General features: G+C 40.1%; 7 protein-coding genes and 3 pseudogenes across 21 annotated transcripts in view; 3 read left to right on the forward strand and 7 right to left on the reverse strand.

Moving 5' to 3' along the window:
- The window catches only part of LOC145481428 (uncharacterized), a 19,108-nt gene extending 2,762 nt beyond the window's left edge, over positions 1 to 16,346 (reverse strand). Inside the window, exons 1-11 of one of the 5 annotated variants that reach the window (XM_081459916.1) lie at positions 16,260 to 16,346; positions 14,657 to 15,560; positions 14,165 to 14,270; positions 11,780 to 13,714; positions 9,280 to 9,393; positions 6,687 to 6,862; positions 5,477 to 5,582; positions 4,513 to 4,622; positions 1,686 to 1,785; positions 1,304 to 1,454; positions 1 to 869 (exon numbers count right to left, since the gene is read on the reverse strand). The exon at positions 1 to 869 is cut by the window's left edge and continues 2,762 nt beyond it. In XM_081459916.1, the coding sequence (XP_081316042.1) occupies positions 715 to 869; positions 1,304 to 1,454; positions 1,686 to 1,785; positions 4,513 to 4,622; positions 5,477 to 5,582; positions 6,687 to 6,862; positions 9,280 to 9,342 (861 nt within the window). In that variant the 5' untranslated portion in view covers positions 9,343 to 9,393; positions 11,780 to 13,714; positions 14,165 to 14,270; positions 14,657 to 15,560; positions 16,260 to 16,346 and the 3' untranslated portion in view covers positions 1 to 714. The other 4 variants (XM_081459914.1, XM_081459915.1, XM_081459917.1 and 1 more) reach the window with 4 other exon arrangements.
- A 4,388-nt stretch (positions 16,347 to 20,734) lies between these two features.
- On the forward strand, positions 20,735 to 47,033 carry LOC145481411 (uncharacterized; annotated as a pseudogene). The gene is made up of 2 exons (XR_014048638.1): positions 20,735 to 26,265; positions 45,824 to 47,033. The product of XR_014048638.1 is annotated as an uncharacterized LOC145481411 (transcript).
- On the reverse strand, positions 34,801 to 47,417 carry LOC145480406 (uncharacterized). The gene is made up of 6 exons (XM_081458687.1): positions 47,351 to 47,417; positions 46,792 to 46,865; positions 39,224 to 39,364; positions 38,000 to 38,166; positions 36,943 to 37,494; positions 34,801 to 35,919 (listed from the first exon to the last, which is right to left on the reverse strand). Exons 1-6 carry the CDS (start codon positions 47,415 to 47,417, stop codon positions 35,235 to 35,237), a joined length of 1,686 nt encoding a protein of 561 aa, XP_081314813.1. The 3' UTR covers positions 34,801 to 35,234.
- A 3,337-nt stretch (positions 47,418 to 50,754) lies between these two features.
- LOC145481419 (uncharacterized) lies at positions 50,755 to 62,280 on the reverse strand. 3 transcript variants are annotated; one of them, XM_081459899.1, is made up of 9 exons: positions 60,257 to 60,558; positions 59,418 to 59,518; positions 59,119 to 59,200; positions 56,024 to 56,196; positions 55,220 to 55,325; positions 54,413 to 54,528; positions 53,929 to 54,034; positions 53,187 to 53,472; positions 50,758 to 51,900 (listed from the first exon to the last, which is right to left on the reverse strand). In XM_081459899.1, exons 1-9 carry the CDS (start codon positions 60,272 to 60,274, stop codon positions 51,545 to 51,547), a joined length of 1,344 nt encoding a protein of 447 aa, XP_081316025.1. In that variant the 5' UTR covers positions 60,275 to 60,558; the 3' UTR covers positions 50,758 to 51,544. The 3 variants fall into 3 exon arrangements, with proteins under 3 accessions (XP_081316026.1, XP_081316024.1, XP_081316025.1); XM_081459898.1 differs by lacking the exons at positions 59,418 to 59,518; positions 60,257 to 60,558 and adding an exon at positions 62,114 to 62,280 and having other exon boundaries at positions 50,756 to 51,900; XM_081459900.1 differs by lacking the exons at positions 55,220 to 55,325; positions 59,418 to 59,518; positions 60,257 to 60,558 and adding an exon at positions 62,114 to 62,280 and having other exon boundaries at positions 50,755 to 51,900; positions 54,409 to 54,528.
- On the forward strand, positions 60,876 to 68,464 carry LOC145481432 (uncharacterized). Of its 2 annotated transcripts, none has more exons than XM_081459924.1 (7): positions 60,876 to 61,608; positions 63,184 to 63,344; positions 64,222 to 64,342; positions 65,079 to 65,194; positions 65,835 to 65,931; positions 66,143 to 66,272; positions 67,278 to 68,464. In XM_081459924.1, the coding sequence occupies exons 2-7, from the start codon at positions 63,190 to 63,192 to the stop codon at positions 67,409 to 67,411; spliced, it is 753 nt and encodes a 250-aa protein (XP_081316050.1). In that variant the 5' UTR covers positions 60,876 to 61,608; positions 63,184 to 63,189; the 3' UTR covers positions 67,412 to 68,464. The 2 variants fall into 2 exon arrangements, with proteins under 2 accessions (XP_081316050.1, XP_081316051.1); XM_081459925.1 differs by having other exon boundaries at positions 60,876 to 61,525; positions 63,180 to 63,344.
- Positions 68,465 to 68,559: 95 nt separating this feature from the next.
- LOC145481426 (uncharacterized) lies at positions 68,560 to 81,095 on the reverse strand. Of its 4 annotated transcripts, none has more exons than XM_081459909.1 (7): positions 79,000 to 81,095; positions 75,523 to 75,759; positions 74,873 to 74,978; positions 74,537 to 74,655; positions 71,405 to 71,504; positions 71,105 to 71,198; positions 68,560 to 70,343 (listed from the first exon to the last, which is right to left on the reverse strand). In XM_081459909.1, exons 2-7 carry the CDS (start codon positions 75,747 to 75,749, stop codon positions 70,054 to 70,056), a joined length of 936 nt encoding a protein of 311 aa, XP_081316035.1. In that variant the 5' UTR covers positions 75,750 to 75,759; positions 79,000 to 81,095; the 3' UTR covers positions 68,560 to 70,053. The 4 variants fall into 4 exon arrangements, with proteins under 4 accessions (XP_081316035.1, XP_081316036.1, XP_081316033.1 ...); XM_081459910.1 differs by lacking the exon at positions 79,000 to 81,095 and adding an exon at positions 76,415 to 77,758; XM_081459907.1 differs by lacking the exon at positions 79,000 to 81,095 and having other exon boundaries at positions 75,523 to 76,395.
- Positions 81,096 to 82,142: 1,047 nt separating this feature from the next.
- LOC145481431 (uncharacterized) lies at positions 82,143 to 90,447 on the reverse strand. Of its 2 annotated transcripts, none has more exons than XM_081459923.1 (7): positions 90,307 to 90,447; positions 88,635 to 88,817; positions 87,573 to 87,678; positions 86,382 to 86,512; positions 84,084 to 84,177; positions 83,688 to 83,757; positions 82,143 to 83,230 (listed from the first exon to the last, which is right to left on the reverse strand). In XM_081459923.1, the coding sequence occupies exons 2-7, from the start codon at positions 88,814 to 88,816 to the stop codon at positions 82,983 to 82,985; spliced, it is 831 nt and encodes a 276-aa protein (XP_081316049.1). In that variant the 5' UTR covers position 88,817; positions 90,307 to 90,447; the 3' UTR covers positions 82,143 to 82,982. The 2 variants fall into 2 exon arrangements, with proteins under 2 accessions (XP_081316049.1, XP_081316047.1); XM_081459921.1 differs by having other exon boundaries at positions 82,144 to 83,236.
- Positions 90,448 to 92,130: 1,683 nt separating this feature from the next.
- LOC145481430 (uncharacterized) lies at positions 92,131 to 112,924 on the reverse strand. 2 transcript variants are annotated; one of them, XM_081459920.1, is made up of 7 exons: positions 112,764 to 112,924; positions 109,774 to 109,968; positions 107,735 to 107,843; positions 102,925 to 103,058; positions 97,668 to 97,755; positions 96,773 to 96,815; positions 92,131 to 95,197 (listed from the first exon to the last, which is right to left on the reverse strand). In XM_081459920.1, the coding sequence occupies exons 2-7, from the start codon at positions 109,965 to 109,967 to the stop codon at positions 94,914 to 94,916; spliced, it is 852 nt and encodes a 283-aa protein (XP_081316046.1). In that variant the 5' UTR covers position 109,968; positions 112,764 to 112,924; the 3' UTR covers positions 92,131 to 94,913. The 2 variants fall into 2 exon arrangements, with proteins under 2 accessions (XP_081316046.1, XP_081316045.1); XM_081459919.1 differs by having other exon boundaries at positions 92,133 to 95,197; positions 109,774 to 109,972.
- Positions 98,062 to 99,758, forward strand: LOC145480407 (uncharacterized; annotated as a pseudogene).
- Positions 112,925 to 129,770: 16,846 nt separating the features above from the next.
- On the reverse strand, positions 129,771 to 137,894 carry LOC145481387 (uncharacterized; annotated as a pseudogene). Its single transcript, XR_014048634.1, has 11 exons — positions 135,817 to 137,894; positions 135,185 to 135,475; positions 134,277 to 134,619; positions 133,562 to 133,898; positions 132,747 to 132,955; positions 132,143 to 132,594; positions 131,838 to 131,974; positions 131,513 to 131,631; positions 130,862 to 131,194; positions 130,467 to 130,647; positions 129,771 to 130,219 (listed from the first exon to the last, which is right to left on the reverse strand). The product of XR_014048634.1 is annotated as an uncharacterized LOC145481387 (transcript).
- Between the last annotated feature and the right edge of the window lie 5,042 nt (positions 137,895 to 142,936).

Below are 142,936 nucleotides of genomic sequence, written 5' to 3' on the forward strand. Positions count from 1 at the left end.
GCCAATTAACGGTTTTGTTGAGAAAATCACATTCAATTGGACAAATAGCTCGCTCGTCATGTGTTATGGACTAGGTCAACTCCCCTCGTTCAATGCCGATTAACCGCTTCTTTGATTTTCCAAGCAATGTCTCATGGACGTAACATTTTATTCCATAAATGGTGATGTAACTCGAATATTTATCAAATTGTTTTATTTTCATAGTATGGTAAGTAATGCCATGTAAATATGGCAATATCTGGATAAATTGTTGTTGTTATTGCTGTTGTTGTTGTTTATGACATTTAGGTTATTTTCTGGATATCTTAAATCTGATTTTTACTATCTGTAGGATAATGTTCTCTTTCTAACATTACTTTAAGTCTACAAAAACCTAAGACAGTAGCTTCCTTTTTTCCACACGATTCTCTAGAATATAACCTACTCATACAAAATCATTGAGCGGAATTTAATTCTGGTTTGTGTCATGTGGGGACCTATGGTGATGTAATATAGTTTTGGCAATAGTGCAGAGCGCCATCATTCAATGACAAGCATGCGATTAATGTTATAATTTTTCAGCCGAAAATTAGCGAATAACATTTTCGTGGGCGAGGTTACTAAACAATTCAGCTACAAGAATTATTGACCATAATCTTAAAGTCATGTTTTAAGAATCGTCGCAAGAAAATAATGGTAGCTTTTCATAACAAGCACCTAATCCAAAAAATTATGTTATAGGAGAACTGCCTCGTCGCCTTTTCCAGCGAATGAATATTCCTCCCGTGCATCTCCCTCTTCTTCTTGCAGTAGTTCGTCGGCTTTGCCTTTTGCCCAGGCCTCCTCTTGTTTACCGGCACGGGTTTTCTCCTTTACAGGAACAATCCTGTCTTCAAAAAAAGCAAAATGGAGGATTATGCCTTACAGTGTATGGGTGTTTACTGATGTAAGGAGTAACGCTTTAATTAGAAGCACTGGCCACGGAGAAAACCAAAATTATTTCATTTCATTTACTCGTTAAAAGAGAAGCGTTCGTTGATGACATGGGAAGTCAAAATACCGTTTTCAAAGATTCAGAAAGACACAAATTTTTGTTCCGAACAGTAACAGTGGTATCTTGATCCTATCTTGCTAAGTAGGCAAATGAAACTCTAAGTTGATTATCAGCTTGCAGTTGACGAACTCAAGTTAGCCGCCGTAACTAATTTTAATCCGAAACCGTGTTTGCAGGAAATGACTGGGTTTTAAGACTTTTCCGAGCGGCACTGCCCCACGTTTTCACTAACAGCGACCGGTAAAATTACGTTTCATATGATAAATTTACCTTCAGGTTGGGAAGATGCGGTATGAAGTCCAGATGACGGGGTTTGAGGCTCAGCTGATGATAAGGTAGTGCTGGGGTTGGGTCCTGGTTTGGTTGGGTAGGTAGGTAGACATTTATTTGGGCATCCACAATAGCTTGTTAACTGGAAAATCTGTCAAACGATACGATTTGGAATTATTTAGGAACTAAACAGAATTATCTCGACGTTGCTCACTTTATCGTTATTTCACAAAAATCTGAATATATTATAAATTGAGATTTAATGCATTCTTTCCACCCCGCGGCGAAATTACTCGCGCAAAGTGTTGTGCAGAAAGAAAAAATCAATTCCAGAACCTCATAAATGATTATTAAAAAGTTATAAAATTCTACATGTTCTCACCAGGTTTTTTTCGTTTACGAGACTAAATTCATTTTGAGCCTTTGGATCATTTTTACACACCAAATTCACTGTGGATTCTTGACCAGCGTACGGTTTGGTCCTTGAGAAAAAAAATGACAAGGGACTACATCAATAACAATAACTTGTCAAGAATACACAATACAGTCAAGCATAGATTAAAAAGACGCCGACAGGAGAACAGTGGATGAGGGAGATCAACAAGAAGACGTTTCTTTCAAGAGAAGCCTCTGATGTAAATGCCGCGTGTGGTAGCTCCATGGCAAGTGGCGAAGTTCACGTACGTTTCTCAGTTGCGACTTCAAGCCAAACTCACGGCTCAGCTCAACCAATTATGCAAAAACTGTCAGTTTAGCAATTGTACAATTAATTTCAACAATTACAACTAAAATTTATGGAACTTTCCTTTCATGTCTTCTACCATTTTTGAAAACTCAAATGGCAAGATTTTCTAATTTCTAGCCGGCCTTCCTTGAGAGAAAATAAGAGCCATTCAACTCGTAAACGCTCGCGTGTGTTTTGTTGTCATTTTGTCTTAGTTTTTATTTTCTCAATGCCCTACAAAGTGTTAATAATAGTAATAGAGTTTAAGTTCTTAGACATAAATATGTTTTGGGCCCTTTTCAGGGCTCATTTTAACCCTTGCCTAGCGGCTTGGGCTAAAATGAGTCTGAGACGAGCCCAAAACATATTTATGCCCGCGAACATAAATTCTATTGTTTTATTGCAGACTTTCTATTGAGACTTCTCTGTTGCTAACCAATTCATCACATAGCTTCTAACGCGGAGATTGTGAATTATTTCACCTCCAGAGTCAATTCTCAGCCCTCAGTGGTGTGTGACCCGTCAAATGGAAGCTACCGAGTAGAAGGTAGTGGGTCAATTATGGGCTATTGAATCCCGCGATTAGAGAAAGAACATAATGAATATGCGAACGGCGTTAGACTCATAAAGAGAATTAAATAGTTTTGTTATACCTCCCGACTCAAATACGTTTCCCGATTGGAGGAGAACGTGTCACGTGTCGTGGGTCAAAACTCACTAACTCACTAGGGAAACAACAACTTGAACTTTCAACTCGCTCGTGATCAGGTCATGCTCCTCGAAACCGCAGCAGATTTGTGAGCCAGCCGGCGTCAAGCAACCGATTTCTTCGCATTTTTTTCTATTTTCGAGTTGGGAGGTATAACACAACACTTAATGACTGGTCCCGCGGGAAACAGTGAGTTTTGTCTTCCCTCGACTTCAATGTTCACCGAGGCGAACATGGAGGGTGTCGGGGAAACAAAACTCACTGTTTCCCTTGGGGCCAGTCATTAAGTGCTTATTCACACTGGAAATCCCCTATACTAGCTCACTGATGAACCAGCTGAAACCCAATTGAGCTATCAAGCCTTGATAAAATAAAAGCAGAGTGCTTTAACAACTCATGAAAGTAAGAGCAAGATAGCTCTAACTTTAATTTGTTGATGAAAGGATGGTGTGCGGTCTTTCAAATGACACTTGAGAGAAGAACACTATTATCAGGTATAGTGCATTGTGCTCAGCTAGGTGGCTACGACTTCTGAGTTTGTGTAATCTATGAACTATGTTGTGTTACCACAGTATTTCTGTGAACTGTACTTGACCAATCGTGCATGACATGCGTACAAATCAAACAAGACTCGGATTTAACGACTTTCAAGAGTAACAATGTGCAATGTGTCTTACTGTATGGCAGTGATTGTTGGAAGATCACCACCATGCGGGTACATTTCAGGAAACTCAACGCATCAAAGGATCTTTTCATGAGGCCTTACAATATCTATGACAAAGACCTACTCTCAAACTGTAATATGTGGCCACTCGATTGTCGTGTGACAGAGGAAATATGTGTTACGAACAGAAACAGGCTCACTATTAAGAGTTGCGTTGATATGAATGCAACAATGGAGGTGTAGGGAGAAAAAGCAGGCCCTTGATGACCTGGCAAATAACAATGTAGATAAAGGGCGGGAATAAAAGGAGCAGTGTAGAACAGTGTTCCAGCAACTGGGTATTCAAGCCAACTGGGAGCTAGTCTCGTTGTGAACTCGTTATGTAATTAATCGTAGATGGTGAAGGTGCGTATATGACTACGTGAAAATTTACATATTTTAATTCCGGGGGAAAGATTTAGTGACATAAGGATCATTGCATTTATCTGTGCAACTTACGGAGTTCCGAAAATTAAGCCTCAAACAATCTGGTTTGAACGGCATTCGAACCCATGACCTCTGCGATACCGTGGATTGTCGGTATACACGAAGCACAACATCAATCTTATAGAAATTTGTCATCCCACCCTCAATTGGGAAAATGTGAATTAAGAAAATATCAAAAGCAACATTGTGCAGATTCGTGTGTAATTTAGGTCATACTTAGAGAGTTGTTATAAACTAAATCTACATTAAAGAATAACATTTACCGAAACGTCGCACTCTCGGGAAGCTACAGTAAGGGTCTGATTTGAGACTGGGGAACTGCAAACTTGAAAGATTAGTTCATTGCTTCTTTCTGGCCAGCTCTTTCCATTTTGAGCTCAGAAGCGTTTGTTTTGTTAATGTAAATGATGAAAAAGAGCGGGTCGCGAGGACTTTTGTTTCATTTTTTTTTTTGATGGTTCCGATCAGCGCCTGGGGGTATGTATAACATATATCTGATGTTGATAAATTAATAGCGAAATTAAAATTTGGGAATCTAGCGATTGAATTTAAGTCCATTACTTTACTCGTTCTCAAGCACTCACTCGTAAATATCTAGTACACTTCAAAGAGTATGATTTACTTACTTTATAGGGTAAATCAGGGCGACCTTTCCATTGCTAATGTCACAATTAACATCTCTTTGTTCGCCAATGTCGTCATACGCAGGTTGCGGTACTTCATCGTACTTGCATAGCTGTAGATGAAACAAATGTGGAAGAGAACAAATATGCATTAAAAATAAAGTTTGCAGTGCTACACCGTATTCTCATTATATTTTTTTATCTTTTGTTCATAGTTATTGGAAACTGTGGTTTTGAAAGTGTAGACAAAAAAATATATCATTTCAGTGGTACTGTGATATTGGTTTCAACATTTACAATATATTGTACGAACCATGGAGACAGCCCATACTGTAAGGGTATGGGTAAGGATAAAGTCCTGGCTAAGAGACCTTTATTTGAATTTCTTGCTACCTGTTAAAATTTCAAGGAGTTAATTAGCTGCATGTTTAACATCCTGATCGTGCCCCTAAACATATCTCAAAGACGACGCATTTCAGGACTGATTACAGTCAAACTGGATGTTCTTCTGATGGGAACTTTGCAAACTTCCGCCGGAACATTGGTATTTTGATTGACAGTTTAAGTCGAGCAAGTTGCAATCCGCGCGAACAAGTTGCTATCGCTTTCGCGCCGTTTTAAAATATCATTTGAAGAGCAGTTCTTACTGTGGTTTATGATAGCTAAGATGTATTATAATCGTCCCAAGACGCTTGAGAAAAGGGAGAAAATAATTGCCCTGCGGACGTCTGGTTCAAAACAAGCACAAATCGCAGAAGAAGTTGGATTATCGCCTCAAACGGTATCTAATATTGTGAACAAATTCCGTCAACGCTGGACGTATTTCCCTGGAAAGCCTGGCTTAAAGGAACGAACAGTTTCTACCCCTGACATTGTTGAATTTGTAGAATACTCTAAACTTCCAAAACCTAGCATGTAATGAGAAAATATTACTAGCAGGAAACATTCAGTAGTCTTAATTACTTACAGCCACGTTTATGCATTTTCCTTTTCTTGAAGTGAGATTGTAGGGTACACAAGGATTATAACTGTAAACATAATTCGGGTGTGGTTCAAATCCTGTTTCTTTAAACCTTCAGAAGATTTGAAAACCAAGAACATTAATAAAACAATTGAAAGAATGAATGGAAAGGAAAGTAGGGGGAAGGAATTAAAAAAATAATCAACTTCCAAACTTTCTTGAAGGCAGCTTGCCCTATGCTGGTGGCTAAAAGTCGTTTTTATTTTTAATCGAATTTAATGATCTCATTAGGTTCTGATAACCGGCAAATGAAGTAAGTGACGGAGAGAAAGAAATACTATGTGTAACCTGGGGTTGCAACAACAATTGAACTGCACCCTGCGTATCAATGGCATTGCAGTGATCATGGCTCCGAATGCCCGCTGTAGCCTTGCCAAGAAAGCAGTTGCTTAAAACTGTTTTCCCCCTGCGAATATCGTTTCATTCTTTTCATGTTTCAACCACATGTACGTTTTTATCGTTGAAACCTCGACTCCGAATAGAAGTCCTATTTTGTGATCTGGCTTAGTTCAGATATCCCCCTATTGTAGAAGAAGTAGACAGTGAATGCATGAAAAGCACATGTTATTTGTGGTTGCAATAACAAAAGAGCTGCTCCTATATAAAACCGGTAATCATGGGTTCAATGCCCGTTATAGCCTTGTCATGGAAGCAATTGGTCAAAATAATTTGAACAACGCAAATATCATTTCGTTCATTTCATGTTTCAACCACAGTTTACATATATGTGCTTGTTGTTTTCACTACGTCAAGAATTGTTCTATCCTATCTTCCAGGTTTATTCCTGTTGGTACCTTTTACAACCTCATCTCAGTGAGAACGTTAATAAAAGCTGGGAATATTCTGTCGTGATCCTGTTTGAGTTGTTGTTGTTACGTTCTGTACAAGGACGTTTCGACGTACAGAGAATCTTACTTATTACATAATGTCATACAACAGTGTGGTCGTTTGATTCATTTCAATAAGCACTGATCAAAAATGATTTCCTACTTCTTTACACTGGCATAAATGAACAAACATTTGACTTGTGGTATGTGAAAGTGGGTTGCTTTTTGGTATCAGTATCGAATAAGCTTCTTGACGTAATATTGAATGCACAAAGGAAATTCGTAAATATTTTTGTGATGTTAATATGATAGTAATTAATGTAGATTACCTCGGTTTGCCATCTGTTCTTCGAAGAGGATATAAGCTGTATGTTAATCCCTCTCTTGTCACACATGTACAGTTGTCTGGTAAGGTGGGTATAATATAACACCCTCCGGGCACAACGAAAAGCAAAGTATTTAGGATCACCAGCAAAAAACGCGTATTACGATTGTTCATTTTGACCTTAAAAAGAGAGAGAAAAAAGAACAGTTCGTGATTTATGGCACAACGTTGAGCGATCATCCTTTATTCTTTAATAATTCATTCATTCACGTCACTTAAAAACAAAAACATTGCATCAGAACTGCCACAATTTGTTTTTTACCATTTTTTTTTTACTGGGTATTAATTTAGTAACTCTAAATACGCATGAGCTGAGCATTATCTGTGTTGTACAGCACAACTCTTATACTTCTGTGTATTTAAAGGTCATAAACGAAAGGCGTAAACAATGGTCCATTTCCGAGTTACCTTTGCCTCTGCTTCACAACGAGTCTTGGTGCAAAACATCTTATATGAAAATGTGTTTGATTTGCATGAAAATGAAGCTGTGGTCGAAACGCATTTCATATGAGTGGTTTCGCACGAAGACTCGTGAGGAAGGAGGGAACTCGGAAATGGCCTTTTCGTTAAAGTTCTTGTTGTAAAGCCAAATAATAAATACCAAAGATTCCTTACTAGGATAGGTCTTCCACCAACTACAGCGTCCGTGCTTGAGTAGGTCAGTTGATTTGTTCAGTATTTGAAGATTCACGAATTGTCCTTGGATTAATAAATGTAGACTTATAACATTTCTACCTATACCAATATCTTTCCATGCCATAAGGTACATAATTAGGTTTTGACATTGTCTTTCCATCTGCTTCGATTGACTGCTAGAGCCCTGGCAGTCGCCCATGACTGCCACTCAACTGCTCGTCAAAAACCTTCAGAAACCTATCATTGCAAACTTGATAAACCAGCAAGTATAAATTTAACGATCTGGAACTTTATATTTCAGTTTTTTCCAAGGCCGTGCTAGGAGAAGTGGCGGATCTAGGGAAAAGGACTGGGGACTGTCGATCCCATCCGCTCTTTATTGAAGAAAATATTTGGGTCCAGGAGAGATTTTTTGTAGCGCTCCTAGGCCACGAGCAGACTCCTTTAAATAGACTGAAATAATGAAATAGTGGATGAAAACGTTAAATGATTTCTTGGCTTGATCAACATGCCGAGCTGATCACTAGCTCGAATATTTTCTTCCCCCGACGCGTCATATCTCAAACGATGTAATGTTGATGTATAGTACAGTATAGTAGAGTAGAGTTAACAATTATTCCATGAGCGCGCGTTGGATATGAGATGGTAAATGGCCAACGAGGCCTGTAGGGCCGAGTTGGCTATAATCAATCTCATATCCAACAAGCGCGAATGGAATAATTGTTTTATTAAATTCGGTGCGTTTGTATACTTGGAAATTATGGCTTAATTTTATCGGATTTTAATTTTACAAAGCGACGGGAAGTGGATGTGGCAAAAACAACAACAAGTGGGAAATCACATGACATGCGCGCCGTTTGTAAAATTGGTTGAATGAAAAATTTGAAAGCGAAGCAAGCGAATTTGCTGAATGAAATTACAATCAAGTAATTCAAGGAACGTCTATCAAATGAAGGAGATATAACCTTGGTCAGAAAGTTTGAAAGCGTTCAAGTTCGAGTCATGGAGAAGAGCCGAATAATTTGTGCACTTGCACATTGCCATTGTAATAATGCTGCGGAAAACTTTGATCGCCATGTGACACAGACGTTGTGCCAAAATTATTCTCGACAAGATCTCTTTCAGGATTCCCTTGTTTTGAAAGCCTTGGCATTTCGAGCTGTATGTGTGGAGCTCATTGTTGGCCAGATTCAGAGTCAGGGACAGAAACTATCTTAGCGTCAGATTCATCTTCAGAATCTCCGAGGCCACCCTGATGGTTTTTTGTGGTTGGTAAAGAACCGGGCTTACTTCGATTCAGCTCAAAACACTCAACTCCTCGAGGTGTTTATCGCAAGGACATCGGAATTGTTGGCGCAAGCTGCCGTTGATTCTCTCGTCCTCGTCGGCCAAAAAAGAGACCGTGATAAAACTAGGTCGTCCTCTTTAGCTGTGCGGGATGTTTGCTCTCGGCCGATCCGAGCTCGCTTAAGTCGAACAGTTTCCTCATCTGCTCATTGGAAATTGGTTTCTTATGGACTGCGCCGGCAACGATGCCTGTTTTCCCGAGGCCTTTTACAAACGTTCTAATAGTTTATTTGCCTGGTCAGAGATAGTGAAAAACGGTTTGTTGTGTGGCGGCGAGCGAAGGAAATGATCAGTGGCGGCTCCAATGGATTGAACTTGCAATAAGTGCCGTCTTTCTTCCTCGCAGACGTGTAAAAACACTTCAAACAAACATCCAGTTCTTCTTTTGACATTTCTTATATCGGTTTCGAAAATTTGGTGCCACCAGGACTAGCAAGCCATTCTGTTAAGGTAAACATTGTTTTTGTTACATAATCTTCATAAACGCGTAAAATGTCGACTTAAAAGTTGCATAAAATTTTGCAACTTTTAAGGGAAACTTAACTTATACGTACCGTTAAATAATCTAATCTCGAACTTTGTGGCTTTTTTGTTGTTACTGGGACGAAATTGTCCATAATTTCTTCTTCTTCTTCCTGGGCGACTCACCTCCTTCAATTCTGAAGATTCTAGTGAGCGTATAAATAAAAAACTACAAATTAAAATAAGGCTAAAATGCTAAAATAAAAACTAAATAATAATGATAATAGCAATAATGATGATAATAATAATAATAAAGTCAAAGTCAACGTCGTTTGGTTTGGCCTTGGTCAGGCGGCAGGCTTTTCTTGAAGGCCGTCAAGTTTGGTGCATTTACTGTTTCATTGGCCAGGCTGTTCCACTCTCGTATCGTTCTCGGGAAAAACGAGTACATGTGGTAGTCCGTCTTTGAGCGGGGAATTTTGTACGCATCTGAATTTACGTGCCGTGATCTCCTTTGAAGTGGAGTCATGAACTCTTGTGCGTCCATGGCTATCAAGCCTTTATGAATTTTATACATCATGCAGATTCTAAGTGTCTGTCTCCTAGTTTGGAGGGAAGTCCAGCCGAGCTCATATAGCATGTCCCCTACGCTGGATGTGTTGTTGTATCTGCCAAGAACAAATCTCGCTGCCCGACGCTGCACCATCTCGAGCTTATAGATGTTACCCTGTGTGTAAGGATCCCAAACGGTGCAAGCATACTCGAGGGTAGGTCGGATCAATGTTTTATAGGCAGTGGACTTGAGTGCAGTAGAGTTAATCTTTAGATTCCTTTTCAGGAATCCAAGAGTTCTATTAGCTTTACTTGAGATGCTGTCGATGTGTTTGTTCCATCTCAGGTCTGATGCTATAGTAACTCCTGTATTTCTTCTGTAGATAGCCAACCGAATCTGCTTTTTTTCATCCATTTTTTTGTCGATGAAACTTGGCTTCCCGCGAAAAAGTTCATGCCGAGCGACATTTACCTCATTCAATTCTATATAAGGTCAAACGCAGGTGTAATGGCTGGTAACCGAGATCCAGTGAACCAATCAGAAAGCTAAAATTGCATTATCCGAGGTTGAGAATTTCATAATATAGTATAGTATAGTATAGTATATTATAGTATAGTATAGTATAGTATAGTATAGCATAGCATAGTATAGTATAGTATAGTATAGTATAGTATAGTATAGTATAGTATAGTATAGTATAGTATAGTATAGTATAGTATAGCATGGTATAGTATATGCTATAAATATAAAGTAAGATAGCAGTTTGTTTCTCCTTCACGCGTGCCTGCCACGCGACTCAGCTTGAAGCCTTTCCACAGTAGATCGATGAGTTATATTTCCCTCTGCATGCATGATATTGTATATTGTATATAGTTTATAAATAATAATGGAATTGTAATATAGCAAATCTTATTTTATTTATTTATTTATTTATTTATTTTATTTTTTTTTTTTTTTTTCTTTTTGTAACTTATGTTCTCGAAGATATTAGCTCTGCAGCTACTCTGTAAATTTCGAGCATAAATAAAGTATATGTATGTATGCATGTATGCTTCGGCACGTTACCAAAGCCTAACACTGTTAACCCTTGTTTCCTGTTTACAGGGATAATAAATTCTGGGCTTTAATACACGAGGATGAATTTAAAGGTCAAACTATTTCCATATCACTAAGTGACTCCGGTTACGTCGTGTTCGTTTTGAGCTAAAAAAGTCAATTTCTTATTGGCATTCACTACTGATCCCTATTGACTATGCCAGTAGTAAGATTACACGGTGCCATTGACGATTTTTCACCTTATTAGGGTAATATTTGAATGTTGTTTGTTAAGTGTTTTGTTGGACGTACTTGACTATGATGTCATCTATTGTTTCTATTCTCAGAACCGATCAGTCTTCAGGAGAGATAGATCTTCCACTTTTTCTGGGAATCGACGTTAAGCTGTGAGCGAGCACGAAGGTTTGAATAGGAAATAACAAGAGAAATCTCCGTTCTTGGTTAAAAGATCCTGATATTGTTGTTAACTGAGTTTCGGAGCGAGTGATTGTCCTATTATCTATCTTTGAAGTACTATATTTTACAGTCTCCGTGTAAAATAAAGTAAACATACCCAGCTATTTTTGGTTATAAAATTATCAGATGTATAATTTTTTCCAGCTTTTTATGATTTGGTTGGCATACGTCATTTTAGCTCGTCAATGCGCGTTTGGAATGATACATCTCTCATAGACGTTAGAAGTATTTTCTTCGGTTTTCGAACATTTCTTGCCCAAAATTCGAATTAATATTAATTCGGTAGGATTCCAAGATTAGTTGCTCTGTGCATTATAAATGTAAATATGCAGACGTAGCAGTAGTAGTAAAACCAACTATTAAAGATGATATGCGGTTCCTTGTATTCTACGAAATACATTATGTTCGTGGCCAGAAGTATTTCCTGCATTCATAAAGAAGACACTAAGTCAAGTTGTTTCTTAGCTTATTAAATACAACCGTAAATTATGTTTTGCACAAAATTGCGATATATCTTTCAAACTTACCTTAGTATCACTATGTGCAGGAAGATGCCACCCGTAAGACGTTTCGTAACTTTCCACTGGTATTGTGCAAGCACAAACAACGTTCATGGACTACTTGAAAAGCTATTTAGCTCTGGTGTCTAATGCGCATGTTTCTGTTATTGTCAGTAATTCAATGCAATGTGACAGATTATTGACAGATCCTTGTCTGACTTTTTCGGCGGGCCTGGGTCTGTCAGAGCAGTGACAGTCGTCATTTATATATTTTTTTTTGTATGTTTTGCTTTTATGCCATAATTTTGGTGCTTCTGTTCTTTTTTTGAAATTTCTTACTCTGGTTTATTTCCATTTAGCTCGAATCTGGGTGGGGAGCAGGGTTGCTGAGGCCCACGCTGATTTCAAACAATTACTTTTATTGAAACAACATTTAAGCTGAAGTAGTCAAATATGGTCACTTTTCCTAAAATTGATCAGGAAACATATTGCATGGTGTGTTGATTGTTGGGTAACGTGGCTTGACGTTTCTATGGCAACTGTTCATTGTTGACCGCCAAGTCAGAAGAAATGTGCCAAATGTCCAATGATCGTGGCTGTCCTGATTTTGCAGTAAACGAGGGACTAGAACGCACTCACCAAATCGATCAACAAACAGCGCTTGATACACTACAAAGATCTAGGGAAGGGAGAAGTCCATTCACTCTTACCCACCACCTAAACAATGATGCAGCTAAGAACACGGATAACTAACTTTAAGGTACTCCAGGACGACTCTGAAACCGACACAATTTTCCCTCAACCAACACTTATCGCCATTACAAGGGACAAGAATCTCGGCAACTATTTAAAGTTCTCACTAGGTTGTTTTTGAAGAAAAACATGGTGTATTTACACACTCTCTTCCGACATGGAACACTTCCTTTTTGTTTGTTCGCAACACTGTCAAAGTCTCAGGTCCGAAACGACACTACACTATATAAACACATACACAAACCGCAATCCCCCACTTTGTTGTGACAGAGGGCTACCGCTAGCGGTTATTTTACCTTTGATAGACAGCTTGGTATTTCACTTGCCAGCCGACGCAGCCCAACAGTTTCTTCAGTAGAAACGAACAGCTCTGTAAATCTACAAGTGACATGTAATTGTGGAAGACAAGCTTACAGGTTAGTCAACCATCTAAAGGAAATAGCCATGTACAACTAGACTCATTACAGAGTAAAGCAATGCCACGTCTTCCAAACTCACCTCCTAAAGCTGATAGCTTAACTACAGACGTTTTGAAACCACGAACGTCAAACGGAGATCTACTTTCTTGCTTATATTTTAGCGCGTTTTGTCTTTCCATCAATACGATGGAAAACTCTCTCTATAGCATTTGACTTCCAGTTTCCGATTTGTCTCCTAAAAACGTCCTTGCTTAAGGTTACCATATACCTTTAAAGGTATCTCGCGTCCAAGGGATGTAGCGCGTCCCGTTTAAACTGTAGATATCTAAACCCCTATATCAAATTAAAGCTTATAGGGCTGGCTATCAAACTATACCAAGAGTTTTGAAATGAAATGAATTGTCGAACTTTTTACGTTTTTGCGTTTTTGTGTTTTGTTAGTTTTCTCTAGTTTGGGGGCGTTTTTAATAAAACAATTATTCCACTCGCACTTGTTGGATAGTCTATGAGACGATTAAAGCCAACTCGGCGCTACGCGCCTTGTTGGCTATCTATCATCTCATATTCAACGCGCGCTCGTGGAATAATTGTTACACATCAGGGATTTACCTCCAGGTCCAGATGAAGGAGTTTCAGTTCCAGTTGATGGTGTTACGGGACTTCCAGTTGGTTTAGGCTCAGGTCCAGTAGATGGCGTAGTGGATCCAGTTGACGGAGTAGTGGATCCTGGCGTTGTTGGTCCTGGTAGACATTGGTTGATGCATCCGCAATAGCTTTTTCAGTTGAAGATCTGGCAAATGATCAGTATAATTTTGGTTATATAAAGAGTATAATTACCTCAAAGCTATCAACTCAGTTTTATCGGTTTCCTTTTCATGCTCACTATACGGGAAAAATCATCATTTTTTTCTTTAGTTTTTAATATAATTGCTCAGTTTCGAGGACTGCTCAATGAATTGAGCTGCTGGCTTCTACCCTTACCATAACAAATAATCAAAGCATGTTACATGAATGCTGCATAAGCCGCGATAAGGTCCGTAATTCTAGGAATGACCCCCCTAACATACATCTTAAGTCATAAACCAAGACTGTACATGGGGACGGGGAGAGTATATGACACTTTCAAGCTTCAATAATAAAAAAGCCTTGAGCTCGCCTTATGAGATAACATCGTCATCTATAAATCTCCCATCTTGAACGTCAGAGGGTTAAAATGATATGAAATAATAGAAGTTCTCACCATATCTGCTTCGTTTGTAAGAGTGAACTTTGGAGCTTCCTGGGAATTGTTATTGCATTCTAGAGTAACTCTGGATACCGGTCCAGGGATGTCTGGGTTATATTTACTTAGAAAAAGAAAAGGAGAGGAGACTACATCACTAAGATTAGCGTATTTCATTGACTAATGTTTACGTTAACGCATAGTCTCTTAGCCCATTATGTTAGCCAAGAGCCACTTTATAAACTACCCTTTGCACTGTGATTGGGCAGTCCCCTTACCCACCAGGGTTCCTAGGCCTGTCAGGTATCTTGATGCGACTTGAGAGCGCTACTCATTCACCTGGACGGAATGCTAGTTCAACGTAAGTAACCCAGCCTTCAGCCAGACCACCCGTGAGAAAGCCCTGCTTGTCGGGAAATCGTTTACTGCCCTTCGCTACAGAGGATATATGTTCAGAATAGATAATGAAATAAGCATTCCTACGAACTCCGAACAATTGTGCTTACTTACTGTACAAGTGCAATTTTCCCATCTTGTGAAATGTCACACTGAACTTCTTTCTGTTCACCAATGTTAATGTAGTCAGGCGGATCTCCTCCCGTATTGTACTTACATAGCTGTAGATAAAAACAAACCTGAAGTAAACGATCGTGATATGAGCAAAATTCGATTGTAAATTGGTAATTTCTGAAGAAACGTTTAAAATATCGAGGAATGTGTAAAAGACAACTATCGAGAGCATTTCACTTGTTTTAGCACTCTTTTAAGAACTAAAACTGTCCATGATATCGTAGGTTATCGAGTAAGTGACTTGCTATTGCAGGACAATAGAGTGATAGATTGGCTTCTGGTTGGTTGATGTTCAAATAAAAATTTTCAAATGTTGTGTTTAAAGCGAAAAATGCCCTTAGCTACACTAAAATAGTTCTCAGGCATGTCACTTAAACTGAAGGACAGAAATATTTCAAATAAGCATTATAGGCTTAAAATTCCCAACTGGCGTTAGGCGGACCAGTATTTAGAAACATGACCGAGGAGCTGAACTAGGGTCTACCGAGAAACAACTCCAGCTTAGTGGCCAGAGCGGGGCTCTCCGGACTTCAAGTCCGGCACCCTAATCACTAAGCTAGGCTGCCTCCTATTTCGAATTTTAGAACGGTGGAGTTTAAAACAATTTGTTTTACATGCGTTTGGGACGTCAAAGTTACAAATTTGATGCTAAGTCTGTAAATCATGAGTCGCACGATTACATGACATGATTACTATACTTTTATGTTTAGAATTAGCTGTGCCTCATAGATAACTTACTGCCACGTTTGTGCAGTTCCCCAGTGATGATATGAAATTGAAAGGAACACAAGGATTGTAAGTGTAATTATAGCCTTTGTGTAGAAGGAATCCTGATTCTGAAAATCTTAAAGATGCATTTCAAAACATTAGAGAATACCTTTAAAAATGTGTCAAATACACTAATAAAAACAATTGACAGAGGAACATAGAAGAAAGGAGTTACCAAATTTATCAATTTCTTGGAGGCTGCTCGAGATAGATGAAATAACCTGGGAAGGTTCTAACGTAATGAATATGAAAGACATCCTTGGGAATGAAGGTCTCTTGCATGTAGGTCAGTCAGTAGAGAAGCACGCCAGTAGCACAGAGAACACATGTACTGCTGCTGTCTTATTTTTTGTTTGGCCGTACAAAGCAATTGCTTTAAATTGCTTGCATACTGCGAAGATCATTTAACTCATCTCATGTATGTCTCTCATCTGCTCATCATCTCTTCATCTATAGTCGATTTATCTCCTGCACAAACTCGTTCCCAGGGTCTCTCATCTTCCTGGGAACGAGGTTGTCTCCTGCATTTATTCCCACCTTTCCTTGTTTCCCATAACAATAGTACCATTTTCCTGATGCTGTTTGTGTTGTTGCTAAACTTTGTGATTGAGAAGACGCTGTAAACCTCTCCTATTTATTAACCCTGCCGGCAACTCAAGTTGTGTACAAATTGTGTACGAAGGAAGCGTTTGATTTCTGGTAATTGGAAGTGAAATTGAATTAACAAAAGGAACATTGCAAGTATTTCCCCGTTACTAGAGTGATAGTAAATTACCTTGGTTTGCCATCTGTTCTTCGATAGGGAAATAAGCTGTATTTTCCTTCGCTTGTCACACATGTACAGTTGTCTGATGAAGTGGGTATGAGATTACATCCTCCAGGATAACCAAAAGCAGAATAATTACGACATATAACGGCAATTGCCAGATGAGGTTCTTCATTTCACCCTGAAAAAAAAATTAAATAAATAAAACCTTGGTTATTTATGGCATAGCCTACGAGTAGGCTCACGTTGGAGCACAAGCGCGTGGCGTAGTCGCGAGCGCGAAATCGAATGACTTTCTTGGCGCCTCTTCACCAGACTCCTTCCCGCCGGATCGCTTTGCTCTTTGCCGCTCGCGCGCGTGACTCAAAGGTGAGCCTGCTCGCACGCTACCCTTTTGTGATCCAGGAAAACGAGGCTATGTACTTTTACTGAATAGGGTGTGACAATTACACAATCCTACTTTCTATTGTAGTGAAATTGCCTGACTGTCTCGTGATTCTTGCGCAACTCCAAGGTATTGTGTAAGCTAGCAAATGACGGTAATACGAACGCAGCAATCTACCCACCTTTACTCTTGAATGACCTACACGTGTAATGTCAATACCCGATACAAATTGAATGTATAAACGAGGAGGTGACATAAAAACTTTTATTTGCATGCAAATAAATTCATTTCATTTTTTTAGAACTTCTATTCTGAAAAAAGTCAAACATCCAGAGCACTGAGATCCAGAACAAAAGAACACAAAAGAGCCGTCCTCACAAGTGACAGGAACTCTCTTTTGGCGCAACACTGTATGAAAAACAAGCACGAATTTGATTTTAATAATGTCAAGGTCATAGACCGCTGTCCCTTGTGGTCGCGTAGATTGTTCTTGGAAGCGTGGCATTCCATTCGCGAACCGAGCTCAATTAATGACCACGCGCATATTCCAGACATTTACAAAATGCTAAATTAATCCCTAGCGAGTTCCTCACATTCTTATAAACATCTCATTTACATTTAGACGCCGTTAACATTCATTTCATCACAGGAGAAGGTTATAGTATTTTAGCCGAAACGTCTATTTTAAGATTTTTAAGTCAGTGACAACAATTCTTAAGATAATATATGTATGTATGCGTGTATGTATGTATGTATGTATGTTTCGGCACGTTACCAAAGCCTAACACTGTTAACCCTTGTTTCCTGTTTACAGGGATAATAAATTCTGGGCTTTAATACATGAGGATGAATTTAAAGGTCAAACTATTTCCATATCACTAAGTGACTCCGGTTATGTGTTGTTCGTTTTGAGCCAAAAAAGTCAATTTCTTATTGGCATTCACTACTGATCCCTATTGACTATGCCAGTAGTAAGATTACACGGTGCCATTGACGATTTTTCACCCTATTAGGGTAATATTTGAATGTCGTTTGTTAAGTGTTTTGTTGGACGTACTTGGCTATGATGTTATCTATTGTTTCTATTCTCAGAACCGATCAGTCTTCAGGTGAGATAGATCTTCCACTTTTTCTGGGAATCGACGTTAAGCTGTGAGCGAGCACGAAGGTTTGAATAGGAAATAACAAGAGAAATCTCCGTTCTTGGTTAAAAGATCCTGATGTTGCTGTTAACTGAGTTTCGGAGCGTGTAAAATAAAGTAAACATACCCAGCTATTCAGTTTGGTTATAAAATTATCAGATGTATAATTTTTTCCAGCTTTTTATGATTTGGTTGGCATACGTCATTTTAGCTCGTCAATGCGCGTTTGGAATGAGGCATCTCTCATAGACGTTAGAAGTATTTTCTTCGGTTTTCGAACATTTCTTGCCCAAAATTCGAATTAATATTAATTCGGTGGAATTCCAAGATTAGTTGCTCTGTGCATATAAATGTAAATATGCAGGCGTAGCAGTAGTAGTGAAACCAACTATTAAAGATGATATGCGGTTCCCTGTATTCTACGAAATACATTATGTTCGTGGCCAGAAGTATTTCCTGCATTCATAAAGAAGACACTGAGTCAAATTGTTTCTTAGCTTGTTAAATACAACCGTACAGTATGTATTGCACAAAATTGCGATATATCTTCCAACCTTACCTTAGTATCACTATGTGCAGGAAGATGCCACCCGTAAGACGTTTCGTAACTTTCCACTGGTATTGTGCAAGCACAAACAACGTTCATGGACTACTTGAAAAGCTATTTAGCTCTGGTGTCTAATGCGCATGTTTCTGTTATTGTCAGTAACTCAATACAATGTGACAGATTATTGACAGATCCTTGTCTGACTTTTTCGGCGGGCCTGGGTCTGTCAGAGCAGTAACAGTCGTCATTTATATTTTTTTGTATGTTTTACTTTTATGCCATAATTTTGGTGTTTCCTTTCTTTTTTTGAAATTTCTAACTCTGGTTTATTTCCATTTAGCCCGAATCTGGGTGGGGGCAGGGTTGCTGAGGCCCACGCTGATTTCAAACAATTACTTTTACTGAAACAACGTTCAAGCTGAAGTAGTCAAATATAGTCACTTTTCCTAAAATTGATCAGGAAACATATTGCATGGCGTGTTGATTGTTGGGTAACGTGGCTTGACGTTTCTATGGCAACTGTTCATTGTTGACCGCCAAGTCAGAAGAAATGTGCCAAATGTCCAATGATCGTGGCTGTCCTGATTTTGTAGTAAACGAGGGACTAGACCGCACTCGCCAAATCAATCAACAAACAGCGCTTGATACACTACAAAGATCTAGGGAAGGGAGAAGTCCATTCACTCTTACCCACCACCTAAACAATGATGCAGCTAAGAGCACGTATAACTAACTTTAAGATACTCCAGGACGACTCTGAAACCGACACAATTTTCCCTCAACCAACACTTATCGCCATTACAAGGGACAAGAATCTCGGCAACTATTTAAAGTTCTCACCAGGCTGTTTTTGAAGAAAAACATGGTGTATTTAGACACTCTCTTGCGAGATGGAACAGTTCCTTTTTGTTTGTTCGCAACACTGTCAAAGTCTCAGGCCCGAAACGACACTACACTATAGAAACATATACACAAACCGCAATCCCCCACTTTGTTGTGACAGAGGGCTACCGCTAGCGGTTATTTTACCTTTGATAAACAGCTACGTGTTTCACTTCCCAGCCGACGCAGCCCAATAGTTTCTTTAGAAACGAACAGCTCTGTAAATCTACAAGGAACATGTAATTGTGGAAAACAAGCTTACAGGCTAGTCAACCATCTAAAGGAAATAGCCATGTACAGCTAGATCTTCATTACAGAGTAAAGCAATGTCACGTCTTCCAAACTCACCTCCTGAAGCTAATAGCTTAACTACGGACGCTTTGAAACCGCGAACGTCAAACGGAGGTCTACTTTCTTGTTTATATTTTGACGCGTTTTGTGTCTCCATCACTACGATGGAAAACTCTCTCTATAGCATTTGACTTCCAGTTTCCGATTTGTCTACTAAAAACGTCCTTGCTTAAGGTTACCGTATACCTTTAAAGGTATCTCGCGTCCAAGGGATGTAGCGCGTCCGGTTTAAACTGTAGATACCTAAACCCCTATATCAAATTAAAGCTTATAGGGCTGGCTATCAAACTCACGAGCGTTTCAGGCGGGCAACTTAATGACGACGATCACTGCTTTCACCTGTCAGAGCTAAATTAAAAAAAAATATGCGGGCGCATTCCAGCTCGTGGCGGGAAGTTCAATAAAGAAAATAAAGCCCTTGAAATGTTTCAATTGTCCATGGCTTCCCAAAAAAATTGTCACGTCTGTTGTTGCAAATCGTCGTCGCGCTGGTATAGCATTGTTGAGAATATTGTGGAAGACGTGAAAAAATGTTTTGATGTGGAAACATCGTGCAATGATGCGTGTTTGTATGCCTCTTGTCGGAGAAATTTGACGAGATGGCAACGAAGTTGCGACAATTCAAAGAGAAAGAAAATTTTTTTGTAAAAGCCCAATCTCGAGGAAAGGCATTTGTCAACAGAATAACCCCAGCTCAACAGGACCGGAGGCTTGCCGCAAAAAATATCACCGAAACCAAAACAACCCCAATATGGTTGCTGCTATGTTTACCGGAGGTCGTGCTGTAGGATATATTTTCAGATATGCTGACATGGCAGATATTTGTAACTCGAGACTGTCGTGCCAGTATCTAAACATAATTTGCGCGTCTAACTGTATTTGTCGAAATTTCTGTTGGAACGTGACTTTCCGGAAGCAATTCTACCTCTAGACGATACAGTGTTGTCAGCGTCTTCAGTAGCATGCAGATTTTTGTACTCGGCTACGGTCTCGTCGAAAAAAGACGAAATAACCCACCCCCAGTACCGGTCAGCGGTACTAGGACTCAGCATGCGTTTTATCTGTTGTTCGTAGCGTGGCTTCCGCCATATTGGTACTGTTACTCGGCTGTTAGTTTTATCCCAGTTTGATTAAAAGTCTTACACGAGCCGGTCGTGCCTTGGTTCTTGTCTTATCTTCTTAACTGGCGTGGTGGCAGCGTTCGGTTCAACCCAAGCCGCATTTTCGCCGTAGAAAGCCTCTTTTCTGCCTCGACCGCGTGAGCCAAAACAGTGCATCCTTCGCTGTGACAACACGTCCGGAGTTCTACATCGTGTGTTATGGCGTCTACTCACCGCGCACCGAAGCAGTGGTGCCTCTCCAAGGTGGAAACAATCAATAGCTTTGAAAACTGGAAGCAAAATCTACTGTACACACTATCCTTAGACAGCAACTTCGCCCCCTTCCTCGCGGATGGTTTTACATGGTTGAAAAAGACCAAAGCCCAACCGCTTCGAGGACTCGAAAACGATGGCGAAACTGTACCACTCTCTCGACGCTTAACTGCTCGTCAAAAAACCAACTTCCTCGAGCTGATGCTGGGACAAATCGCCAATTACTGCCCTATTATTTCACGTAGCACGCTGGTAAAAAACTCAACCTCTCTTGAGTTCATCTGGCAAGCTATTCGACAATACTTTGGATTCCAGGTCACCGGCGCACAACTTATCGACTTTTCTGACATACACCTTGCGGCAGATGAGCGCCCCGAGGACCTGCACCAACGCCTCATGGCCTTTGTGGAGGATTCCTTGCTGCGTGCAAATGACTTAACCCACCATGGTGAACGTGTTTCAGAGGATGAGGAACTTACTCCCACTCTCGAGAACTTCGTCGTCCTTACCTGGCTACGACTCATTCACCCCAGCCTTCCTCGATTGGTCAAGCAGCGCTACGGCACGGAGTTGAGATCTCGCACCCTCGCCTCAATTAAGCCAGAAATCTCACAAGCCCTAACCTCTCTCCTTGAGGAAATCCGCACCTCCGATGACGCTAGGATCCTGCGTGCAGCAGTAGCTGACGATTTTCGTAGCCCCCGTCCGGGTGGCAGGAGTAACTCTAAGTTCCGCACCAGACAACCTCGTCAGGACAAGGTCTGCCCCTTATGCAAGCAAGCCGGTCGCTCTAACACAAACCACTTCCTCAGTCAGTGTACCTTCCTCCCTGACAATGACAGGCGCTTCATGGTAAAAGCGAGACAGATCGTTGGCATCCTCGACAACGAACCAGACACGGACTGCGACCTCGACCCTGATACTCCAGTTCCTGATCCCACTTTGCCTAGCCCAGATGTCGTAGCCTACCGTGTACAGACCCGTCAGTCTCCTTATATGGATGTCTTTCATGCTCACCGTGTTGTCCGCGTCACCATTGACAGTGGCGCCACTGGAAATATGATCCGTCACTCTACCGCGAAACACCTCGGATGTCCTGTAATATCAAGTGCCCAGTCCGTCCAGCAGGCTGATGGCTCTTCTCAACTTCGGGTGGTCGGTGAGATACGAACAACCTTCACCCGCGACAACACAGACTTTACGTTCGAAGGTCTTGTCGTAGAGGATCTTGATGTTGAAGTACTCGCTGGGACCCCCTTTATGGAGGCAAATGATGTTGCTGTGCGTCCCGCTAAGAGAGAGGTGCTCCTTGGCAATGGGTCTGTCTACACGTATGGGTCCAAGTCTCCACCCAGCCCCCTCCCAACTGTTCGTAGGGCTTTTGTTCTCCGTGCTCCTACTCCTTCCAAGACTGTTTGGCCGGAGAATTCTTGGAAGTACAGCTGCCAGACGATGCTCCTCCTGATTCAGAGTTTGCACTTAAGCCTCGTACTGATGCACCAAGTTCACATAAACTCAAGCCATCCCAGTTGTGGCCGCAGCCTAGTGTCGTTTCAAGTGTTGCGCGGGCCATACGCATACCAAACCTGTCAACCGAGCCTCGCACACTTAAGCGTCACGAACACTTCTGCCAAGTCACTCCTGTCTTCGAACCAAAAGAGGATCCAGGCCCGTCTCCTGCTCAGCGTCCGTTACCACCCTCTAATTCCAGTCACTCCGCATCCGTTCAGGTAGACCCAGACAGCATCCTACCTCAGGCCATCAGGGCCAATTTCCAATCCCTGCTTAGAGAGTACGACTCCGTATTTGACCCCCAGTTCCCTGGTTACAATGGATCCGCAGGCCCTTACCAAGCACAGGTCAACATTGGCCCTGTTGAGCCACCACAGCGGAAAGGTCGCCTCCCCCAATATGCACGAGATAAACTCGTCGAGCTCCAAGAGAAGTTTGACCACCTAGAGCAACTCGGAGTCTTCCGTCGCCCCGAAGATGTTGGTATCACTGTTGAATACCTAAATCCTTCTTCCCTGGTAAAGAAGCCCAATGGCGGCTCTCGTCTCGTCACTGCTTTTGCTGACGTAGGCAGATACAGTAAGCCTCAACCATCTTTGCTGCCTGATGTTGACTCCACCCTACGACTCATCGCCCAGTGGTCACACATCATTGTCACCGACCTAACAAGCGCCTTTTATCAAATCCCTTTGGCCAAAGAGTCCATGAAGTACTGCGGCGTTGCCACTCCTTTTAAAGGAGTACGAGTCTACGTTCGTTCCGCTATGGGCATGCCCGGTTCGGAAACCGCCCTGGAAGAGGTTATGTCCCGCGTCCTAGGCCCCTTACTACAAGATGGATCCGTGGCCAAAATTGCGGATGATCTATACTGTGGCGGCAACACACCCCAAGAGCTATTATGCAACTGGAAGAAGGTCCTACAAGCCCTACACAAGTGTAACCTGCGTTTGTCTGCCCACAAGACCATCATCAGTCCCAAGAGCACCACTATTCTTGGCTGGATCTGGACTGTTGGCTCTCTCTCCGCCAGTCCTCACCGCCTAAACACTCTCGCCACCTACCCTGAGTCAAGCACTGTTGGTCGATTAAGATCCTTCATTGGGGCATACAAGGTCCTCTCCCGCGTCATCCCAAGGTGCTCACGTTACCTCACTCCCTTGGATGCTGTAAGGGCTGGTCGTCCTTCCCAGGAATCCATAAACTGGACCGATCATCTAAGAGGTGCATTCCGTAGTGCTCAGAATGCCCTTTCATCTGCGCTCACAATCAAGTTACCCAGACCTGAGGACCAGCTATCGGTTGTAACTGACGGAGCTGTCAGGGACCCAGGAATAGGTGCTACCCTCTATGTGACGCGCGGAGACAAGTTACATGTTTCCGGTTTCTTCAGCTTTAAGTTGCGGGGGTCCCAGACAACGTGGCTTCCATGCGAGGTAGAAGCCCTCTCCATTGCGGCTGCTACTAAGCACTTCAGCCCGTATCTTATTCAGTCGTCCAAGAAGGCCTGCATCCTTACTGACAGTAAGTCCTGCGTCCAAGCGTACGAGAAGCTCTGCCGTGGGAGTTCTCTGCCAGCCCTCGTGTATCCACTTTCTTATCTGTCGTAAGCCGCTACCAGGCTTCTGTAAGGCACGTCTCAGGCGCTGATATCCTCCCGTCAGACTTTGCAAGCCAAAACGCCGCCCCCTGTGAAAACGAGACCTGTCAGGTGTGTTCTTTCATCACTCGAACTAGCGACTCTGTTGTCCGAGCCGTGTCTGTTCAAGATATCCTCCAAGGGAGCGTCCGCCTTCCCTTCACCAGCCGGCCCGCCTGGTTGGCTGTTCAGTCTGAATGCCCAGACCTGCGCCGGACACACGCTCACCTTGTCCAGGGTACGAGACCTTCCAAGAAACTGACTAACATCAAGGACGTCAAACGGTATTTACAAGTTGCGTCAATTGCAAATGATGGCCTCCTTGTTGTGCAGCGTCATGAACCGTTGTCACCGTCCAGGGAGTGCATTATCGTCCCCCGCCAAGCCTTGGATGGCCTTTTGATCGCTCTTCACATTCAGCTTAGCCACCCGTCCTGCCACCAGTTGAAGATGGTCGTCAAACGCTATCTTTTCGCCCTCGATCTGGACAAGGCAGTCTCTCGTGTCTCTGAAGGATGCCACTCCTGTGCGGCACTCCGAAACTCTCCAACCGCACGTATTGACCAGTCCACCTCGCCACCACCTGACGCTATTGGTCGGTCCTTCGCAGCAGACGTCATCAAGCGCTCTTGCCAGCTTATCTTTGTCCTCCGCGAGACTGTGACCTCTTACTCCTCCAGTTTATTGCTTGAAGATGAGCGGCACCAAACGTTACGCAATGCCATCGTCAAACTCTGCTTGGAAATGCGCCCTATGGATGGTCCACCCGCTGTGATCCGTACTGACCCCGCACCTGGCTTTAAGGTCCTAGTCAACGACCCACTCTTAGAGAAGCACAGAATTACAATTGAGCTTGGCCAGGCCAAAAATCCCAACAAGAACCCCATAGCGGAGAGAGCTGTCCAGGAGTTGGAAACAGAACTACTACGTCAGGAGCCTCTTGGTGGTGCTGTCTCTCCCCTCACTCTCGCCGTAGTGACCTCTGCCTTGAACTCTCGTATCCGTTCACGTGGCCTATCCTCACGAGAAATGTGGACACAGCGGGACCAGTTTTCAAACAAGCAGTTACCCCTTGCCGACGACCATTTAATTACCCTCCAGCACAAGCAGCGCCTCTCCAACCACCCCCACAGTGAGCGCTCTAAGACCCCTGTGCAGCAAAGGCGCCGTACTCCCCAGATTGATATTGGTGACCTAGTGTACCTCCATTCCGACCTGAACAAGTCTCGAGCCCGCGACCGCTACCTTGTTGTAGCCATAGAACCACCGTTCTGTGACATCAAAAAGTTCATTGGATCCCAATTACGCAGCTCATCATACCATGTCAAACTATCAGAGTGCTTCAAGGTCCCATCTGACTTGGCCGACCCCTTACGTGTTCCCCACACACGTCGCAGTGACGACTCAGACGATGAAGACGAACCTGGTACCACATCGTGCCCTCCACCCTCTCTGCCTGACATCCCTGATGCCATCTCTTCTTCAGCGCATCAGCTATCTGACAGCTCTCACTGTGTTACACCACAAGCCTGTGCCTTTCCTGTTGACCATACCATGGTTGACGCAGCTACACAGCCGTCATGCCCTGATGACACCCCATTAAAAAACGCAGTCATATCAGCAGACCCTCCCACTCCTGACCTACGGAGATCCTCACGTGTCCGCCGTCCTCCTACGCGTTTTGTAGACTATGTCACTGAACTCTGACTTTTCCTTGCATATAGGTTAGCGTCAAGTACATTCCACTATGTTCTCGGTTCCTGTTATGTGGCATACTATGCCCCTTTTTACTTTATGTATTTACTGCGTTGAAAAGACTTAGGAAACAAGAAGAAAGAAGTCACGCCAGTACCGGTCAGCGGTACTAGGACTCAGCATGCGTTTTATCTGTTGTTCGTAGCGTGGCGTCCGCCATATTGTTACTGTTACTCGGCTGTTAGTTTTATCCCAGTTTGATTAAAAGCCTTACACGAGCCGGTCGTGCCTTGGTTCTTGCCTTATCTTCTTAACTGGCGCACCACAGGCAAATAGGTGAAATGGAACGTCAGTTTCGCGAAAGCGAGTGCAAATTTTGGGTGGAAAACGCGGAATTACAACTTACAACACGTCGACAGTCTACAATCAAAGCTATTTACCCTGCAAACTGACCGAGATGCTAACACCGCAGTGAGCAAACTTCAAGAAAAGGTAACCCGTAACTCGTAGTGAACTAATTTCAATCACCCGAAAGCCCGTTCGCTCGGAACCGTGGATGTGAAAAATGTCGAGAACTACGTATTGGATCGTCTGCCGCTTTGGCTCGGTAATAGATGCATGGATGTATGGAACGAAAAATACATGTCATGGGCGATAACAGGTTTATATATTTGGTGTTTGAAACCGACTTTTACTACGGGCGAACGAGTTTTCGGGCAAAACGACCGGATTCCCCTGTTGTCTGAAAATGGTTGCAGAAAATCGCACACTATGAATCACTGGATGCTCTTTAGTTCCATAAAAGAAACCTAATGTTTATGAAATAACAGTTAAAATCCCCCAGTCTTATGTATTATGTACTGCCTTAGGTATTTCGTTGCACTGAAGTGGGAACTTGTCACCCTAGCCGGTTTTTTGGTTTTGTTGGGTGTTCCCTCGGGCGTCCGCATATTAACTCCATAAACACATTTAAAACATATTTTAAAACTCACCAAACCGTAACAAAAATGTCCTGAGCGTTTTATTCAATTTGTTAATTTAATACTTCATTACTCACCAGTCTATGACGTACACAAATTATTTTCCTTTCAAGTGACAATGAAAATGTGAACTCTTTGCAAATAAGCTAGGCTTATCACTATTTGGCCACATTTGCACAGAACTAAGAAGTAATACAGAAATAACTAAACCAGTACAATACATGGTTCATGAAATTTAATTTTTTTTTTTCAGCTTTTGGTTGGTCGAGAGGGAGTTAGGATAGTGAGAAATATTTTTTTTCTGACCAATATCTTGGCATGATTTGAAAAAAAAAACAAACAAAAAAAAAACAACTAAAACCCATCTTTTAAAATCTCTTTAATATTCTTATCCTTGCCTTGGATGGATTATTAACATGGCAACTGATCACTTCGCCATCAGGGACTCTCGCAACCACAAACCAAACTGGCCAAGATACTAGCCATACCATATATTAACCATTCTATGTACACAGTCAGACAAAGTAACAGCATGTTTGTTGGTGGAGAAACTCCCTGGTGGTGAGGTGACTGGTAACCAGTTACATTCAAATCAGGCGCAGATTTAAACCAGTTTCCACCGTTTTACGGAAATCGGTCAGAGTTTTCAGAATGACTCAGAAACCCAGGAAAGGGGATTTAAGAGAGTTACTGCAAATCCAGAACATTTCCTGGGGAAGCATGGCCTTAGACCCCTCTAGTTTGCACCTGCAGTGCTCGTTGTTTCCGGCGGAAATCGGTCACCATTTATCCTAAATCCGCACCTGCAAATTAAGAATTTTTGTCACCTGTTTAAAAGCAAAGACCTAAAAATGTGTAGTTCCAAAAACATATACCTCTCCCACAGATGTTTCTTTTCTTTGTTTAATGAGATTTCCAGTTTACCTTTCTACTGTGAAACCCCCTCCCACTCAGAATTTTCAATGTCTGACCATTGCTGGTTTAGTTATGAGTTCTGGAGTTCCTAAAACATTTACCTCTTCCAAGGATGGGAGAGGTATATTAGGTTTTTGCCATGTTGATCTGCATTCCAATTGTGATATCTTGGAATAATTTGAAGAAGCTAGTCATAAAAGGGGATAAGTGACGATTTTGGTTGTTTTTTTTTTTTTGCTCCAAATTAGCTGAAATTTTGCATGTGGACTTCATTTCAGCTGAAAGTATTGCCCTGTATTTTTTTTTCACTGGGTTGCTCTTCGTTTTCGAGAAATAACGTATGCAAAAAAAGACACTTTTCCTAGCGGCATCTTTTTGTCGAACGCGAAACAAAAGAAACCTTTTGTTTTGCTGGACAATGAAATCAACGAAGCGTCACATTAGCCGCTCGTTGTTCGCGCCGATACAAGTATCCCATTCATAAGAAAAGGCTTGCTTATTCATATTGTCGTGTTAGTACAGGCGATTAAAGCGCTACGCGGATCGAGAGCAGGTACATTTGTAGTGAGTCGAGTTCGACACGACGCCGGCCCCTCTTTTTTTTTTGTTTGTTTTTTTTTTTGTTGTTTGTTTGTTTGTTTGTTTGTTTTTTTTTGTTGATTTCTCCTCTTCTTTTTGAAACCAAAACATTACAATAGCCCGTTCAGTCGACGCTGCTAGTGCTAAAATAAACCGTTCGAGTTCGCATCGAAATACACCTTCGATTAATAACGTTCGGTGTGTATCGAAAGATTCACCCATTTATCGATGCCGCCGTCGATAAACTTCTCAAGGTCTCTTTTTAAAGTGTAGTTTGAACATTTGAGCGTGAAGCGTTTTCAAAATGCGAATATCAGCGACGCTAGTTGTTCGAGCCGATACAAATATTATATTTATAAAATTAACCTAGTTTGGTTACGTTGTCTCCTTAGCACAGTCGATTAAAGCGCTGCGCGTCGCGTAAGACAACATTTTGTCGTGAGACAAAACATCAGCCCCTTTTTCCCCTGTTAATTTCTCCTCTTCTTTTTGAAACCAAAATATTAAAATAGCCCTGACTATCGATGCTGCTAGTGCATCGAAATACACCTTCGATTAATAAAGTTCCTTGTGTATCGAAAGATTCGCCCATTTATCTGTGCCGTCGTCGATAAACTCTTCAACGTTTTTTTTTTTAGAGTGAAGTTTGAACATTTGAGCGAGTAGCGTTTTCAGAAAGCGAATTCAATGAAATAAAATCAGCGACCCCTAGCTGTTCGAGCCTATACAAGTATTATATTTACAAAATTAATGCCCTTTGATCATGTTCGAATAAACTAACGTTATGTCCTGAGACCGGTTCGACACAACGTCAGCACCTCTTTTTCCTGTTAAGTTCTCCTCTTCTTTTTGAAACCAAAACATTAAAATAGCCCTTACTATCGATGCTGCTAGAATAAACCGTTTAAGCCCACCTTCGATTAAATAATAAAGTTCCGAAGATTTATAGACCGATTTAAAATTCCGTCACGCGTCGATAAACTTCAAGGTCTTTTTTTAAAGTGAAGTTTGAGCATTTAAAGCGGGCAACGTTTTTAAAAATCTACAACTTGAAAAAGGCAATGCGCTCTACGTCACAGAGAACAACGAAAACTCCGACAGCGACATGTAATCGACGATAGCCTAAAATAGATTAAGTTAGCTTGAGTTCGAAAACCGAACGTTCGATGTGATGGGCCCCGGGTATACCTTAACCTTTCCCTCAACGGTAACACTAGCCAACAAAGCGAAGAAACCTGCGCTAGTTATGGCCAAATTTTGAATGTCTATAACAGTTCAATGAACAGTACATTAGAAAAAAAAATAGAAAAGAGAAGAAAAGAAAAGTAGAGTGTGCCCTGCCAGGAATCGAACCTGGGACCCCTTCACGCCATACATAGTATGACGCTCCAGCGCTTCTTCCCACTCAGCTACAGGGCATCGGAATGGGAAAATTTTAACTCTTTATAGTACCAGGTACCCTGCAGACCTCCCTGGGACACTTAATTTGGCTTCCGTCGCCAGACCGGAAGAAAATAACCATAGAGAAAAACCGCTATTAAAGGGCATGTAAACCCACAAATACAAGTTTTCCCTATTCGACGCAAACAGCAACGAAGAAAACGAATTTGACATTTATTTTGCTCCTTTCGGTTTCGTTAAGGAGAAAAACAGCTTTTACGAGAAAAATCCCCTTCCGGTGAAAACAATAGCCATCTGCCGTGCCGTAAGCGGTGGAACACAAACATTTCGCAATAGGGATTCCATATGAGAATTCTGTGGCGGATCGGGAAAGTGGGAGTAGCTCGAAGGATCTTTTATCGGATGACAGCGATTCAAATTTGGTGAATTTGTATGATAGTGATGTTGAAAATTCAGTTGTAGCTGTGGAACAATCTGGGCCTCGTCCGTATCAATTTGAGCCACGAAGGGTCCGATAAAACGATCAACAAGAAGCCAGCTGCCCAGAGCCAGATGACAACAACTCAGACCGTCTTGGAAACACAGACTGGTATTTAATCATTTTTGCAATTAAATTACATTTTTAGCAGATGAACATCAGCCGGCGCATAGTCAGATTAGCGCGCAAATAGAAGCTCACCAAATTTTGTTGTTGTCTCTTTTCCCGACCTTTCTTGGGTGCATTAAAAGGTGCGAGTGTCAAGTATGTCAGCCAAAGCCGACTGCTCACGAAAGTGTTTGCTGGGCTGAAATCGGACAGGTCTGGCAGAAAGTAGAAAATCAGAGGCCAGAAATACAAATTAAATGTATTACCGAGCATCCAGGATTTCAGTCAACCTGTCTTGATGTTTGGGTGCTTGAAACTGCTTATTACGCATTCAGGCAGCAGCACGGCGCAGATAATCACACAGGAAACGAGTTTGTTTACTTTTATTTTAACTATCGCTGTTCAATTGTCAGATTTACCTCTGCCGTAACTGGCTTTATTTTGGTACAACACTAGTGAAGATAGTTGTTTCTCTGTATTTTTCGTGTAGGAGATTTCGATACATTGCCTATCGGCAGCTTGTTCGTTGGTGCTGGGGTTATCTTGGTAAACATGTCCGAGTTGCGCTGCCATCTTGTGCTGTAAACAAGATCCGAAGCACCTTTCCAGCCGATTTTGGCACCACGTTTTCTGGGTTGAAGCCACCAACCCTGTGAGGGATAAGAAGGTGATTGCTAATTGACATCATAATTATTGAAAATATGTCACAGCACTGGCAGCAATGGGCTTAACATATACAAAGACACAAACATGGTTTGCCGTAATTACCTTTCTAGTTACTCAATGGTGTGCAAAGCGTGACACATACTGCACTACTGCTGTTTCTTTGCAGGGTTTCTCAAAGGAAGCAGAGATTATCTGTGTTGCGAAGAATAGCAGATAAAGTGGTTGACTACTTACCCTATTAACCTCAAGCTTTTGAAGAGCTTCACTTCTTCTATGCCTTTTATCGGCACTGTCAGCCATTTCCGGTTGTTCGCTGCCTTCATTTTGGATAGGCCGCTTTCGTTTGTCGCAAGAATTTGTTGCTGCTGGAGACTGTATCGTCTGTACAGCACCAGAAAGTAAAGGACTTTGCTTCTCAGCCCCATTTCTACCATGAAACTTTTTTCGTAACAATCCGGAGAAAAATGAATGTTGCAAATAACCGAATGCTCCGTCGGCTCTACGAAATCGACCCTTTTCACGTTCACTAGGCTCGATTTCCGCCTTGAACAAATTTTACCTGCTACCGCCTCAAATTAGCGTCCTTTGGAAACTTATGCATACTATGGCCTGTTTTGTTCGAATTACTGCAAAACTGAACGACACAGCGTTTTACCATTATGAAGACGTGGTGTTTTTCCAAAAGAAACTATGTAAACATGTGCTTATTTCACAACGTTTACAGGCAAGACCTTTGACTTCCCGTAACTAAAGGTCCACCCGTGACGTCATTTGCAAGATCGCGCAATTCAAGATGGCAGATGTTTAGAACTTTGAAGCGATTTTTCAACGTAAAAACGGGCTTAAGTGAACAAAAGATCTACAGATTTAGAAGATGTCATGTATGTACTAAACGACTATGTGGTCCCCAAAATAGCATTTTTTGGGATTTACATGCCCATTAAGCAGGTAAATACCGCATCCAATCACGTTGACAGACGCCTGCCAGATAATCTGGGAATATTCGTGGTTCAGTTTAGGAAATTCAACAAACGATTTCAACAATCATTTCTTTTAGTTAGAGTGATAGAGTGAATAACTCGGCAGAACGAGGAACACTATAAAACGTTTCTTTTGTTAGAAGATTTAAGATATTGCACCACATTTATGCAGAGTATCATTTTGCAAGTAAGCCCCTCCCGGGAGCAGAAGCTTTTCACGCGCAAATTACCAACGAATACCAACGTAGGTTGCGTAAAACATGGCGAACAATTTTTTGTAGAAGTTTTGCTTTTCTTTAGGATTTGTGGTACCCTGTCATAATTTTTCACATTGTTAGAATAGATAAAATAAAGGTAGCTTTTTAAAGTGAGTTTCGCTCGATGACCGAACAAAATCGAATTTAATCGTTCGATTAAGTTCGATGAAAATATAGTTCGATTTCGTTCGATGTGATACCCCGGGAAGATTAACCACTTCACTTCACTTCACTTGACGTTTATTGTGCAACCTCTTAGAAGATATAAATGCATGTAGACCATAATCCGGAACAAGAGTTTCTTCGCTGTTTTTGATGGTCGCGTTGGAAGAGACACAGCAAGCGTTTCACACTTGCGAGTTGTACATGTTTGTTTCTTGAATTTCTTCCTGGTCGAAGGGGCTGAAATTTCCCGTGTGAACAGATCACAAAATTGCTCCCGGTAAACCGAGCCAGTCCGGTGACTGGGCTCATATGAAGAGGCTCTAAATCACTTGATTCGCCAATGCGCACGCGTACATGAAATACGCTCCCATATGTATTAGCTACTACATCCTGTATGTACTTCACACTGTCCGCAACCTTCCCTAAATTTCCATATGGAAGAGCCAAAGAAAAGGAACACTCCTCCTCCTACTCCTCTTCCACATTTAAAGCGGCAGAACGCCCTTTGGGGAACTAAACTCCTTGAAGCCTTAAACCCTAAGGGACCTGTTGCAGGCTGACTTCGTGCAGCCTTTCGGGGGGTCTTTGCCTCCCACATAACCAAAATGTGAAATGATAATTCTTAACAGATCAACAAAGATCGCTTAGGTAAACACGGCCAAACATGGATCAGTAATTGATTGCGATAATCATACAATTTTCCTATAAATAACCAGACGATATATACCGTTTGATTTGATATCTGTCGGCCGATTTTACAAAACAAGGAAAAAGTTATGGTATTCATTGCCAAAGAGCAGCCCCGCGAAGACGCCAGGCTGCGAGGCGGTAGTGTAATAAAGTCGCAGAATGAATCTCAAAGCGATGTTAAGGTAGTGCAGGGTAACTTTTAGGACGTAATGCAGAACAGAGAATGCATTGTTTTTCGATAAACTTTTTAAGGTCTTTTTTAACGTGAAGTGTGAGCATTTTATCGTCTAGCGTTTTCAAAAAGCGAATTCAATGAAATAAAATCAGCGACCGCTAGTTGTTCGAGCCGATACAAGTATTGTATTTATAAACTTAATGCTATTAGGTCATGTTGTCTCTTTGGCACAAGCGAATAATGCGCCGCGCGTCGCGAAAATTAACATTTTGTCGTGAGACCGGTTCGACACAACGTCAGCCCCTTTTTTCCTGTTTATTTCTCCTCTTCGTTTTGAAACCAAAACATTAAAATAGCCCTTACTATCGATGCTGCTAAAATAAACCGTTTAAGTTCGCATCAAAATCCACCTTCGATTGATAAAGTTCCGAAGATTTATAGACCGATATAAAATTTCGTCACGCGTCGATAAACTTCAAGGTCTTTTTCTTAAAGTGAAGTTTGAGCATTTAAAGCGGGCAGCGTTTTTAAAAATCTACAACTTGAAAAAGGCGGTGAGCTTTACGCTACAGAGAACAACGAAAACTCCGACGGCGACATGTAATCGACAATAGTCTAGAATAGTGGAAGGATCGAATCTAATAAGCGTGATTCGCTTTTCTTTCTGTTTTCTTCTTTTTTCCTTTTCTTCATGTCACGAGCTTCCGTTTTGCATGCGGATACTAGGGCCGATTTCTTCTGTAAACAATATGGCACAAAAGATCGTTTTTCTTTGAAAAGCCTTCCCGCGACGAAAATTAAATTACCGCTTTCTATGTACTGAGTTACAAAATGGTTCTAAGCAGTTTAAGCGGTTTTGCTGACAATAACCGATTTATTTCAAAGGAAACGACGCTGATAACCTCCTACTTTAACGTTTTGTACCAAACTAATCAATGATATGACACAGGAAATCAAAACTGAGCATTTTATTTCTAATTGGCACTATTTTAGATATAAATAAGCTATAAATTAAGTAATAAGTAATACCTATGTGTTTGTAAAAATTAGCTCTTAACATTATGGAGTGTATAGAACAGTTCGAAGAAAACTAAACATGTTTCAAATAAAGCTATGTTAACTATTTTGAGATGCATTACTGGAAATTTTGGACAAAAGATTAACTACTTATGGTGAAAACAGTTCGAGGACAGCTAAAACATGACATACTACTACTTATGAGTAAAGCTACTAAAAATGATACCAATTAATCGTAATTAAGTCCTATAATAGTAATCGGCGCAAAGACTGACAAAGTTTTTACCAGTCCGCGGCGAGCTCGATGTTTACAGTAAATGAAACTCCCCCTCCCCTCTTGGTTCTTCTGATGCTAAACTAATTCCGTAGTAGACTACCGTCAGTCAAAAAAGGCATAAAAAACTCCTCCAACAGACAATTTCTCGATTGGACTCGACATAAAATGGCGAGCATCCGGGTTTGTTTACGAGTGTTTAACATTACCCTGCCTGTAATTTTTAAGCTATAAATTACTACTTGGTAAGTAATACCTATGTTTTTATAAAAGTTGGCTCTTAATATTTCTATGGATTGTGTAAACTGTTCGAAGAAAACTAAACATGTTGCATTATTTGAAGTTTTGGACGAAAGATAAGCTACTTTTTAACTATACAAATAATCGCTTATTAACGTCTAGTGAAAACAGTCCGTCGAGGACAGCTAAACATGGCATGCTACTTATGAGTAAAGCTACTAAAAATGAATTAGAGCATTTGTGAGTGAAATTTTCAGATAAGAATAAGCATCTCATGCCACCAATATAACTTGAAATTTTCAGATGTTTTGGATCATAGAATTTACGTTTCTGAGCAAGTACTCGATAAAATACTGGATATCGGAAAGACTCAATGGAAATAAAGGATTTTGACGGAAAGAAAATTTTTTCTAACGACGTATGGTTAATATACGCACGTAATCATGCACTTGAAATTTGGAAAAAAATGTCCGCGTAGTATTGGTACTGCGTGAATCAGCAAAATTATACCAAGGAATTGGTTGTTTGCCAATCGTCTAGTCACAATCCTCGTTTTCGATTGAGTCTTCGATGGTTGGGTTACTAAAAATGTTGACATAAAATTGCCGCTGGAGCTCAGGCACAAATTTGGCAAGTTTTTCAAGGTCTTTGACTTTGTCTGATTTCAGTGGAATGGGCTCCGTGTAGAGTCTGGGTGGTGCTGCTGTCTGCTGATCCCCGGGCCTGGTTATTTTTATTTTTTTCCATGGTTCATCCTTTTTGAATCCAAACCGCACCCAGACTTCTCCAGGGTGGTGCTTCATTGCCATTGCTTCGTTCTCTCCCTTTTCCTCGCCCCACCCAAAATTCATCCAGTGAATGTCTCTCAGCAAGACCCTCTCCCCGTCATTGTCCCTTAATACCGGTTTATAACGTTCCTCCGTATAGGACTTCCAATCATGGAAGTCCTCCTGTCGCATTTTTGTCGCGACAAAGGGTTTCCTCAAGTTTGTTTCTTCAATTACATGCACCCAGTCTTCTGGAACAAAAACTTCGGCTGTTTTTTTTCTTCTTTCAATTTGGGCGAAGTCTCGATCATTTTCTAAGTATGTGTGCCCTCTTTCTAAAAATTTGTGGTCGATACGATGGTACATACCGTTGTTTGTCAGCTCTGTGTAGAAGCCAATGATGGCATTGTTCTTATTTTGCCCTCCGCATCCGTCCGAGTAGCTCACTAGTGATCTGAAACAGGAAATAAACTTTGATTAGTGTTACCTAGTATACCAATCTAATAGAGGCGTCAGCATCCCTCCTGGGATGCACAAGGAGAAATGTACGGCTAAAACTAAATAATTTAGAGATCCTTGTTATCCAACATCACGATTAGCTTAATGAATGTGAATATATGAAATAATCATATATGATAAGGCGAAATCCTTTTTCCCAATATCATTTTTAAGAATATGTTTACAAATTGTTTAAGTGCCCACATTATTTTTCAGTCTAGTAAGAGGTCGTGATGGTGAGTACGGTTAATTTTTCTGATTTTGTATTTTGTCAATTAAGTAAATTCTATGCAACTGAAATAAGTGTAAATAAAATTGAATTTGAACTTGAACTTGCTACGACGTTTGGCAGTACAAGAAATAGAGTTTTCACGCATTGGATAGACTGTGACGGTAAAGCCTTTTTTCCAAGTGCTCTCGTTTCAGTAACAGTTCGCACGTAACTCTCAAATGACCACAAAAATTTTCTCCTTTTGAGACGCTCTATAAAGATTGTTTCTATAATTCTTCAAGTCAGTGACCTTAGCGCGACATTTTTTTAATACTGTGTAAAAAAAGATAATAAAAAGCAAGGTCAGCTTGTTTGCGGTTTAGATGTAGCGCAATTTTAAGTTTATTTGATCGGCAAAATGTTTATATCAACACCTAAACGCTGTGATATCGTCGCGTCGTATTTTGTTTGATGAATATTACTCATAAACTGTATTACTGTTAATAATGTGCCAAAACCACCAAATTCTCTTCAGTGTGATATAACGACGTTCGCACTAATTTGCAGGTTTCTCTACTCCATAAATTAGAATTTCACCAGCATACTAGCCTGCGAATTCAGCAGCCTCTCACCGCTCCGGCCGCTTAGGGTCACGCAGGAGAGGCCGGAGCGGTGAGAGGCTGCTGAGTTCGAAGGCTACCAACATGCTTCTTTTCTTCAAAGAAATAAGACTCGGAACACTTTATTGTAACCAAACAGGGAACTTACCTTGCTCCAGATCTGAAGTCTGTGAAGAATTTATGCAAACATGAGGCAACTTCAGATGATCCCTTTTTACCCGTTGTCTCGTCCCATAAATATAGGTATCCCTGTGTCGCTACGCAGTCGTGAATTCCGAAGCTGTATGTCGACAGCTGTCTTAAGTAGTAAACATCGTTGTGGAATAAGTTTGGCGTTTCTAAGTTCTTTTGAAAATCAAACGTAATCATATCCACAGCATCTTTTGACGTGGTGCTTTGCCCGAGAGTGCGGGTTTTCCCTCTCCAACTCTTGCTGGCTGCTTCTTTGTCTTCACGTTTGCTCTTGTAGCCAGCTTCTGAATTTTCGTGGTGAAGTCGTTGCTCCTCCAGTTTTTCATCTCTTTCATCCTCCCTGCACACTCTCAACGCCATTTCCAGGGCCTCGCATTTTGCGCAAGTATCCGTTCTTGGTAGACCAAAGCCAAGGTTAAACTCGGTATTAAAAATCTCCCTGTACGAATACAGGGATATTCGGGGCTTAATAGGAGGCGGGATTGGGCGTCTGTTTTCTTGTTTGCACCTACAAAAAGTTATTGAGCTAGCGTGAGGTCCGCATTGGAGAAATATTGATCAAGTTATTTTTTGCAAGTTTATGGACCGAGCCGTGGGCGAGGTCCATAAATACGGAAAAAAGGTCCGAGACCATTATATAGATGTCATTGAACTAGCTAATATGAATTGAACAAGCTGCAGTTCAAACGTGCTACACTGAAGACCTCTACTTTCGCTGAATCATAGAACAAAATTATTGTAGGCTAGGCACACTGGAAAAGGTTTTCATTTGTTTTTTTTATCTTCCAAAAACGCAATTCTTCAATTTAGTCAGCGTTCTCTCATTGGTTGTTTCTTAGCCACGTGGCTAAATTTATATGTATAAATGCGAACAAAAAAAATTATGTGCTACGTGGCTCTATACTTGGGAAACATCGGGAAACATTACCATTTCCCGACGTACCAGTAATTAAGTATATTTTATTCTTGCGTATAAGACGACTAAACCCTACTGTCCCTGCTTAGCTATGTACCTTATGATTTCTTGATTTCTCTTGAAAACCTCCGGCTCGTTCTTTTCCAAGTACCCGAGGTACATCCGGTTTACGGACAGGTCTTCCGAAAGAAACTTCTTGTGTGGTGTCTTCGCCCTCGAGTAATGCGACAACTGAGACGGCTGTGACTGGATGTGAGCCCTAACCTACATGAAAGAGTGAAATGCACGTTAGCAAAGACACATGATGAGAACATTTTAAGGCGGCCGAACACAGTTTTCGCGCGCGCTTTTACTGATGCAATTCAGCGTGCGCACAAAGATTGCAAAAAAAAAAAACAAACATGCCGTCAATAGAGCGATCATTTTATTTACTCAACACCCGCAGTATCTGTGCTATTTTTCTCTATAATCGAACGCAGTGTATTGATGGCTTTAGCCTTTTGTTACAAAGATATGTTAGAAAAGGTAACGATGCAAAGAACCCAGCAATTCTCCGCTTTTTCTTTGTTACCGAAACGCATGGGTAGTAAGTAAAAAAATTGCGATTGAATGAAAAATTGCACTCTCGGAAATACGCCTATTTCTCGAGAACCACTCATTAGAATTTCACGAAACTTGGCACGAAAATACTTCAAGAAATAAGTAACTGGAATATTGAAAGTAACTGAACTTTAACAAAGGAAATTCTAGATATTCCAGTGAAGCTTCAGCAAGGGATAATTAAAGATCTCTCTGTTAAATTACTAGCAAAATGGTGTTAACTTGTGAGAATCGTTACAAGCTTGTTGCATGCAAATTATAACGAAAATCTAATGACTAGATTTTGTACAAATAAACAAAACCGATTTTAAAGGCCTATTTATATTTATTCATGTTGCCATGGCAACGGCACATACGTCAGCTTAACCAGCAAAAAAAATCAAAGTTTGTGTTGTTAACTTGCTTGCTGCCATTTTTGGCGACCTAGGGATCAAGGGTTTTAGAGAAAAAGGTGAATGAAACACAGGTATCAAAAACTGTGTTCAGCCACCTTGAACAGAAAATCACTAACGTCGCGAAATGAAGTCAGAAGTAGAATAAACCGTCAAGAAATGGTGAAAGCGTTAGGTTATTAAACTGACGAAAGTTTAAACGCCAACCGACAAATGAGGGGCGTTTTTCCATCTACCGTGAACGTTTAGCTAGAATGGATTTAATTACCAAATCGTGCCCTGAAAACCCCTGTTATAAGCCCCTCCAATCTTCCCGTTTATAGTTTTACCTGGTTCTTCAAGTCATCGCTTAGTTTGTGCGGGTGGTTGTTGTGTTTGCCACGCATATCCACGGGTGTGGCTTTAGAACGTAAGTTCTCCACTCGCCTCTTTGTGACCCCATGTAAGGAAATAAATGCTTCCCTGCACACCTGTAAGTTGAGGAACAATATAAAGGAAATTAGAGGGTCTGGATGGGATTAACTGACATAATAATAAGATAATAATAACTAAGAAATTTTCAATAACTGTTAGCTGAGATGGTAGAATTTTGCCTGGATATCCTTGAACTTTTTGTTAGGTATGGGTTATTTTCTTGCCTTGTTTCCACTTTAGCTACATCGTTGCTATAGTGATTCATATCTCTAAGTCAATAACAGTCTTTGAAAACGCCAGTATGCATACGCTAAGAATAGTACTGTTGATGCAGTGTGTTGCTGTACTGTTGTGCAGTATTACGTGCTGTGATCTTCTGTAATTGCCAAATTGTTCATGTTTTGCTGCTCTCGCGCGGTATAAATTAAAAGGAAAGAAGGTCCTCGAGGTCTAGTCAGAAGTGTTTGTTGATATCAACTGCAATTTTCTGGCACTCGCTGCACAGCTTTACTAGCTGTGATTATGGCGTAGCTCAATGAAACACGTGTCGGCGCTTGGCCGAGTCAGTCAGATTCTTAAACCACGTGGTGCAGTCTGACATTTTATATTTGTAGAACAGTCCCAAGCTTTCAAAAAACACCAGATTGAATCAATTTCCCTAGGTAGAAGTCTTTTCTTGCCAAAAATTGTCACTGTAATGTTAGTTCTGCAAAATGCACTGTACATGTCAGTTTTCAGTTTTGACGGCATTTGCGAGCCAAGCTCGTTTCAGTTAACTAAAGAGCTTACTTTGACTGCTAGAAGTTTCATGACTTCACTTGAACGATTGACTGTTTTTTCTCAATTGCCTCTATTCGTTATAGGAGTTTTGACGAGTGAACCAAGGGATATTTCAAAAATTTGGTGAGTTATTTAAATATTTAACAGCATTACAATTTACCGTTTCATTTACCACGCTCTTATTCCCGTCTTGGGTTGTACGGCTTCGTTTCAATATATTTCGATAAGAAAATATGTGGCATCACCACTAGACCTAGACCACGAGTAATCCCTCTTTCGCTTACTCCCAGACGCTTACTCTGTCGAGTACGGTAAATAAACTGCGAGGAAAAAAATGGCCGCGAGACATCCTGGGGTTCGCCTGGCAAGGGAGTTTTTCCTCGCGGTTTTCGAATCTCGCATCATGCACGACGGACTAAGCGAAGGAGCGTCTACTCGTAGTCTACACTAACAGGCGGACATCTGGTTGTGTAACGGGATATAAACAACCACGAAGTTTGCAAAAGCAGCGTTTTTGGCAAGCTCTCAAAAGGATAAGTAGGATTCATTTTACTGTGTGCACTCTCTCCTTTGCTCTAAAGTCCGCGTGCAATTTTTTGCAGGGTGAAATGCGAAAGCGAGCGAGCGGCCTCGCCGATCGTATGATCTCGCGCAAGACTGACTTCTCGCAATCTAGGATTCATTAGGCGCTTCACACGAGTAAAGCCTTCTTCCGTTACGTTCCCTTTCTTGCCGCTTGCCAACCATAATAATAATGAAATCAACTGAAACTTGAAATCTTCCAGTTCCACTAAGTATCAAACTCATAGTTTCCACGATGTTTGGTCATTAAGCAACAGTTCTTATTCTTTAAAGTAAGCCATATATTTTGCCCACCATTCCTTTAATAGGCAAATTTTTGGCGCCTTGTTGACCCGGCGTTTAATCGACGCCCGTGCAAAAATAGGGTATTTTCCGTGATTCGTGAAAGGCCTTTGGTTTTCACGGTAAATGACAGGTAATGACCGGCAGCCGGTTGAGGTTTTCAAATCACTAAATGACCGACAGCTTGATATTTCAAATTTAGGGAATCGAACGACGCATCTACTTCAAACTATCTTTTGTCAATTTTTTTTGAGGGAAGGGCGGATGTGCACAGGCTAATTTTCAAATGCTAGCCTCCTGCGCAGACCGTTTTTGGGCTCGTCACGCAATCTTCTTACCCCAGGAACGCCTGCTAAAACCAAAGGCACATTCCTTTCCCTTTGTTTGCGCGCGTCCTGATCATGGCTTCGGACTTTAAAGGCAGCGAAGTTTTGCAAGAGACTTTTAACGACTTTCGCTCGAAAATTTTCCAGTCGATAGATTTTTTTTAAATTTTACTGCAGTCAGATTATGCATATGGCTACTTGTGTCAGAAATGCACAAAAATTGGGGGTCACCGACTTCGTTTTAGAGATAAAGCGTGTGGAAAACTACCATGATTTTGAAAAATTGTCTCACGTAATTTAGCGGTGAGTCAACGGGAACGATCTTAGTCATATTTTGTAGAAGTGGGTCTGTTGCGTAAACTAATATTCTAAATGTTGCCAACTTTTTCACAAAACATAACCCCCCAAGAGGCATTTGAAACCGCCGCACAGATAAACGATAAAGCTCTCATAGATCTGGAAGGTTCTCAATCGACAAAAGATAGTTTGAAATGGACATGTTCCTTAAAATCATACATTCTGAAAACAAGAGTACATATGGGTTTTAAATTGCGTGACCAGTGTATGACCGTGACTGATCGTAATTTTCCCAGCAAAGGCAATCGAACGTTCGGAGATAGAACTCAATCGAACCGAATCGAACTCAATATTGAGTTCGATTGAGTTCGGTAATCGAACCAGATATCGAACAGGATTACGCGCCATTACAGCGCCGAGCTACAAACAACCAAACAAACTCTCAGAACTTTAAATTACTCAATTGAATTTACGTACAGTGACTTTCCTTGCCATTTAAAAGTAAATGGAGCTAAACTTTCGTTGATTACTCGTCGATGGAAGTGTAAAAGGGGCGAAAGGTTGACGATTACTGCCGGTTCACACAGAAAAATTGACCAACACGACAATTTCACCCGCGCTGTTTCAAGCCGTTACCGTGGCCGTGGTCAGAGATAGGAGAATCCGGACCCCGCTAAGAGCCAATCAGATTGCAGGATTAGTTACCGTGCCCCCTTGGGAAAGAATAAATAATGATATATACTGAAGTAATTCGAGCCTTCAAAAACGTTTTATTGATTTTTTACACCAGTTAAAAAAATCAAGAGTTGAGAAATTAAAAGTTCGATTTAGTTCGATTGTCCAATTATTTTTGTGAGTTCGATTAGGTCTGATTGCCGAACTAAATCGAACTCAATCAATGAATTGAGTTCGATTGAGTGCGATTGGATTCGATTGACTATGCTGGGTAATTTTGCCACAGAGAGATGAGAAAATGAGGTAGATTTATCTTGATTTTTTTAGCTTAAACGTACACTTAACACCCAATTTTGACGACAATAAGACTCTTTCGCAATATTCCCATACTTCTCAAACACACTTTCAAAACAAAAAGTCAAATCGTTTGTATGGGTCCCCCCTGTGAAGATCATCAATCTTTGAAAAACAAGATTCTTTAAAACTGAATTTAGATTATTTCCTACAGGCTGAAGGCTAAGAAAGAAGAAACATCAGATAAGAAGAAAAAAACAAGCCGTGAAGAAAGATTAAAAAAGAAAGAAATAAAGAAGAAGAAAGGAGAAAGAAACAAGAAGACAGAAAAAAAGAAGAAAGAAAAAAGAAGAAAGAAAAAAGAAGAAAGAAAAAAGAAGAAAAAAAAGAAGAAAGAAAAAAGAACAAGAAAGAAGAAAGAATGTCTTTGTATATAGCTTTTTATTTTTTACCAGCCATATTTATTTTCATAGTGTCGTTAGTTATTTTGCTTTATTGTAAATACAGATGTATTCGGGAAAGTGGCAGAGAGGCGGGACCCCCGGATCAGGCTGTAGTCCCGGCATTTGTAGTCCCGGCGGGGGTACCCGAATGGGTAACCACGCCGAGGCTACTATGCATGCACTATTATTTCAGTAGCATGTTTACCCTGGTTCGGGAAACCGCACAACGCTACTTTCCCGGCCCTCAGCTAGCAGGCTCAAGTGAAACAGTTGAGTTTGGCGTTGTCTAGCTGAGGGTTTTATTTTATGTATTTTATTTAATTTGGTGTCGTTTTGTTTGTCTCTGTCTGTCTGTCTGTCTGTCTGTCTGTTTGTATCACTGCATGTGTGACCGTCTGTTGGTTTAAATGTATGGCGTCTGTCTGTGTAACTGTGTATGTCGTTACTGTTATTTTGGCTCTCTTTTCGAACGTTATTGAAAACTTTTTGTAAATATTACCTAAATTAAGAAAATAACGTAATGTTCTTTTTTGGAAATTGTATTAAATTATCTATTGGTCTTTTTTATGTCAATGTGAAACAACTTGTGATTTTTTGTAAATACCATTATATCCGAAGAAATATTTTTTTTTATTTTCAAAGTTTTCTGTCACTGTTAAAAAATACTGTAATTTATGTCACAATTTGTCTTCATTTTTCATTATTTTAGTGGTTTTATTAATATTTGTAGATAGTTAATTTTCGTGCGTGTTCGTCCTTTACTTGGTTGTGCTGTGACATAAAAACAAAAATTATGGCATTCCTTTACGGCCCAGCAATTAAAAGCCTTGAACAAAACCACTTCTTCAACGTTCAACATATACTTAATCAATAAGAAATACAATTCAATAAATTGCACGCTCATCCAGTCGAGGAAACAGCCGGATCTTAACAACAACAGGAAAAATTCCGTTAGTTCTTGAAACGTTGGCAGACACTTCCCAAATGATTCAAAGACTCGCCGCTGTTCCACAGGACCAAGTTCGTATTGATATACCGCGTTTTTGAGAAGGGGAAGGGAAGGGGAAGGAAGAAAGGAGTTCCCATCCTTCCCCTCTCCCACCCCCCTCTTTTTTTTTTTTTTTTTTGGCTCTCGCCCCATTTTCCGCGCAGACAAAACACTGAAAATCCCGTTCCTCGGTCTTTCTTTGCTTCCAAACGCGACGGAAACGCTTGCTGCGCAGGCTAGAAAAACGCTACACGCTTAAAATGCTCAAATTTCACTTTAAAAAAAGACCTTGAAGTTTATCGACGCGTGACGGCTAAATCGGTCCATAAATATTAGTCGAAAGTGGACTTAAACATGTTATTTTAGCAGCATCCATAGTACGGACTATTTTAATGTTTTGGTTTCAGAAAGAGGAGGAGAAATAAACAAGAAAAAAAGGGACTGACGTTGTATCGAACCGGTCTCAGGACAAAACGCTAGATTGTTCGAGGCTTGCAGCACTTTTTTCGCTTGTGCTAAAGAGGACACACGAACATTGTGTGACAACGTTGTAAATACAGTATAATATTACTTGTATCGGCTCGAACAACCTAGCGGTCGCTGATTTCAGGTCATTGAATTCACTTTTTGAAAACGCTTCACGCTCAAATGCTCAATCATCACTTTAAAAAAAGACCTTGAAAAATTTATCGACGACGGCATCGATAAATGCACGAATCTTCGATACACACGGAACTTTATAAATCGAAGGTGTATTCCGAAACGGTTTATCTTAGCACTAGCAGCATTGATATTACGTTCGGCTGTTTCATTGTTTTGGTTTCAAAAAGAAGGGGAGAAATTAACAGGAAAAAGGGGTCCGACGTAGTGTCGAATCGGTCTCACAGCAAAGTGTCACTTATCGCGACGCGCAAAGCCTTAACCGCTTGTGCTAAGGGGGCAACATGACTGTAGTGTGTTCAATTTTGTAAATACAAGACTTCTATCGGCTCGAACAACTAGCGCTCGTTAATTTTCAGTTCATTGAATTCGCTTTTTGAAAACACTACACGCTCAAATGCTCAAACTTCACTTTAAGAAAAGACCTCGAAAAGTTTGTCGACGGCGGCATCGATAAATGGTCGAATCTTCCGATACTCACGGAATTTTATTAATCGAAGATGGATTTCGATGCTTGAATGATTTATTTTAGCCCTAGCAGAACGGTTTATTTTAGCACTAGAAGCATCGACAGTACGGGCTATTTTAATGTTTTGGTTTCAAAAAGAAGGGGACATATTAAAAAAAAATTTAAAAAAAATTAAAAAAAAAAAAAAAAAGAGCTGACTTCCTGTTGCACTCAACTCACCAATATGTCAGGAGCGCTTCCGATTCGCGTAGCGCGTTAATCGTTTGTGCTAACGCAACAACATCAAATATTCAGAGCTTTTTTTATGAATAAAATGCCTGTATCGGCTCGAACAACTAGCGGCTAATGTGATGCTTCGTTAATTTCATTGTCCGGCAAAACAAAAGGTTTCTTTTGTTTCGCGTTCGACAAAAAGATGCCGCTAGGAAAAGTGCCTTTTTTTGCATACGTTATTTCTCGAAAACGAAGAGCAACCCAGCGAAAAAAATTACAGGGCAATGTTTTTCAGCTGAAGTGAAGTCCACATGCAAAATTTCAGCTAATTTGGAGCAAAAAAAAAAAACAACCAAAATCGTCACTTATCCCCTTTTATGACTAGCTTCTTCATTTGATAAACAGGTATAATCCACTTACTTAGTCCATTCTTCTGTTAGCAAAACTTGATAATAGTATCTCCCTGAAAATATCTGTGAGCAACCTAAGGCTTATGTTACCTGCAGGTATTTATGAGTCTCATCAAAACGAAGACTGGGCAGAGTAATTCAAGCCTCATCTATGCAAACCAATCAAAAGGAAAGCCTATCAAGTTAATGCCAGTTTCCCAGCCACAGACTGGAAGTTCATCTGCATCTTCTAGCACATTGAAAAAAAGGAGTCAAGTCATTAAGAAATTTGTAGAGAGTGTAGTGTCAGAAACAAAGATGGCAGATGATATCATACATCAGACTGCAACATCGATTGACAGAAACAAGGATCAGTTTCTGAAGTCATTTTCAGAGGGAGGTCTGAACATCATAAAGTCTTTTACACTTAAGCAGTAACTTTTATTTGGAAAACAAAATTGAAAATTTTCAGTTGTTACATGTGCATTTTGCAACAATGCAGCAAAATAATGAACTAGTGTGAAGCCCGCATGGATAAAAAAGAACTTAATTCATCCTGCTAGCCCAGTGTGTGCCATTATCTCAGCTCTGCAAAACATTTTAATTTAATACAGGTTACCAAAGACATAAAAAAGAAATAGTTTCACGTAAAGTGATTACCTACCATCCTAAAATCTACACTGTATCAGTACTAGACAGTATAACAAAAACAACAGCCTGTAACACTTTTGACATCAAAATGAAAAAAAGCTCAACCCACTGTTTGTCTGAAATTTATCATTATCACAGTTGACATAAGCTTCTTTCAGGTTACATAGCTTAAAGCCCATATGCCCAGTACTCCTCTCTGTCACCATGAGGTAGCCTTCCTTGCGGTCCGGTGTGCTAGCTTTGGTCACTGGTTTCCTATAAACTTTCCAAACACCAACTTGCTTCAAAAATTTCATCTGTTAACTTTCCATGTCCCTGAGAAAGCCATTTCCAAGAACACCATGGGCATGGAAGCTGAACACTGCTCAGAGAGTATACACCCAGAGGTCAACAGGCTTGAAAGGACTTATGCAACTACACAAAAATATTAATACATGTGATCGCTTGGCACTGGTAGTCAAGAGCCAGTGGCTTAAAGGCAACTCCACCCTGACAAACTTCAGGAAACCTAAACACAGAAACAGATCAAATGCAATTGTAATTACAACAGAAGAATAGTTTCTATATTGAAAATCGAAAAGTTGCCAAGCTTCCATAATAAATGGGGACTTAAGGCATATTGCACTAAAATATTCTACGATTCAGATAAACTGTAACCAGCTGACATGTGGAGAAATGTTGTTTTTTTTTTTCAAACTGTAATTATTCCTGTAGCTATAGTGATGCAGGTAGTAGCAATATACTTTTAAGTCTTAATTTATAGCTGATCATGAGGAGAACTTTATCATACATGTCAATCAACAAGTGCAATGTAAGTCATACAATACAATAACATGAAATGGCGAAAACACAAGAATACAATACAATACTATTTGCCAATACTATTTACCAATATTACATTGGTTCTATAATATACTTTTCTGAATACCTTTTACCGAGGATTTATCTTCAAATTAGTACATCACGAATCATATACATGAAGCCTAGTTTAGCCTGCTCCACAAAACGTTCCATCCACATCATTCAGTGCTTTCACATAATTCACATCAATATGTGCCATTATGGATTTGCTGAATTTTTGTATGTCATAAATGTTAACACATCTTGTAACAACAGAAAACTGCAGTAGTATAGAAAACCAATTTCCCTTACACCATGTAGGGCCTAGGGGTATAGTATCACACAATCAAAACCATTTCTCTCATTTAGGGCAATTGCCACTAACTGGTTTGACATTTAACTATTCTTTTAGAGAATTGGCATTTACATTTAAGGCATGATTATTTTGATGGCCAGTAAGCAATGTACAGAAATAAGAAAATGCAGTTGTCTACACAGGACCATGGTAGCACCCTGGTGTATAATAATGTTATGCAGTGCTTCATCATTGGTATTATGTAACTATTTTAAATGATAAATGTACATAACCATTTAAACTACTGCAATTACCACAGAATACCACAGTATTATTTAACCTAATTGTAGGATTTTTACATTACATGTACATCTATGAAGCCAGTTTCCTTGTTTACTGCTATTTTAAAATTATATTTAATATAAGGCATTAAATGAGAGATCTCAACAAATAGACAATTAAATGAAAGTGTTAGTTGAAATAAGCATATAAATAGTTCCATGTTGTCGTCTTATTAAAACCTGAGGGGCAGTTGTATCATGGTGCAAAACACTGCTAAATATGGAAAAATTTACAGACATGCAAATGTGTATAAAAACGATTTCATTGGAGACTTAATAGCACATCTTTGTCTGGGAATAAAATTGCACTTTTAATTTTAATCAATATTGCACAAATAATCTTAACAAGTTGCACAATTCCCAGTGAAGTAATGTTCCCTTGAGTGGGGAAAGTAATTTGCATTTACTTAAGTTTTTCATTCATTTGCTTACAGTGCGATGCGCCTTAGTGTAGCCACCCAACAAACTTTTTTTCACAAGCTTAATAGCCAACCAGAGAGCAAGAATTTCTTTGACCAGTAACACAGCCTCCTTTCAATGTTAAAAACATCACCACAGAACTGTTGATCTCATTTGTAAACAAAGCTGTGGTGTTTGCGGCACGATACAGAGCTAACTAACTTGTTAAAAAAGTTTGTTGGGTAGCTACACTAAGTGCGTCGAGCTATAAAGATTGGCATAAAAAACTTGCACCACTTTCTCAACAAATCAGAGATAAAACCAAAACCAGTCATGACTTGCTCATGTAAGTTTTTCAGAGTTTTGTACTGGCTAAGTGTAATTGCTTTGAGTTATGAATGGTCCAATGGCTTGTAAGGGGCCGATTATTTTGGGAGAGGCTTGCAAACACAATAAGCCACAGTTACAGCTGTATGGATCAATTGTTTACAAATTTATTGTCATTTGACAAATGTCATTTCACAAATTTATTTTCTTTTTTTTGGTTAATTTCTTTAGCCTTTCTCTTTCCACTCTTCCCTTTAACTCTTCCCTTCTTCTCAATTCTTCTTCCTCTTAATGTCTTTTTTCTTCTGGGCTTCTGAAATGCATTAATTTTTTACGACCAAAAATTCATTAAGTTTCTCCTTTTTTAATGATGAAACCAAATCAGGAAAAACTGCATTGGCGAAAGCAAGCTACTTTTTTCCTCCTCATCTACTTCTGGCCATACAACACCTCTCGGTTTTGACCGACGAACAACTGCGCTTCTTCAAACATAGAAAAACGAATATATTTAGCTAGCAGCTGAAGCCAATTGCCTTGGAAATAACATTTATTAAAAGCAAAACAAAGCAAAACCCGACAATTAAATGCACTACCTTTGTTTTGGCATTCCGCAAGAAACCAAACAAGTCGTAACCATTGAGCCGGAAAATTGCAACACGAGCGGCAAAATTCCCGCGCTTTTTGAGGACGCGACCGGCCGACTCAGCATCAAACAAAGAGTGGGAAATTTGTGGTCAAGAAAATGTCTGACAAAAGAGAACACTTGATCGAAATATTCGCAATTAACAGCTCGAGAATCTGCCGATCAACTTAATTTACAGTGAAGTTCGACACATTTAAATATGACAGTATATAGTGAACAATCTACCCCTTGACGTTGTCCTCTCAAGAGTTTAATACCGTAAATAGAGTACCATGACCTTTGAGTTAACCGTTTAATACTCATAGGTCCGTTGTTAAATAATCATAATAATAATAATAATAATAATAATAATAATAATACTTAATATTTCTAAGGCGCAAATTAACATGTGAATATGATCAAATGCGCCTAACAAACCATATGAGTAATATAAATTAAACGATATGCTATGAATAGTGTGATAATATTTCATCAATGAAACAAATAAACTACACAAAAAAATAAAAACTAACCTGAGGCAACTGTCAAAGTTCTCCGCTAGGTTGGTGGAAAGCGCCAACAATCAGTACCGCCATATCTAGTGTGTTATACAAAACCGTAACGCGGTAAAACCTCGAAATCGTCTTGCAGATACTGAAAAAAATTCCACTCTCATACAATCGAGATTGGTGCAAACTGAAACCAGGTATGTAATCTTCTTTTGAGTGTAAGGGCTTAATGGACAACAATCCTCGATGAGCCAATCTAGGAGAATGAGAAACGGGTGTCGTTCTGACGGATCCTTTCTGTCACCTTCCAATAAATCCACTTCTGAGTCATGTCACTGGTGAATAAGGTCCAATATAAACATTTCCACTCGACAAACGCATTCTGTTGAAAAAAATAAGACTTTTTAATGTAAAATTGGACAGAGGCAACCCTATCATTTTTGAGCGATCGCAAACAACACTTACACAAAGACTGTCAGGCGCGAAATCAAGCTTCTGGTAAAACGACGAGAAGAAACTGCTAACTATCAAAGTTTCCAATAAAATAAGAAAAACAGAACTTACCAGTATATCGACCTGTTTCCAACGATGACCTTTATAGCATATTCGCCACACATACCGTCGAAATTTATCAGAAATGGAAAAAAAAAAAAGCGGGCACGTAACCACAGATCGAAAAACTTTGCTCGCACGTGATGGAACGCAAAACGCAATTACGACCAGCGGACTCATCTCAAAATCTACCGCTGCAAAGTTATAATGCGGGCTTCAAGTCGATCTGGCAGCCCAAGAATGAAACGCTCGTGAGCTATACCAAGAGTTTTGAAATGAAATGAATTGTCGAACTTTTCACGACCTCTAAATGTGAGCGTCCGAACCATCTTTTGGGTCCCTTTTGAAAGCTATAAGTTAAAGGGAATTTGTTCGTTTCCCTTAAATTTGGACAGTAGCTAGCTAGTTTAACATATAAACAACAAAAAAGTGTCTGCAAATTTTTGATTTCCAAATATTTTTTCTCCGAGAACGATTTTTCAATGGTCACTCCATATTTTTTTAATTTTATTTCGAAAATGTTCTGTAACTTTTCACTGAAATTGAATATGGCAAATCGCAGAGACGTTTTTTCAGCGTTTTGGTTTCGAAAACTGAGGAACAAATTAAATAAGCGAAAAACAAAATTCACTTCGACTTGTAGCTTTCAAATGATGTTTCGGACGCTCGCATTTAGAGGTCTTAGAAAATTCGACAATTCATTTAATTCTTGGTATAGTTTGATAGCCAGCTCTAACAGCTTTAATTTGCTATAGGGGTTTAGGTGTCCGCAGTTTAAACCACCGGGCCCGCTATATTGCTTGGACGTGAGACACCTCTAAAGGTATGCGGTAACCTTGAGGTGACTAACGTAAGCCTTGAGCGTTCATCAAGATTTACTTAGTGGAATGATTCCTTTTTGGGGAATGCAGATATGTATTTTAATGACTCCTTGAGTTAGAACAATATTTTAGCGATTGATGTACTTGGTCATCTTTTGTTAATGTTGTCATACAAAAAATCTATAAAAGGTGTCATCCGTCATGACGTTTTTTATGGTGACTATTAAGAAATGGAAAAGACCTGTGATTTTCTTAGACGGCTATAGAACAGCAAAAACGAGATGTCCCTTATGTAATTAAAACTACTAAGGAACTAATTGAGCGAAATAGTTCTGGCTGATTTATATTTGGAGACAGAATTTTACTGTCGACACCCAAAAGTGACGACATCAGGCTCCTGTCTTGTACCCGTACCTATTTGCAAGAGATTTTATCAGCTTCTTAAATTAATGACCAAAACATGATGATGCTAACGATGACATTATGCCACAACTGTTCTGTCGTCCTTTCCCGGGAATTTATATTCCCGTTCAAAATCTCCGTCTTCTACTTGCACCGGTTCATTCAGTTTGTCTTTTGCCCCCAAAAAGTCGTGTTCGACTGCTCGGTTATCCGCTTGGTTGCTGATAAGTGCGCTAGTCTCCGTTGATTCAACAATCTTCTCTGCCCTTGGCGGGTCTGGAATCTGATCATGACAGTGACAGCATCTGCACAGTAGAACCCTTTGGACAATTGACAGTCGCCTCCAGACACAAACAAAGAGGATTACCAAGACAAGAAGACTTGCTCCAAGAAGAATTGGCAACAAGATCTTCAACTCCCAATTCGAATTCAAATCTGAAAAAATATACATATCATGATAAGTTATGAGGTAAGTTTCACTGGGAAGTATTAAAACGCACGCGTAAGCACATGATTAAAACCGGGAGGATGATTGCTCTTTTGAGTCTACGTATTTTTATTAAATAGTTCGTCCAGAGGAATTATGCCTGCCTCTAGTGAAAAATTAAACGAACGATAAACGCAATAGGGTCTCGGTTCATCAATTCACCTTGTCGCTTGAAAATGGTTCTTGCTTTGCCTCCCTCATCCAGCTGTTAATACAATGTCGGCTTTTATTTAACCAATCAAACCGATGTTTATAAACGTTGGCTTTTAATTAAGAGAGTTAGGGAAGCTAAATATTGAATAACGATTTCCCACTCTTTTCAGTTGTTCTAAGGACGTTTGATCAGGCTGTAGTACGTCCTCGCGTATTATCCATTATTCAAGTTACTAAGACTCTTAACTAGATTGAGAAGACAACATCCCCTATTAAAACCGTGTCCGGACAAATTACGCGTTGAGTGTAACCAGTAGCCAATCAGATTGCTCCTGATTAACTTAACAAACACAGAATTGGCGAACTGTTTCCAAAAAAATTGTGGCATCCTTTTCCCAAAACCTAATCCTCGTGAAAATTAAAGTCATTAAAATGCTTTCAAACAGCTTTGAAAGGAGCAGCACCATCGTGGACTTCCTATACCACTAACCAAAACTAAACAAAATTATGATACCAACTACTCATAACTGAAGAGAAATCCTGATACATAGCTTGTTACCTTAACAATATTTAGAAACATTTCTTACCCTAACTTACCAAATCATGTAAATCCTAACCTAAATCGCACTAGGATGGGAGTTGTAGGTATGAAAGCTTTGTCAAGCCGCATTGCACCAAGTGGTTGTTAACTTTGATCACCAGTGTTGTAAGTAAAGTAAGTATAATGTAAGCAATTATGTGTTTTGCAATAGTCAACAGAATAATCTTTGTTATTAAAAACTGGATCATTGGATAATGCAATTCAGGACTTTTCATTGGCCTAGCCATCATGGTATATGAGCCATTATACCATGCTCTACAAATATGGTAAGCGTACGCCAAATTCGCGTTTTTATGTTTTGTTAGTTTAATTTTCTCTACTTTGGGGGGCGTTTTTAATAAAAAAAATTATTCCACTCGCACTTGTTGGATAGTCTATGAGACGATTAAAGCCAACTCGGCGCTACGCGCCTTGTTGGCTATCTATCATCTCATATTCAACGCGCGCTCGTGGAATAATTGTTACACATCAGGGATTTACCTCCAGGTCCAGATGAAGGAGTTTCAGTTCCAGTTGATGGCGTTACGGGACTTCCAGTTGGTTTAGGCTCAGGTCCAGTGGATGGCGTAGTGGATCCAGTAGACGGAGTAGTGGATCCAGTAGACGGAGTAGTGGATCCAGTAGACGGAGTAGTGGATCCAGTAGACGGAGTAGTGGATCCAGTAGACGGAGTAGTGGATCCAGTAGACGGAGTAGTGTATCCTGGCGTTGTTGGTCCTGGTAGACATTGGTTGATGCATCCGCAGTAGCTTTTTAAGTTGAAGATCTGGCAAATGATCAGTATAATTTTGGTTATATACAGAGTACAATCACCTCAAAGCTATCAAGTCATGTTTTATCGGTTTCCTTTTCATGCTCACTATACGGGAAAAATCATCATTTTTTTCTTTAATTTTTAATATAATTGCTCAGTTTCGTGGACTGCTCATTGTAATTGAGCTGCTGGCTTCTACCCTTACCATAACAAATAACGAATCAAAGCATGTTACATGAATGCTGCATAAGTCGCGATAAGGTCCATAATGCTAGGAATGACCCCCCAAACATAGAGCTTAAGTCATAAACCAAGACTGTACATGGGGGGTGGGGGGAGTATATGACACTTTCAACCTTCAATAATTAAAAAGCCTTGGGCTCGCTCTATGAGATAACATCATCATCATAAATCTCCCATCTTGAACGTCAGAGGGTTAAAATGATATGAAATAATAGAAGTTCTCACCATATCTGCTTCGTTTGTAAGAGTGAACTTTGGAGCTTCCTGGGAATTGTTATTGCATTCCAGAGTAACTCTGGATACCGGTCCAGGGATGTCTGGGTTATATTTACTTAGAAAAAGAAAAGGAGAGGAGACTACATCACTAAGATTAGCGTATTTCATTGACTAATGTTTACGTTTGCGCATAGTCTCTTAGCTCATTATGTAAGCCAAGAGCCACTTTCTAAACTACCCCTTGGACTGTGATTAGGCAGTCCCCTTACCCACCAGGGTTCCTGTCAGGTATCATGATGCGACTTGGGAGCGCTACTCATTCACCTGGACATAATGCTAGTCCATCGTAGGTAGCCCAGCCTTCAGCCAGACCACCCGCAAGAAAGCCCTGCTTGTCGGGAAATCTTTACGACCCTCGCTACAGAGGATATATGTTCGGAATAGATAATAAAATAAACATTCCTACGAACTCCGAACAATTGTGCTTACTTACTGTACGGGGTATACAAGTGCAATTTTTCCATCTTGTGAAATGTCACACTGAACTTCTTTCTGTTCACCAATGTTAATGTAGTCAGGCGGATCTCCTCCCGTATTGTACTTACATAGCTGTAGATAAAAACAAACCTGAAGTAAACGATCGTGATATGAGCAAAATTCGATTGTAAATTGGTAATTTCTGAAGAAACGTTTAAAATATCGAGGAATGTGTGAAAGACAACTATCGAGAGCATTTCACTTGTTTTAGCACTCTTTTAAGAACTAAAACTGTCCATGATATCGTAGGTTATCGAGTAAGTGACTTGCTATTGCAGGACAACAGAGTGATAGATTGCCTTCTGGTTGGTTGATGTTCAAATAAAAATTTTCAAATGTTGTGTTTAAAGCGAAAAATGCCCTTAGCTACACTAAAATAGTTCTCAGGCATGTCACTTAAACTGAAAGACAGAAATATTTCAAATAAGCATTATAGGCTTAAAATTCCCAACTGGCGTTAGGCGGACCAGTATTTAGAAACATGACCGAGGAGCTGAACTAGGGTCTACCGAGAAACAACTCCAGCTTAGTGGCCAGAGCGGGGCTCTCCGGACTTCAAGTCCGGCACCCTAATCACTCAGCTAGGCTGCCTCCTATTTCGAATTTTAGAACGGTGGAGTTTAAAACAATTTCTTTCACATGCGTTTGGGACGTCAAAGTTACAAATTTGATGCTAAGTCTGTAAATCATGAATCGCACGATTACATGACATGATTACTATACTTTTATGCTTAGAATTAGCTGTGCCTCATAGACAACTTACTGCCACGTTTGTGCAGTTCCCCTGTGATGATATGAAATTGTAAGGAACACAAGGATTGTAAGTGTAAGTATAGCCTTTGTGTGGAAGGAATCCTGATTCTGAAAATCTTAAAGATGCATTTCAAAACATTAGAGAATACCTTTAAAAATGTGTCAAATACACTAATAAAAACAATTGACAGAGGAACATAGAAGAAAGGAGTTACCAAATTTATCAATTTCTTGGAGGCTGCTCGAGATAGATGAAAAAACCTGGGAAGGTTCTAACGAACTGAATATGAAAGACATCCTTGGGAATGAAGGCCTCTTGCATGTAGCTCAGTTGGTAGAGAAACACGCCAGTAGCACAGAGAACACATGTACTGCTGCAGTCTTATTTTTTGTTTGGCCGTACAAAGCAATTGCTTTAAATTGCTTGTATACTGCGAAGATCATTTAACTCATCTCATGTATGTCTCTCATCTGCTCATCATCTCTTCATCTATAGTCGATTTACCTCCTGCACAAACTCGTTCCCAGGGTCTCTCATCTTCCTGGGAACGAGGTTGTCTCCTGCATTTATTCCCACCTTTCTTTGTTTCCCATAACAATAGTACCATTTTCCTGATGCTGTTTTTGTTGTTGCTAAACTTTGTGTTTGAGAAGACGCTGTAAACCTCTTCTATTTATTAACCCTGCCGGCAACTCAAGTTGTGTACGAATTGTGTACGAAGGAAGCTTTGATTTCTGGTAATCGGAAGTGAAATTGAATTAACAAAAGGAATATTGCAAGTATTTCCCCGTTACTAGGGTGATAGTAAATTACCTTGGTTTGCCATCTGTTCTTCGATAGGGAAATAAGCTGTATTTTCCTTCGCTTGTCACACATGTACAGTTGTCTGATAAAGTGGGTATGAGATTACATCCTCCACGGATAACCAAAAGCAGAATAATTACGAAATATAACAGCAATTGCCAGATGAGGTTCTTCATTTCACCCTGAAAAAAAATTAAATAAATAAAACCTTGGTTATTTATGGCATAGCCTGCGAGCAGGCTCACGTTGGAGCACAAGCGCGCGCGGCGTAGTCGTAAGCGCGAAATCGAATGACTTTCTTGGCACCTCTTCACCAGACTCCTTCCCTCCGGATCGCTTTGCTCTTCGCCGCTCGCGCGCGTAACTCAAAGGTGAGCCTACTCGCACGCTACCCTTTTGAGATCCAGGAAAACGAGGCTATTATGTACTCGCTGCGCTCGGTCCGTACGTCCTGACCTCGAGCCAAATATTTTCCCGTCCGGCCCGACCTTACTCAGTCAATAAGCATTTTATCATATGACCACTTAACTGTTGAAAATTTTAAAAATTCTGTTTGAACCTAAATAGGACGCGATTACATAACATCGGACGGCCGCGCGCGGAACAACTACAGAAAAGATTCTACAATAAAAACTTGTCATTTATTTCTTCGCGTCGAACAAGAAACTCACAATTCATCGAAAAACACGACTCATTTTCTCATAATTGTTTTTCAATGTAAAGTCATGCTAAAAAGCCAACAGAAAGTTGACATAAAGCTGTCAAAAATATGTCAAAACCATCAAAAACTTAGCGAGTGACAAAAGCTCGCTTCGCGCTCCACTGAAATTGTTCACAAATCTTCCTCATCTGAAGACTCAAGAAAATGTCGGCGTCGTTTCAAGCCATTTGTCTTGAATCCTCTTGAACAAGGGAGAACCAGCAATTGAATATTAATGACACCGATGCTGGCTCCCGCAAACAGTGTCTGGGTTTGCTGACTTTGCTGGCTTTGCTGTCTAGTGGAAATTACATTATAAACACAAGCGAGTTTTATTATCTGGATGAACTGTACGGTAATGAACTTGTGTTCGTACTCAGTTTTGTCTCTTCAAACAACACTGATGTAGAAACTGCAGAGCAATTTATCCTTCTGTACACAAGGTATGTTTGTGATTTGTCTGGTTTAACCAACTTCTCCCAGAAACTCTGGAAACTCGAAGAACTTATATCGTACTTTGTTTTCTTCGCGTTGCCGGTTTTCTTGCTTTTGACCCACGATGAATTATTTGATGCTTTCCACTGAAAGAAAGAAGTTTCGCCTCAAGACTGTTTGCTTATTCCAAAGGTTAATTATCGGACAGTTCATCCGGAAAAGTTGTTTTCTTCACCACCTGCTTGCTTGTTGGCTTCTGAGAAAGTTGTGAACTTTTTCATTTGTGAGGAGTGTTGACTTTCTGTGCTTTCGGAGTGAGTTGGCGACTGAAGTAGTTGAGCATCGGACAGTTCGCCTGGATAGTAAAATTCGTTCTTAGAATGTTCACTTTCATCACTCATTTTGAAGAGAACAAAATTTTGCAGCAAAAAAATTGTTTTTGTCATTTACTCGCATCGATTTTGCTTTACGCGTTTCTAGTAGGGCCGTACACATTCCTAGTAGGGCCGTACGTGTTTTTCCGGCCCTATGACTTCGACGCGTACGGCCCTCATACGGGACCTTTTTTCTTATGGTTTTCCAAGGAAATTGCGCGCGGGGCCTTACGGGTCATATGATAAGTACTTTTACTAAATAGGGTGTGACAATTACACAATCTACCCACCTTTACCCTTGAATGACCTACACATGTCATGTCAATACCCGATACAAATTGAATGTATAAACGAGGAGGTGACATAAAAACTTTTATTTGCATGCAAATAAATTCATTTCATTTTTTTAGAACTTCCTTTCCGAAAAAAGAGAAGCTAGAGAATAGAAAGAGAATAGTTGACAGATGAATGACATGAATAAAACGATATTCCCGCTATGTTAGCAATTTTAAGCAACTGCTTTTTTGGCCTAACAAAAGACAACCTCAAATTAAAACAGAACTGCAACAGGATTTGAACCCAGGTACTCCGTGAAACTCGGGTGTTTCTCTACCTTTAGAACGACTTAAGGGGGAGTTGGTTATACTGGTTTACACAAAAACTAGCGAGTGACCAAGCCAGGTTCCGTTGTAAACAAGGTCTGGGAAGGAGGTCAATACGACCGGGATATCAAGTCAGTTTCTTCAAAACGGCATGACATCATATTAATTCTAAGGATACTGTCTACAAAAGGTATATTTACAGTAACTTGTAATCTGTAGGTTGATTCACTTTCAGTTCATCAGTCTATGTCAGCTAAATATGAAGTATGACATAAGTATGACATTTGGCTGGGGCTGTTTTTGTTCCTCTTTGGCTAGTTTTGCTGTTTGGAGAGAGGAAGAATTTCATGCAGTTTGATTGTATTGTATTTACATATTTTCAACACACATCAAATTATATTCTTTTCAAAATCTCAGCCTCGACCTCTCAGTCTCGATATTCTTATAAATTATATCCTTATTAAAAGGGAAGAGTGTAGTAACGTAGATAAATAGCCGCGTTTTCCGGAGACATGTAACTCTAGTAAAACCTTATCCAGTTGGAATTACTGTTGTTGATTAATGCACATAAAGAGCACGGCTTATGATCATTAAACCATGCCACTGTCGCGAACGTGCCATGTCTTCGCCGTCAGTTTAACCTTGTATTTTTCCGGATCAGTTTGTAACCGACCAATCCAGTTTTTCTGTAAGCGTGCCCCTTACGAAGGAAAAACATTTTTGATATCGGCAAGCCAGTGGTTTTGTCTACCCATGAGTAATCCGCACGTGATAAAGATGGAACTAAGTTTTGCTAATTTAAACCTGAACTTCAGTTTTGTCTTTCCAGAGATCACTATGGCACTGTTGCCTGCCTTGACAATTAAAATCACAACAAGTAGCGGTAAATATGCCTGCAGAATTTACTACCAGCGTGGCACGTCACAAGTTAACATTATTAAGCATGCAGTCATAAATAAACGACCTAAACAATTCTTACAACGAAAATCATACCTTGTTTGTTCGAAGCATTCGGTGTTGCTTATTTTGATCTCCCCAGTTACAAGCAAAAGTCCTTTCAACTTCCTGTAGCAAACTAATAAACAGAATAATGTAGAATTCTCAGAATAATGTGTCTTCGATCAACTTCCGCTCCCTCGCTTTAAGTAGGTAGGTTCTGCTTGACTGCTTGTTCAGTAATTTGCAATTCATGAATCGTCGCTGGATGAATAAATCTATGATAAGTTAACCTTCTGCAACCATTACGTACACGGTTTCAAAACAATAAAATAATGTTTCACAAGGACTCTTACGGAAGCAAATGTTTCTTTACGATAACCGTGCACTGACAGGCAGCTGCATGTATAACGTCATGGCCGGATATCTTCGATTGTCCTCTTAGCGAAGAGATTTCCTGGAAGAGTTAACATAAAAATCGAGTTGAACGGATGGAAACGCGCGGTGGTCTCAGGTAAAACTTTCTAAGCGCACCATGTCGAAAGAATTCAGTTATTTCTACTGAATATTCAAAATATATATGTTATTTGCCGGCTAGGTCTTGAACATGCTACCCGAGGTCACAGTGTTTTACTATACGGACCGACCCTAAGCCGGCAAATAACATGTTTATTTTTTTTTCTCCTGCAGTAAATTGGCTTTACAGATTACAAATGGGTTTGTTTACGCAACTCTTGTCATTGAATTGGCTGTCGTCTACTAACGATTTGTAAAAAATCTCGGTAACGAGCGAGTAACTCAGATAGTAGACAAAGAAAGATGTATTAAAGAACAGATTTTTTTCGAACTACTTTATGTTAGTTGCATTTATTTCACCAGTTAAGTTCTCCAAAATTTGTTTTTGCGGTGTGAATTTCGTGCGAAGTTTGAAGTTTTAATACAGAAACAATTTTTGTCAGTCGTTGTTTTTAAAATCACTCGGAAATCAGATTTTTCAGAAAGCGAGGAAATTCGTTAAGTGTATTCCACAGAAATTCTCCTAAACACAGCAACGATCAGAGAGGTAAACTCGACTGAAATTGACTCCAATTTTACGGCGAGAGGAGCACAGGATTACGCGCCATTACAGCGCCAAGCTACAAACAACCAAGCAAACTCTCACAACTTCACAAAACACTCGATTGAATTTACTTACCATGACTTTCCGTGCCATTTTAAAGTGAACAGAGATAAACTTGCGTTGACTAATCGCCGATGGACGAGTAGAGAAGGCAAAAGACTGACGATTACCGCCAACTTTTAGGAGCTAAATTTAGGCAGCGAAGGAAAAATTCTGGCCCGTAGGCCGTATCGTAAATAGCTGGACCGGTCACGTGCGTATGATTAGCCAATCAAATTCGAGGATTTATGAATCCGGCCCGCTCAGATGCTTGAGAAAAAAATAATTTGAGATCCTGACCGGATTGAAAAGTTCGATCCAAAATTTAACTTCTCAGGCAAAAAAAAAAAAAAAAAAAATCGACAGACACGATGGCAAAACCAGGATTAGCTAGGATTAGCAAACTTGACAGACTTGATGTACTAACCAGAATCGAAAGACTCTTTCTGCAACCAAAACCCGAGAAAGCCGAGAAATCCTTTCAGCCTGTACAGCTGAAATCACGACCTAACTTTCCAGACATAACGTTGTTATTACACGTTTATTTGACCTGCAGACAGGAGACATTCGACATATCGCTGTCTGATTTTATTTCACCAGCTCTTCGCGCTAACCAAGGCGGGGAGCGGGGAGGGGGAAGGTGGGGGGGGGGGGAGGGGGGTTATAGTAATTCTAAACAGACTTGTTTGTTGTTTTATTAATAAAGCTCATTCACACTTGCCATGGCTTGGCGTCCTACGATGACCTTTTAATGTAGTCACGCAATTTAGTGCTTCAGTGAAAATTGGAGAAAATGTCCCAAAGGAATACTATTCTGTGTCTGCCCTATGTGTAAAAAGTTTACCAGAGGCGATTCATCTCATTCAAGAACAGTTCACCTTACGTTAAATATAGTCTTCTGAGCTGGAGCGACCTTATTGTAAACTTTTATATACTAGTAAAGTTAGATGGCAGCTCGTTTGACCATCACGCGTGTCTGCCTCGCAGCTCAGTCACGGTTTTGATTTGCTTTGGCACGTTACAAATGTCTAACACTATAAACACTATCTCTTCTTTGGCGTAAATCACTTCAATTTCGTATTGAAATTCTATGTGGAAAATCACTATTGACTATGCCAGTAAACTGATTACACCTCGTTACGTGGACGTACTTGGCCATGATGTCATCTATTGTTTCTATTCCTAGAACTGATCGCTGATCGTCACGTGTTTACGTGACTATTTCATGGGAATCGAAACAAAGCTGCTGTGCTATCATCTAAAAGCGAGCGGTGCGTGGATAGGAGATAAACATAAACCTCCGTTTTAGCTAAGAAAATCCTAAGGAGACCGAGATTGTTATTGATTGGGTTGCAGAGCGAGGGATTGTCTTGTTATCTACTTTTGAAGTAAGTATGAGTATGTTGAAATACGAAATGATCAGATGTAACGGTTTAACCTTTAGATGTGTTGGATGGTAGAAATACCTTTTACTGCACGTCGGAATAAGGCACAAGTCAGATAAGTTAGATGGATATTCTCAATTTCGAAACATATTCTTTTTGAACATTTCTTGATGTAGCCCAGCTGATGGAGCTTTCGTCTCATATTGAGAGAAAAGACCGTGATCGATTGAAATTCCACGATAGCTTGATCTCTGAATATGTCATGTAAATAGCGGCTGTAACAGAAGTGGAAGTATTAGCAACCAAGATGAAGTGCGGTTCCTAGTATTCTACATATATTAGAGTAGTTTGCTGTTTCAAGGAAATTCTTACGGTGCAAATGTTCATGGCCGGATGTATTTCAATCCTGCATTCACAAAGAAGTTACTGAGTCGTATCTAAAAGCTATAAAAGCTACGATGAATTATGTTTGGCGCTAGCTAAGTTGCAATATGCCTTTCGAAATTACCTTAGTGACTCATGGATAGGAAGATACCATCTGTTTCGCAATCCACCACTGGTATTGTGTAAGCACAGACACATTCCATGGACGACCTGAAAATCCTCTTTGTCGTGATGTTTATTGCGCATGTTTAACACGTCATGGTCAGTGATTGACATTTCCTAGAAATACTTTTTCTTTTTAAGTGCCTGGGTATACCTTTCAGTGGTAGACTATTGACAGCCCTTGTCTGGGATCGATGTTATGTTTCCTAGAAATTTTTTTTCGCCGGCACGGGGCACTCCGAATGGCGACCGTTCATAATAATTTTTTAAATTGTATTTCTCGCCTCTTTCCTTTCTGATTTCGTCGCAGAATGATATGGGGGATTTTTTGTATCCATAATGTTTTCTTCTTCTAGCCGGTCATTTCTTAACGAGATGAATAAAAAACTGCATTCATTTGCTTCATTAATTCTATGCCGGAATGACAAGATTTAGGCACACAGACGTGAGTTTAAAGCCATGATATATAAGTAGTGTTGTGGTGCCAACATCCGTCAGTGATAAAATGCCAACAACAGCGATGAGGCCGAATATGATATTAAAAATCTTCTTTTCGGCTGATTAGGCTGCCTCGTAATTCTGTCGATATCGTTAGTCTCAAAAGAATTATTGGCATGTTTGCTCTTGTATGCTTTTAGTTTTTAACAATTAGTTCTATAGCTTTCGCTAGTGTATATTTTAAGTAAGTAAAGAAGTCATGATTTAGCAAATCATGCTTTGAAATCCATTCTATTGTGTAAAAAAATTAGGCAATAACTTTGGGGCCTCTTTTTTTTTTTTGAAATTTCTAAATCCGGTTTTCTTCATCTTAGTTCCTAGCTCTCCTCTGGGAGAATAGGGCCATAAAAATCTGGTTTTAGCTGGTACGAATGGTGTACAGGTGTATGGTGTATTAGGACAGAATACAATTATTAAGTGATTGGCGTGTTAGAAGTTCTAATCGACTTGCATGGTAGCACCTTTCTAACTACACCACAGTGGTTGAGTGATTGGTTTAGCCATAACTTTATGGGTATTCTTTTCTTTCCTTAGGCCAAAATGAAGCACGGATATCTATTAGGACTCATTGTCTTATGGAATATTTACGTCAGTTTGGGCCAAAGCATTGAAATAATCAACAACTGTACGTGTAAAACGTCTGATGGAGGAATCTACAGCTTGATGCCGCTCCGAAGAACTGACGGACTTCCAAAGTAAGCTTAAATCCAAGGAATGGGGAACAGGAAATGGGAAGAAAGCTTTTTAATTGACTTATGACAGTAATTCAGTAATTGGCTAGCTATGCTTAGAGTGCTAATCCTTGAGATTAATTTAAACAACTACTCTAGATCTTATAATGAGTGCGGTGAGCTCCAATCAATCATATTACATATGATGTTCCTTCCTATCAGATCCCATCGGGAGCAGGACTAAAACTAACAATGATTACCTATATTAGTGGTCCTGCAAATCTTGCTTGAACCTTTGTTTGGTTTATCAAGCTGTAATCAGTTGTAGTGTATCTGAGAGTTATTCTTATTTTTTTTTTTTTTTTTTTTTTTTTTTTTTTTGGTTGGTGAAAATGAAACCAGCAAATGTAACCTGGATATTAATAAATGGTAATTGTATCTTTTATGATGTCATTTTAATATTATTCGCAGTAAAATTAATAGATTCTCACTTTCGTTCCTTGATTACCCGCCAAGTGTGCGGTTTTGTTTATTACTATTATTTTATGTTTTTGTGTTTGTTGAGTTCATAATGTTAAACGCAATTGGTTTTAAAAGAGGAATTTCACTAAATGTATTCGAAATTTTGTTTCTACTCTATTTTGTAAATTCCAGGAAAGGGAGGCAAATTCAATTATTTGTTCTGGAGACAGCAGTTGACTAATATTAACCGCCAACTGTTTTATTTGATTTGATTTTCAACAACGGATTTGTGGTATGGTGACGAGAGATATCTTGGCTGGCGGTACGCTTACAACAATTGTATACCACAGTTAACATGGGGCAAAATAATACAGACTCCTATCCTCATAAAATTTATTTATTTATTTATTTATTTATTTGACTTAATTTTCAATAACAGATTTATTGTATCTGGCAAGCAATACCCTGGTTGGCGGTACGCTTACAACCCTTGCACGCCAGTCGACGTAGGACAAAATGATCCAGATGCTGATCCTCATAAACTTTGTCGAGATGTGGCTGTAAGTTTTTCTCGCGACCTTCAAATACTCTGTCCTAAAAAGCAATGTTCATTCCTTCCCATTTCTAATTTTGTTATTGCGTTTACTTTTTTTTGGTGTGAACTGTCGTTCTTCTCATTTTCTTCTCTTTCTCGTTCTCGTTTTGCTTTTCTTGCCCTGCTTCTGCTTCTGCCATTTGCTTCCGTTTTACTTCCGACACTGCCCCTTTTGCCAATCTTCATAACATTTGTTAAAATCTCAGTTGCTGTAGGTTCCATTCCTGTATTTGTTGTTGTCGTTGCAAGAGTGTACAAAGGATAAGAAAGATCTTATTCCCAAGGTAATCCATCTTAAGTTGTTTTTGGGTCACTTCAGACTTCAGAAATCTCGGACAGCCCAAACCGCCTGATAGGCATTTTTATCCCTCAAGTAAACATCTACCCAACGCGCCTGGGAACATTAACCACGGACAGCTGGATATCATATATAAAAGAAACCTTGAGCGGGGTTACCTTGAGAATGAGGTCTGTATGTGCGATTAACCCTCTTGCTCTTGCTAATATCTCAACATAGCTAGCTTTGCTTGAGAACAAATTGGCCAATGTATTGATGCTTTTGTTCAAGTGATTTTTGTTATTGAAATCCTTTTAATTTTAGCGGTTCTGGGTAAAAGTGCATTAAATTCTTCATTCTATTAGGTGTACGTGTACTTCCCATTGTATAATTAAAAACACAGTGATAGATCTCTAAATCTCAGATTTGCAAATACGCCGAAATTGAAAAACCACGTGAGTACTTTGAGGTTGGTCTGCAAAGAGACATCAGCTGTGAAATAAGCCAAGAGGGACAGATAGAGCTGGTCTACAAAACCAAGTAAAAATATTTCGTTGTTATTTTTATTTCTATTACACAACTTAGCCGTTCATAGTAAATAATCTTAAAGCTAGGGCCCTTCGGCGATAGTAGCCCTACAAAAAGACTGTGATTCGGTCCCTAGCCTGAATTAGTTAGGTTTACATGCATTGTGGCCCGAGTTTCTCTTTTTTGGTTTGGGTCAAGGTCATTTTTTGCCTCTGATTTGTTATTTTTTCCACTCTCACCACGTCAGTCTCTCGAAATGGAACTGATGCTGAATATGTTCAATTGACATTCGGAACTTTTCAAAGACACACGCCAAAAAGACCTGGCCTAATATCCAGCCATCTTGACCATAAGTTTGGTAAATATTCCTTATACACTGCTAGGCTTCCCTGAAGATGATCCTAGTTCCAGAATCATCCTGCGTTGCCAATGCCCAATGATGTAATGACAGCACGAGGATATCCTAAAAGCGCATCAGTACAGTGTTACCCTAGAAGAGTTATCTGATTACCCTAAATTCTTGTCCGAACAGTCGCCGGAGACAAAATCGCATCGAAAATTGTGACAATAATTAAAATTTTTGTTTGCCACTTTGCCAACTTGAGTGAGCATTTGTAATTTAGCCTAAAATATGTAAACATTTACTTTGCAGTGATCCCAGCATTGACAATCCACATTCCAGAGTCGAGTTCCACTGCGACGAGTCAGCCTCAGACCCAACCTTTCAAACCGAGGATGAAGATAATTATGTTAGTGGCAACTGTTATCTCAACTGTTATTTATCATTTTATGGGTATTGGACTATGAGTTCATATCGAAATAACAAGGATTATTGGTTGTTTGGACCTCAGTAGAGAACCGTATCCACAACATCTTGAAACAAACTTCACGACTACATGTAATAACTGCATAATATTAATGAGCGATCAATGCTATCACTGTTCTCTTTTCTTCGAACAGATATTTTCCATTAAACACTATTGTGCTTGTCGAGACCGTTGTTCACCATGGCCTGAAACCACGTTAGGTTTTTCTCCAGACTCTTTGAAAACGAAGGTTCAGCTGGAAGCGAGTCAAGAAGAACAAGACGGTAAAAATTGCATTTCTAAATGTAACTGCATGAAAATCTTTTAGCGTTATTTAAAGACCACACTTGTTAAAGCAGACGTAACCCTGGTAGAAGAGCTTTCAAAAGTCCAACGAACACAACAATGTGTATACCGTATTTACTCGAATAAGCGTCCCCACGAATAAGCGCCGCCCTCAATTAAGCGCCGCACATGGGGTCGAAAAGTTAATAAGCGCCGCCCTCGAATAAGCGCCGCAGCTTCGGTGCGGCGCTTATTCGAGTATTTCAGCAACAGTCAGGACATTGACATCGAGTGAAGCGTTGTTGAAAACCTGGAGAAAAGTGTTCACGAGGCTGTTATGAAAGCCAAAATTTAGGTTAACTTCAAGCCTGTAAGCCATGAAAAATACTCATGAAGTAAATTAAATTGTACAATCAAAATATTTTGTTTTTTTAGTATGAGCCCTTTAAATAAGCGCCGCCTTCGAATAAGCGCCGCCCTCGAATAAGCGCCGCACCGGAGACACGAAAAATTAAATAAGCGCCGTGGCGCGTATTCGAGTAAATACGGTAATTTGAAGGCTTCGAAATTCGTAATGTAGTTGAAAATCTGACAGGTTTCTTTATCATAGGAATCTCTTGTCCGTAGTCCTTGAATGGTGTATTCCAAAAAAAAGTAACGTCTCGTCGTAAATTTTTAAGAGTTCCCATCCGGTAATACACCTGTCGGTGAATAGTTTCAACTCTGTCACTTTGAGCTCTAAAATTGCATCCAATTTTCGAAATTTTAAGCAATTCTAAAACACCTTCATATTTACTTTTTTCGCATAAAGTGAGGACCCATGAAAAGTTTTGGTGATGGTGGTTTTGGGAGTGCTCAATTATCAATTCCATGTTCCCCTTTTGATTTAAAGGGAGTAATCAATTTTATGTAAATTAGCTCCTTTATCCAGTATATATTATTCATTTGCTTCGTTATAACATAATTAATTTCAATGAAATCACCTAAAACGGTATTTTCCTCAGACAATGGAACAAGAATCGTCCCAGCCGTTGTGGCGGTTGCTGGAGTGATCGTTGCTGTCCTAGTGGTAGTGGTGCTGTGGTGGAGATTCCGAGCCCGCAACAACACTTTGGAGAGACAGCGTATCTTGTTATAGTTTTCTGATTCAGAAGCTCGCTTTAAAAACGAGAGATAGCCTGGGCCGAGGGTGCAAGCACAGCTGTCTATGGGATCTTTTAGAAATATTGCGGGAACGCAGAATTTGATGTTTATTTCAGGGTTAAATATAAGTGAAGGGAAGATAAAACAGATCATTGACTATGGACATAAGAAACAATCGGAAAAGGACTTTCTAAGAGTGTTTTTCTGGTTCCTTATCTTCTCTCGACTTATAATTACACTCAAACTGGATCGTTCTTTTCCACGCAGTTTTCAAAGTCGCAGTGCAATTTTACAATACTGATAATACAGCTCCATTCTCGTCTTTCCATGACCAAAAATGCGCTACACTAAGTAACAGGTTGAGCTCACGTTCCCATTTAGCAAGTGTGGTTCCCATTTAGCGATGTGAACTGAACTTGCTGTTTATTTCTCGCGGTCTGTTGACAAACAACCATGGAAAAACTGTTTCTTTCATGTTGTTCACAGAAGTAGTAGTGTTACTTCAGCCATACACGAATAACAAAATCGGAAATTGTCGAGACGCGAACAAAACGTGACAGCCTGATAAAAAAAATGAATGAAATTTGCAAACTCCTCGGACAAACTACCAATCACTATTACGCAAAATTGCACGGGGAAAAAATTGCGCTTTGAATGAAATCACTGCTACTTTAAACATCCCAATTAACGATCACTGACCGTTCCATTCCGCCTTCCTTTTTTTACCTAAAAAAACCCTTAGTGCCAGCACCGATCAACGGTCCATGCCATTACTCTTTTCCGAAGTGAGCTGTATGCGCAAATCCCTATTGATTAATCCAATATACGACCGTGAAATGATGTTGGAATACTTTTTTAGAAATGAAGAATTTAGGCAAAAGCTGAATCTTAATACTCGTCAAAATCATCGAAGACACTGTTTTTAAAAATATAGATTCTTAAGTTAGAATACAGTAAAACCCGTGAGCACCTGTTTCCCTGGTGTATTTTCCAAAGATATGCCTCCTTTACTTAAAAAAAAAAAAAACAAAAAGAAAACAAAAAGAAATTGACTTATTTTCAATAGTACTGAGTAGGAGTGAGAAAGTGACTAAAAAATTAAACGACCGCGGTATCAAAAAGTAATTATACCTCAGGACGATAATAGGTCATACTTCACGTGCTCAAAATTCACCACCAATTCTCGTTTACGAGAAATTTTCTCAAACCTCAGGTACCTTCGTGTTGTTTTCAAGAGGGTATTCTTTTCATCTTTGCTGCGTTGGAAATTTGTTCATGACAAACTTTGTAATTTGTATTTTAAAAGCGAGGCTTGGTGGTGAAATGTGCTTGACTGATGTCATCATGCATGAGGGCTATTGTTTACCTCGACTTTCTTTGAATCTGGTTATTTGCAACAGTTTGCAACAAGATTAAGCTCGCTGTAACAAGTTGAATGACATATAGATACAATTAATGTATGCCAGAGGGAATCAAGAATAATCTCTCGTTTGGTGGTGACTTTGGAATTAACGGTGGGAAATATAAGAAGGGTTCGTGGAAAATTGAATAAGATATTTCCTTCTGAAAAACATGGACTTTATGGAAGTTTGGTTTGAAACAGGTTCTGATTCACTTTCTTTCAAAGTTGGCACAAAAACCAATGTTGTCTTTTCTCAAGGATAAATTTCAAAATGCAAGGTGTAAAGAATGTTTTCACAAAGATCGCTTGAATAATTTAGACTTTGATGTAGCTATAATGAAACCTTCTGAGGGCAGATTTAAAGAACAAAATGATCAAATGGGCTCAGACAAAGCTGTTAATCTAACTGAGTTTTTAATTCACAGTATAAATATAGAAAATTATAATGATTCTAATATTTACAGATCGTTCATTTGCCTAGAAGCAGAAGAAGAATGGTAGGGGTATTAGTATCGCATTCTAACTGGGTAGCTTATAAAACAATCACATTAAGCTGTACTCGCAACATTAGCTAATATGTTTCTACAAGAAATAAAAGAGATGAGTGTTTATTGCATTATTGTCTGAGTACCATAGTCTTTAGGAAAACACCTTATCCCGATACAACGTCACGTAACGTCTTATCACGCCACTTAAGCGACCTAGAGGCAGATCTTACTGTTGTCTGTGGATAGATTTCTCATGTGCCCAGCCTTATTTTTATATACAACTGCCACCGTAATGATTCTATCTAGCGCCCGAGACATTGGCTATATTTTAGACTGTCAGTGGAGGTAACTTAACAAAAGTGTACCAGCCCTCGTAAGCTTATAATTCTTTTCATTGTTAGCAGCTGTCGTTGTTTTGGGGCGAGAAGTATATTTTCTGTTGTTTGTTCTGTTGTCCTCTCACAAAGGGTATCTAGCCATTCATGTGAGACCTTACGAGGGCTGCCACCCGGCCCTAACTTCATGGAGCTGAGACTGCTCGCTAGATAAGAAATGGTTGTTTCAAATTGCAAACCATAACTTGATTTGCTTACATTGAATAGATTGAAATCAACCTTGATAACATTTACATGTGATTACTGATTTGATGTTTTTTAAAAAGTGACTATACTGGAAGGAGTGCGCTTACGCTAATCATCACAGTACATCAATTATGAAACGCAGAAAACTGGCATTAGCAACAGTTCCTCAAACATTTAGGCTATCGATATCACTTTCGTCGCGCGACGCCCCTTCTGCACACCCCGCTGAACTTTCTGGAATTGGGTGTCGTTCTGGTATTGGGTTTTGGTCTGGAATTGGGTTTCGTTCTGGAATCGGGTTCCGTTCTCCCTCGACAGGGCGGTTACCAAGCAGACGACGTCTTTCATCATCAATGAAGTTCCTATTTTGTCTTCTCGCTATGAACCACACGAGTAATGGCACAAGAAGAATGGTTGTTCCTGCACTAACCGCAACTGGAATTACGAATCTCTCAACTGCACAGAGACACAAACAAAATCCATTACTATCTTATTTTTTATAATCGTATATAACGGCGCTCCTTGTAATTTTCGACCCAAAACAGGGTGAAATAGTCTCTAATTTGAAGTATGCAGAAAATCTTTGAACTGTCTGTATTGATCTCTCATAAGAAAAGCAAACACCGTTGTTTTACGATCATTTTAAGAAAATATAAGTTAACCAGAAAACTCTTATCAGCTGTCCATCTTAAAACAATCTGAGTGTACGATCATCGAAGAACCAAATAATATGAAAGTGATCTATAACAATCTCAAAAAAACATTCAGATTACTGTTACATGTTACTTTGAAGAGACAAGTAGTACATTTGTATTTCCCCCTGCAATAGCATAATTTCATCAAAGAAACATGAGCTATCAAGACATAAGCATTTTCTTTTAATTTTCTTGCAGAACACAGCGGTTAGTCGCGAGCGGGCAAGATAACCCCAACTTGTGCGATTGGGCTGCCAATCACTGCTCAGGATTTGATTGATATTGCCTGCTCGCGGAGCCAGCCATACAATAAGAATAATTATTATCATTAAAGCTAGAAAAACAGCTCTTTTAGGAGTATAGCAAATGTATCAATTCCATGATTCTGCTGAATTAATCATGTAATCATATATAAAAGCAAGTTTGGACAACTTTAAGTATTTTGCTGTGCATACAATATTAATCATCAGCAGAGATGAGTCAAATGACGTTTGTTAGTTGAAGCCGTTTTACTGAACTTACAATCATCAGGCGGTTTTGTTGGTGTTAATGTTGGAGTATCTGGATTAATCGGACAACCATTTGCACATGAACACAAATGGGTCAATTGGAATATCTGCAAATGAAAGACAAAAGATATTACAGGGCTATGCCTGAATGCAACCAGGGGCTAAAAGACATAGATGCTTCCGCAGCTGAAAAGCCTCCAAACCAGGAGTCTCGCCTTTCAACTTTTTGGAGTTGTATTATTATATCAAAAAATCACTAGGCGCCGCAAATGCCTCGTAAGAAAACCATACAATGTAATCATGGTGCTCTTACCCAATTATCTTCATCGCTGATTTCAAATACTGCTTCATCTTTTTCCTTCTTCCTTTCATCGCACTTTAACTCAACGGTTGCCGGTTTATATTTAAATTCACTGGAAAATAATTGTAATTATTGCGAGTTGGCAATAAATAATTGTAATAATAATAAATGATTATAATTATTGCAAGGTGATTGAGACCAGTTTCCAGCCTTTTTTCAGCACTTCTACCTTGTGTATCAATAATACAATTCTTGACCATCGTCTCTTGCTTCTCAATAAGTTACTAAAGTTACTACAGCAAAGGTATGAACTGTTAATAAAACCCTAAATTTGTGCTTTAAAAGCTTATGACTCAAAAACAAGTTCAATGACCCCCATTTGTAAAGAGTGATATCCTAGCAAGAGGGAGTAACAGCGGTGACCAGATTTGTGCAGATGAACTGTTGATCGATCAGACGAACGGCCGGGCTCTTGGTTGGGCGTTTTGTTGGTTGGTCGATCATCCATAAACTTTTATAACTTATTCACGAACAAAATTGTGGACAAAATGGCTGCGAAAGCGATAAACTGATCGTTCACGGCTGGAATCAAAGGCCTCCCAGGTTAAAGACCAGTTATTAGATAAAAGGCTGGGTGTATAATTCGATCCAACGATAGGTTTGACAGCTTTTAACCGAAACGTTGCCAAAAATCATGTGCAAGGTTTCACACCCGAAAAGTGTTTTTCTTCCGTGAATTCTGTTTAGATCACAATTAAAGTGCACCTAACCCCAAACTTTTTTTTTCGCTAAAACGAATGTACTTGTTATTTGAAATAGTTCTGCGAAAAAATTTTCGGATTCCGTGAAATCCTCGATTTTCTGTGCCCCGACGAAATCTCGAAAATAGCTCCAAAACACCGCCATTTTGTTTCACGACCGAGTTTGAGGAGAATGGGTCCAGCTGCTCTTGTGACGTCTACCCAGGAAGGTTCGATATCTCACGTCCTCTCATTTCCTTCAGGATTGTGCAATACACATTCGAAAAGTGCGCAGAAACGCCTTCCAGAGGTGCTATCGGCTGTTGCAGTAATATTCCAGATTTAAAGAAAGATATACTGTGCAATTTACTGACGATGATCGGCTAATGGAACAATAAAGACGTAAACGATGGTTGATTTTGTCGAACCGAAGCAAGCGAACTGAATCTGTGAGAACCATTAAAGAATTCTCACTGGAATTTGTTCCGCAGACTTTCGAACGCTATTTTCATAAATTTTCTGCTTAAAGCTAACCAGAAATTTTTAGAAATACTACAGACAACCTATATCTTACAATCCCGCAGTATTTATAACATAACCGGCAAAGTTGTGTGATCCGATCATGATCAAGAAGCGTAAAACTGATATGTAAATAGGTCGCAACTGTACGCCGCTAACCAGCACTTATTTCTCTTTCGATTTAGATAAAAGTAGAAAATTAATCCTTTAGAATTACATCATAACAAAATTGTTAGACTCACAGAGTTTTTCGAAGGTTTGGAAATCAGCAGTGCGACAGAGATTCTGTGCAATAGCGTCGAAAATATGACCGCGGAACATTATCTGCGGACCGCTTAGGGAACACATCCTTTTCGCTTATCCGACGAATTTCACTGCAAACTTTGAGAACAATTTACATCGGTTATTTGGAGTTACGACTTAAAACGTGTGACAATGTGAAATCGGTAATTGTATGAAATGTTTCCTTCCACCTTTTTCTCGCAGCTTCAAAAATACAGGTCCAAACAGTACGATTTTCAATCGATCGAAGCCAATGTTTTGGAGGTCATCAAGTCTCGAAAACTGCAACACGTACGTCGCTCTTATAAACATGAAGCATTCAACAGAAAGTAAAACACAAACTGGATTTAACAGAACAATCATACCTTGACAAAATACATTCTCGCTAAGGACAAATGTAAACGGGCCATAAACACGCGTGGGAATCTTATGTTTAGTTGACGAAATTACCATCCAAAGCAGTCCTTGAGTTCTCTTTCCTGCTTTTCGTTTGCCTGCTCCTCCACTTCGTATCTAGCTTTCCATTCCTAATATACAAGCAGCTCGTCCGCAAAGAAGTCTTCCCCTTCGTCGCTTGAAATATTGTAAATTGCTCTCAAAGCTCTAAGCAGTGAGTTCACAGTTGTCGAACGTGCTCGATCGAAGTTTATTTTGGTGTCTTCCAAATCGAAACTTAACTCTGACTCCAGTGACGAAACAAAATGATTCTGAGACAAAGCTTGGACGTTTTAGTCCCAAAATACATCGGAACGATTAGTTTTGTTTTCCATTTTCTCCAGCAAATACAGAGAGCTGACTGAGGCGCCATTGTGTTTGGTTCCTGGGTAGACGTCATCAGGAACCGCCGCCCCAGACTCCCTAAAACGCGGTCGTGAAACACTTCAAGCGCGACTTTGAAAGGGCATAGAAAATCGAGGATTCAACCAAATTCAAAAATTTCTTCGCCCAAATGCTTCAAATAAAGCCTAGATTCGTTTTAGCGAAAAAAAAATTTTGGGGTTAGGTGCACTTTAAGATTACATCATTGTTTTATGGCTGGACGTTTTTATTTTCCAAAACCTATGTAAACGAAAACCATCCGTTAATAGCTTGGGGAGAAAAACGTTCCTTCACCATGATTCGAATCCCCCGACCTTCAAATTACCCCATCTGAAATCTTAACACCTCCCCAACCTGTAAATGATGGATTACCAACAGGAAGTTATCAACTGCTGATTGATTGACGACCTTCACAATAATTCTCGAATCCCTAGGGTAATTCTAAGCGCGAGCAGACCGGGGAGGGATTCCCACATGAAAAGGTCGGGAGTGCTCGTCGAAAAATTTGAATTAACCCCTAAGGATTTAAAGTTAAAATTAAGGGTGCTTTTTTAACGGGACGTGCTACTGATAACGTAACCTTTCGCGTCTCGAAAATGACCAAAACCTGTCCACCCATGATTGGGCATTTGCTTAAAACCATTCTTTGAAGAGTGACTTGAAAACATAATAGTAACGTGGTGGAAGGCGTTATGAGCCACCTTAAAAGGTTTTAGATGGTGCAAACAAAGAATGCATCCCGTTGGGATTTCCACGTGTTGTGTATGTTTGTGTCAATGCATACCCAGCAGTCCTGTACACAAGACTTGGTATGTCGGATTTGGATTCCACACATCTTGCCTTGTGCTGGTTTCCGATAGTGTCATAAGTTTCAGGCAATCCATTCGGAACCCACCAACAGATCTAAAACGAATTGATCCAAATAGGTTACATTCTCTTATACGAGATACCAGAATACCAGAAAGTCGGTCAGTTTTACAATCTTTTAGCAATCGACCTACTTTATCTTGCTCTCTCTTTCGTTGTACCGCGCCATGGGCACCCTTGCGCAAAATTCGTTATAGCACTCTTGATTTGTGAGGTACCCTTAATTGTTTACGCTGTTCGTTTACTGACTTACCGCGACATCCTTTTGACAGCCACCATCCTTAGGTCCTAGCTTGAATGAGCTACAGGGGTTATAGCTGTACGAATGTCCTGGGTATTTTGTACTGTTAACGGTGAAGCTGTTGAACAAATGTAAGTATTAAATTAGCCAGCTTTATAGACTAAAAGCCTTACATTGCTTGCAAAACACCAATAAGACTGAAGCATTATCTGTAAAAATGATAGTTTTACTGCATCCTAAAGGTTACAGAGATACACCGACAAGAAAATGACGCGTATTCTATCCTAGAGTTCGCTTCATAAAGGAAAAAATAACTGCCCAGCAAAAAATCGTTTGAAGGAATACTTACGCCATATAAAGGTTCCTTTTCCAGTTACAAGTGATGTTGGCCCTGATACAAACGAACAAACAAACAAACAAACCAGCATAGGCGTCTAACTAGGCCTTGTCCAATTTTTACTAATCTCAAGGTTTTTTTTTAGGGGTTTGCAGAACACGATTAAAATCACTGTTGCAGATGGGAACATCAAGATTGCAATCCAGGCCATGTGTAAATAAATCGTTTTGTTTTTTTATATGTGGTAAAGTATTGTTGAACTTACTGAACTAAACTTAAACATATTTTCAGCTACTATTTGTACAATACCGAGTTCTATGCAAACCTTGGAGTCCCATCCGTATTTTGCAATGGTGCAAGATTGTAAATTTCGCCACCTTGATTGTGGCAAGCACAATTGTTGGGAGAGGGTTTCCCGGAACAGGACACGTTCCTCGTCACGGAATTGTTCGCTATCGTCGAATAGTTGACATGAGATCCCTCTTCACGGTGTTGGCTGGAGATATGTATCAAGGCGATCCACACAAAGCACCTCAGCCAATCCAAGGACATCCTCTTGGTACTGAAATAGCAGAAAAGCTTCATTTAGAAAGAAGACATCCTCCAATGGCAATGTGATTTCTCTCATTCTCTTTTGTCCCAAAAAATCTATTTTTAATAACTCGGGCTTCCGTAGGAAAGCCCGAGTCTTAAAATGCAAGCGTTTTTGTCGCCAAAAGGGGGGTCACGGTCCCAGGCGTTCCATGCGTAGACCGTGGAAACTGGGGACGAGAAACGCGACATTGCTCGCTCTTCGTGACAGACTGCGGTGTTTTGCGAAGAACGTTTTAGCAAGAATCACGCCTTAAATGTTCATCTCAAATACAAAGATGTCGATCGTTTTCGGAAAGGGTCGGTCCACAAATTATATTGCTTGAAAGCCAGCCAGGCCCAGGTAAGCAAAGTTCACGCTCAAAACGTTCTCGTGAGACAACAACTGAGCTGATCGCGGTATGAGTTCAAGCTACGAAAACACTGACAAAAAACAGGCAGTCAGTTATTATTTAGAACATTGCAGTGAAACAAATCATTTTGCAATAAAACGAGCTAAATACGAAAACGTTTTTGGACCCGTAGCTCATTAAAAACATGCCACTTCTTTCTTGCAACGCGCAAAATATGTCGATCCCTAAAGTTGTAAAGATAAGACTTTAGGTAACTTGAATTAAATATCTTACCTCCAAGTTTAGTTGGCTTTCTAGTAGGCTGCAGGAAAAAAAAATAACGAGTGTTTTTTGAGGCAAATTGTGCGGGGAATTGTGAGGGATTATTGACGAACCAATGTTCTTACCAAGTCTGAAGGAAAAATTGCATTGACGATAGTTTAGCCAGTTATTTTACTAGTAGTTCAAATATATTCAGCAGTCTTAGCAGTCGCCAATTCTTTTAGAAAACTGTGTCTGACTGCTAAAGAAAATCATGTTGCGTAACATGAACTAGACGAATATGAAACCAAAATAAATAGCAAAACAGAATGGCGCATCTTCCCTTATAAATGAGTCCCTTGTTAAAAGTACTCCTGCCTTGATTCAATAAGAATATGTTGCTTGAATATTTCTTCATAAACTGCGTTAAGGGTCGCTAATTCTCGGTAGTTATCCGCAAAAGACATAACTTGAAAGTTTCTGCAAATTAAGTGCAATGCAATTTGCGCCTTGTCCTAGGACTGTTGTTTTCGCGAAGGAGCTTATCTATTCGCCCTCCAAAGGAGATGAGACTCTTGAAAAGGGTTTAAGATCGCAACACGGCAAAGATGTTCAGCTGCACAATTCACTCGGATCGCCACCACCAGTAAACGAACTTCGAACAATTTCTGTTAGCATGTACAGTGTAATCGCCATAAGTTGTAAAAAGAACTGGAAAATTCTTCGCAAGCAAGTTCTCCATAAATGCGTAGACAGCTGTGCTTGATTCTTGAACCAAAGTGGTTTAAACTCACAACTTGCGATTGGATTAGGAGGATACTCAACGAAACAACTTGAATGGTAAATACCTAGCCGGAACTCTTGTGCTAAAATATCCTGATTCTTTAATTTGCTTTTACTTTTACTGCGGCACGAAGCCCGAGACGGTAAACGCTCTTAGAGCGTCTAGTTCAATTTACAACTACACGTCCAGTTACTAATAACAAGAGCATAAATCTTTTGTGTGAAACAGCACGTTTAGTCATTTCTACTGAGAGCTGGATTATCTAAAAAGCAATCTAAGAAAAGAATACACATTTATATGTACGTGCAAAATCTCAGTTGTCAATGTCCATTTGTTGTCATACTTGCAGTATTAACGTTATCGTGGCATTGCCACAATTTTAGGCAGAGAGATCTAGCAATGAAAAACTCAATGAGCACCATTATGTAATAACGGTTACTTTTTGCCTAGATGATGACATACCATAATGTATTGTTTGAAATTCTGAATTTGTATTCTTTTTTTTGTCCTCAAGCAACGACACCACGTTACAATGCGGCTACTACGACGAAGGCCACTTTTGCAAGTTCTTTACAAATTGACCAATGACAATTTTAATAGTTTTAAAATAGCTACTAATCAAAATGGTCACAAATCTATTGCATTTGATCACATGATTAGTTTGTTGGAAAACTATTGTTAACTTCCATGATTTTTATTCGTTAAATTTGTAGACAATTGTGTTGGGCGGCCTTGGTTAGAGTAGTCTCACTGTAATTTCAACGAGGCACACGAGGCCTGGGTTCTTGGAAAAGAAAAACGAACGTTTTCTGAGAAACATGGAGCAAAAGACGGAATGAACAATAACAAATTGTACAAATCATCTTCCGAGTTGGTGGAATTTGACTGGAAGCAACTTTGTCTTCGTATTCCCTACTCTCTTCCTGGCGCGGCCGTCTTTCATTCAAATTAGAAACGACTCATTCACAAGTCAATTATTTTGGCCCGGCGTCACTCATGCAAGGAAGGTGAAAGCGCGTCGAATATTAAAGCGAAGAAGGTTTGTAGGGAAGGGGTATGTAAACAACGGGCAAAGACATCACGAATATTAACAAACTGGAACAAACCAGAGAAAGAAAACTAACACGTAGACAAAGAAACAAATATACTTATGTCCTTAGACTATTTATTTGTCCGCAGCTTTTGGGTTCCCGATTTAAAATTAGCTAGAATTATGAAATTATAAGAAGCCGTGTGACTTTGTAAAGGAGCCTGACAGTGTCAACATCACAGAAATAAATCATTCAGGGCACTGTTAAATTTGGTCATGTTGATTTTTCAGGGACACACGGACACCTTCACGGTCTGAACTCGGAGTCAATATGAGTATAGTCGCCTCTTGTTCGAAGGCTGGATAACGCTATCCACTGGATAAATCGCTATCCAGCGGAAAGTGTTAACAAAACAAACCACGCTATCCTAGGCAAAATCAACATACGTTCAATAGTGGGGCAGACGCGTTGCATATATTCAAGACCTAAGTTCTCCTTGGCCTACCCTCCAAATATAGTCAAAGATCATGTATTACGGACTTGTTGACAACACGTCGAGAGGTCCAAAACCAAAAGTTTTCCATTCCGAACCCTTGAATTATCGCATTGAATAACATGACAACTACACGAACAAGCTTATGCATTAAAAAGACTAGTAGAAGCAGCGTCACTGATTTTGATCGAATAGTATTGCGATGGCGAACTGAAGCCCGTAGCGTGATGGCGGAAGCCCGCAGTTAACGTGAGTTAAGGCACAAATTGGTTACATCTCAGTTGTTCGACATAAGGACGAACAGACCTACCTCTCGCGCGATGGCGAAGTTAGACCCAAGTTACGACTGTTGATAGAAAGTTAACCAGTCTTTTCACAGCCGTTTGGTCCTCGAAACGTTTTCGCTTCCACTTTAGAATTGATAGATACTATCTTCTTGGCTATTTCGGGTTCTTTAGAAAAACCATTCATTTTAGGGGAATTACCCGTCAGGAAACAACCAATTGCAACGGTGATTCTATTACGACTCTGAATCTTTCTCGGAGTTTTGTAAACGTCAGATCGAGTAACTGCGCGGCGTTTTTGGCGTGGAAATAATTGGCTAGAAGTTTAAGAACTGGCTTTTTAGCTTTTTGAGTTGTAATTTTACGACGAACTGATTGTTCAATTAAGTCTCTTTTCCCAGTTGTTTCTGAGTTTCAGTTGTTTGGCAGCAGACGAACTTCGACTTACTTTCTATTGTAATTTCGGTCACCTGTCAGTCTTGTGACTAACTCGGTCACAGGACAGTCTTGTGACTAATTGGGTCACAGGATAGTCTTGTGACTAATTCGGTCACAGGATAGTCTTGTGACTAATTCGGTCACAGGATAGTCTTGTGACTAATTCGGTCACAGGACAGTCTTGTGACTAATTCGGTCACACGCCAGTCTTATGACTAATTCAGTCACAGGATCCGGATAGTCCTGTGACTAATTCGGTCACACACCAGTCTTACGACTAATTCGGTCACAGGATAGTCTTGTGACTAATTCGGTCACAGGATAGTCTTGTGACTAATTCGGTCACACGCCAGTCTTATGACTAATTCAGTCACAGGATAGTCTTCTGACTTATTCGGTCACAGGATAGTGTTGTGACTTTTGCTCAATCTTTTTGTTTAATGCCTGTCGAGGTTCAAATGCCACCAGTCCCCTAAATAAACTAGAATCAACAACTTGTAGCTAGTGGCTGGGAGTCATAAGTTTTTTTTCAGAGTGAAAAAATGTTTTCGTGTAGAAGCATTTGGAGAGTCGTCGTACAAATGAAATATTTGTCATACGTACGATCGCGTTTAGAGACAATGGCCGCGGCCGCACTATGAGAGTTAACCAGGTTATTTCTAATTACATGTAATCAGTTAAGGTTAACCAGGTTATCAAAAAATCGTGAGGCGGCCGCTCTTTTCGGCTGTTCGTTGAGCTAAAACTGGGATAACGTTTACCATGGAAATTAATTTAAGAACAATATATTGTTTAACCAAAGTAGGTTAATTTTGAACTACCTTTCTGCATGGTTTAACCCAGGTTAGTGGTCTCTTATCGGTGCCAAGCATCGGCTTTTTTGCGTCAATTATCACGTTGTGTGTGTGAAATGTTGTTCTCCGGGGCAAAAACACGTGCATAAGCTTCTGAATAAGGCATCTGGTATCAACGGTTATAACAACAGCCATTGGCTCATGGAGACAGTTATGTAAAACCTGGTTAACTGTAACGTATCATTGACGCGTTTCTTATGAATACAGTACTATTCAGCTTACTAATATCATTTGCTTCAAACTCTACCGAAATTCGACCAATATTTCCCAATATGGAAGTCAGGCTAGTTCAATAACATATATGTTCCTCATAGCTTCTTTCTCTTTCAGTCAGAAAATCGTTCTTGTTTCAACCACGGGAAAAAGGCTCGTCCACACTACGCCGGAGGAATTTGAAAACGGAGGTCTCATTCTGAAAACGCGCATCAAATGTTTTCCGTTCACACTACGTCGGAGCAATTTATAAAAGCAACAATCACTGGTCATTTTGGATTTGCGTTTGAGGAAACCTCTGTCGGGGAAATCATATGATTATCATGACTACAGCTGCGTTTTTGAAAAGCTCTGTTTATATTTCCCGCCCACGCGAAAACGAAAAGTGGGCGTTTTCAAATTCCTCCAGTTTCAGGAAGAGCGTTTTCGAAGAGCTCCGTTTTCGTGACGGATTAGTGCGGACGAAAGGTCTAATCAGAGAAATAAAGCTCCGTTTTCAAATTCCTCAGGCGTAGTGTGGACTGGGCCTAAGATTCCAGTCTCTTAGATTCCCGAGTGGGTTTACAATTTTGTTCTGGGATAAATGTTGTTATCCTCGGGGATATGTTCAATAAATAGTGTTGGCTGAAGGCTAGCTTGTACATCATTCTTCCGACAACATATCTTCGGGAGACTCTGCCATGTTAGAAATGATATGAGAGCAACGAACACTACGTTACTGTTTTTGATGGTATGTTTTTTTTAATGTATTTGTTTGAAACTTTTATCATAATTTGACCTCCGAGCAGTTAAAAGGTCCAATGAATAACGTGAAATACATGTAATGTCAACAATTAAAAGGCATGTTTCTAATAACTCATAAAAGGTACTTTTAACGCTTTCTAGTCGTTCATCGTTTGCTGTTTACATATCCACAAATTAACCTGAGTGTTTCTCTCAGCGGGCGAACTATAGCGAACTATAAAAGTCGATGGGAACCGGTAGGGAGCAGTGTAATTGTTTTAGCATGATCCACCAAAACGAAAAAAAATACAATTATTTCTGAAACTTTACAAAAAAGGGAGGTTGAGACCATTTTCAAAGCTTGACAGGCTCCCGTTCCCGTCTATCGATCAATAGAGACCTTAAGCACTAAGACGGGAGATGGCGACGGCGACGGCACATCCGCGTAAAGGCTGGGGCGAGACCGGCGTTGGGTTCCACTCGCCTGAGCATGTTAAACAACACTGCGACGGCAACTTCCAATGGATCTACAGCAAGAATCTCACGGCACATCAATTTGTCATGCTCTTCGGTCCAGTACACTGCTGAGCTGTTGAATTATCACAATAAAACGGACATTTCAAGCTGTTTGTCTTAACTTTCTCGTTCGAAGCATTTCAATCAAGAAAGGATGAAGAGGAGTGGAAGTTTTGGTGGGAATTTTTTAGTTTCAGTTTTAGAAACGATTTCTGGTGGCTAAAAAAGTTTAAACGACGTTAAATGTAAACAATAAGGTGCATTTATTTTGCCTTGGAGTAAAAGGTAAGTTGACCAAAGTTTCGCTGTTTATACTGTTTATAGCGACACTGAAAATTATTTTACACAGAGATTATTTTACTTTCTCATCAATTTGGAAATATAAATATAAATATATATATATATCGAGGAAAAGGTTGTTGTTATAAAATATATACTTAAATATATATATTAAGAGAGAGAGGCAGAGAGAGAGATATATCAGCATAAACAAATGGCGAGCATATCAAATTGGATCAGTGATAACTAGAGCAACGAAGATATAAATGCAATAGATTTTACCTAATGGATTTCTTCCAGCTTGTGTTATTCTGTGATTTGCCGACTGGCGGCATGTGCTAGCGTATGTTTCTGCTTCAGGGATGTTCATCGCAGAATTTCTCCTCAAAATCTTACACAGTAAACACCAGAAAGGTACCTCTTTATGTGTCGTAAGAAAACATACGGTAAATCAAAAAAAAGGACTCAAAACTTTGCGATGGACTATCACGTTGTCCGCACTACGTCAAAACAGTGAATGTGGCGTCGCCAACGTTAGGACGACGGCAGATTGCAATCAGCTTTTCAGGTTCTACGCATGACTGCGACAGAAAATAAACTTCCGGTATGCCGTCGGCGTGGCTCCCGTCCTGGTGCTTGAGGTCTCTATTAGGCGGTCACTGTGTCGCGAATCAGATTACACGTTCAATTGACAGTCAGTCATCGGTCTACCCGCTGGCTGCTCATAAATCAATTCCCGGGTTAAAAATATCTCTAGATTGTTGGTTTCCTGACAACTACAATGACTAAACCACTCGCCTTAGTTTTCTATAAGCGATTATCCATTCGTTTACAACTTGTTTACTATTCGCTCGAAAAAAACTCTTTCCTGTTAAGATAGGATCTCCTACGTAAACTGCTAAAATTGTAATAGAGGCATTCCAAGTCAGGTGCTAAATAACAAAAAAAAAGATAAAATATCAAACACAGGTAAAAAAAACAGTTCCTTAAGAATACACACTTCCAATAACGTTGACGTCAGCTTTAGCGTGCGATGAACCACTGGGCGATGGCCGTGACCGATTCGCTGGGTCCAGTCCTTCAATTGGATTATGGATTTCGTTACCGAGGATAGGCTGTCGTTCCCCATCATCGTTGTTTCCATTCCGTTCTTTCGTACAATACCTGACGGCATATATAAGCCCAATAAGAGCAAAGAAACCACCAGCAGCACTTGCGACAATTACCGGGACACCTGGGCCTAGACACATATTAAGAATAATAGTGAATAATGGCACACCCTATTATAAAAATATGCAAAGGTCATCTTTGAAGATATTGCTTTCGCTTTATTTCAGGCTTTTCGGTAGGAAAGGAAAAGTGTAGTTTATTCTTCGACCATATTTCAGTAAGTTATTAATGTCCTAGGTTTTCGACCAATCAGAACGCGCGTAATATATCGATTATTTTATAAACTATCGACCAAACTTTATCTATATATCTGCAGCCTTAAATGATGCAATCCGTTGCGATCATTCAACTGGGATCCCGAAACCCCTCTCCCTGAAACTATAACTTTACATTATCACTAAATATCACTTTGGTAAGTTACTTGAGAGCTAATCAATACTCTCAGGTCTTCAAGGGTGGTTATGGCACTGGAAGTTCTGCGCATGATCATGAAAATGTTTTACTGACACCAATTCACTTACTATTAGAAGGCTCCGGATGTGGCGGTGACTTAGTAGGGCAAGCCTCCCAAAAGTGGGTCAACTCGAATATCTGAAGATGGAAGAGCAAAACAGAAAACGAATTCTTAAAAAGATCATCTCTTTCTATGCGTCTCTTCATAGTGGCATTTTCTATTTTCCAGTTTCTGCCCGTTTAACTCTGGACAAGCGCTAACGTAGCACCTAGTGATTTTCAAAAGGCTTGCAGATTCTCTCAAATTTCGTGCACAAAACTAAATCAATGACATAAATAATCATAAACCCTTTGATTACATTTTAAAACAGCTTCACAAGAATATGTCAATTTTTCATAAACATTTCACTTACCTAGGACACTATGATTAGAAGTAACTTTAGCTTATTTTTATCTTCACTTACCCAATGATCTTCATCAAGTATTTTAAAAGTTGGTGTATCTTTCTTTCCCTCAGCACACTTTAGTTTGACGATGGACGTTCGATTCTGAAACTCTCTAAAACAAATACATTTGTGGAATGTCTAACCATACCAGTTAAAGTGCCACTGAAACGAAATTTTCGTATGTGAGATTTTTGCTTAGTAATAAAGTTTCAACCTTACTTGGAAACACTGCGGACTTTTTTTTTCGCATACGGTAAGCGAAAACTGCTTTTTCAGCCGTTCGAAGTTGGCTGGTTAAGCCCAAAATTGGCGGCCATCTTGGCGCGGCCAAAACAGCCTAGTGACGTCACTGGTTGTATTACTCTCATGCTGCGCTGAAAATTTAGAGTGATTATGGGAGAAGAGAATACTGTTCGAAGCCCCCCAAAAAACACCTTAAGGACATCTCAGAGCTGTAAAGCAGATAATCACAGTAGCCTTAGACAAGAAGAGGTGGAGAGTCGATCCTGGGGCTTTTCAGTCTATTTAATTGGATATTTGCAGGATATTTTATGTAAGCAAGCAAACGAGTGGGAGTTCTTAGATCGCAAAATGATCGGGACTCTTGGTGAAATGGCCACCACTCAATTAAACAATACCTACACTCATAAAGTAAAAAAGACATGAAAACAAGAGAAAGCGGCTTTTGAAATTATTATCCGGACTGCTGCTGCACGATCGCAGCAACAACGCTTCGAGTTTCGAGTCGCTTCGCTTCGAGGAAACCGGACGCTTTGTGAGTTTCACCGCGGACGAGATTGTGCTACAGTGACCTTTAGTCCAGTTGCATCTGTTACATCCTACAAGTTATCAAATCAGCAACAATTTAAGAAACCCTCTTCTTTTATGTGAGGGAGCGAATTTAAACTATAAAGGTAAACTGAGCTGCCATGACCCTACAGGTATGTTTTCAGGAAACGAGAGAAAGCGTGACAATGTCGACGGCGAAAGGTGATATATGCAAATTAGTTCAAATTCTGTTTAATAAACCTTCGAAAGGAGTGTAAACTAGTGACGTTTTAACGAATTGCTTTGAATTTGGATACCATTAAATGAAGATCATAGACATAAGTACGTGCTAAAGAACTCAAAGTAATCCATCGACCGTGAAATATTGCAATTAGGAGATACGTGTAAAAGAGAAGCGAAATTCGCGCTTTGTTTACACTGATACGTATGCGACGATAAAGCAAACCCTGCTGCGGATCACAATTTTCAAAGACACATTTTGTCTACCACAAGAACTCTCACTTATTAGTATCATAAAAGATGCCCTCTGTGTACAAAGAAGTACTCGACTCAGAGCTTGTGGACCGTTAATAACTTCGTGATTATGCGGATGGCTGATGCGCTTACGGCTTTTACTGCAGTAAAGTTGCCGAGGATATATTCGAACCTTGTGTAATAGAACTTAGATAAACGTGAGAATCCAAATTTCAGAACCAGGCTGAAAACAGACGACTAAATATCGTGTTTAGGCTTTAGGACGTGATATAAAAGTTGCCACACTCGTCTTCGAAATCTCCAATCGAGTACTCAAAATGTTCGAAAAGTAACTGAGCTGTTCTAATCTGTAGCATTTATTTTGGTGAATCTACACTCTTTGGCGCCCTCCAACGTTCATGATATGTATTTCCTGTCGAGACTGGACAGAAATTACAAGGTAGAAAACTAGCAGGTATCGACAATATGAAAAATAGACTTGAATAAATCAAGTGAAAACAAGAGAGAATCTATAGCGCTTCTTGCGTGAATACAACCAGTGACGTCACAAGGTCCTTAAATTCGGTTCCAGAGCCCGGACACAGTTTTGCTCCAAAAAGTCGATTTCAGCAGCTAAAAAAAGCACTTTCCGTTAGGCTTTGACAGAAATAAAGTTCACCATTATTTTAAGCACGTTTGAAACTACAAATTGGGGTAATAAAAGAGAATACGAAAATTTCGTTTCAGTGGCACTTTAAATTAATTGTTTTTCTTTTGAAAATTTTGAGAATGGTCTCCACAAGTATTTAATCATTAAAGATATAGAATAATGAAGATAAAAGAAGGCCTCAGAAACTATTACATTCACTTGACTGAGAAGACGATTACATTGCTGTGATTTATCACGTGTAGCCCACATGGACTCTGAAAGCGAAGAGCATTGTAGCAACAGACATTGGTTCACACGACTACCCGCACGATGCGTATAGGATGTTCTGCCCGAAGGTAAGAACGTCATTTTCGTTTTCATGACAATTGTCGACAAATACGTCCTAGATTTGTACCGATACATACGTAGAAGCTGGGTACACAACAACTGGCGTCTTGTCTTGGTGGTGATCATAGTCACATTTTGCCCCTCTCTGAATCCCTATTGCTTTATAAGTATCTGCTGACTGCGCCAGATTGGGAACCCACCAACAAATCTAAAACAAAGGCAGCACGTTAGATTAATAAAACAGTTTGCACTGTAAGACATTAGGATATCAACAGGTAAAATAACAACTGTAACTGGCAAGCTCCCTGACCATCTCCCCTCAAACTTGGTAGGTTCTAGCCTGCGAACAGGCTCCCGGTCGGGTTTGGTGCGAGCTAACCGAGTGAGGTCTAGGGCGAGCGGGGCGAGCCGAGAGCCGTCTGGTGAAGCTTAACGGCTCGCTTTGCTCGCCGAATTGTCTTTTTCCCGTCCCCGCTGGGAGCCTGTTCGCAGGCTAGTACGTTTAAGCGCTTCATTCTGACACTTAACTGGATTCGACATCTTAAACCATGTTGCCTCAATTACAAACATTTGTTTCATATACATGGTCTACGTAATTTTTTGTATCCAAATTACAATTATGATGCTTGAAGGAAGGCTTAAAATCATATTATTAAGGAAAAAATACCAAGAAGTGATAATAAACAACACGATGACGGCAAGACGCTAGACGTACATACTTTAAAATAAGGCACAAGACGCGATGGCCTCGTGGTTAGAGCACTCGTCTCCGGATCGAGCGCTCCTGGTTCGAGCCCCGTCTGCGGACACCGGGTTGTAATCTTGGGCGGGACACTTTACTCTCACAGTGCCTCTCTTCACCCAGGCGTGTAATTGGGTACCGGCGAATTTAATGCTGGGGGTAACCCTGAGATGGACTAACATCGAAGAAGTAGTCTAGAAGTAGAATTACTCCTAGTCGCTTCATTCTACAGAAACCGGGGATAAGCGCCCGCCTAATTAGCCAATAGGTTCGCATGCAGACAAGACACTTGACAGTTCCTACCCTCTAAGGACTACAATGCTTTAAAGGGGTATGCATGGGGCTTTTGCAATCTCACTTATCTCTTAATATCTGGCGATTTCTCAGCCACCAGTTGAAATTTCAGTGCATCTTTTAGTCATTTCTCATATCAGAAATCTCGCATCTAAGCTAACTGTTCTAATTCTCACTATCAATTAACCCACATCGAAACTGTCTTCTAACTGCTACAGTTTAAATAACTTACCGCCACATTCCCCTGACAGCCACTAGTTTTTGGTCCTAGATGGATTGCGCCACAGGGATTGTAGCTGTACGAATATCCTCTGTACTTTGTACCGTTAACTGAAAACCTGTGAAGGAAAAGCGCCCACTGGAAATTGGCCCTTTTGCTTACCATGCCAGGACAACTAATGCTAACATTAAAAGCAATAAACTCTCCAGCGAGACAACTGTTATCCCAGAAAATATCCTTTTTTATTGGATACCTTTTTCGAATTGCATGACGATATAGTCTAACATGGATATGAAGAATTTTAGTTTCTGTGAGAAATTGAACAGCTTAAGGAACTCACAGGGGCAAAGGCAACGAGAATATCGTTAGAAAAAGGTTTAAAGGAGATAAAAATAGGCTGGGGTTTAAGGAAAAGGCAAAATCAAACCGTGAATCGCTGGTTTTGAATATCCAGCTAAGGATCACGTTCAGACACCGATGAACGGATTTATCTCCGTTCTCTTTCTTTGCGTTCGACCAGAAATTCGCCAGAAGTTCATTCAGTTCTTCCTTCGAAATTTTTTCTAGCGATTCTGTATGTTTCACGCCCGCTCATCTTCTGGTTCAACTTCGTTCCAGTATACCAGGAATGTAACAACAGTGTTCTTAGTTGCTTTTCTCGTATTTTCAGAATCTTTGCCTTCAATTAAGTTCTGTATTTCTTCCTCTGATAATCTAGGAAAGCGTTTTCTTTTAGCATCACTGGGTTCCATTATCGATCATCGCTGGTTAAAACTGAAAACTGGCAGTGTTCTCAGGTCCGCCCCCTTCAATCAAGCTGACGTGGGCACGTGCTGAATATCACGCCAATTTTAATTTAGTCATGCACTGATGACGTGCTGTTGTATTCGGCGCACGGGCAGTAACTGCGCAATTGTATCCCGGTCGGGATTCATTCGAATTTGATCAGGGGCACGTGAACAAGAATCAACCAATTTCAGTGCTAGTTTTGTTGAGTGAAGGTCTAGGTATATAACAATACTATTTTGTTTTCGGCTGCATTACAATAAAACTAACATTGCAAACTTTTCAGACCTTGGATGTTTTTTATCCTTGGATCCCAATGGTTCAAGATTGTACATTTTGCCGTCTTTGTCGGGGCAAGCGCAGCTTCGAGGATAGCTCATCGGGGAAAAGTTGTCCTGAATCACTTGATAAGAAGAATGCAGTATTGACGTCCACAAGAAACACCTCACAGCCCAGCTTAAGAACATCATTCTGCCCAAGCAATAACAAGAGACATAACAAAAGGGTTACATTTTTTTTCCTGATCTGAATAGCTATACCACTCTGACACGTCTGCTACCTGAGTTACGAACATCAGTCGAATGAACATTTCTGAAAATGTCTAAAAATATCCTGAAGAGTGAAGACTTCCGGGGAGTAGGGCATGTTGAGAAGATTGCGTAAAGCGCGCGAAGACGTGGGAAATTTTACGACGACAGCTTTTACTTCAAGAGATTAATTAATTGAAATCTACGGAAGTTTTTCGAAGTTAACGTGATTTAAAGGTTTACAGCTATTTCCCATGACTGAGAAAACTAATCTATAGGTCTTAGGAAACATGATGTAGTAAACGGCTGGCCATTAACAGGCTAAAGAGGCAGAAGCCACAAAAGAAATTTCCTTTAAAACAACTTTGATACACTGCTGTCCTGAGCGCTTTACAGTGATAACATCCTTGAATATTCAAATGGTACATTTTATGGGCACAGCACTGCGTATGTATGTTAGTCGTTGGCTTCTGCCGTCAAACGCGCGATGATGCTAGACGTTAGTTTCAATTCCGTTAGATGACAATAAAACAAAGCGAAAGCGAGTTTGTCTGAATACGAAGGAAGAGTGCTCAAGGGTTGTAGTTAATTGTAACTATTTAGAAATTTATAGAAAACTTCAGAAAAAAAAACACCAATATAGTTTGATGAAGAACCCAGATAAAACTATGTTTGCGTCACCTTCCGCGCCTGTTGTCGATCTGTGTCTTATTTCCCGGATAAAAAGGTCTACAGGAGGACTGTTTTATCTACGTCATATAACGAATGATTTCATGAAGGGACTGCCACAGTGAGGGTCAAAAACATTCTCACTGCACAGATGCGATGAATAAATTGATATATTAGAATAAAAGAAATCGAAAGAGGGAACGAACAAATTAATATTGACTTGTGGCAAAGTATGTCAGTTGAGAACGACCTTTGATCTCAGGAGTAATTAATGGAATAATGAAATTAAACAATGACAAGAACCTCGGGGAAACCCCCGTCAAAACATAATGCGGGTTGATAACTCAACAAATTTGCATTAAGAAGAAAATTTACATGCAATTTATTACTACTGTTCCACTATCTTAATTAGTTTCAGAATATAAAAACTCCTTAAAGTAAAAGTAGGATACAAACAAAGTTGTTAAACTTCTTGCGAGCAAAACTGGAAAACCAGTGAATAGTAAATATGTGCTTTCGCTTTCCATTCGAAGGCGAGACACAATTCTTCGAGCTGCATGTTCGTTCATATTTGTCGCGCCCATAAGCAATGTTTGCTGAGTAATTGTCTTCGAATTGTCTTCGAACTAAAAGAAACAGATACAACGTTGGGAATCTTTCCGTGTTTTAGCGCATAGAAAAAGATAAAGGTGAAACGTTAGTTCTAGATGGCACTTCCTGGATGTTCGATCGATATGCAATGGAATAGTAATTTGCTAACTTACCCGGCTTAGAAAAAAGCCACATCAGTTGCTGATAGTGGTTTTTCGTTGACCAGTCTAGTCAAAGTCATTTAGTCCTCAAGTTGTTTGCTTTGAGGTCTCAGAATGCGGCGCTGCACAATTATTTACACTCCTCTTTACACTTTGAATGAAATGAATCGTAGGCTTAGGCCAGCGGTCTACAACTGGCGCATACTCATTGTAATAAAACGTGCTCTGTACATGCCATCATTAATTGTTCTAAGGCTTCGTGGTGTCAGAGTGGGATGGAGCAACGAAAACAGCCTGAACCTTTGATATTGAGTGCGGCGACGAATAAAGCCGTGGCCAGATGGCAACGATGGAGGAGATGCACAAAGTGGCGAGTGGTCTCGATAAATATAAGAAGAGAATATTCAAGTTGCCACGTTACTACACAGGCTTGAAATTAGCCTCCCACGCAGAAGCTCAAGATCGTCTGCGTGGGAGGCTAACTTGAAATAGAATGCGTAGTGTAGGATTCCACGTGCGAATTTTTAAACGCTACGGATTCCTAGCGCGCCAATCTTTTCAACGTTTTCTCTAGCTTCAAGTTAATATTGTTGCGGAATCTATACTCTACCTAGCTTCACCGTTGTCGCTACAATAAGGAAACATTTGTAAGTCTTTGTATTCTGTTCTGTATTATTATTGTCGCTCGGCTCTTCTTCACATGTATTTTTATTTATTTTTCTAGTCGAACCTCGCTCGATCACTCAATACTCAACGGACTCCTCGAGCGTGACTTCGAAATCTCTAGACGTAGCGTCAACAAGAACTGTAATCTACAGCGTAGAAGTCTATTCAACTTCAAGAGGGAAAACGAAGGCGATAATGAGGAAATCGCAGCAGTGGAAAAGAAATTCGAGGCTTTATGCTGTCCCGGTCTTACTGTGCGCCGTAGACATCAAGACATGTTATTCGCCATCCTTTTATCGAGCGCAAAAAAACAAGAAGAGAGGCAGTCGAAATTTTTTTTGCAACCCGCTGAAAACGCAAATCAAGAGTTGTGATCTCGGCAATAACGAAGAATCCTGGGTAACGTCGTTATAGTTCTCGAATTTAAAGGAGATATTTTTGATGGAAAGAGATCAAAAGTAAACAACACATGTAGAGCTTAACGGATGACAGGACCAAAGTCGAGAAGATGGATTCAGTGAACATCTAGGTGGCATGGCGTGTAGGGACTGCAGTAATTTCATGCATCGTCATTACACAAAACGATATAAGCTCGATAGCAGGGTAGAAGCGTTTCATACATGTAAGTTCAAGATTTTAGCTTGCCTTGGTCTTCAAATATTATTTGTTACATACTTGTATACAGCACGTCGAGATCAGAGGTCCAAACCCAAAGGTTTTCCTTTCAAAGCCTTTTATTTCCAATTTCTTTTATCAACAACGGAAAGACTCGTAAAAGCAGCGCCATTTTGAACGACTAGTGGTTATTACGATGTTCACAAGCTTCGCGCAATAACGGAAACTGTTTAGATCTCAATTCTTCGAAATATTGAGGAACAGACTTACTCCGAATAATACCCATGTTGTTAAAACTTGATCGGCAGTAATTAATCAGTCTTTCCACAGCAGCGTGGTCCTCGAATTGATTTCTTTCTCTTCAGAAGCGATACAGAATGACTAACCATTTCTTCTCAATTATTTGGAGCTCTTAAAGGACGCGATTGACTCATATAGAAATAAGCCTTAAAGGGGGTAAACTATCGCCACTTAAATTCGCTAGTGTTGTTCTTCTTACAAATCACTTACAAGTTTCCTTTTCAGTTTTCTGTTTCTATGACACTTTAGAGAGTGTTGTAAGATCTTCGATATTTCTCTCTTTATAAGAGATGACTTTAGTCATGTTACAAAAGATCTCGTCAAAGTCAAGGTTGCCTCTAGTCATAAACAGTGATAACAGCCAACCACCATCGTAATTGAGCTGTATATTTACGAAGTACAAGATGTGATACAGAAAACAGCAAGATTATGTCTCCGTTATTTTCAAGCGCGTTGCCCTCATATTTGTCTTTCACACGCAAACATTTAACAATTATTGGACGAGGTTGAACAAAATATCGTGATTTCGCAGTTATTTGGAGGTCACGTGGTGGGTTCGCGGCCAATAGAGAGGAAGAAAAAATGGATCGAATGACAATTTCCACTTTTCCTCGGGCTAGCATGCGTGTTCCACACACTTTCTTTCTCTTTCTTTGGCTTTCAGTTAGAGAATCAGCCTTGTTCTAACCACGAGAATAGGATCACATGTTATCTTCACAAGTGAAAACATAACTTTTGCTATGGTTACACAATAAATCGCGCCTTTCGCAGCCACAGCGAAATGGTTTGGTTTTTTATTGGTGTTTATATGATAAATAGAACATGACATGGCTGATTGGAGATAAGAAATTTCTCTCCGCTTCGCTCACTCGTAAAATATATTACAACCCTCGAAGAGAAATTTAAGATGATTTCCGCGGAACATTCAAGCAATAATGGAAAAAATTAAGTTACCAAATAAACCTCATGGTAATATTTTGAATACAGTTAAGAAGGACTTGTCGAGACAACCTCTCAACCTTACCCCGCGAGAGAAAATTGAACTTGAAGTTATCAATATTTCAATTAAAACAGACGTTTCGCGTTAGTTCAAAACACAATAACATACGTTTTAAGCATTCTTACGAGGTTTGACGTTAACTTTCTCGAGAACGCTTGAGAATTTAATCGCGGGTCACTTAGAGAAATGAACTAAAGTGAGATGTTTTAAATAGTATTCCAAAAGTTACCGCGCTATGAGTAGATTTTTAGTAAACAATTTTTGCACTTATTGCTCGAACTTTGAGCGGAATCCGTCTTAAGAGCCATTGCCTGTAAATATGGAGAATCCGACGACAGGTCGGAAAATTCGGATTTTCTTTTATTGCGTCAAAAAGACCCTTTTGGTGAACTATTTTCAGAAATATACTTCCACAGTTCCAGCGAGTTCACATTTTTGTGAAATCTAGGAAAGTTCGAAATACCGCTCAATCAACCAAAATGGCCGATGGAATTTATGCAAAATTACACATTTTCAACAGGCCAGTAAAAAAAAATAAATAAATAAATAACCTTCATTTACCCTCGGCAATTTTTATAGCACAAATGCTAGTGGGGCCGAGCAAACAACTGAAACAAATAATTCAAACTGAACATAACATTGTTATGAAGGGAACTTGCCTGGATTTCATATTCACACAGTTTGTAATATTCCTAGTACGTGTGCGTGGAATATCAAATTCGTAAATTTGACAGATAAAACCGAGAAACGCTACTTATTTTTTGGCCATTTTCCTTATGTATCTTTTTCTAAAGCAATGTAGAGAAAACGTTTGAAATGCAGCGGTTTAAAACTGTGACTGGTCAGCCAGCGTGTTAGATATGTTGACGTGGTGAATTGCGTGGCGTGACACGGTGACAAAGACAACAATAGGGAATAATGACAATGATGATGTGTACACAAACGTTACATGTACACTTGCGTTTCGTTCCGAACAAACGGTTCTATTAATCGTTGCGGTCGGGGTTGGTTCCCCTCTTTTTAACGTAAAAAGAGAGCGCTAATAACAAGAGATATCCATGGAAGAAGTGGCGATGCCTTTTCTCCATTTATTCTCCAAAGGTGCTCAAGTTTTGAACGCAGGGCTATCGTTCCACCTTGAAGGCCGACATTTTGCCAGAATCGTCTGCTCGGGCGGCTGATTTCTAGAGGACTGTGCTATCTTTGACCAAGGCTTATTCTGAGGTAGTATTAAAGTACTGCTTAAGTGTACAATACACTATGTCTACGCACAATTTGTGTTATAAAACATGTCGAATTATGTTTATAAAGATTCATGACTGCGAAATCGAAGTTCTTGCTCACTCGTCCAAAAATGGCGCAATTGGTCAAAATACGTTTGTAGTTTTTCGCCTAGCGCGCTTAATTTTCACAGGCCAAACTAGCCATGTAGATATGGTATACCCATAGCATAGCTCTAGTTTTAGAACCTTTTATTTGTTGAGAGATTCGCATACTAGAAGAGTTATGACCCTCTAAAATCAGTTGAAATTTTACATGTAAATTGAATTGCGATAGTTGTATTTTTCAAACGGCCAAGAAATTTCACAAAAATGTGAGCTCGTTGGAACTTTGGAAATATATTTCTGAAAATAGTTCACCAAAAGGGTCTTTTTGACGCAATAAAAGAAAATCCGAATTTTCCGACCTGTTGTCGGATACTCCATATTTACAGGCAATGGCTCTTAATATCTCCACGGGGCCCGTGTAATATCCTCTATATCATTAACTGATATTAAAATGTTGATTAATTTCCTAAGTCTGCCTGAAATAGGTCAGTTAATTTCAGTATAAATTATGAAATTATCAGCATCTATTATCAAACGGTCGAACGCCTGTGTAAGCGAACATTATTTATCATTAAAAACTGCCATGCTCTTTGTTCTGAGATTGGCACCTCGTCATAAACTGCTAAAATTGTAACAGAGGGCTTCTATGTTAGGCATTACTGAATACACTGAAAAAACAGATAAAATATCAACTAGAGAATAAAAGCAGTTCAAAACCAGTTAAAAGCACTTCTAATAACGTTGGCGTCAGTTTTAGTGCGCGACGACCCAATAGGCGTCGGCCGTGATCGATTTTCCGGGTTCAATTCCTCAATTGGATTATGGATTTCGTTGGCATGTTGGTCACCTCCGCCATTGCCCAGGAGACGCTGTCTTTCATCATTATCGTTGTTTCCATTTCTTTTTTTGCGAAAGTATCTGACGAGACATAGAAGCCCAGTAACAGCAACAACAACACCACCGGCAGCAGCAGCTATGGTAGTTGCTGGGATGCCTGGACAAGGACACAAATATTAAGATTAATAGTACATCAAGGTATAGCTTATTATAAAGATGTGCTATGGTCATAATTTTATGCGAAGACACTTTTTACGTTGTTTTTATGCTTAACGTTGAAAGGGTGATAAATTCTAAAATGTGAAAAAAATTTTTTTTTTTTTTACTGTTGCTGACGAGTCCCTGTACGGAGAGGTGCAGATTCCTGGTATAGGACTATCCACATAAGTGGTTTTCAGTGTTCATATTAATTCTCATTAACTTTTATTTTGCTTAGAGACTGGTACCACTTTGTCAAAAAATCAGAGGTAAAACCAAAACTAATAGCGACGACTCATTCGCGCACGTTTACCCGCGTTGGGTATTGGCGTTAAGAGTGAATGTCAGCAAAAATCAAAGAAATCGTGGCCGCCATCGTCAAAAACTCAATTTTGCTTAAACTTCGTCAGTTCAGACAAAAAAAGGATAACACGAAACTTGAAGAACTTTCATACCGGGCGTATAGCAGGAGTCTAGTAAAGCCCTTTGGCTTGCAGCGCATTCTTTCCCAACGAACATTCGCAGGGAGAAGTGTGCGAAAAGCAAAAAAATAAGGAGCGCTTAGACTATATGTGCAGTAGTTATTTTCTGAAGGTCGATTGCCTCTACCATCTTCCGCTGCAAACGTCTACTTTACTCGCTGAAGTCCTGGACCGCCCTTCCAGAAACCATTTGTTTACATTTGGAAACCTCATAAGCTTTAAGTCGGCTCAAAACAGTTTCCTCCACTTTCCAAGACTTAGATTTTGATGGGTCATTGTAACCACCATTTATCAGTTGATGCTACAATCATAGTAACAAAAACCTGCCCAATCATTGGTGAACACGTTGTTACAATTTTCCTGACACTATAGGTTAAAATAGCAACAATATGGTCTGCTAAAAACACTCTTAATCATAGCTTTAAGGGCTTATAATTCAAAAACGGCCAGTACGGTGAAATTTTTTACAGTATTGAATTTTGATAAGCAGGATAAAACGCAACTTTTGGCAAAGTTATGAAAACTTCTGGATATAGGGTCCAGAGCCACCTTAAATTTTCAAAACTTTAAGGTGGCTCTGAACCCCATGTACAGAACTTTTTAAAACTTTTCCAAAGGTTGCATCTCATCATGCTTATTACAGTTTGATATGACAAAAATTTCACCGTGTTGTTTTTGAGTTATAAGTGCCAAAAGCTGTAATTAGGGGTGTTTTTAGAAGGTTATACTTTTGCTATGGTAACCTATTGTGTAACGAAAATTATAACAACATGTTCACCAATGATTGGGCAGTTTTTTGATACCATGATTGTAGCATCAGCTTATAAAGAGTGGTTATAATGACCGATCAAAAGTTAAGTGCTGGAAACTGTTTTGGGCCACCTTAAATATGAATTTTGTCAGTTAAACATTTCTTCGCTTCATGAGAACCAATCAAGAGGACTCCATATGGTTCGTATTTTGTCAATGCGTTCTGGCATACAAGGTAGGGTTTTAACACTTCACGTTCTACCAATGATGATGAAATTGCTCTACAGCCATCATTCACTTACTATGAGATGGACACACATCCCAAAAGTGGGTCAGCTGGAAAATCTGAGGATGAAAGAGCAAGAAAGGAAAAGAATTGATTGGTGAACTCCACATATGATATTGTCGATTTCTCGATCTGTTCCCCTTCTTTCAAGGGCATTTGACACCCTTCTGCGCATGTGCGGCAGTTGATGTCTTATCCGACGGAACAGTTTTCAAAGTTGATATTCGTGAGAAAAATCCTTCTCCATCGACCTTGTGAGGCGTGTGAAAATTATAATACCGATATTGAAGAAATGTTTGGTCTTCTACAAAAGATTCATATTTGTCCCTTGAGCTGGATATTGTCGAAAAATGCGATGTCCTCGAGAGGGGGTTTTGGAAGCGACTAGGTACGTAAGTTACTTTCCTCCTGTACGCGTCTTGTTTCGAAAGAAAAAAGAAAAAAATGAGGACGGGAGGACGAACATCGGAAACTTTATATAGCTGCGGATGAGCATGCAAGTTAGAAGGAAAAAAAACACGGACACGGCCTTCACACAACATAAACATGGTCTAAAGCTGGCGGATGAAGATATTTCCGAAGGGCACGTGAAACTCCACGCTGACACGCGGTAAATTCGTGGCGCGTAGGATAGTATTACGATTTCCATTGGTTAAAACAAAATTGGTGTCAATCAAGACCGCAAATGGGCTTTATCGTGGAAATCGCCCATTAATAATGCGGGCAGAACTTCTAGTCGCGAATGTGCCACCTAGTAATTACATAGATAATCATGAACCCTTTATTTACATTAAAAATCATAGCAAAAATACAGTATGTCTCATTTTTCATTAGTATTTCACTATACGTATGGCTTTATGATTGATTTATGAGGTCAATGATAACTTCGGCTTATTTTTTTTCTTACTTACCCAATTATCTTCATCACGTATTTCAAAAATTGCTTCATCTCTGTTTCCTTCGGCGCACTTTAATCTGACGGTGGATTTTCGAAACTCACTACAAGAAAATTTCCATTACAAATTGTGAAATTTTTATCCATACCATTTATATTACTTGTGCCTTTCTTTTGATGATGGCTTTCACGTGTATTTCGCCATCAGGGATTTAGATAAATTTAAGTAAGCGAAGGATACAGGAACACTTAGATTCACTCAGTATTCTTGGGTTTCATGTGACGTCACAAGCTTTGCTCAAATCAGTGTCCGCCATGTTGGTGTCCCTTGGGTGTCAAATTTATGCTAATAGTCCATTTCTGCAGTGAAGCTTCTCTATTATGGCTCTATTATTTCGTCAACTACATGAATATCCAGAAAGAAAAAAAACGATAAAAGTACAGGGCATTCATCTAAAGGTATCCCAGTGCTCTCTGAGTGTGCCAAAAGCTTAGAGAGTAGAGTAAAGGAAATATATTCGCGAAAGATCTCGGTCATCGGGGTTGACCCCACTAGCATAACAGCCGATCAGTTCAGTCCAGAATGCTTGCCTCCTGTGGAAGTCTCAGACTTGCTGAGTTACCTCGTTCTTGAGACCAGCTTCTACACCAACAAGCAGTTCAAGGCGTTCAAGAGTCTGGAGGCGTTTAATCAAATGCAGTCGGGATTTGTAACCTCAGTTGTAGGCAATGTAATCCCTGGCAAGTATGTCGTGAGAGCAAGTGTTCGGCATTCACAGCGTATGAATGATCCTTTAGTGAACATTTGAGTCGTTTCCGAAAACGATGAGACTATTTTGTCAGCCCATTGCTTGAGATGCAAAGCTGAAGTGGCTGAGTCATGCTCACATATCGCGAGTGTTTTATTTTATTTAGAGGCAACTACACGAATTCATGGCAAGCTCGCTTGCACACAGTTAAAATGCTCATGGATTTTGCCGACATATGTGAATGAAGTACCGGATGCGAGGGCTAAGGACATCGATTTTTCATCGGCTAACAAGCTCAAAGAAAAGCTCGACCAGAAAATTGAGGATCTACAACAGCCGCGAGCCTCGAAACATGCAGCAGCTTCTAGTTCTGGGACTGCATCGGCCGGCGCCTCAGCGCATGCAGCGCGCATCGGCGCTTTCGAAAGAGGAAATGGATCAGCTTTATGCCAAACTCAACCAGTGCAAAATTAAAGCAGTAGCTTTAAGTTTAATTGATCCTTTTGCTGACCAATTTATCGACCAAAGCCGCTCTGTTCCGGTAGTTTCAGAGCGAAGTGTTTGCTACAAACTCGTTCACTCTCTAGCACTCTCTTGTTTATAGCGTCGCCGCGACCCACCGCAGAAATCCACTCGTTTCTCCTCCTAGTAGTGTGTTCCTCTTGTTCTTCCCCTTGATTTGTAATAATTTTAGGTATACGAAAAAACCCTAAGCTTTTATGATTTCCACTTTTGCTCGAACCGCCAACAACAACGCATAAAACCATTCCTTCTTTCTCACATGAACTCTTCTTTGGATACGGTTTTTGACGCTTAAAGGACATCACGATGGCGGATAGTAACGGTCGCTAAGCTATTGGTCACGTGGGTGAAACCCAAGAATTGGAAAAACGATTACCTCCCTGTAGTGTATTCACATGTAGCCAACATGGATTTTGAAAACGAACAGCCTTGTGATATCAACTGTAACGAGCGGTTTCTGGATAAACCGTTATTTCAATCACACAACATATTGCAAGCGAATATCGAAATCTACAATGCGCGAAACTGGTCGCCCGCCCCATATATTAACAATACTTTACAAATAACAAATAACAAATAACTAATGCAATGCGCTACTGATTGATGCGCATTTGGCAATAGGGACCTTAAGCACCGACGACGAATGGGACGACGACGACGAGTAAAACTGTTGTAGGACTGGGTCGAGGACGTCGTTCACGGCGTGAAAACCAAGTGCGAGTACATATACACAGAGCTGAGTTCTTGTAAACATCGACATAAAACTATGGAAAAATTTGTCATGTCTTCCTTTCACGAGCTCCAAGACCTGTTTCTCTTGAGCTACGAAAACGGTACTATCGATGACAACAAATTTTCAGTCCTACATGAGGAATTTATATCGAAAAATCCCGATTTCGCATACTAAGAACATAACAGGTTTTCACTCGAAGAGATGAATGATGCCGAATTTTCGGCCCGATATAATCTAAAACGACCTTCACGGTATAAAATTCTATCCTAAAAACATAAGCGAAAGCCTACATGTAGATAGGAACCAGAAGAAAATGAAATACAGAGTCATTTTTCAATTTCTGAATTCATTTAATTTTCTACTTTCGCTGACAAGCAAATTCAACAGCGGACAAACCCAAAATAATGTTATTACCAACGATTTCTACACCAAACTCGCCGTAAAATCTTGTTAATACAAAGCTACGAGGTTAAATAAATAACCAACTTTCATTTAAATAGCTTGATATACCTCGTTTCCAGATTCCTCGGGGAGATCGTGTTTGGGCGCGTAGCTTCCTAGCATCAGCGATAAGACTAAGTCTTGGTTTCAGAAGAGCTTCAGTGGTCAGCAATAACGTCTTGCAACGACGGTCAAAGAATCGTTGAGCTGGACTCGTTTCTATCCCCTCCTTCGAGCATTGCGCCAGCTTGACATTTCTTGATATTGCACCAGCTTGGCATCTCGTGAAGAGACGTTTAACGGTTGGAATTGCTCTAAATTGCCCTGCGGATAGCGGCAGCTGGAAATGACATGTTGAAATTTCCACTGACTGGCAAATTTTGCGAATTCTGACCATACAAAGCAAGGCCCGTTATCTGTGACTACGGAGTCCGGAACCCGGTATCAGCTAAACAATTAAAAGTTCAAGTTCAAGTTCAAGATCACAGTTTTGAAGTTTTCTGTCGAGAGAGAATCAACCTCAATGTAGTTACTAAAGTAGTCAAACGCAACTAGTAGGACCCGGCCTCAGAAATAGCAGAGGTCAGCAGTTATCTGGGCCCAACGACGTGGAGAAACGTACTGAATTATGGTTCCCTTGAAAAAGCAAATCCACGGAACTGGAAGAAGGGTTAGAGCACAAGGTCGCAATTCTAGCCTACCCTCTTGAATGACTTGCCTGAGAGATTTGCAGACTCGATTTAATTTTGAGAGGATTCTTTCTCAATCTGCACCAGTCGAGACGGAGAGACTCACAAGGTCTTGATGTGGTCCACAAGCTCTAGAGACTTCACTCCGTTTCATGTGCGGCTCAGGGTATCAGCGATACAAATGAGAGGGCCTTTCTTGTACCTAACTTCGAGATTGTAACGCGGAAGTCGGAGAAGCCTTCGCTGTAGTCTTGCATATGCATCAAAGAGACTCTTGTTAAAGATCTCTCCAAGGGCTTGTGGTCTGTTTCCACCTAGACAAAATGACGCTTAAAAATATACTTGTCAAATTTCTAGGAAGCGAACACAATGGCGAGCAGCTATTTCTCAATTTGAGCGTATCTCCTTTCAGTTTGGATAAGGGCACTCAATGCAAAGCTTACTGGCTGCTGTAATTGAAGAGGGGCGGCTCCTAATCCTGTATGAGAAGCATCACATTGGAGGGTGACTTCATCATTTGAGCTGTAGTAACTTAAGACGGGTGCCTGCTGATGGCCGTTTTAATGTCGTTCCACGCTTTCTCCTGTGAATCTGACCACATCCACTCAGCATTCTTCACAGTTAGCTAACGAAGCGGGAGAGAGAACTCCGACAGGTGGGGAAGAAATTTAACCAAGTAGTGAACGGTGCCATTGAAGCGGAGTAGACTCTTAACATGAGTGGGGCGTGGCATTTCCAGTATAGCGCGCACCTTGTCGGGGTCAACTTTCAGGCCCGATTCAGTTTCGTAGTGACCTATCAACTGACTTCTTCTAAGCACAGCTGACGTTTTTATACTGCAAGCCTTACCCCACGCAGTGAAAACCGCTGGAGAGAGGGTACATCCCCAAATTTCAAAGTTCAATGGCTCCAGAACCATGAAGCTTATCAAGATGTTTCTTTGACTTTAGCGCGAAGAGCAACCTGACCTCGTCGGGGAGCGTGCTTTGCTGATTCATTGAGTCTGATATGGTGTTCGTCTATGAGAGTACCGAGGCCATGGTCGGAAACTTCAGGAAGCATCTCAACGACTTGATCTTTGGTAGAATTTTAGAACTAGAAATGGCGTCTTGGATAGAGAACATTGCACCACCACCTGTATCGGGCCCCCTTATCGCGTCCGAGTCTTTGATTCCAATATTACGCCCATTTCTTCGCATGCCGTTTTGCCTAGGATTGGACAGGGACGTTTGCTTTCCACCAGACGATACAGTAACAGACAAGTAAGCGAACCACACTGCACTTGGATCTTTACCGTTCCCAAAACTTGAATGCTGTTACCATCATAATCCACAATTGACAACTTCGCTGGAGTAACGTCCTTAAGGCTGTAGGCACCCTTTGCCTTCTTGTAGATATGGACCGTTAAAACATTGCATCGGGAGCCAGGGTCAATCTCAAACCGTATGAAGCTCCAGCTTGCAACCTTTAGCGTAACGAGATTCGAGTCAGAACTTTGACTCGCCGACACCTCGAACAGGTGTTTATCCTCTTCCTCTACCACTGAAATGGTTATCCTTTCCGCACTTGTTGCACTTCTAACCCCAAGCAGGGCAAGTTTCGCGTTTCCCCGCTGTGTTTTCTTCCGCAAAATCGGCAGAGATACCGCAATTGCTTTGCAGGAGTATTAGGCGGTTTTTCTGCTTCTTTGTCTTTGACTAGGTGAACGTTGGCCTAGTTGAGATCGCCTACTGCTTTGACCTGAGCTCAAACATTTTCTGCGGCCCGGCAAAAATCAAGCGTGTTGTCGAAATTAAGTTCGGGTTTCCCGTAAAAAAAACTCTCTCAAACACTTGTTGTCGGCAATGCCAATATATTCTTGTCTCTAAGAATACCATCTAGCGTAATGGCATCAAAAACACACTTACCGACGATATGGCGAGAACAGTTACGTACCGATCTAAGGATTCGCCAGGTTCTTGTTGTCGAAAACGATCAAAAGAAATATTCTTGCTTGGGTTGCAGTAATTGTCGAACCGCTCGATGACCGTTTAGATGTCCTTTCTCTGAGCAGTAAGTCAAACGACAAAATGAACATTGTTTTCCTTTTACATGACAACAGGATCAACACATTTTACCTAGATTTGTAGAAGCACTTACTTAGGCGAGAGGATCTTGTACTCCACAATTGGTGTCTCGGTTTTCTCATCGTAGTCACATTTCAATTCCTTCTGATGCCCTATTGGTTTATAAGTATCGAGTGATCCCTTCGTATTCGGAACCCACTGACAGATCTAAAACGAAAGCAACAGGTCAGCTTAATTAAACTGATTATACATCCTCTTGCAAGAAATTGAGATATAGAAAGGCAGCGAGTGCTCAGGGAGGTGGTCAAATCGGTTTTAAGCCCTTCATTGTGCCGTTTGCCGAATTACTGTCACCATTCACATGCTGGAATCATAAATAACTATGTTGCATTGAATCAAAATATTTGTTTTATATACCTTGTCTTGTGAAAATGTTTCATACACAAATAACAAATTTGATTCTGAGTTTTTGAGGATCTAAAAATACCCTACTACGCTAGGAAACAATAAATTAGGTATGCTAAAGTTAGTTCCGGTCCATTCCTCAGGATCCGATTTTCTGGCAATTGACTCGAATTTCTGCAGTATTAATTATTCATATTCCTCATCGTATCGTTATTCGTCAGCTGACAGTTAACCAACTCTCAGCTATCAGTTGAGCCCCACCCAGACCCTCTTCTAACTGCTAACGAGGGAATAAGCGAGCCAAATCCAAATATCTGGCGCGTGCTGAAATACGAAAATTCTTCATATTTCTTACAGTTAAAACAAAAGGCCAAAAAACTCACAATTCGTTATGGCCCCTCGTGTCTTGATAAACATGCAAAATATAAGTGACCTCATATACCTCGCACTCTTCAATCGGCATCACGTTCAGGAGTTCACATGTGATTTGAGCTCAATCATACTATTGTGGGTTGATTTTTAAGCTTATAACGAGCCGCTCAAAATCACCAAAATTCGCTTCCTCGAATTTTTAGTTACTCGCACTTTTGCAAGAGGAAAATTACCTACCCGATAAAACACCGAACCACCTAAAAATCTATAATTTCGAAAGGGAAAATTGTCTTCGGGCTTTTTATCAGCGGTGAGTTCTAACGCTTTCAAAATTCTGATAATCATAATACTAACCAGCCAGGGTTAGGACACCCTAAGTGCGTCTGACCAGATAAAAGGAAAAAAAAATTCTCTTTCATATGATTTCCTCGATATTTGGACATAAACTATGGTAGCAAAGTAGGGTTCGGCTTAAATATTCTATTGAAATATTAATAACTGGTGTATTCAGAATACTGCACATAAATACATCATCTCCTTATTAGAATTCAACTAATGACTCCGAGATAATTCACCAAATTCATCTCCCTTATTTTTATTTTTAAACAGCAGTCTATCACAGTAGTGAAGCCTTCTGGGGTAAGTGCCTTGCTCGCCAGTTCTGTTCTCCGCGCTCGTGCTGAAACGTACGTCCGAGGTGGACCAAACGATGGTCAATTGCTAGGTTTTTGTTACGGGTTGTTAAAATGGATAAAAGAATATAATGGATGGAACGATTTAATAAGATGTTTAAAACAAACGATTTTTATTTTAAAGCTATGGATTTGAACATGCTTTTGCTACCCTTCACACAAAAAGTGACAAGGGGACTTTATTCAACGTGACCCGAAAATATCGCGGTGCCCGATTTCGCACGGAAATTTCCTTGCCTGAGAGAAACTGTGTTTTAGGGTTGTTTGACGTCTTGCGTCTGACGAGTTCATGTGAGAGATTAATGCATGATCGACAGATGGTTTGCACTATGAAGGAAAAGTCACTCAGCTTCTTTTGAGAGTAGCTTTAGCCGTTAGATCAGCAACCTCATCTTTGCTCCTAATAGGCTTTTGCAGTCAGTAGTGATACATGGGAAGGGTTGTCTGGACGGTAGCGGACTATTTTCAGGTCTAACTGGCATGATGTTCGTCAGCTCATACTAATATGTGCCTGTTATTTCATGTTAGTAAAAGTACATTAAAAGCAGTTGCATTATTTGCGTCCAACGATAAGGAGAATGCGTTCAGTCCCGCGGGTTTGATTTCCCGCGGCTATTCCCTCCGATGTAAGACGATTTCAGGCAATCTCAGGCTCGCTAGCTAGCACATTGTCTCGATCTCATGTGATAATCGCTCGGTGGCATGGTGCCGAGCGCATGCAGGCATCTGAGCGGAGGAAAGATTGCAGGCTCGGAATTCGTATTCCATGCGTGGCGTAGTTCATGAGGATAGCGAGTACGTACGTACGCGTGCTTTCAGATTTTTAAACTGTTTTAGCTGAGGTAAGTGAAGTTGTGAGTATCAGAACATCAGCAAGCTGTGTCCTGTGTGTGTTTTTGCCGCTGCAACTAAACCGAGCTGTCACGTATCACAGCGGTTTCCTTGCGAGGAACGCTGTGACGTTAGACGAATATATTACCTTCGGCCATTGAGCTTGGATAAGATAAATAGAGACTACTGATTTTAAGTTTCTGGTCATGTCTTCAGTAAGTTCTCAGACAGCAAAATACACAAATGCCATTTACATCACCGTTTTACTCACGGCAAGTGTACTGCAATTTAGGTCACATGCTGAATTGCTAAAGGTTATTGTTGTGTTAAACTTTGAAACCGACTTATTGAATCACAGGAAAGCACCCCACACCTCGACTTTCTCTGAGTATTTCTGGATGATCAATACAATAAAACATATCATATTACTACAGATCGAACACACTTAATAATATATGGCTATTACTAGTTATAACAATTAATGAAATTTGCGGCAGCTTTGTTATCGTCAGAAAATAATGGCGTGCTATAGAAGCAGAAGAAAAATAAGAATCTAGTAAGTAAGTAAGTAAGTAAGTAAGTAAGTGAGTAAGTAAGTAAGTAACGTTATTTAACCAGGGTAGCCCATTCAATTTAAAAATTTAAAATTAGAGTAGTCTAACGTTGTTTGCTCCGACGCCTGGCTAAAAGTCTCAAGTAATTGAGATTTGAACTCACACAAAGACTTACGTTCAGTTGTCAAACGGACTTTGAAGTTTATTTTTCAGTTCAGCCAAGTTGCACTCCCACGCGGTCGGCAATTCAGTGGCGGATCTTAGGGAGGGGCCCGGGCTCCCCTTTTTTTTGGGTAAAAAAAGAGATCGCAGAAGGAAGAAAAGCGGGCAAGTCAAGCAAATAAAATCGTCCTCCCCCCTTAGCTCCAGGTGTGTATCCGCCACTGGGCATGTCATGACGTGCGATCAACTTGTGTTTGGTGCCGGTTGGTGGCGAAATGGTGAAAAACGTCGCAGACTTGCGTGCAACATTGATCTCGACGAAAGCGAATGCGAGTCATCGAAGTCCTTATGTCTACCTGCGATTCCGTTTGGCCAAGAGATTTTAATATTAACAATAATAACAAATAGAACTCCGGCGCTAAAGCATAAGACCTCAAGATGCCGCAAAAAGAATGATTGGAAATGCAATCAAACAATTTGTAGCAAAAATTATCATACGCATTGAAAAACTCACGATTTTAGAGGAAAGTGAACTTTAATATTTGAAGAATTCTTGTTAAAAACGAACAGGCGCCGTTTCGTCGCCCTTCTGAAAATCACGAAAGAAAAAACTGCTGTACATAGTGCACGTTATTGAGATGTCCAGCACCCGTGTCCAGCACACAGGATGAAAACGTTATTGCGGCCAAGGCGCTTTTCTGAGCATGGTTTTCCATTATTTGACTTACTTACATTGCCTGTGGTTGATTGTCTAATATCTTTCCGTTAGACCAAAATTCAATCTTTGCATGTAAATTGTATGAATTCTTTTCAAAGTCCCCTTATTGCTTTTCACTTAAAGGGTCATAAAGGCATGTTCAAGTGATTATTGTGTGACAAACAAATTTAGTCGACATCGGACTGCAAAACAGAACAAAAGGATTTAACTGTACCGAGCAAAGGACTCACGCTAAAAGGCTTCACTGCTTAGATGGATTGCTGTTTTAAAACAAGGTGTGTGAGTGTAGTGGATTATCTTGGAGTCATTAGTTTAATAACAATAAGAAAATGATAACCTAAAATTGCCGACCCTACGCGTCTAGATGGCTATCGCGTGTAGGATTCTGAAAAAAAAAACAGTACTTAATATTTGAAAATAATATCTCAGAGAAGGTGAGCTAAACATCAACCATAGTTTACGTCTAAAAAAGAGGAAATCAAATTGGAGAGAAAAATTTCTCGTTTCTTTTGATCATCTGGTCAGAGGCACACGCCTGTTGTTTCAGTTGCCGACAGGACAGTATTGTGATCATCAGGATTTTGAGAGCGTTAGTACTTAGCGCTGAGAAAATGCCCGAAGATAATTTTTAAATCAGGTTTCAAAATCACATTTCCCCTTTTCGAAATTTCTGACTTTCAGGTGGTTCCATGCTTTACCGGGTAGGGAATTTTCCTCTTGAAAAGGTGCTGCATAATTATTATTTATCAGGAAACAAATTTTTGGTGATTTCGAGAGGTTCGTTATGACCTTGAAAATTAACCCAAAGAAGTACAACTGACCTCAAATTTCTTGTAAACTCCTCGACAGTAACTCTTCATGCTCAAACTGGAGTATTATGTGATGTGGGTTTAACAGAGCGAAGTTCCTAAGAACGTGGTGGAGGCACATGACGAAAAATCAAAATTCCTCTTCAAATTTTGTTCACGGTGATAACCTATGGTAGTCCTAGAAACGAATTTGTGATGTTTTTTGGTGGGTCCCAAATCCCACTACGTTTCTTGGCTTACCAAAGGTTATCACCGTGGACGAAATATTAAGAATTTTGATTTATCGTCATGTGCCACTACCGGCTTGATGTTAGTGAACATTCTCCCTTTAATACCTTACCGCTACTCGGTCATCCAACTGACAGCGACTAGTTTCTGGTCCTTTCAATGGGTGGCAGGGGTTATAGCTGTACGAAAAGCCTTTGTACTTTGTACCGTCAACTGTAAAGCTGTCGAGGAGAAACTGGTGAGTGAAAATGGCCCGCTAGGACAACTAATACCAATAGCAAACCAGTAAATTGTCCAGAGAGACAACCGTAATGCCAGAAAAAAAATCATCCTATTAAGATGAGAACAGCTTAATGAAAACTATATCGTATTCGCTCTTTGTGTAAATCTACCAGAGTTCTATCGCGAATGTCGTTTACTTATGGGCCACGCCACTCACTATCTATTAAAACAATAGGGTGATTGTTTCGAGAAACTATCGGCAGATAGTTGCCCCGAGAAAATTTAATGGTCTTAAAACAAATATTTGCCGGTGAAGCGAAGCTTCAAGGGCAAAAAATACTACTTTAACATCTAATTTCCAGACCGATAAACACTTTACCGACATTATTGTTCACCACTAAATTTTCTTCTGCGCGCCAATTCAAAAATCTTATTGAATTATTTTCAACTTTTTTTTAAATGAAAGGCGTGAAAGACATGTAAAATTTGAAAAAGAAAACACAAAATGCGTCACTGAAATTCGAGAACGACCGTTAAGAAATCCGTTCTGCTTACATTTTCGACCTAAGACAGCTTAAATGGCACATCGAGAGATGGCATATCGAAAGATGCACGTGGCACTGAACGGGTGTAAGATTTGAAGTTATATCTTTCTTGGAAATCTTTCAACTGGATATACAAAATCAGTGCTCGATTAGAAATAAAACGTGTAAAACTCTCCATTGCGATTCACGTTCTTCAAATAGAAAATACAGTCGACCACCTCTCCTCAGCGAACAGTTTTCCAAAATACCAAAAGTTTCTTAGTCAAATCAATCAATTTGGAATCTCTTGTAAGCGACCACCTCTCGTAAGCGACCGCGACCACTTCTAGAGCTAATAGTTTGAAATTTTCTTTGTTTATAACCTCCCGTAAGCAACCACTTGATAGATAATAGAGTGTAAAATGGAAAGTAATTTATCGTCACTGTATATCTATTGTTGCGATCACGTTAGACTAAGTTGTGGGAGGAATCCGCGACCGCCTAAGCAAAAGATAGGCAGCAAGGCAGGGTGAGAGGTGGTCACCGCCACCAGGGGAGGAGGGAGGGGCGCAAAGCGTCTACCCACGGCAATCTCGTCAAACTGCGAGATCTCGCACTGCGCAGCCAGATTTTATGTTCGAAAGGCCGCAAAGGATCATACTAGACGCCACTAACCTAGACCCTCGGTATTAGCGGAATGTAGCGCGTTATCGCGATACGCTAATTATATACACAGTGAGAGTAATAAGGTGTTGTTCCGTTCGACTTATTAGGTAGTTTATCAATAATACAATAACACAACATATTTACATAGCGCAAATTCCGTAAAGTAATGTTCAAATGCGCTTCACAATATAAAGTAAGTAAAAAGGGGAGAAATTACACTAATGAGGTAAATTCACACAGTAAAAATGGAAAACAGGGAGCAATAAATAATAAAAATGCTAGATCAAAATAGTGATGAAAAAGATCTACTGCACTAAAACGAGTCATGATACTCTGAATAAATACTTTTTTGGAATGCTTAAATAGTTTTGTGGCAACTAAAACGTATTAAATGGCTTTAGTTGTGCATTGGAGCAAGGTGTAAGTCTCTGCAGTTACCATATACTGATGAGGTAAACTTTGGCGCGATATGGTCTAAACCCTCGTAAGCGACCACCTGAGATTGACATTTTGGGTAGTCGCTTACAAGAGGTTCGACTGTAGGTGCAAAATACATGGATGGCCATTTTGCTGTTTGGCTTTGCGTTTATCTTAATTAAACCGCGGCATATTTTTTGTTTTCATTAAATTTTGTTCAGTTTAACGTCACTCTCCTTGCCGTTGTCGTTGTGGTTTCCTTCATGTTTTCTCAAGCTCTTTCTTTCCAGATGCATTACACTACCACTATAACATTGCAAACCTTGGATTTTTATCCTTGGATTCCAACGGTTTAAGATCGTACAGCTTTCCGTCTTTGCCGGGGCAAGCGCAGTCATTACTCGTCGGAGAAACGTTGTCAATCGTCGAATAGCTTCCATCGGGTCCTTGGTATTGAAAAGAAGAATCTACGACTATCATCCACAAGATGTACCTCACCCAGCAGAAGAACGTCATTCTGCCTAGGCAATGACAAAATAAACATAAAATAATTGGCTCTTATTAACCGAGCTTAGTCGATCTGTATGGGAGAATCTTGACCGAGGTCGAGAGTGCAGACCGAACGCAGTGAGGTCTGTACACACGACCCAGGTCAAGATTCACTCATACAGACCGACTAATTATAAGCACGGTTAATAAGATTTTTATTATATTGCAAACAAGAACAATTTAATTCGTTTAATGTAACTGGCTTGTACAAGCTGACATTTTGCTTACGAACGGCGATGAGCTGAAATTAATTCTGCGAATGTTTGCTCGTCCTCTTTACTTTTTTCCTCATTAGGCTTTTTGGCACTTCCATAAATAAAAATTTTTAGAAGAAGGTAGCCAATATTTTTGTATTTTAGTTCGCGTTTGCAACTTTTTCACCGCAAAACATTTCCGGTCTAGATGCCGGTCTCGATGGGAAAATCTAGACCGCATTCAATATCGATTTCAACCAATCAAATTCATGAATTCGGTAGTTCCCAGTCCCTGTGAGACACAGCCATGTAATAATACTAGCTAGCAATCTAGATGGCAATCCCGTGACCCTTCTGGCAATGCTTCACCAGAACGAACATCAGTCGAACATTTCTAAATTTGTCCAAAAACATTTTGCAGAAGTTGGCGCGAAGCACGCGAAGAAGTCGGAAATTTTGGGAAGACAACTTTAAGTCAAAGGATTAATTGGAAACTCCAGAATATTTTCCAAACAATGTTAATACATGCAGATAACCTTCGACAGATTCTAGGAAATACCATGCGTAATCAATCGATAAACCGATAATCGATATCAATCTTCGTTGATATCGATTGTCGAAAGCAATCGATGAAAATCGATGAAGAAAAAATGTTGTGAACTCGATCGTTATCGATTGCCGATAGTAATTGATAACGATTGATTCATTGATTGGTATCGATTGTTATCGGAAAATATTTTGTCCTTTTACAAGTTATACGGATAAAATGATCGACAAGATTCAGGATGCGGTCGATAGTGCGGGGATGAACGGACATGCCATGATTCTGCTTTGGAGCCCCAGAAGACCGAGAGAAGAGATCACTCCACCTGGACTTTGGATCCGCAGTTTAAATGACCTTAAATTGTCAATAAAAATGCTTAAGATAAACGTCTGTCTCGTGTTTTTCTAGGTATTATTTTACACAATAACAAAGCCATCTTTGAATAGTCCTGCAAAATTAATATCTGGTTAAATGGTTTTCTCAGTCGATAGCAATCGCTATTTCTGAAGACAGGAAATATCGATTGTTAGCGATTTTTGTCAATCAATAGCAATCGATACTTTTTTTTCTGTGAGTTCGATTGTTATCAACTGCAGATATCAATCGATAGCAATCGGCGATTGATATCATTGATATCGACCGAATCGATTGATTTCCGATATCGATTTTTATCCATTGACTTACCTATGGCTTCTTATTGACGGACTAAGCCTAGTTCTCATATCCCGCCGACCTAACCTGTGGCCTAGTGGACTTAGTGAGTTCCCAGCGCATTTGCGATGGATCGCCGACGTACTCAAATTTGCGCGAAATGCAAATCGAACTGCGTAATTTTCAACCATTTCACCTGTAAATATGGATCGAATCGTCTTACTGGAGTACGTTGCGGCCGCAGATGATGTTCATATAAAATATTTTCATCGCCGACAACCGTCGGCTCGCCTGCGAAGTTGAACTCAGCTCAACTTCGCAGGCAAGCTGGCGGTCAATGCCTGGAATTGATTATGATTCGGCGATAAATGTTCACATATGCCGTAACGGTGTCCCAGGCCGTCTGTCTCAGGTATGTCGGCGGCATATGAGAACCAGGCTTCTACAACCGATGTGAAATTTTTTCCATATGAACACTTCAGCCCGGGTGACCGAGACGAAACTTTTTGTACAACTGAATAGCTTGGCTTTCGCAACATAGCGGCCTAAATTGCAAAATTTTAGCCTTGTAGGTATTTGCACTTCAGAAGTATGCGAGTTAGCTTTATTAGTAAAGTTAAAAGAGTTACCAAAGCTGTGATAGTCGCGAACGAGGCAACTTAACACAAAGCGATAGTTTTATATGAGAATGAAAGAGGAATGCTTCAAGCTTTGTAGTGATTTATCACTATTTGGCAGACGAAACCTTAGGTAAAAGCCTTCCGTATAGTTTGATAATAAATTGTTTGCGTGATCTTCCGGGAACTAAAAATATGTTATGACTTGTGGCAGAGTACACTAGTTAATACGACCTTTGAGCTTCGGGGTGATTTTATAGAATATCGAAATGTAAACAATGACAAATACCTTGGGGAAACCCCCTGTCGAAACGTGATAAGGGTTGATTAACTCCACAAATTTCAAACTCATAAGCAAATTTATTGTAACAATTGTAACACTATACTCATTAGATTCAGGATATAAAAAGTCCTTACAGTAAAAGTAAGATATAAATCTTAACAGTTATTCAAATTCATGCGAGCAAAAACTGGAAATGCAGTGAATAGGTAATACATATCGATGCGACAACAACTTTCGCTTTTCACCCCGTAATTCTTCGAAATGCATATTTGTCAATATTTGTCGGGCCCTTAAGTAAAGTTTGCTGAGTAATTGTCTTCGAATTGTCTCTGATCTAAAAGAAACAGAAGCATAAGAAGACTTATCGTGTCTTAGCGCGGAAATGAAGATCATGTTAAGTCAAGTCACATGAGAGCTTTTTTTAGATGGCACGTCCTTGATGTTTGTTCGAAATGCTATGAAGCAGTAACTTACCCGACTTAGAATATTCCCATATCAGTCACTTGTACTGAATTTTCCTTAGCGAGGCTTTCCACTGCAGTCGTTTAGTCCTCAAGTTGTTTCCTTTGAGCTCCAGAAGCGGCACCGCGCAATTAATTATTTCACTCTTCACATGGAATGACCCAGGCGGTGTTGGACACGGTTCACGTGACAGTATTCGACCAATCATATGCCGTCTCAGCCGGAGCAATGGCGGACACATTTTTCGTTGCGAATGGAGAGTAGGTTGTCGTTTCTCGACCGATTTCTGCACTCATCATGAGAATCAAACTAACCTTTTCTAGGAGCTGCTAGTGTAATATCTAGAACAGTTATTTGCCAAGCCTCAAGAGCAGGTAAGCAATTTTTGCATCAGAACTAGTCAACGGAAATCATGCCATGTTGAAAACGTTTGTTTACCACACGCGCTCGACGTGGATATTCTTTTGGTCGTTTGCAGGGTAACAGGGATCAGTATTGTGAATTTTTTTTACGTGAAACTTTAGTTCGAGAGTTGAAATTTAAGAAAAGTCCGGCGGACCCAGGCGGGCCCCGCCGTTTTAACGGTCAAAATCGGGCTTGAAGTTGGGGCATTTTCCTTGATTTGTCAGATGTTCGCGGTATTTGATTGTGTGATTTCTACCCTTGTTATTTTGTGGCTCGGCTTGTTCCCTTTACATCTTAATGTTTTCTTGTTATGTTTTTTTTTTTTTTGTAGTGCGTATGTCATCCGTTTGTTTGGCCGATGTTCAAGATTTTTGGATCCTGCTTTGGATGCTAGTGCATTAAAGATATCATCTCATTTACAGTGAATTTTCACTATCATGATCACTGCCTGTCTTGAATTGTTATCTCTACAGAAATTTACTACTCTTGGATCGGATGTTATTGTTCAGTCGTCTATGGCTGATTATTTTTGATCTCCCACTTCTTTATGTTTGTTTTCCTTTGAATGTTGGTAGTAGTGGGAGACTATACATCAATAATTAACAAGTGTTTCATGTGTATAGTTACGCATAATTGTCAACCCACCTGGAGCAAAGCCAGCCAATGTGTTTGAAGCAAATGCTGAATTACCCGCTGGTATTTTAAAAGACTATGGACTTGGAATTAACTTTGCTATATTTCCCAAGAACTAAATTTATCCACTTACACTGTAGTGATCTAACAAGGAAAGCTACAGCATGCTGCTGTTTAGGATATCAAATTTAGAATGAAACAGACCAAAACAGAATACATAATGACATTATGCAAGTGACTACTTAGAAAGCTGCATGGCAATCCCAAGTTTTAAGAGCTACTGCAAGTGTTCAATATAGTCCGGGGGTGGGGGGGGGACACTGCCATATATGGGCTATATAGGTATGTGCCGCTGTGAAGGGTATGGTTTTCAAGCAGTTTACTCTAGGATAGGGTATATAAATCAGAGCGTTTGGGTCTAGAATAGGGTATCATTTTTCCCAAAACTGACAAGTTGGTTGAAGATTTAATCTAGACTAAGGAAACCAGGAATTGCCACTCAAAAATATAAAAAATCAAACCGGCAAGTTTAAATTTATGCAAATCAGCCTCAACAGTGTCGATAGATCAGGGGATTTGGGGAGTTTACTCTAGTATAGGTTAGCAAAATTCAGCTGAAGTAGCTCTGGTATAGGTTAAGGGTTCCAGGGTCCCAGCAGCACATCCCCACCCAGAAATTCCCAAAGTACCCCCCCCCCCCCCGGGAATATAGTGCATCTGCTTGTATTTTAAAATGTTGTTACAATTTAGTTATCTCAGTCAAAACATCTCACTATAGATGATCTAGAATACAGCTACATGCTAGATTATTCTGAATTCAGTTGGTCACAGTCATTACGAGTCAACACGAGGAAGTGCTGTGGAGACTGTTTTTGGCAAAATATTTAACAGCCAATGTAGGAAATGTTAATATCGGTATATGATCATTGTGTTGTCGACCACAGGGCTTGCAGTAAATAATAAATTTTAAACTGATATATATTTCAAATGACCTGCATAGCACTGTCCTGGGTAAGGAGCTCCCTTTAGTTTACACAAATTACATTGAACCTTAAACTTCAGCAGAGTCGTGATATGAGGACATGCAATGAAGGCACAGGACCATGAGCAATTCAGTCATTCCTAATTGACCGTGCCTATCATTCACAGTCTTCCAGTTTACTAATTTGTAAGTGAACTTAATGTTGGCTGCTGTTTCCAGAACATGGTTTTTGTGCTATTTTGCTGTTTTTTTGTTGTGCTTGTCAGTACTTTGCAAATATTCAGTTTAAAAGCATACTTTGGAATTGAATTATTATTTGCAAGTAAATTTAAGTCAGATTTTTTTTTTCACATCTCCCATCTGCAATTTTAGTTGCAACCACTTTAAATAGCATGAGGTATATTATTTGTCCAAAGCATTCATTTCATGTAACTCAACCAAGCCTTCTTTCCATTGAGCCTGATTTCCCTTTTACATGGCCTCACATGTACTGACAACCCAGGAATCGACACTTGGAGCAGATACATCCAACACCTAAGCACTAGGCGAAGAGGAATCTCAAACTCTCATCAGTTTGAACATTGATATTGCCAGTGGCAATGTCTGAAGCAAAGTCATTTTCAAGGAAGTTGAACAAGATCAAAATCGTGTTATCTCATTGTCTACAAAATAGATCCACACAGTACATATTTAATCTTGGATTTGTAAGTTGAACAAGAATTTGCTGGAAGTGTGACCTGGTACAGGGGACGAATACAATTATTTTTTACCACTTACATTGAAGCAAAACATACCCTACTTCTCCCATTAAGCTTCTAGTTTTTTAATTCCATTTATTGCAAATTATTTTTGTTATTTTGAAAGAGCCATAGCTCATTAGCAAGTTGTTTATGATTCCTTTTGGTTAATAAGGAAATACAGTGGGCGAAACTCGATTAATCAAGCTTTACACAAGTTTTCAAGGACAGAACATTGCTTTGATTTCGAATTATTCAACCCTTTTCTTCGTAGGTTTTACTTCTCAGCTCTCTTATCGTCGAACGAAAACATATCTGTCAACAACCATGTTGTTGGCCAGCGATACACTGATACACTTCACACACAAGTCGAGATATCTAAGAAGGAAAGTGCCGAAGGTAGGTTCAATTCCGGCAAGTTAAGATCGAATTCGAAGAGATCAGAAACGAAAATAATTTATCTTTCAACCATAGAGATTCGACGAACCGCGAAGCTTCGATTCCTACAATTATTTGTTTAGCACTGAAAATGGTGGCTTTGTAAATCGAGCAGAAGTCATCTACAGCTATTACTTGGCGTGCGGAACATTTCACATGGATGTCATTCCAGATTTCTTTCAGCATCGGATGCGAACGAACCTCCTATAAGTCATATTTCCACATCACCATCAGCGCGTGGAGATGTTAGTCGTTCAGCGATCAGATGAAAATGAGCTCCAGGGAGAATTTCTCCCGGCATGCTTTGCGAGTCGTGTCCAACACCGCCTGGGAATGACCCTTCTTAAATTGTGCAGTGGACTCGTTTCAAGTTACTTGACTTAAGGTCATTCCCCAGTATTGCATTGCGCATCCTTACGGCGCATAATTTATGGCGTCATTAACGCGCGTTCGTGTGAAAACATGGCGGATTTCCCTTGATATTGAGTTCTTTCAGTTGCAAAATGGCTATAGCTCACTAACGAACTCGGGCACCCCAAATTTTTTCCCAGTCATTTTAATCAACTAAGCATTAACTTTGCGTAAGAAAAGACTGATGTGATTTCTATGTTTGAAAATTGAATAAATAAGAAAAATAGCAGCTTCACTGTAGTCTTTTCTATTTCGCAGTTTGATAGCCGTGGCAAGCAATTTGGTTCCAATATTTTAACAAAGATTCAGCTGTCTGTCAAAATCACTTTAAAAGTTTATTTGTGTCCGACACAAGTATTGACTGTAGTCTGAGGCGTGTTTTCATGAGTCTGGTCTCACAAAGAGTTTACAATAACTTGGAATGCGTTCTTGTAATAAGCATTAAATAACGCTAAAATGGGACATTTTCAATGCCTCACTGCTCCTTAACGAGTATGGGCACCCCCTTTTTAAACTCGTGGATACGCGAAGCATAGACACGTGTTTGTTGTGGGGACTCCGATATGCAAATGTGTCAATCACTCACTCACTCAGGTGTAGACACTGCTCGTAATTAGTCGGCCCGAACGAGAGCGCCCGCGTCCGACGCCATGTTGGAATAGTAACCGAGCCCGACGCCATATTGGAATAGTAACCGTGCAGTCAGTGCGAGCTAGCTTAACCTACTACACAATGCGTACATCGTGCCAGCCCGAATATTGATGATTTTGTAGCTTTTACACGACCGTTAATATTAGGTGTTTCGCTAAATTGAAGTGGGGTTGACTTCGAATGTTCGAATTAGTACTATTGCTAACTTGAAGGCCGAATTTCAGGCGCATTTGAGTCGTCCAGGCGTTCAAAATGGTCAGGAGATGTGCATTTGTTTGCTGGAAAGTGACCTGAAAATGATTAAATCTCATGCTAATGTGGTAAGCTTTGATGAGAATGTGTCTTATTCCTCGACCTTAATGAACTTATATGAGCGAAACGAACAACTTTTAAAGGAGCTACGTCACGGTTTGCGCATATTGAAAAGTTTAGCCTCAATTTTTCAAATTCGTCGTTTGCAATCCGTGTCAATCTTCTCCATCCTTAGCAGAGATTCCAACCCTCCCGATTTGATCGGGAGACTCCCGATCTGATGTGTTGCCTCCCGCTCTCCCGATTCTTATCAAATTCTCCCGATTTATAATAAAATTGTGAAAACAAGGGAAAAAATGCTAATCTTAAGTATTTTTTTGCAATGTATTACACTTTCTTCTCATATCATCTCACCCAGTCTCTCGCCGTGTGTTGTGCAGACTCATCAGGCCAGCAGTCTTACTCCATTTAGCAGCTCCAAAATGCAGGAAAAGGCATTTAAGAAAACCTAAATTTGCAAAATTTCCCAGTGAGCATGGCCCCGGACCCCCCTAGAGGCTGCCGCCTTCGGCGAGAAAAGAGTCTCCCTATTTTCCTTCAAAAGGGGTTGGAATCTCTGCCTTAGCCATCCTTGTTCCTTTATGGTTTATCATTATCTCTTTGGTGTTTTTCTATCTTATTAAACTGTTATTTTCAGGTTTCCTGCCATTTAAAGGTAATTTTGTATGTGGCCAAAATAACTCAAAATACCGTGACTGAGCTCCTTTAATGAGCGAAACAGCTATTGAAAACAGGACAAACATCGGCACCATTGTATAATATTGTAATTTCATTTTTATAATTTAGTAACATCTAAACCTGAGGCCAGCCGAAATATTGTTTTAACTCTACGACGTTGTGTCGGCCTTGCAGTAATGACGTATTATCGTTTTACTTTTCAAGTTTGGCTGATTAGATCTCCTGTGAGATCCAACGTTCAATCAAGCAGGATCTTCTTTCACCGCTTTGCAGTTTAAACACTTAAGTTTTTCATGTTGAGTTGTCCATGTTCAACCGGCATCGAGTTAAGTTTAGATTAAAGTTGTGTTCTCTATACTTGTCTTGTTTATTTTAGTACATTGATCTGAACTCTAAGTGGGATGTGAAATGCACATGAACTTGGAAAGAAATTCCCAAATACTTGATTTTGGTAAGCTTAAATGATTTTTACCCTGTCTCTTTTTTACACTTTTGCTTCCTGATTGAAAAGATAATAAAGGGTAAGAAACCCCCTGTGAGCTTGTCCCCAATTAGTAGTCAATACTAAATACATTGACACTTCAATAAAGCTGTTGTTATTATTGTTGGAACACATATCTATGGGTCGACAGAGTTTTCGGATCAACATTGAAAATGGTTGCAAAAGAGTCTTCTTATTTTGATGTATTTTACGTGCAATATATATAGAGACAAGCGGTTCCACATTGGAAAAGAAGTGCTGTCTCATAAGGAACTTTACCTATAACCTTGTAGGAAATGCATTGAAAAACGTTTGTGACTTGTTTACATGCAAATTTTTCCAGCAGGCAGATCAACATCAAAATCTGGATGTGAGGGAAGAGGGGGGAGGGGGGAGAGTACTCTATGATTTGTCGGGAAGGAGTGTCCTCTGTGACCCAAGAACTCTTAGCCTTTACCACTCTATGTTCTGCTGCAATTTTGCCACCCTAGCTATTCTGGACGTATGTCTTTGTAATATGTGTGCAAAAAAGGCCAACGAAAAAAGCCTACACTTTGTGAGTTAAGTGCGACCTTGCATGGTACAAACCCGGCTTGTTTTAACAGCATTTAATAATACATCAGTAATTGCAAGTTCACCAATATGTTTCATCTCTAGATTACTTAATCCACGAGTTTGGCCATAGGTCTCCTTTGATTTATTTTATAATTTAAGTTCATATGATAAATATTCATTGGACAAAGTTTGAACAAAAATCTATGTGCAGTTTTATTTCAGAGGAATTGCCTTAAAACAGCCAATCGGAACGATGACCCCAGTCTCATAAGTGCCGACTCTGGTCACCGGTTTCTGTAGCATTTTAAAAGCAACTTAGAGTTCTGTTACTTCCAATGGCCAGAGTCCACTGCACTAATTATTAGGCCAAGGTGTTTCCTACTTCCTTAAAAAGACGATTTATTCTGAAAAAAATGTTGTATATAGGTTGTAAAATACTTAGGGGCATTTTTAGCATGCAGACACAATCGGTAAGATTATGTCTGTCTAAGTCACCCGCTGTTATAGAGGAGATCAGTTGGCAGAACACTACGAAGTGGGTATTTTAATTAAAATGGCACTTCTGGTGTCAATGCGTTTTGATACCATCGTGATGTTTTCTGTGTGGTTGAAACTCGTCTCTGATGCAGGGTGTTATTATGGTTCTTTTTTTTTTTTTGTCTTTCCTTTTTCTCCCTTTCGTATCGTTTTGCTGCAGTGGTTGACCTTCTACTGGTCTTGCTTCCAGTTCCAGAATTCCCTACAAAGAATCATCGAGACAAGCAATTCCTACCACGGAGTAGCCAAGTGTAGTCGTGGGAAATTTAACATTTGTGTACATATTTCAGGCTCAATTGGCCCAATCACCCTGATCCGGGTATCATTGCAAAGATCTTTTCCTGCTGCAGAACTTGGGTTTAAGTGATCGATTTTAGTCAAAGGTGGTGACGTCAGAAATGGAAAAAGGCCAACACTAGTCACGGCCGGTTACGGCCGTCACAGGCGTCAATGGGTTAACAATAATCCGCCGAAATAGTGTGCAAGTAAAGTAATGTAAAGTAAAAATTGGTGAATATCTGCCAAAACAAGGTCAGGGTAAAATTTTCACTAGTGTTCATTCAACGAGGGGAGAATAATTTTTTTGGCATAATTTTCAGTGGAGAAAATCGGTTGTGAATGATTACAATTCCGGATGTAGGCTGCAAAATGAACAAAAGACACCTACAATACGAAAAAAATAAACTTTGTTTGATCTTGATGATTGGTGACTTCAAGAGCAGTTGTTCTTATTGAAACTAGACGCTTGCTGCGTGTACCCAAGCAGTCGTTATACTGAGAAGCACTAGCTATATTGCAATTGAGCTAAATGTTCTGCATTTGAAGTCGTACACAATTCAATCGAATCGATGTGCTCCAGCTATTCTGCCTTTGATTGAATTTCTTGGAATCGATTAATAGCTTATTACTAGTTTGCAGGTTTTTAAGGTCTTTAGGGAGTGAAATGAGTCAAGATCTTTATATCAGCCTATGAACGTTTCAGTCCATTTTCCTTAGCCTTTGTCGTTGTTGCTGTCGTTGTTGTTGTTGTTGTTGTTGTTGTTGCTGTTGTTGTTGTTTTCGCGTTTCTCAAGCAAGCGAGACATTTTGAATTTCAGAGTTATGGCGGTGCGTGACATTGAACTACGAACGCGTTTGTCAAAAAACATATACTTATCTCGTGATTTTTATCCCATTCAGAAGTTAAAGTTTTGGAAAAGTGCTTATGTAAATGCTTGTTTTCTCAAAACAAATAATCAGTCGCCTAGATAGCCAAAGTGAGTTACAGATGTTTACACTATTTTCCGGCCCCAATGTTGGTTTACCGCGGAGGTACATGGCGGCTCCATACTGGGCTCTCTAAATTTATGCAAAATATTTCGACGAATATCTGAGGTTTGGGAAAACGCACAGACTTAAAAATTAGATAAGTGTCATCTTTATTAATCTCCTATAACATCACAATTTCTTGACTTTACCACTAAATGGTTTTCGAATATTTTTTTTCTATTTCATCAGGATTGCGTGACAGTACAAGCCGAGAATTGTTTTGCTGGGTTCAACATACATTAGTTTCTTTCAGCTGAAATGTACAATAATTCGCTACATGGGTTTCATTATTGTAAAGACACATAACTCTGTTACAAGAATATAACGACAGAATATCGTTTAGTTCGAGATTTTAACTTTATTATAGTTTACGAAGTTTCTCAGAACGTTTAACCTAGGTGCAATCGAACAGATACATTCGTAAACAAATTCTCTAACCTTTCTGCTCTTGTTGCTCAGACGTTCTTGAGTTCGTGCTGGGATTCTGCTTGGTTCACGACCACGTCTAAAAATACCATGACGCTTCTAAGATGCTTTTCATCAAGTTGAAGAGTTGATAGCCCCGGTTGATAGCTCCTTTTGTATAACACGATTCTTGATAAATTCACTCAAAATGTTCGCTCGTAAATTGATCTCTCATAAGGCTTGCAGACCGACCCGTTCCGAAAACGCTCAACGTCCTTTAGTGTTGGTCTACCTCGAACGGTATGTTCGTTTGTATGTGATTTCATCGCCCTAGAAATCATGGAATCCGTGCTAACTTTTCACGTCGACAACTTCTGTAAATTCCATGTACGCATGCAGAGGTGACGCATGCGCCTTAGAGACCAGACGGCGATTTGTGACTGAACGTGGAAAAGAAAAAAAACGGAGCCGAAATTTAAACCCAGGCCTCACTGGCTGGGTAATAAGTTTCGCTTACTCAACCTGACACAGTTTGTCACAGCTGGCCACAGTGACTATTGTGTTTATGATTCTTCTTTACGAATGCGTTTCTTGAGACATTTTTTAGCTCAGCGGCGTTGGTGGTCATTAAGCTTTCCGACCATCTTTAAATGCCCTGTACACTGAACAGGTCCGCAAATGATCCCAGGACCGAAAATGATCCCGGACCGCAAATGATCTCGACCAAAAATATGGAATGGCATGGATTTGCATCAGAGGAAGGTGAAAACATATAAAAAAGTTCACAAAAAAAGACACGTTTTATCATTTTAAAATAAATATTCCAAACTTGTTTTTTTGGTTTTCGAAGGCTATTGACTTAGAAAAACACTTTTAAAATTCTATATATACCTGTTTAGGTTACGTTGCATGATAAAAGAGATATGAAATAATTTCCATATAATGTCAATTACAATAAATTTCTGACTTTTCGTAAGATGAAACACAAAGCAAAATATATTTCTGATAATTTTAATTTTCATTTAATTTTGTCTGTGAAATTCCTGCGGACTTTGACGGGGTTCTACGGGTCCACAAATGATCACGGGACCACAAATGATCTCGGACCGGAAATGATCCCCATATTGGACCGCAAATGATCCCGACCAAAAAATAAGGAATGGTATGGATGGCGGATTGGTGTGGATAAGGACCTGGCGCGAATGACGATAATTTCATTAAAATCATCTTAAATAATGGCTTATAACTACCTTCCATTTCATACCTTCGACTGAATTTTGTTACTAACTACGATGCTATAAATTGCACCACTGAATTATCAAAATGGACCTGAACTGCAGGCAGGAAATTTAATTTCTTTGCAATTTTAAAATTATGTCCAGATTCTTGTTGACAACGCAGCATATGCTATATATGCTTCCTTAGCTAAACATTAATATTTCGGTCTTATAGTAAAATCAAATTTTATCAGTCCAGTAACTTCACCCGGGTGGCAACAACAGGAGCAAATATTTCTTTTAAAAGGTTGAAACATGTTTTTTTCTTTTTTTTTTTTTAGTGGGGGGGGGGGGGGGATTTTTTCATATGTTTTCACCTTCCCCTGATATAAATCCATGCCATTCCAATTTTTTTTTTCATTTCCGGTCCGGGATCATTTGCGGTCCGATTTGGGGATCATCTGGGGTCCTGGGATCATTTGTTACGGATCCGTGCTACAACTCGAGTGAAATCTTTCCGATAAATGCATGGATTTCCATTCAGCCACTGTCTTCCATCTTTACTACCCTGGATGAGAAATGGGGCGTGGCTTAGTAGACAAGTCTCAAAAAGTTGTAAGTTAAATTTGTATTTAAGAATTATCGTCTTCGAGATTTACATCATGACGCATTAGCCATAAAGACAGAGAACAAAGTCAAACATTTTTCAAAAATCCGTTATCCAATACAATGCTTAAGAGTGAGTGTCGGCAAGAATCAAGCAAAATCAGAAATTAGCGGCAAAAATGTGAAAATCCAAATTTGCTCAAACTCCGGCTATTAGTAGTCCATATTGAACTATTCATCGATATGTGGTTCTTGTCTCAAATAGATTTTTGTTTTGGCGGAAAATGGCGATTCCAGATGTCAAGGCCAGATGTGAGAAAACTAGGCTTGAAAATTAGCAATTTTGAAGAAAACGCATGTCTTAAGTATAAAGCCAGAAGATATCCACATGCAATCAGCTTATTCTACAACTTTTCCAGGTTTTATATTGTAATTTCTATGACATTTGAAATCTGAGATCTGAAAGAGACCCCCATGTTTCTTTACGGAAATCAGTACCTAACTTGAAAAAATAATTTACCCAACTACCTTTATCACAAAGTGAACGAAACTTAGAGATCAAACTCCTTTAGAGATGAGCTTTTAATTGGTATGATTTTTGTTCTGGGGAAATTAGGCTGTGGTCTATGAGAGAGCGCTTAAACTTGCACATACTCGCGAAATCAAACGAGAGATTGCGCGACCGACCGTGACAAACAGATCTATTATTTCCGCCCAAGCTCAATGAAAAAGCTCGATGAAAATATAGTGGTTATTGTTGTTGTTATTGTTGTTGTTGAGTCGTGCTATTTACGTGTATTACTATTTGCATTCTTTTCATAATTATTCTTGTTTTATCAACGTTTCCTTTAACTTGTACAATATGTTTGCATGCTCAGTACACATGGATGTTATTTGCCCGCTGGTAAGTCCGTATAGCGAAAAACTGTGACCGAGGTCTTGAAAATGCTGCCCGAGGCCGCAGCTCAAGGGCAGCATTTCCAAGCCCGAGGTTGACTTGTTTATTTTGTTTTCCTGCGGTAAATTGGCTCACAAGTGGGTTTGTTTACGCAACTGTCTCTAAATCGGCTTACTTGCCCTCTACAAACGATTCGTAAAAAATCTTCGCAACGAACTGGCTATCTTTAAAACGGGGAACGGGGAAAAGGAGAATGGGAACGGGGAACGGGGAACGGGGAACGGGGAACGGGGAACAGGGAACAGGGAACGGGGAACGGGGAATGGGGAATCTTTAAACTGGGGAATCTTTAAAATGGGGAATCTTTAAAATGGGGAATCTTTAAAAGCGGGAATCTTTAAAATGGGGAGTCTTTAAAAGCGGTAATCTTTAAAATGGGGAATCTTTCAAAGCGGGAATCTTTAAAAGCGGGAATCTTTAAAATAGGGAATCTTTAAAAGCGGGAATCTCTAAAAGCGGGAATCTTTAAAATGGGGAATCTTTAAAAGCGGGAATCTTTAAAACGGGGAATCTTTAAAAGCGGGAATCTTTAAAACGGGGAATAGTTAATAGCGTTAATCTTTACTTAGAAGTGAACGAGAATCTCTCAGTTTCCCACCGGAAGCTATTTATTCTGTCACATGTATCAACTCAACAGGTACAGAGACAGTTGTGGAATTTGTTTATTGTAATTATATTGCACGCTATTAAAGCACATCGGTTTAGCGGGATAGTGGAGCGGTTCAAATCTCGATTCTCACTCTTTGAGATCCGCTAGACGGCCGACCAAAGAATCGAACCGCCTGGATTTATCTTAACTCCGTTTCACAGCGATGCATATTTGTCGTAGTCTGATCATGTGCTAATGGAAGGACTTACGACTTAACGACAAATATATGGCAGGGAAAACACGTTTTTGGTTATTTAATCGATAAATCAACAGTCCCCTAAATCTGGTTCACATGACGTCGCTAAAATTCAAACTACAAAACTATTAATCATCCTGAGATTTTACTTTCATGATGTATAAGAGCAGCTGGAAACTAATATTCATACAAATTTTCGCTCCAAGTGGGTTCTTGGTTTTGTAATAGACTACGCTTGAATTTCTAAGCTTTTGCGTGACGCGCCATTTACATGACGGGCAATAAAGCTGTCATGTTGGTTAAAAGAGTGACTTATTTCGCGGAATTTGGCTATCTGAACAGTTCATGTATTAGAAAAAGTATTATTTTTAAAATGTTTTTGAGTTCCTGAAGAGATAAATTCACGTTTTTGTAGCAAAACTCAGTGACAGATGTTGGTTCTGTTGGTTTCCGGCCGCCATCCGGATGGGCGCCAGCATGGCGTCTCCATCAAAATCTCTATAAATTTGGGTAAAAAATTTCTCCGCATATCTTGCGTAAGAAACATTGCTGTGACCTGAATCTTGGCGAAAGTCTTTGCATATTTACCTTCTTTCTCTTCAAGATTCTAGACTTTATCATTTGAACTGTTTTGATTTTTGATTTTGATTTATTTTGAACGGCGTGACACTGAAAACCAGCAATAAAGTAATTCGATGCTCGATGCCCGAACGATGTGGCGGCGAATTTCGCGTATAATCCGTCATTGTGTGCTTAATGATACCTCTTTCTACGCCATGCAGTCATGCGAAGACAATTTCAAAGTGCCCATTGCATTCACTTTAAAGAAGAAAGAATCGGTCGCTTTGAAGGTCTTCCACAGTTTAAGTGGAATGATCTCGGCGAACAAGATGTGATAGGGGAAGGGTCGCTTGGAGCCGTTTTTATCACAAAAACCAGGAACAAGGACGGAAAGTCGAAACAGTGGTTGACAAGAAATCACCCGCTTTTAAAGATTCCCGCTTAAAAAAGATTCCCCATTTTAAAGATTCCCGCTTTTAAAGATTCCCCGTTTTAAAGATTCCCGCTTTTAAAGATTCGCCATTTTAAAGATTCCCGCTTTTAGAGATTCCGCGTTTTAAAGATTCCCGCTTTTAAAGATTCCCCATTTTAAAGATTCCCCGTTCCCCGTTCCCCGTTCCCCATTCCCATTCCCCATTCCCATTCCCCATTCCCATTCCCCGATTCCCCGATTCCCCGATTCCCCGATTCCCCGATTCCCCGATTCCCCCATTCCCCCATTCCCCCATTCCCCCATTCCCCCATTCCCCGTTCCCCGTTCCCCGTTCCCCGATTCCCCGTTCCTCGTTTTAAAGATAGCCGCAACGAACTCAACGTCTAACTTAAATACCAGACACAAAAGTATGTGTTAAAGAACAGATACGTTTCAGTCTTCCAAATTAAGAGTGAATGTCCCCAAGGATCAAACAAAATCGAAAATTAGCGGCAGACATTCGAAAACTCGAAATTGTTCAAACTCCTGCTATTAGTTGTCCATATAGAAGTATTCATCATTGTAAGGTTAATTTGTCAAATAATTCGATGTTTCCGGTGCCAACAAATGACGAGAATCGTTTTGGTGGCCAGATACGATAAAATCAAGCTGTCAGGCAGTAACAGTATGTGCCGTGATGGTGTACAGTTATGAGCGCTTGCTACAGCTACAACCTTGAACCAGGTTTGAGAGCAAGGCCACAAATGGCTTTTTCCTTCTAACTGTAATTTCCGATATGTCGAGACCAAAGGATTCACAGATATCGCGTAAGATTGATACAGAAAAGGAGCCAAGCTTGGAGTTCAACACTAACTCACAGATGTTGTAGGAGTCATATATGATTGGATGTGAATGCTGAATGCTGACTTCAGACAAAACCTTGTCACTAAGTACACTCTGAAGGTCTTCTCCTGGAGTCTCGTCCTCACTATCATGCTGATCTGCCTCGACAGTTCGCTTAGCAGCAAGACGAGAGAAGTAACTGCTAATTTGCTGGCTTGTGAGAAAATCCCCATAGTTAAATAGTCTCTCCCCTTGATATCTTTTGCAGTCCTCGTGGCTTTAGAGACTTCAGCCGGGTCCGCTTTCTTTCTTGTTCTCTCTCTAATTTGAAACTTAGCATTAAGCATTATAGAATCGCGCCCATTGAAAAACGTCGCACGGGAAAATGCAAATAAGATAGAAAAGAGAAAGAGAGCATGCGTAACTTCACGCAGGCCTGTCAACTCGACTGTCAATCATGTAATCCCCCGTGTACGCCGTGTTCACAAGTATTGTTTCTTACTCAGACAACCGAAACGTAGCGCTATTCATCGAAGAAGAATAGCCGTAGTTAGTCGGGTTATCTTGATTAGGCTATATTGTTTAAAAATCGGTCAGATGTAAAATTAAATTACCATTTAAATGTCGGGTTTTTAATTTGTGTTAAGACTGAATACGCATAAAACTTTAGCTTAAGTTTACTACTTAACTGAAAACACAAACGCTTAATACGACGCGATTGAGTTTAACGCACGAAAAAACGACAGAATTAGAGCTTTGAAAGCTGATATTCATTTGTGTGCATCATAGGTTATTCTTAAGTTCTGAAACTACTTACATTTAACATGTCCAAAGCGTCGTTTTTTAGTAAAAACAGTTTGTTCGAGCTTGACAGCAGAACGGGAATCGACCGATAAAATCTGAGCCAAGCAAAAACGAGTATGTTTACGACTTACGAGGTTCGACCATCAATTTCGCCATGAAAGCAAAATAACATTGCAGAAATATTCCTTTTTAGCCCGTTATTGCCGTCAGTTTCAGATAACACGTCGGTAAAGTCTATTTACTTTTCGAAATGCTTAAGCGTAAGTTCACGCGTAGTTCCAGCTCAGCTTTGCCACAACAACACTTCGTTTGCGCATGTGATCAAAACAAGCCAATGAACAACCTCGTTACCAGGATCCTATTTAATCGTTATTTAGTATCCATAGCGACAAATAAACAAGTATAAATATTGGTTCCTTGACATATCTCGCTCATTGATCGCGTGTTAACGACGACTTAAACTATGGCTTATGAAATCGGAAAATAATGCCAAGGTCTTCATGACGGTCGATGGTATCTATGCACCATTTTAAGTCAGGAAGACGACGGGTACGAGGTCACCTTCGATGGTTGGAGCGGACAGTTTGACGCAGTTCTCAGCGCCGACTGTGTTCAGTTCGCCCACGTACAACGATTGACATTCGCACCAGGAAGCGTTGGAGACCCAGCGTGAACTTCAACAAGTTGCTGCCAGGCGACGAAGTTTCAATCAGTGTCGAGGGTATCAGAAAACCGGCCGTAATCAGAGTGGTGGATCCTTTCCAAGAACTCCTTACAGTGGAGTACGGAAACGAAGAACTCATTGCTTCTTTCCGCGATGTACTACCACCGCCAGAACAACACACTCCTGGTACCGTCAAGAGGAGAAAACCAGCAGCTTCGCCCCAAGCGGCGCCAGCAGCAACAACACCAACTCCCGTATCGGCGCCTGTCAGTGTTCAGTCAGCCATAGCACCGCAGTTCGCGACCATCGTTCGCCTTGATGGTAACAAAATCAGCTGCGGAGATCTCGTGAGCCTCACCCCGAACAGTGCAGACGTCGTCTTCATTGTCCTGGAGCTCTATCAAGACGAGTTCGGCTTTGAGGTTCTCCTAAATGCTCAGAAGTGCCAGTTTTCAGATGGTGTCGCCGTTCGCCTTCTAGCAAACTTCAGGCTGACCTGCCCAGCGTCCGCGGTACACACACTTCAGGACACTAAACTTTCGTCCCAGTTAAAGAAGGCGGTCCTGGAAATCCGACAAGGAGCCATCCTGCGGCTCTCCCAGTCCCTGCAACTACACATGGCCAACCGCGCCTATCAGCTTCAAGTTCGGCGGTACGACTTGGCAGCCAAGCTCCGCTGCGAGATCCACAGAGGAATATCTTCCAAGGCAGCTCGCACCTTCGTCATCAAAATGGGCCCAGCTGATCTTCGCCACGATCTTGAATTACTTGGGTCAGCGGTTGACAACAATTTCAAGGTGGAGAAATCGAAGAATCGACTCCACGATCTCGACCCCTGCTTGGTGAAAAGTGGGACGTTAAGCTTAAACAAGACGACCGCTACTTCTACGCAACCTTCGCCGAGTTTGCCCTGGACCTGCCGTCACGATCCCTCCTCGTGAAGATCAAGTTCGCAGAGTCCACCTGTTCGTTTCGCCAAAACAGCTACCGCCAAGACACTGCTGCCGACTGTTGCTGATTGTTCAGCAATTGGTAAACTATCTTCGTTTGCCTCACAAACGGCTTTTTTAAAAGCCACCAAATGTAATAAGTCATGACCAACAGAACAGAAACTCTTTCCCTCTCCCTGAAATGCCAACATTATCATCGCCAATCAAGAAAGAAAAACAGAACGCGCTTGATAATTTCTATTTCTCTCAAGTCCGTAAATTTTCACCTTTCCACAAAATTGCACAGCGAGTCAATTGAAAACTTCTTTCATTCTAGCCGGAAAATTTTCACCATTCCGTGACCAACAACATAAACAGCAAAGTATGATCTATTTCTCGCTCTCTGCTCGCTCTCTGTAGTTCAGACTACATGTATGGCCGTGATGTACTTTCTTGTTAGTCATTGTCAACGTCACAATGGCACTATCATCCTTTCCATACCCTGTCCCAGGTTCTTGGCCAAAAAGAACGAATCCACGTTAACTTAAAGGTGGAAGGTTGTTACTGCATCAATGAAACCCGAAATACTAGTCACAAACTTAGAGGTGCCAATGACCCTTTGTTTTGATAACAAAGTGACTGACTGTACGAAGGTAAAAAAAGCAGCGAATACAACATATTTGTTTTTTCGTATTACGGGGAATTGCTATCAATGTTCGCGATGTTGCTTAACTTATTGGCACAACCTTTGAACAGTATATATAATGTTTATTATTTTCCTTATATCTACAAACATCGTTTTGCTTTTTGAGACGATTTAAGCTGTTCTATTTACAGTTCGGTCATCACTAATTCTGATACTAGCGAAAGTTTCATACGCCTTTTCCCGGAGCTGTTCTCTCTGGCGATTCTCTTTTGTTTTCTCACGAATTTGATGTCTCGCTTCTTTCCTTGACAAATGGAGGTCAGTGGCTTTCTGTTTATAGTCTCTCTTCTCCAGGTCAGAAAGTTGTCGCCAGTCCTCTGCCATGCTTTGAATTGATTAGAGGAACGTCATCCTTTCTGTTCGTCCAGGACTCTGATTGTTTTGCACTCTCTAGAAGCAATTTAAAGTAAAAACATCAGATCAGTATTATATTTTATGTAAATTGTTTTAATGTTCAATAAATTCAGCTACCTTTTCTATATTCAAGACAAATACTACATTTGCCAGAATTCATTATCTCACTTATATTTTTCTTTCAGTCAACAAAAGTTAAAAAAATCAAACAAATGACATAAAATAAAATAAATGTAGAAATGATTTCATTTTATTGAAATTTCCATAAGTTTATTCAACTAACCTCTTCCAATTTCTCATTGAGAAATGCTGTCCAACCATTTGGTGGCTTTTTGGGGGAAACCATTGCATCTTTTTTCTTCTTGTGAACCCTCATCTGAGATTTGTTACCACTCTCATTCACTGGGCCCTTTTCCACTTCTCTTATTGTTCTCTTCAGGGCAGCAAAACCAGAAATCTCTTTACTGAAACAAAGTACAATCAAATGTCAGCCTGCAGATATTCTTTTACTGTTCTCAAGAAGTGATAATATGAGATTAGACTGGGATCATGACCTGCATGCTTGATTATATCTTGGCATTATTACAAGGAAAAAGATTCTGATCATTTACCAAATTTTTGTAGCCGGTATGATGTTATGACAAGAAATTAGATTCTGATCATGAAATAGAGCATTACCTAAATCGTAACCGTTCTACAGACTGCTGCATTACACCACATGCACCTGTCGACAAAGCTGCAAGAGGAGTCAAGTTTACTGCATGCTCTTCTACGTTGGGTGGAATTCTTTCTTTTACTGCCCACTCAATCTGATGAAGCTTGGTTTCACAACTGTCCATCCCCTTTGGTAGGCCATCACCAAATCACTGCTAAGCTTTGAGCAATCTCTTTTGACCTCATCTTCTGAACACACTAGATAACATCTTTCATGAGGTAGGTTCTCTTTTGACATTGAAATAACTCTTCCACCATTTTGTTCCACTTTCTCTGTAAATTTCTTCTGTGTTGATCCTAAAACCACACATACACATATATAATTCATATAAAATCATATGTTGTTGCTGTTCTTGTTCATGCAAAAACTTTAAAAAAAGATATGACATGTGATCAATATTATTATTGCAGGAGACAACACCCCCTGACTTTACACTTGTCTATTTAATCTTTGAGCATGTCAATCTAGTTCTTTGTTTAGTTATAAGGTGACAGCTGTGTATTTATTTACTTCTATTTGCACAGGTTTCATGTACAAAATCATTTCAAGCATTTGTTAACAGCACTATTTTAATACTTCTGTATGTTTATACACTGTAGGAAATTTTCACCTACCAGGTATCCTTCCAACTAAAACAAAGTCCATCCTCCTTGGTGGCAACAATTGCCTAACTACACTTACACCAGACACAGCAACTGGAGGATTTGGTCTGGGATGGACATGAGTCTTCCACCTGTAACACACACAAAAAAACAAGATATTGTAATGTCACTGCTGATCATAAGGAAAAGGCCTATGTAACCAAACAAGAGTAATTCATGGCAAACCACAGGAAAGCAATAGTGGTTTGACTGTGAATTAGGGAAAAATGGTTTTAATTATGAAAGCAATTACTTGTAGAAAAGTGGATGTTGCTTTTATCTTATTATAGACACTTACCCCTTCTGAATTGTATATGCTGCAACATGTCGTTGCACATAATGCTCAAAGTCAGTCCTAATCTGTTCAGGGTATGACCAAGACAACAGCATAAGGATTGTGTCAGGCTTGTGAAGGCCACCATCTCGTGTTGAATGCTAAAAGCAAACAGAAAGATTTTGATATTAAGGAAATGATAGTCAGGAACTGGACCCTACAATCGTCAGGTCCTTAAATTCCTGGTCCTGGTTGTGGTTTTGATCAGATAATACATTATATTTCACTACTACAGTATACCGGTAGTCATTTGTAAATGCTGGTATAACATACCTGATAATAAAACAAATATGCATGTAATGGGTCCATTCTCCACCCTCAGTTGCTACACGCATGAGTGACTTGAATGGGGTGCTGTGGAGATGTTTTGGGACAACATCCACAAATTTCATCATATAAGGTGTTAATTCTTTGCAGCCATAACGGAAAACCATCAAAGCATGGAACATATTGGCATGGTAAACATATCTGGCAATTTCAGAGTCGTGTAATCCAAATTCATAGTCTTCAACATTTGTTGAACTGATTGGATGCCCTGGCTTTAGTTGAGCTGTATCTTTCCGCAGTATCCTGTACATCTGATAGAAATGCCACCAAATAAACTTCACACAGTCAATGTCATTAATCTTTTGTGATGTCCATCCAAGGGCCTCAGCAAGCTTTGGGGACAACATCTGCTGCAGTTCACAACTTGGAAGAACATATGAATATGATACAGGAACTTTAGTACTGATAGATATAATTGGAAAACTATTTTAAGTAATTGCTAAGGGTATACATGTATGGCATGTGTTTTGTAGTAATTATGTTACTCCTTATAACTGAGTAATTTAACTCGTGGTCAGGTTTGATGATTTAAGTAAACACCAGAACTTACATTATCCAAGATGTGATTGTAATGTTTGTCTTTGAAGTCCTCTGAGGGAGCCAGGATGGTGTAGGCTTGTGACTTGTTGAGGCTGAGGTCACCTAGGTGACCTCTTGGATCAATTGGAAGTTCAAAATGACCTCCTCTGACATCTCTTGAATTCATGTTAGCAGCAAGATGTGCCAATGCAGCATTCCTTCGTTCTCTACCATACCTATAGAAAAAGGTGACAATAACAATTTTTAATATTTAAAAGCAGGGGCATGTGAGATAAACACAGCATGTACATGGTAGAAGCAACAGGGTTCATTCAGGAGGGTAGGAGGTCAGTGTACTAGCCTAGTTAAAAGGGTTGCATCTTTGGCATATCCTCAAACTCCAAAAAAACTATATTACCTAAAACCTTAATGCTGGATCTGACCTAAAAATGATGAAAAAATATAAAAACTAAATTTTTGGCAATGTTCTGTTTGCCTTCATCGGACTATTAAAAATGACTAGATGAATAAGCGATCCCTAAGGGGCACAATAATTGTTCAATTGCGGTTTGTTGTTTCCTCTTGTGCCAGGCTTGTTCTCTGCCCCCACCCCCCCCCCCCCCCAAAGTGCTTTTACCAATGTATACACATGAACAGGATCTACATGTACACTCAACTTTGTAAACAATTCCAGTCACTTCATTCTCGCTTGGGTGCTCTTTAGGTTTCTTGCACACGTCACCAAGTGTTTTATATCATTTCTAGGTCAGATCAAAAATTCTTTAAGGTTTTAATCATGAACACAGACCGCCCAAACAGTATATATTAACTAATACACCAACCTTGACTCCAGATCAAGACATGTCCAGACAAACTTCATTATTAGATTTTCTGCAACTCTGGTGAAGCCATGGCTAATACACATAAGGATATGATCACCGGTGAGAGCAGGAAGCAGGGACTTGGGAAGAGGACTTGGGAAGAGGTCTGTTCTCAGTCCTGTGGATGGATCTACTTTTCCCTTTTGTGATGCTGAGCACTGCATCCATAGGTTCCACTTGTCTTGGGAGAGTGGGCTGAGCTCTGGATCAGCAACAGCATCCAAGAACTTAGAGTCTGCACCAAGGAACACCTGGTGGCCCAGGTTCTGACTGTCTTTAATCCATTCATTCAAGTATCCTACAATGTTAATGAACAAATGATCTATAATAACACTACGCAATTTACCAGGACATGATGCCTGTAGGTTACGTCATTATAAATATATTTCAAGCACTAGTTGCTTGAAAGCTGACTATGATTATGTGAGAGGATATAATTTATTTTCCTTATAGATGTTGCAATTCCTCTTGTACCATTTCAGAGTGTTTTCAAGCACCACAAAAAGTTACAAAGCTGAAATCAAGTTTGCTGAACCATGTTATTTATCTTGAACTGTTCAAATGATCAGCTTATGAGTATTTCATTTCAATTTTAGGAAACATTAATGGTAATTTGGTCAATTTATCAAAAGTTAATATTGGATTATAAAAGTTTAACATGTAAGTGTGCATATACCTTGTCCACCATGGCCATCTCCAATGTTAAGCTCAAGGTTTCGACGGCTGTCCTTGTGATGAAAAACATGAACAGGCCACATTTCTTTTGGGTTTAGAAACTCTACGCCATTTAACTTCTGCTCATTGTTCACATTGCTGATAGCCATCATCACAGTGTCTTTCTTGCCATACTTTCTCCCATCCCCATAAAGGTACCACCCCTGTTCCTTAGGAAGCCAATAGTAAAGGAACCGCAGACATTCAACTAAACGGGCGGGCTCAATGCGATAACCAGTTGGTGTTCATTGTGGCTGCATTATAGCCTCAAATTCTAATTTGTATTTGCTCTTTAGCTCAGCAACCTAAGGAAAAAAAATTTGCAAAATTATGTTATCATCAAATTTTATTTAATTATTGGCCAGCCCAAAGAGAGATTTTTCATGCATTGCTCACAAAGTGAAAATCCCTTCTAGTGGATGCTGTAAGCATTTTGATTGCCATATCAGTATTGATATATTCTACACTTTACCAAAACACTGTTTTCAAAATGAAAGTAAACCATACATGTGACTTGTTTCTTACACTGGGCAAAATGTGTGTCCAAATTTATAACGATAAGACTTTCCTTACTTGAATTAAAGTCTGATCACCAAGTTTGCCTTTTTAATACAATAATAGGATGCAGGGAGAAAATCACTACAGTGTAGTGCAAAATTTCGGAGGCAAATTGTGTGGGAAAAAACTTCGATTGTATGTGGAATTGTGCAGAATTCTGCAATCTTTTGATCCAAACCAAAGTTCAATTTGTTTATGTTCGAACTTTGTAAAATGTTTTCTGTGTGTTCACCCTGATCTTATAAATAGAAGACCCTATGCAGATAATTTGAAGTATATCAGGAAAGACACATATAATTGAAAGACAATTACCTTTCTTTTGGTTGCAAGATATCCAGGTGGCAATATCTTCCTGATCTCATCAATTGTTTGCCCAGAATTGCATTGATCTTGAAGTTTCAAGATTGCTGATGGTGGGAGTTGCACTGTTGCCTGCTCTTCTGCAATCTGATTGTAAAGACTGCCCCCAGCCTTTGTACGAATTAGCTTAGTCAACAAGATAATATCTTGTTTTTACAGTTGTCCTTGCCAGACTGAGTCACTACTGCACTGCTGTCTAAATCTCCGGCCCACTGATAATGACATGCCATGGAGGAAGTCAATCTGTAATAAGAATATGCCAAAATTGTATTCCATCAACAATCTGGTCCTGTTTATTTTCTAAATAATTTTAATCTGTTCTTGATTTACTACCAACAATTTCAGAGAAACATCAAAATATTATTTTTCAATGTCACACACATTAGTAGAACATTTGAAATTACTTCGACAACTACATTGATAAAACTCCCTAAATTCACCCAATTGTACCTATAATAAGGATCAAAATATTTTCAGGAAAACCATGTGTGTACTAGTAACATAGTGTACAGTGGAACAAATTAAACTGGGTGAGCGGCCTGCATGTACAAAACAACAAACATTTACATAGAAATTTTGCAAACCTTAGAACCATAATTAACTTCCAGCGCCAAGTCACTCAATATTTTGCTCTGCTTTTTTACCCTCTCCTCCAGTTTAGTAGATCACAATGTTTGTCCACCTGGTAAACGTCCAGCCAGAGCTGATGTTGACTCTGGGGGCTTGATACAGCCAGTGAACACTTTAGGCTGTGGTACATTAGTGCAACTGCCTTGTGTGGAAAAGGTTTCTGTTGCCAGTATTACAATTTGTGTGTTGCTTGTAGTCATAGATCCAGTTACACTTCCAGCAGCAATTTCTCTTGAAAAAGTGGAATTTACCACGGTTCGGGCAAAGAACAAGCATAGACTAGCCCATGAAAATTGTTCTGCACTTTGGCCAGGGTCTTTAAGTTTGTTCCCAGCAAGTACAGTCAAAATAAAGGCTTCCGCTGAAATAAAATTCCTGGAGTTTCTGTCCAGATAAATATCATCATCCGTCAGCCCATATTGTTTAAGCATCTCTTCTATTTGTTTATATGCTCCTTTTTTGCACTGTCTCTCATTGAAAAAGCCAAAAGGACTAAGTCCCTTACAAGCCTCCAGAAATATTTTTGAGCCTACTGTTTTAGCTGGAGAAGACATGGGCCGACCAAAATCTGTGGTGTTCATTGTGAAGAGGTATTCCTGGAAATAAATGAGAGAAAAAAAATTACCAGAAAGCTTTCATATATCTTGGGCAGTTCATTGTGACAGTAACTTTATTGAAGCATGAACGAAAAAAGTAAACAAATCACATCGATCTGGAGTGCTCAAGGGGGATCAGTTCATATAAGCATATCAAAATCACACTTCTCTTTACAACATCAATACTTTGATGATAACACCACTAGGGAGAATAAAGAAACTTATCAGCTTTTCAGCAACCTTTTCTACTTAAGATTTATGTCCACTAAAAGTGAAAGCAAAGTCGTATTTGGAGTATAAATAAGGGAACGTTAATTTCAGTAATGCGAGATCTTCAAATTATCAGAGCTAAACAAACAGAATAATGTATGGTAAGCCAAAAGCAAAACTACAAACCATCGGCAGTCCGAATGTTTATTTACATTTATTTAGGTTCACACAGCTGGTTTAAAAATCTATGACACAATCCGATGGTGCGATCGAATTTAGCGATCTCTCTTCGAGGAAAGCAATTTCGTTTATGTTCGTAGCAATACATTTATAGTAGAAGAAAACTAAAATCAAAAGCAAACACTCACCTTGAAAATAGAGCTCCAACGTGGACAGATTTCGAAGTCACCGAGCGCGTCGGGTGACGGCGATCGGTGATCGCAAAGCGTTAAAAAATGCTCAGTTCCAAAACAAAACCAACTCTCCACGCGAATAAGTGGCTACTTAAAACATTAAAAGTAAGGACTACATGAGAATTTCCGTTCATAAATACGGATAGATTACAGAATTCCACGGGGCGGACGTCGATTTTTTCTTATCGTAAAGGATTGCTCGCGATCGCGTGTTTAGTATACGGATAAACACTTCACGCTCTGTTAATATGCAAACGAAGCCTTCGCTCTTTACCGACGAAAAGAGCATTTCACCACTTTCAAACAATACTAATTGTTCCAATTGTATCTCCATTGTCTGTAAACGGACGCAAAGCGAAATTTTACAACTCCCGCTTGGGAATTCGGCAATTCAGGTCTTAAAGACCGAAGTTGGCGGTGAACTTTTGAAACCTCAGTTCCCAGGTCATTGCGCCCGCAAAGCATCATAGGTACCCCACTTTTCCCGGGCGACGCTTTTCAATGGGCGCGATTCTGTAATGGTACTGCTTTTGGTTTTCAGTAAACTTCGTGCGACGGGACTGTGACGATTTCAGTGCCCATCCCATTGGAAGAGTTGTTGGCACAGTTGGTAGTGATGGTCTACTTCCGTCCAGGACCGTTGGGCATTTACTCGCGCCACATTCCAGTTTAGTCGTGTATTCTATCATGGCCTTGTCATAGAGCGTTTCATACTCTAGAGCACGCTTGTGTTTTCCGCAGTCCAAGTGTTTAACAAGCGACGAATGCCGTTTAAATGTCTTGACACATCCCTCTTCTTGGCATGTAAATAATCGCCACTTGTTGGCAGCATCAACATCAACGCTTGACTCATCTGATGACTCATCTACACAGTCTGAGTTGCCTTCTACCTCAGTTACAGGGGTTCGGCCACCTGTTCCTCTGGGTTTTACTGGAACAAAGCTTGTGATAGTCTCGCTGGTCGAGGGTCTGATCTCCATTGTCGGCAGTTCCGATTGTTCAGGGACATCGAACTTTGTCCAGGGAATACTCTCCCCAGGGCCAATGTCGTAGGCTCTCCACGTTCTTATCCCTTCCTGGCCGTAGTGTAGGTTGCTGACAAAGCTCACTTTCTCCCACTTGAAACTCTCGTTGGATGGAACATTGGGAGGACTGCATACCTTCACACTTACGCCGCGCACACTCCTGGAAGACTCGATAGCTTCCTTCATCTGTGCAGCAGTCTCAATTTCGTGTCCAGAATTCAGATATTCTGCCATGTGCGACTTTATAGTGGCTGCCTTACGATCACAAGCGCCCTTCCCTCCCTGTGGCTCAGAAAAGTCAATTTGAGAGATCTGAAGGCCATGACGTTTGGCAATCTGAGGAGCTATAATCAGGGTCTGTGCGCAGTGATAACATCCAGCGTTGTCGTTTCGAATATAAATGGTCTGCAGTTGTGGCATAATAGTCTTGAGCTGACTGAAGACGTCATCAAGTATGGCTAACACCGAGCTACTGTCTTGAGCTGTAGCACTCTCAAACACATGGACGAATGTCATCATCTCCACTTCACCGCTGTTGCCTTTAATTGCCACTGCTATATGCCACGATATACCTCTTTTACCAAACCAATCAGATTGGCTTTCCCGGTACTTACGTGGAAGATATTTCATCGCCCAGTCAAGTACTAAAAGAATGGACGAGGCGCTGAGGCTGCTCAAGATGTCAAGTCTGCATTCATCCTGATTTACAGACCGTAATAAATGGGCTTCCCAGCATTCAACACTCTGTTTGGCCTGGGAAATAACAAACGCCAGTTCTTCCTTTTTATTGTCCGAGCATTCAGCCGTCACTAAGCCTTCCTCAATCTCTCTCACTACAGACGAAACAAGCAAGCAGCGGTCACAGCTGTCACAGTGGGCGTGGTCACAATTCACAGAATAGTTTGGGTTGTCAGGATCACTCAAAGCGTATGCCCTACAGTGGTCAGGGACAGCAGAGCTTTTGGAAACATGAACCTGAGAATGAATTCAAAATAAGCCAATGTTTTATTTTTTGTTGAAAGTGTTCTTTACTACTAACAGTAACTACAGTATAAGCCCTCTTTTTGTAGCATAACCTTTTTTCTGATATCCAGCCTTTCCATGTAGCTATTTTGAGTATGATACAATTACTATTGCGATACCGACTACTTATTAACCAAACATTCAAGGTTAATAAATAGTTTATTATGTGGCTTGTAAAAACAAAAACAAAACAAACAAAAAGAGTCATCGCAAAAATCAGGTGAACAAACGCGTAAGTCAAAACCTTCTACACTCTCTTAGTTTATTAGCGACAGATAACGTTGGAACGTTTTCACGTCTACGACTGCTTTCTTTGTCGTGCTTTTCCATTTTTGCTCGTAGACGAAAGTTTCAATTTCTTCTTGGCTGTTCATTCATTTTCTTCTTGGCTGTTTCCTTCGTCCTGTCCAGCACCAACTCGTTCGTAATTTAACGCTTTGAATTCGCTGTTCTTCTAAAATTTTAGCTCGTCAGGGTAATAGAATTCACTCTCAGCGTGTTCATACATCATTTTCAGCAGGTGGTGGCCTCATGGTTAGTGCGCTCGTTCCAGGAGCGAGCGGTCCGAGTTCGTTTTTTGGCCGAGGTCACTGTGTTGTGTTCTTGGGCAAGACTCTTGACTCTCACAGTCCCCCTCTCCACCCAGGGGTGTAAATGGGTTCCTGCGAATTGTTGGGGAAACCTAACGAATTGCGGGGGAGTGATCATGGCCTGCGATGGACTAGCATCCCGTCCAGGGGGAGTAGAAATATTCCTAGCTGCTGCATGCTACTGAAACCGGGATAAGCTCCGGCAGCTATGAGCCAGTCGGCTCCAAGGCTTCACTTTTTTTAAAAAAAAATTACCTTTCGTTTTATTTTTGCAGACAAGTAATCGGCCCGTGGGAATTACAGGAGAATAATGCCCAAGAATTAGCCAATCAGAGCGCGCATTGTATTGGCTACAAACACAAGCCATGTAAGAAAATGAAATCAAAATATAAAATTGGGTTATATCGAAGCAATCTTATATCAACTGTTGAAATTCGTTTTTAATAAATCTTTTCTTGGAACATTGGCTTTAATTGCCTATGTCCAGTTTCTTTACACATCCATGCAACATATTACAATTACAATAACAACACAAGGTTACCTTGAAATCCCCTTTGAGATACCGCTTAGCTACTTCGAGCTCCTCTTTTTTTATCTTTAGCCCACGACAGACCCAGGCCGCAGTTATCACCAAGTTTCTCAGCGGCTAGCTCAAATTCCTCGAATGCCTTGGCCCCCAGTGCGCCAACATAGTCCAATCCCTGTAATGATTTCCTCACAGAGGCCGAGCAGACATGCAAAACTCTGTAAAGAGTACTGCGTCCCATTGGTTTGAAACCCTCCTCACTGCATAGCTCCTCGTATTGCGAAATGATCTGTGCCGGAATGACACTTCGTATGACATTCGGTATCGTCAGTTCTTCATTAGATGATAATTTCAGTTTTTTCTCGCCAAAAGGAAGGTCTTGGACGATGTGCATGCCTGTAATGAAGTTCAGGAAGTGGCTTAGTTGCCCTGGCGCTACATACATACGAGTGTGCTGTGTAGTCGGCGCCACGGCTCCACGACCATGGAGAAGCTGGTGGTGTCTGGCAATGTCGAACCTATAGCGTGTCAGATCAGGTATCCATTTCTTTAGCATTTTGAAACTAATTTTGTCAGCTAAAATAGAAAGGATTTGTCGGCGAGTGCTCCAGTGGCTTGCATTGTTGTAGCATTCAGTGAGGGCCTCAATAAGTGTCACGTCAGCATGGCCTTTAGTGTCCAGTGGGAACTCGCATGCTTTTGATGACAACAAGGCCTCCCATAGACTCCCTGTATCCTCTGGTGCAATTTCCTCGATTACGGCGTGGACGGCTTGCCGCGCTTTCCTGACGTAATGACGCTTAGTCCATTCTTTGGTCAAATGCCACGGTGTCTTTAGCTTAGACCTGATGGGACTGATATCTCTGCTCGATAAGAATTCATTTAGCTTGTCTTTACTGCTCTCTGAGCGTATGGTCTCGTTATCAGAATCCTCCGAGCTTTCCGATGGTTTGTACGCACTACATGGTGTCTCTGCTGTTAAGTGATGGGTAGGTGTTAAATGAGGCAGTTCATTATCTGAGTCCACCTGGTAAAGTCTGCATGCGAGCCAAGTGGCCCATCAGGCCGGAGCTTATCCCGGTTTCTGAAGCATGAAGCGACTAGGAGTATTTCTACTCCCCCCTGGATGGGATGCTAGTCCATCGCAGGGTTACCCCCAACATTAAGTTCGCCGGTACCCATTTATACATCTGGGTGGAGAGAGGCACTGTGAGAGTAAAGTGTCTCGCCCAAGAGCACAACACAATGTCCCCGGCCAGGGCTCGAACCCGGACCGCTCAATCCGGAGACGAGCGCACTAACCATGAGGCCACCGCGCCTCCCACATCTGAGTCCACTTGATGCAAAACAAGTGTTGATCAGATTATGGACGAAATGCTGTTCTGATGCGCTTACGAATATCAGATAATAATAAAAACAACAAGAAATAATAGCAATGACAAAGTGTCAACGTGCGAACAACAGTTCAAATTCAAACACAGTGGAATCCCGTTAATACGGACACCAAGGGGACATGCCAAAAGTTCCGTCTGTATTAAGCGGGTTCTCAGACATAAAGTCAAGGACACGTGTTTTATCGATGAGAGGAGTAAGGCAGACATTTTTACGGCAACAAAATGTTTAAATTGTACTTAAGGCTCAATAAGTTTAAACTACGGAAACCTAATAGTCATCTAGCATACTCTTGGAGAAATTTGTACAAGTTATCGAGCGGAAATTTTCACAGCACTAAACCATTGTTAAGTTTCTTCGGTAATTGTGACTGTAACTGCATCAAGTTTAAACTATGGAGACCGTGCGCACATCTACTCACTCAGTACTCTCGGACTAAAATTACTTTACTGTTGTTTTTCTAATACTGTCTGCAAAGCGGGGTCGACGATGTTTCAGAGTTTTTTCACTGGGGACACGGAAAAGTGTCCGTTGTACGTATTAATAAGTGTCCGTAATAAGCGGGTTAATTTTACAGACGAAATATGAGCTTTGCGTCGGGACAAACGAAATTGTCCTTAATATCAGGGAGTCCGTATTAAGCGGGTGTCCGTAGAGCGGGGGTTCCATTGTACCTGCAAATTACTAGATAACTATAGTTACAGTGTATTGTAAGATTATCGTCCATACCAAAGTAACATGGCCAAGTGTGCGTGAAAGCGACTCCAAATCTTTCCAGGGCGTGGCACATGCTGCTCCTTCCTCCATATCAATACTCGTGATACTAGCAACACTGGAAACTGAGCTTTCGAAAACACTTTTTCTGCAGTCTCTACAAATGCCTGGCGGTACAAACAGAACAACTGTCACCTTCAAACCAAATTCGCCCCGACACGTGAAAACTAACGCTCGTGTTTAAATAGAAGTGTTTTATTCAAATTAAAATGGAAGCTGTGAAAAGAAGAACAAAATCCGAGAGACCGTAAGTAAGCATGTTCCTATTTCAAAGATCCCTGTCTGGTAAGTGAATTGAATTTCTGAGCTGTGCTTGCTAGCAAGAAAAAGGTTTACACAGAGATGGTTTAGCCGTTTCACAGCGCGAGTACGTCCAGCTATTTTAAAGCCTACCAAAATAAAAGTCAAGGATTAATCGCCCCGCAGATTTCAAGCTAGAGCAAATACGCCTTAAAAAGGGTCTAAACGAAAGAGAAAACTTCCAGTAGAGTAAGAGCAACCTTTCGTGAATATTCAGAACACGTA

The sequence above is a fragment of the Orbicella franksi genome, chromosome 3 (assembly GCF_964199315.1).
Source record: "Orbicella franksi chromosome 3, jaOrbFran1.1, whole genome shotgun sequence".
In the NCBI taxonomy this organism is placed as follows: domain Eukaryota; kingdom Metazoa; phylum Cnidaria; class Anthozoa; order Scleractinia; family Merulinidae; genus Orbicella; species Orbicella franksi.

Excerpts from the sequence above, each read along its gene's own strand:
- LOC145481426 (XM_081459907.1), bottom strand. The coding sequence starts at position 75,782 with ATGAAGCTTTTCTGCTATTTCAGTACCAAGAGGATGTCCTTGGATTGG. Across the intron at positions 74,979-75,522 it reads AATACGGATGGGACTCCAAG|CTTCACCGTTAACAGTACAA; the intron begins GTTTGCATAGAA and ends TTTGTTCAACAG. Across the intron at positions 71,199-71,404 it reads TCAGCGATGAAGATAATTGG|ATATTCCAATTGACCCATTT; the intron begins GTAAGAGCACCA and ends TTTCATTTGCAG.
- LOC145481419 (XM_081459898.1), bottom strand. The coding sequence starts at position 62,265 with ATGTCAATCACTGACCATGACGTGTTAAACATGCGCAATAAACATCAC. Across the intron at positions 59,201-62,113 it reads CCTATCCATGAGTCACTAAG|TTTGCTACAGGAAGTTGAAA; the intron begins GTAATTTCGAAA and ends TCTGTTTATTAG. Across the intron at positions 54,035-54,412 it reads GCACTTGTATACCCCGTACA|TAAATATAACCCAGACATCC; the intron begins GTAAGTAAGCAC and ends TCTTTTTCTAAG.
- LOC145481432 (XM_081459924.1), top strand. The coding sequence starts at position 63,190 with ATGAAGCACGGATATCTATTAGGACTCATTGTCTTATGGAATATTTAC. Across the intron at positions 63,345-64,221 it reads AGAACTGACGGACTTCCAAA|ATTTATTGTATCTGGCAAGC; the intron begins GTAAGCTTAAAT and ends TTTCAATAACAG. Across the intron at positions 64,343-65,078 it reads AACTTTGTCGAGATGTGGCT|ATTTGCAAATACGCCGAAAT; the intron begins GTAAGTTTTTCT and ends TCTAAATCTCAG.
- LOC145480406 (XM_081458687.1), bottom strand. The coding sequence starts at position 47,417 with ATGGCACATATTGATGTGAATTATGTGAAAGCACTGAATGATGTGGAT. Across the intron at positions 39,365-46,791 it reads CCAGTGCCAAGCGATCACAT|GTGTGCAGGGAAGCATTTAT; the intron begins GTATTAATATTT and ends CTCAACTTACAG. Across the intron at positions 35,920-36,942 it reads GACTTCAGATCTGGAGCAAG|ATCACTAGTGAGCTACTCGG; the intron begins GTAAGTTCCCTG and ends TTCCTGTTTCAG.
- LOC145481431 (XM_081459921.1), bottom strand. The coding sequence starts at position 88,816 with ATGATGTTCTTAAGCTGGGCTGTGAGGTGTTTCTTGTGGACGTCAATA. Across the intron at positions 83,758-84,083 it reads TACTTGATGAAGATCATTGG|ATATTCGAGTTGACCCACTT; the intron begins GTAAGTGAAGAT and ends TTCCATCTTCAG. Across the intron at positions 83,237-83,687 it reads ACATCCGGAGCCTTCTAATA|GCCCAGGTGTCCCGGTAATT; the intron begins GTAAGTGAATTG and ends ATATGTGTCTAG.
- LOC145481430 (XM_081459920.1), bottom strand. The coding sequence starts at position 109,967 with ATGACGTTCTTCTGCTGGGTGAGGTACATCTTGTGGATGATAGTCGTA. Across the intron at positions 103,059-107,734 it reads AGTTGGATGACCGAGTAGCG|ATCTGTCAGTGGGTTCCGAA; the intron begins GTAAGGTATTAA and ends CTTTCGTTTTAG. Across the intron at positions 96,816-97,667 it reads TACGTGATGAAGATAATTGG|ATTTTCCAGCTGACCCACTT; the intron begins GTAAGTAAGAAA and ends TTTCATCCTCAG.